Source organism: Liolophura sinensis, chromosome 6 (assembly GCF_032854445.1).
Source record: "Liolophura sinensis isolate JHLJ2023 chromosome 6, CUHK_Ljap_v2, whole genome shotgun sequence".
In the NCBI taxonomy this organism is placed as follows: domain Eukaryota; kingdom Metazoa; phylum Mollusca; class Polyplacophora; order Chitonida; family Chitonidae; genus Liolophura; species Liolophura sinensis.
The window spans coordinates 8,687,042-8,817,777 of NC_088300.1; the positions used below are offsets into that span (position 1 = coordinate 8,687,042).

Sequence of the window (130,736 nt, forward strand, 5' to 3'; positions counted from 1 at the left end):
AATAGGACATGCTGAGCGTATACAATCTGCTTTGTATACAGATGTGTTTTGATTCGCTTTGCGAATAGCATTATGTTATGTGCATTTAAGTTATAGTCAAGAGGAACACAATGCTCACGCCCAGACAAGGCCGTCACTCAGGCAGTTCCGACACTCACAGAAGTCCGTTACTCAGACGATTCCGTCAGTGCGTCACTCACAAGCTCGTCACTCAGACGATTCTATCACTCAAACAAGTCATCCATTCAGACGATTCCGTCTTTCAGATAAGTCCTTCACTTAGACAACTCTATCACTCAGACAAGTCATCCACTCAGACAAGTTAGTCACTCAAACTAATCCGTCACTCAAACAAGTCTGTCACTCTGAGAAGTACGTCATTCAGACGACTCCGTCACTCAGATAAGCCATCCACTTAGGCAAGTCCGTAACTCAAACAAATCCGTCACTCAGACAAATCCGTCACTCAGGCAAGTCCGACTTTCAGACAAGTACACCATTCAGACAAGTCCGTCACTCAGAGGAGTTCGTCACTCAAACAAGTACGTCACTCGGACAAGTCCGTCACCCGACAATCCATACACTCAGACAAGTCTGTCATTCAGACAAGTACGTCACCCACACAAATCTGTCGCTCAAACAAGTCCATCACTCAGACAATTCCGTCAGATAATTATTAACTATTAACTCTACGTTCTGTTGTAGCTCTGACAGTTGTATGATAATCCGCGCTATCGTTCAGTGTTTACACAAACGTGTAGCACACTCTGTATGAAGCTAGTCTGGGAACGGATCCCGCGCTTTGCAAAACCTGGATAACAGCTGGATAAAAAAAAGTGGCCTCAAACAAGAATAAAGTTTCGCAGAAAGTTGACGTAATTGTATTACTTTGATTGACAAAGGCAAACGGAAAATGTTTGAGTATTTTTCCACACCTATTATCTGGCTACAAGTCATGACTTGATCTCATGGAATGAACCGCTATACAGTAATAAATCTCCTAGCCAAGCCAGTGATTATATTTGGTACAAGGCCTCACCCACAAACACGTAGCCGAGCCGATTCATGATAGAGTTATGTCCCCTTAACAGCAAAATTTAACTTTTGATAGAACTTAAAATCGGGTTGCCTGTATGGGAATGGAAAGAACATATGTAAATTCATCGGTGTATGAATATTTTGCACTCCAAGCAACCACAAGTAAACTGCCAGCTTACTCAGGGCTATAGCCATTTTATACAATACTGAAACCGAACACACCTGAGAGATGTATCAACCATCAGAACCGGCTGATCTCCTATCTCTTATGTTTTAAATGATAATATACGTTCTGTTTTACACATATACACGTATAGGCAGTGTGGAAGATGTAACTTGGGGGTCAGTGAGTGTGGCTCCCAGTTACTTCAGTTGATCTACCGTAATTAACACAACACCCTGAAACGCTCTCACACAATACACCTGTCAGATTACTCAGATTCGAATTCTTAGTCAACTTAATCAATACTCAAGTTAAATCGAATAAAAGATGAAGAATGTGCTTCATGGGATTTTAATATCAAAGAAATAAAACTTCTCAATATACATATTCTCAAATAAACAAATATGAACTGGTAATAGCTTATACAAGGTTGATTGTATCCACTGTAAATCTACATATGAATCATAGTAACCTAGTTTGTAACTTTGTGAGAATAATGGAGGGTTGTTTGAAAATTTGAGGAGACCCATGGTAGACGCTGGTCTGTTAATTGTGGGTACATAGTCCATTTTATTAAGTAATAGGTACACAGTATGTGTGCAGGCAATTTTATCTGTCAGTATATCCACGATAAGATATAAACAGTATGTTAGCTAGCTAGCAGACCTTCATCTGTTGCTTATAGTGTTTCATAGACCGCACAAGTAGACCCTTTTCCACGATTGGCTGTGTTGGCGATCGTGATTTACGATGAAAATTCGGAAAACAGCCACGCCTAGGAAATGTATATGTACATGTACTCGAGATATCTACTCATATAGCCCCCTATGTACAGGCAGATAAGCATGCACGCGGAGACGCAAATTAAATCAGAATATTTACCTTCAGATTGAATAAAATTTGCATCTTGTAATTCGTGGGCATGGACCAACACGGAATGCTAGGAGTTGGAAGTGACCTGTGAAGTTATAACAAAGAGACTCGTGGTAATCATGGCTTCTGACTTGCGTGAAGAGCTTCCGTCTACTTAGCTATGGTTTCAGACTGACTTCAGATTAGGATTTATTTATTTATTTGATTGGTCTTTTACGCCGTACTCAAGAATATTTCACTTATACGACGGCGGCCAACATTATGGCGTGAGGAAACTGGGCAGAGCCCGAGGGAAAGCCACGACCATCCGCAGCTTGCTGGCAGACCTTCCCACGTATCAGGTTAGGATGCATAATACATTAAGTATGCATAGTTAAGTTGGACGCGCCTATTTTGTGTGTATAGGGTAAGTATGCATAGTTAAGTTGGACGCGCCTATTTTGTGTGTATAGGGTAAGTATGCATAGTTAAGTTGGACGCGCCTATTTTGTGTGAATAGGGTACTCCAATTAACACTGTATCACTTTTGAGACGTAGAACGCACTTGATCTCCATCATTTATACGGATATTATAGCTGTGAACAGTCTACATACATGCGGAAATCAGAATTTGCTACCCCAGAACTAGGCGATACGGCTGTTAATTGGGCCACCTCAATGAAACAGACAGATTCAGCTAAAGAATCCCCGCTAGTTGGTCGTGTGATGTTTTGAGAACTGACACATGTATATGGTAACGTGAAATCATGAAGAGAATTTCAGAAGACTTAACCTGTATACTATAAATCAGCTAGCTGGAGCCAATAGGTGTCCTCCCGCTAATGTAGCAGTTTAGATTCCTTATATTCAAGCGACTAGCTCTTTCAACGGTAAGGTCACCGGCTCGAACAAACTCTGGGGCGACAGTTTTACGTCACGATATTCAATTTTTATCTGGCGAAGTGACACATGGCGCATAAGAGAAACATTTTTGTATAAAAATAATCAAATAAATACATTTTTACATACATATATACATAGAGCTACGTTATTAGAAACTATACATGCAAACATGAATATCTTATTAGGAACAATATCTCAAGACGAAATGCGGGGAATCATAATTATATAGAACACAAGTAGAAATCTGCAAATGGAACGTTGGTGAGTAAGTATTTGTCAGCACATTTATATATGGAAAAATATTTGAAGATAACCTAGCTAACAGAGGTAAGAGGGCGCATGTATGTCTAAACGCCTTTATGTGAAAAGCACTTTGTTGGAACCTGACACCGAATCTCCAAAAGTTGGTCAACAAAGACATGCTTGTGATGGATCTGCCGTTACACATGGATCTGCCGTCACGGATGCTACTGTACCAGGCAGCGTCACAGGCATCAATAGGCCAAACGTTATACCATAAATGTTTCCTGCAAAAGTCCCCGGAACACAATCTCTGTCCAATTATGCTTAAATCTAGGCAATAGATCCTTAGAATCCTTCATCTCTTGGACTATTGTTCAGAACATGTACTTTGATATTGTTTCAAAATCTTGCTGAATAGCATAACTGTTTTATGAACCAGCCATGTCAGTACTGAATAACTGTCCACCAATCGCACACAGTGTCGCTGTCGTGAAGAACTAGGTTCCACGAAGTCACCAGAGGTTTTTGATGGATTTTGTTTTATATTTGTTCACATTTTTTCAGCAATCAGAATTGCTCTTACACAGGCGGCAACATAAGGCTCTAAAAAGTCTGTGCGTTTCTTTTCTGAATGCTGGATTCAGGTAGATATAGATGAAGGGGTTAATAGCGTTGTTAATGAAGAATGATCTCGTGGCAATGTTATAGACAACCTCCACGCCAACAGTGGCGAACTCCTCCACGTCTGCCACAGTCACTTGAACGATTTTAGCGATCAGGTACGGCAGAAAACTAATGACGAATGCCAGTGACACTACAAACACAATTTTAGTGGTTTTACCAGCCGCTCCATAAACTTTAACTGAATGTCTGTTGTGGGAAAATGATCCCAAGTCTGTGTCGACAGATACTTTGCTGACGTCTGCCGACTTTGTGTTCTCTTTTGTGTCTGGCAGCTTGGCATTTTTGAAGTACTGTTTCTTTGACGATCGAGGAGCCATGCTTGTCGACGTTTCCTCAAGCTCGTGAGATTCTCCTTCTGGCTCCTTGCTGCTCGTTGCCCTGGGAGATCTTGTCTTTCGGCCACCCCCTCGCTTTCGAATTTCCCGCCAAAGTCTACAGTAGAATATTGCTAACAAGATGACAGTAACTATAAACACTAGAAACAGCACGGCATAGTACACGTAAGGGTATACCTTTCCTTTTGCAGAATCATCCACCGAGCACGTAAACCCTGTAAGATCCTTCACACGGGTCGGCACCGTGTTTCGACCAAACACGAAAATGGCTGGCAGAGCCAATATGATGGCTACTCCAAGGGTAATGACATTGATGATTTTGGCTTTTTTGTTCGACATCCGCTTGAAAGGTCGAAACACCTTGTCGTGTCTGTCGATTGCTATAACTATTATAGTCATAGCTGGTGTCAGCAAAGTTGCTGATTGGATGAATCTCATTGTTTTACATGACGCCGGACTGTTGAACAAATATGGCCTTGTCAGGTCGATGATGTCGAAAGGCATCGCCAGTAAGCACGATAGCAAGTCCAATATAGCCAACCAAATGACGAAATAATTCGATGGCGTCTTCTTGAACTTTGCGTAATAAATGTAAAGTGCTACAGAGTTTCCGATCAAGCCGAGTACTATAAGAATAGTGAGGTAAATTGTCACTGGTAGATGGTGCAGAGCCTTTTCGGCATTTAGAATCTTCAGTAGTGTGTAGTTGTCAGGGTATCTGTCTCCCTCTATTACTCCACTGTAAACCACCTCCTCTTCCGCCATCTTGAAGATGAACTAACTGACGAACCCTGTCCAAGGTGTTTACATGTAGGCCAAGTTTACATCAGTATTATCCCTAAACCTGTCAACAAAGAAAGACATCTTATTTAGCGTAAAAAAAAACACAAAAAAATTATTGTAATATAAACCACAGGGCCTACATAAAAGAAAACAGGTAAGTTCAACACGAGTTGTTCTTGGTAGATAGCCCGTCAAGCTTTTTTGTAATTCATAGTCCTGTATTTGTAAACAAACTAACAGGTACATATAAAGTGGGGGGGAAACACCTCTCGTGAAATTTTTTTTAGATATTATTTTTCTGACCTATGAGGAGAAATGAGATGACAACTTGATCACCACCGTGTTTTTGTTCCGAGTACAAAAGTCAAACACCATTGTACAAATACATCAGATGTATGCATTAATAACTTGTAATATCATCGTTCTGCCCGAGTTGTCATAGAACTGACTTAATTGGCTATTGTGTGCTGGTCACCCTGTCTACAGCTGTACCGTAATGAACGTAGCCTCATTCACACAGTTTCATTAGCCTGTCTTCACCTAAATGACCTGACCTGTATAGTTACAGTCATGGCTAAGCCTTCCATTAATTATGGGCACAGGTACAGCCTAAAGGCGTTACCGTTAAATCAGCCAGTAATGTCCTATCCAGGCCGTCTGTCTTAATTTACCGGGGTCTTAAAAGATACAAGCGACCTCTGTCGGAAATCCTAACCATTGAGATCACGTGTTCAGGTGCACCTGTACGTCGGTAGATGTATCAGATACCTGACAAAGGTTGGTAGTTTTCCCCAAGTTTCTAAATTCATAATCCACATTTTAGAATGACGTCTAATACAAATTAAGTGTTTTACTATTTTGTATGACCAGTTCTTTCTATTGTCATTCTTAAGATATCTGATGAAACCAACATCGAGGCAGCCGTTGTGAGCTCAAGTAAGAGACACACTAACCAACATCAATGTCAACTATATTACCATGCATGTCCGCCGTTAGTTTGCTGAATATTCCGTGAGAATAGTACATAAGAGGGAACGCGATGTTCTTCAGGACTTTCTACACTACATACCATGCTTCATCTGGCCTGATTGTGCAACGTGTGGATGAACTAAAAGTGTATATATGATTAGGTTACAAATAACACAGCAAACAACCTTAACAGTGTGCCTGATAAGCTAATCAACAGAGCTCACTATGCGGTTTAGGCAACTATGTACCTCATTGCTAAATTCTGATATAGGCTTCACCGATAGATTTTCGAGAAATTTGTCAAGTTTGGTTCTTTGCGTATCTTTGACTGGCTTACTTTGACATTTACAGCCTAAAATCTACTTAAAGTTGACCTAAATGTATATTCGATCGAGAAACTTCAATGTAGGGTAAACTTAATTAAGTGTGTTACGTAATTCAATAAGGAAATAAGCACGTGGCCGCAGATGAGATGTTTCCTGTTGATTTCAAGTGCCAGCAAAGTCTAATAAAGAACTGGCAAAACCCAAGTCTACATCGGAATGATTTTAATAAAGATTTTGTGTGCAAATAAGTTCACAATTAATCAACTTTCTATACATATAATAAGTAAAAGAATTGGAGCATATCGTTCCATTTACGATAATATGATAGTTAGGAGGTTAACAAACACGGGGAACTCACAAGAGTTACATCATGCACTGTTATGTGGTTCCATAGTAGGCTCTCGTTAACTTGGGCAGCATATTGATATGGATATCCCAGAATTTCTAAGAAAAAAAATTAATAAAAAATTAAAACTTAAAAGAAACAAACAAAAGAAAAAAACAGTGATCACATTTTTTCTTTCTTGATGATCAGTTCTTAGAAGAGTCTTGACCACTGTTTCTTTCTGCATCGGTCAGTAATGATGTTAAGACAGTTATGTGTGACTTACCTATAACAATGCTAAACTGTATTATTTGTCCGTAATGTAATTTTCGTGTAAGGGCTCAAACTGTATCCTAGTGTGTGTTTCGTGTGAATTATGGCGAAGCAAGGTATAAATGGGGCCTATATCAAAAACCGAAATCTGACGCTACCAAAAGGTCACGAATTATTTGGACAAATACAAACCAGAGCATTTTATCCTCAGAACTGTAAATTATCAACACACACGATCCACACAAAGCTACTCACCATTACTTCTATACACAGATAAACGTAGTGAAATAAAGCCTTTGTCGTTTTGTACAACTGTCCGATGAAATGAACCGTCGCGAAACGATTACCATAACAACTGATATTTTCCACTGATAATCCACAATACCCACCTTGAAATGCCACAAATTTATAACTGAAATGTGTTTCTGGTCTCAAATATATACACAATATATTACCCTTATACAACTTACAATCTGATTGGTTGAGCACGCACGATGTTACAAAGTGATAGGCTGGCAATACTACACGCGCCTTCTCAGTGAGATCCGTGAGGTGAATGAAATATCCAAGCAGGAAGAAAAATCGAAGAAAGGACATATACGTAACTATATATACATAATGTGTCCTCTAAACTCCGGTCAAGACAATTTTTCCAAAGTGTGGTCCAGATTAGGTGCAGCCACAAGTGCATTTCCGCACAGCTACATATAACTCCATCATATCCTATAAAGGCTGCGGCTAATTTACTTTACAGTATAATCGGAAGAGGGATTGTTTAATGTGGGCATACATATGTGGTTCCTGTTAAACACGTCATGGGTTTTGTTTTCCTGATGGACATAAAAACGATCCTAAAAGCCCCAATCGTGCACCACGACGCCAACCACGACGCCAAACCACGTTTTACAGACTTTGTGCATTGCAGACACACATCCAGGTAACCACAGGCTTAGTAAGTTAAACATAAAGAAAATATCTAGCGCATAATATCTGTTGATTTGCCGTTTCAATACTTTCATGCGAATTTAAATGAAGATGAAGGTTAAATCATCTGAAAACGTGTTACAAGATACTAGTGTGTGCGTGCGTGGTTTTAAGATGTAAACGATAATTCAACACACATATTTGTTCGGAGGCTGGATAAGTCATAAAGCGCAAAGACATCAGCAGCGGATATAGTACAGTTTGCATATTCCCTATATGACTTATGCATGTAGATGCTGTATCACGTTGGGTCATAGTCTCTAAACATGTGTCATAACGTTTGAGATTGTACATGTAATACTCTTGTGCCTCGTAACCTTAATTAACAAATTTCAGCATTGTTGATTAGGGTGGTAATAGGCCTCTCCTCAGCAGGAATACCATATTATATAATTGCGAAATGAGAAATATCATCACATACCATGGAACTGGTATATGACCATCCCAAACCTGTGAGAAGGTTTAATTGTGTAGTATTTAAGCCTTTGAAACAGCTAATAGTACACGGAGGTGCATTCATCGTAATATCAGCAGTCATGACAGTAGTGACACAGCTTATATAGCCTGGAAACAGAGAGCTATGAAACTGAATAAAAAAATCAGTAGTCATTTCGTTTTTTCCATTATTCACTTGGTCGCTTTAGACATGTGATTATAAAGAGAGGCAAATAATTAAAGGTGCCCATATTCAGAGGATCTATTACCTATGTAGACCGGAGCTGATTTTATCATGTTGCTGACACTTCTGGTTACTGAGTGTTTTCAAACTACTGTATGTAAAACGATTTCTTTAGCGCTTTACATATATTTAGGGTCAAAACGGACAAGTTGCACCGGGTCTTTACACTCTGCCGGTCATTTTATCACTACTATCTGGTGTATATATAACTCACTGGTGTGCATCAGTGAAAGTCCATAATATAAAACATAACACAGGCCAATGAAAGGGTAGTGCCCCGTTATCCTAGTTATCAATCTTGATGAAGCTAAGATACCCAGTCTTGCATAACTAAGCCCTTTACAAGGGATGATGTGACATTTTAACCAATTAGATGTTCGAATTTTTTTTCCTGATCCAGTTTGTAGTGCGTTAAACACACACGAAAAATTATTATTATTATTATTATTATATATATATATATATATATATATATATATATATATATATATATATATATATATATATATATATATATATATATATATACATTGGCACCATATACTACAGCCACCATATACTACAGCCACCATTTACTATAGGCACCATACTATTGACACAATGTCAAGGGCCTCCCTGAACGTGCTCTTGACAGAATAGGAGCCATTAACCTCAACCCCCAATCCCACATACCTGTGTGTATGTATATCAGCCATTGGACAAACAAACGCATTTTAGCGCACAGCCTTACTTACAGGTATTTGTTCATGGAGTGTTGCAGATTTGTATAGTCTATGCATATAGTGACAGCACAGTTTTATTTTTAGTTTTTGAAGTTCCAGATCTTTGTCTTATACCAGACAGTTTTTTGTACCATAAGACGCCTACTGTAACATGGCGGGTATGGCATCTGCAAGATGAACACTCGAAAGTCAATGCAATCCCAAATAATTCCAGCTAAGCTAATACGCTTCCTATTGTTGCCTGAAGACGTCCATAACGATTGACAGCTACATGTACGCTATCCGTAATTCTTGTAAACTGTTCTGGACACGGTCAGGAAGGCTAGTTCAGTAAGATGATAGTCGCTCGCTTATTCCACATGCAGACAGAAGACTATACCTGTTCACATGACTGTCACAGAGAAACCATCTCCGATTAATTCATGGTTAGTTCAAGGAAGCTTGTCTCTATTTCCTGTTTGGCCCATACATAATTTACATGTACCTCTAATTTATCTTACCTGTTGACTATAGGTCCGGTATCTAAACCAGTGTAACACAGACCAATCACAACAATGACGCTCACCAGAAGGCTCAGTGTCTTTATTCAAGCCCAGGGGTCGAGCACTCCAGATTTAGATGACATGTATAAGTGGTTCTGGATAATATAACCCTGGTGCCACAACACCGGTATATGTGCGTCCATAACCAAGGACACCCCTCCACGGTGTGAGCCGTAGACTGGGGCATATCCAATGAGAAATTAGTCTTATACGTGTACTATCGATAGAGCGTACATGGCTTCTGTCGCACCTGTTCCGCCACTGACCAATGACATCGACAGTTTATCTGTCACCGGACACATACGTTATGATATTTATCAGTCAAATTCATCATTACCCTGAGCAATAACAAACATTATATGCATCAAACAAGTCCCAAATCTTCCTTTGGGCCCAGGCTTCAAACGAAAATGGTGGTAGTTAGCAACAGTATAAGACAGGCTAGTCAACACACATACATTTTCTGATTGTTCATTCTCACTTACTCACGCATACATATGCACTCTTATAGACTCTTAGATTTAAAATTCATGTACAAGTTGTCTTGCGTTCATATCAGTGTCAAGTATCAATCGATCATGAATTGCTATCATCCAGTTTTGAAAGCTCTCAGAAGAACGAGTTCAAATAACCAGACGTAGTGTTACATGTCCCTAACTCTCAAACAGCGGACGCCGAGTGGCTGTCGTCAGTGGACATATGAACCGCCGTACATGCGCATAACATTTTTCCTCAAGTGAGCTTCAGCTTGACTAATGAGAAATGTGGATTGGAACAAAATGTCCTTGTGCTCACAACAATAGGATAATTGCAAACTGCAAACAGAAAATGGATCGAGCGGGTTAAGGTACAACAAATTAAAATCTGTATGTAGGAGAACAACAATGAGCAATCTGTGTGTGATACACTAGTCTAAGAAATGCATTCTCCTTCGTAGAACACAATGACATTTACAAGAAGAAAATTACTTCCAGATTACTTATTGTGAGAATGCTGCTTGAGGATTCTGTTGAAATTGTTCATTGGTAGATAACTCTTCAGTTGTTAAACTCGTGAGCTTGTCTGGATGTAGACGACTCTTCCGTTATTAAACTCGCGAAGTCGTCTGGATGTAGATAATTCTTCAGTTGTTAAACTCGTGAGGTTGCCTGGATTAAGATGACTCTTCAGTTGTTAAATTCGTAAGGTTAGCCGGATGTAGATGACTCTTCAGTTGTTAAACTCGTGAGGTTACCTAGATGTAGATGACTCTTCAGTTGTTAAACTCGTGAGCTTGTCTAAGAGTAGATGTCTCAGTGAGCTTGTCTAAGTGTAAATATCCTTTCAGTTGTTAACCCCGAGAGCCTGTCTAAATGTAGATGTCTCTTCAATTGTTAACCGGGGCTTCCGTGGTTCAGTTGGTTAGCACGCTAGCGCAGCGTAATGACCCAAAAGCCTCTGATCAATGCGGTCGGTGTGAGTTCAAGCCCAGCTCATGCTGGCTTCCTCTTCGGCCGTACGTGGGAAGGTGTTCCAGCAGCCTGCGGATGGTTGTGGGTTTCCCCCGGACTCTGCCGTAATGCTGGCCGCCGTCTTATAAGTGAAATATTAGTATAATATAAAAACTAAGAGAGCTTGTCTAAGTGTAGATGTCTCTTCAATTGTTAACTCCGTGAGCTTGTCTATGTGTAGATGTCTCTTCCATTGTTAACCTCGTGAGCTTGCCTACATATAGATGAACTCACAGTGATTTAACCATTTTTTAATAATACAGAAATGACTGACTGCATAAGGTACCGATTTCAAGTTCATGTTACGTGAAGTTACAGTTAAAAAATGCAGAGACACTAGAAAGTATACACGTATATAGACCGCATTCAATATCTGTATTATTTCTAATTTGATTAATAAGGCAATGAGTAAAAACATTCCACTTGTCCATAGTGGTCAATACAATTTGCATATATATTCATAAATAACCTTCCTATTGTCGTAAAAACGCGCATAAGTACAAGCACCGAGAAAAAAAGTAGTGTTCATCATCTGAAAACAAAGAGCAAAAGGCGTACCTCTGATTTGGATTGCAAAGGATACACATTCCTTACCTGTATTTTCACACCTGGGCTTATACGCAGCCAGTGACATGGCATAAAGATAGGTTCACAGTCTATCTCGCATGCTTTATTTAATCAAGGCTACTGTTCACTGAAGTGTACGTACATTGTCAGGGATGTGATGTCCGGAGGCTTGATTAAACATCTGCACAGTAATGACTCTAACCCAGCCGCACGATGGTATAGGACAAGTGAGTGATCCATCATAAGATAGTCACCTCTTACCTTCATGTTAATAATACATCTCCATCAATACAATCTTTAAAAGAGAAAAGTAACCAACATCACAACAGCCAGATAAATGTAAATGATAGTCAAACAATTAAGCGGAAGAGGATATGGGAAATAGCTACATGACACAAAAGTTGGCGAAATTTGAAAGGAAGGTCAAGGGAAAAGTATGAGAAGTTCTGAGCGAATTTCTCTAGGTAACACGTTTCTCTAGGTAACACGTTTCTCTAGGTAACACGTTTCTCTAGGTAACACGTTTCAGAATGTTTTTGATGGGAAGGAAGACGTATGACTGCTGACGTATGCAGCAGTTGTGATATCTAATTATCTAATGTGACAAACATTACTGAAGCTTTCAGCCGTTTGTACATCCAGCACACAGTATGTTCCTCATCATTCCAAGTCTAACAGTCAGTACACATGTACTAACACAAGTGGTTATTTCACTTCTTGGTCAAGGGTCGAATATAAGGGGCCTGATCATTCTTCTCCCTTACGCCACCCCACTCCCTTTCCACCACATCCAAGGAATTTGTCCCCGTCTGTAGACTATAACCCTCGTTGCTTTTATCCACCTTGAGGTTTACATCTTTTAGGGAAAGTTATTCTCATTACAATCGAAATAATACATGTCAACATTTGTCACACAACATTCAGTTGTGTGAAAAGCAAATTAGCGGGGTGTTTTATTTCGAAGTACATCGTCGCAAAGTTTAAACATCTGCTAAGAACATGTACACAAAGGCCGAATGTATGATGCGTTTCTTTGTCATAACATTCTACTGCATTTCTGTAGTAAATCTGCCTAAAACCTTGGAACATCCCAGAGTTCGGTGTAAGCACTAAAACAGCAGCTCAATCCATATATTTGGACCCCTGCACTGTATGTTACTTGCCAAAAGGCCAATTCACATCCAGGCTCATAAGAGTCATATCCAACACTGCCATAAATGCAAGTAACCAGACAACAATCCATCAAACAAATACATCTCACGAATATTTACAAATGTAAGCTGATGGCACGTAATACGGAAGGGATCGTAAACAGTTTACAGACAAAAATGCAATGGACGAACCTATGATATAAAGAGCACATTGCAGCGCGTATATTCCACGCATGGCATTTTCTTTATATATATTTTAATTATACAGCTTAACTACAAAAATAATCTCAGTGAAGACTTAATTGCCACATGGTGCACGATATCATCACCACAAGGTATCGGTAAGCAAACTAAGCTGCCAAGCGGTATCTAAACCAGGTGAGTTATAAATATCACATATATATATATATATATATATATATATATATATATATATATATATATATATATATATATATATATATATATATATATATATATATGTATACATAATAATCGCTAATGGAAAATGTTATTGTAAAGCTCCTAAGACTTGCTTTCTTACCACGCAGTAGTGTTTGTTTTCTCTTCAGTAGCATACTCTAGGACCCTAAAGAGGATCGTGAAGTGCCGTTTTCCTGTGGGTACCGATGACAACAGCTCCATACGTGTCCAGGTCAAACCATGTTCTCGGTCATGGGGACATTTGCACATGTCTAACTGACACAGGGAGGGTTAGACTAATCTAAATGAGAAGTTAAGTCAGTTTCACCAGTTTAGCCTTATTGTACACAAAACTTCGAGTTAAGTTAGGTTCGTAAAGATTCTCTTTCGAAAGACCAGTCGATGTATATCTGATGAAATAGGAACTTGTGGTTATGCACATAAACCTTGTGACCTAAGCCAAATCTGCGTTATGGACAGGCACAAGAGCCACAGATAAAGATAAATTGTCGGTAAATTCACCGAGGCAAATAGTTTCTGTCGTCACAGATAACATCTTTGCTGTCTTTTGTCTACTGTCGTTTTTGTCTGCCTGTGCTTTTTAAACTTCAATTATACTTTATTCGTAATCCTATTTGGCACGCGCATAAATTAGCAGAGAAGATGGATTGGAAGGTGTACAGTCATCGAAGCAAGGCGAAATGAGCCTAATGAGAGACACTAGGCGCTATTTTTTTGGTCGTTTATAACAAACACCTTGCCACAGGTATTCTGTCTTTAGACGTAAATAGATGCACTTTACGTCGGGGAAAGTGTCCAGCATTTGACGCGGTGAGCTGGTGTCTTCCGACATGCACTGTCTATTAACGTCATCGCCGTTGTCTCGACTAAAAGTTTCGAGTATACACCCCCAAATAGATAATGCAGCTAACCCATGCGGTCCCGAGTGCGGCGTATTCACCTCTCAAACAGATAATACAGCAGACAAATACAGTCCAGTGAACGGCGTATACACCCGTCAAACAGATGATATGGCAGACAAATACAACCCCGAGTATAGCGTTTACACCCCTCAAATAGATAATACTGCAGACAAACTTAGTCCCGAGTACGGCGTTTACACCCCTCAAATGGATAATACAGCAGATAAATTCAGTCCAGAGTACGGCGTACACACCCCTCAAATAGATAATACTGAAGACAAATACAATCCCGAGTACGGCGTTTACACCCCTCAAATAGATAATACTGCAGACAAACTTAGTCCCGAGTACGGCGTTTACACCCCTCAAATAGATAATACAGCAGATAAATTCAGTCCAGAGTACAGCGTACACACCCCTCAAATAGATAATACTGCAGACAAATACAATCCCGAGTACAGCGTTTACACCCCTCAAATAGATAATACTGCAGACAAATACAATCCCGAGTACGGCGTTTACACCCCTCAAATAGATAATACTGCAGACAAATACAGTCCCAAGTACGGCGTTTACACCCCTAAAATAGATAATACAGCAGATAAATTCAGTCCAGAGTACGGCGTACATACCCATCAAATAGATAATATGGCAGGCAAATACAATCCCGAGTACGGCGTTTACACCCCTCAAATAGATAATACTGCAGACAAATACAGTCCCAAGTACGGCGTTAACACCCCTCAAATAGATAATATAGCACACAAATACAGTCTCAAGTACACCCCTCAAATAGATAATATGGCAGGCAAATACAGTGGGGAGTACGGCGTATACTCCTTTCAAATAGATAATACAGTCGACAAATACCGTCCAGAGTACGGCGTATACACTCCTCAAATAGATACAAGGGATAATGCAGTTCCAAATGAAGCTTACAGGTACACAAAGAAAATCCTTTTATTTGTTTTTTCAAAGCATCGCTAAATTGTTACAAATTTTAATGTACAGAATTGCCCCAGTGGTTGATACACTTGCACTGAATGATCTGACGAGTGTTATTACAGTGACCAAACCCCTTTCGTAAAAGTAGAGTCTGGTGGAAATATTTGGACAGCAACAAATGAAAGATGCTCTAGTATAAATCAATGGTGTATAAAACAGGATTTCCCTTAATAAACCACCGGCCTTGGGCAAGTAACTGACGAACTTTCCGAAACGTAACTCTCCAAGTGTATTCCATATTGAAGAAAAGATATTCAATAAACGTTCATGAGGTATAAGATTACCTAAATAATTCCAGCTTAGCGCTGTGGAATGATTATTTGTGGTGAAGTAGGCCCCGATACCACATGAGGGAATGGAATCTAAAAAATTCAAGGCACAGGTCATCTGGCCTATTAGAGGTGAATTGTAGAATTATAGCACTTCTATGCATAATTTCTAGGGCGTTGTGCTACCTTTCATGCCAGAATTCTACCGCTCAGCTGCACAGACCGTACAGGAATTGGGCCCATTACTGGTGCCTGTATCAAGCCTTTCAGGGAGCAATTTCAACCACGCCTCCATCGAGACGGCCCCATAAGAAAACCAGAGTATTAGGCAACAGGCTTGTGTTTACAGGTAACCTTTGTGCAATTCTCTCGTATAGGCGTATATGCAATACGCATAAGAAATTTCATGAGCAAACATTGCCAAGAATACCAACACTCTTTCTAAAATTTGAAAAGATTTTCTGGTTTTCAAAAGCATTCTATTTTCCACCTTCTTCCTTGTCCCGATGGCTTGGAGTTCACGGGTTTGTCGAGTTGAACAACAGATTGCATCTACCTGCCGTCCCTGACACAAGCTCGGGTGTGACAGAACAGAGTAAACAATTTGTCAGGCTAAACATCACATGAAAGGAGAAAGTTATCACTCTCTAGAGTTATTTCATAAAAGCGTGCACGTCTGAACATGCAGTTAACAATCACCTTGTAGCCGTCTATCTACAGAGATATTTACTCTGGTCTTAAGAAGATACTGTCACTCTTGATGAGTGTTCACGGATATAATTGGTTCATACAAACCTTCACCTGCTTAGGTAGCCTACTTACGTATACCTTCAAGCTCTTCATACCAGTTGTTTATACCTGGTCTGCCTTGTACAAGAGGGAGCCATTTGTTTTTCGGTGGAAATTAGCTAATTATATCAGCAATATAATTCATGGAGATTGACATGAAATATAATTTTATTTCATAGCAAGGTTGTCATTAAAACCACGTCTTTCACAAAGATGGTGGTAAACTTTTCAAGCTTCTCGTGGTCTTTATGAAAAGGAACTGATAATGAATGATCGTGGCTTACATTTCAAACAGCCTCTGAAAACGTTAACCACTTAGTGGTAATCATTTTGAACATTTTTTCCACCCGATAACGACGGTGCTTATTTATCTCCTGGCTGCACATAAAAATCTTTGACATTTTTTTGTGATAAGGTCATGAATTGCCTATATCTGACAAACAGTCTTGTTGTGACTCATTTTTACCAGCTTCTCTAAAACTCGACAAAATGTGTGGGCGGTTTTTGAATTACAAAGTCAGTGTGGTTAAAATCTTTGCTTCAGATATGTCAGGGGCGCCGAGTATTTACGCACGTGAGATTTCGATATTTACGTGAAGCAATTTGCTTCTTGAATATAATTCATTTAAGCTATTGTTCACAGCTTCTCCGTGCTTCTGGTAGATAAGGAAAAATAGCTAACGGGTTATTTCAAATTGTATATTGTTTGATTCATCAAAACAAGCCTAATACAATACAAGCCATCTGTTAAAAGTAAAACTGTCTTTAATGGCCAGAGGTCAAATGCATAATTCAAAATGTAGGATATAAGCCTACGCGATCATAAAGATGATCCCAATGCCATGATTTGTTCACTTATATAGTAAACTATGGACGATGCTGCTCTGATATAAATATCTTATTAAAATGTAACTTTCTCGTGTGAATAATAAAGACGGTAAAATAACTCGCGTCTCATAATGAAGTAAACCCTTCATAAGGCTTTACTGGGAGAAAGTTCTGCAGAAATTGAGTATCTTCAAGATCAAATCAGCAAAGCGTAAATATTCTGCAGACTCGGTTGAGTAACTACGATACTCTGACGCTACACACGATTGCACCACCTTATCTCCAGCATGCATCGTTTCAGCTTCTCGCTATAATGATTCATTTCAGTCTTTACTACACCATAATATATCTGGTTTGAATAATCAAGGGCCGATAGAACATAAGCGTACCCATATACATAAAGAATGAAGAACCTTTCATGCCTCTTCATGCATGAGAGACACATCGATTCATATCAATATATAGTTGAAATATTCGATACTTGTTAATCAGTAAATGGACAAATTAAAACTCATAATATATGTTTACATAAGTATAGCCTATAACTTGGCCTGGTTGGTAAATTTAAAAATACCAAAAATTGGTAAAATACCACTACTAGCTTAAATTTTTTACATGGTTGTAATTGCTGTTATTTGCGAAGGCAAATGCATTAAATCAGTTTTCTGTCAATGCAACAAATATGTAGTGTTGTGTATTGCTGTGCTATTTTCTAATAAAGGCAGGCAGTCGCACGAAACATTGCGTGCGGACACCGTGGCAAGCAATCTCCATCAGACGATGAAATCATTCTCAAACGAAATCTTTATACTAGCTAGATTTTTTCCCATCCGCCATTTAATTTCAGGGATAAATATTCACGATTTATGGCGTTATTTTACAATGTTATTAGCCATTGCTAGACGTGTAGATCTACCAATCCAAGGAGGTGTATGCATGAAATGATATGAATTGCTTTTGAGCGAACTCCACCGTATTGCAGCAAATCTTAAGTTTAGGTATTTGCAATTCAAACAGACAGACTACTACTCATCTCTACATTGTTAATTAGCAAACTGATACGTACCTTTATGTGCACTGCAGATGTGTTTCCGGCGTGCAATCAGGACTACAGTTACACGTGCCTCTCCCTACAACGTTGTGGCTGACTCTCCAGCAGCGAGCAGCTCGTCGGCGTGACACAGACATGATCTGCCCAACACTCTGTGTTTGCTGACAACACGACCACGCGACCCGAGCAGGATCTGAAACGAAAGGATGGTGGTGTACACGAGTAAACTGGAAGTTGATTGGCTGTGGGACATTTGCTGCGGGGCACTCGTTTATTCGGTAGAGTCCTCTGGTGTATGTGTACGTCGCTTAACAAACTGCCAGAAGGCCTACAGATAGTTTAATGATTTACGGAAGTCGGGTTGTCTTGAAACTAAGAAGAACGTTGTCGCCTTTCTCAGTGCGCCTTATTATGTTGCTTACATAGCCATCTAACACATTTACTAGTTTACGAGTGTCAATGACGTGAATGACAAGCAAGGCGAGTCAAATGTCATACGGTGACTTGAACACTTTTCTGCTTAATAGTCAGCTTAGTCTACCTTCTCATCTATATTTCCTTTCGATTAATTCCGTCTTAATGCCTTCACGGATTGTACACCGGATGGACGGCATTCATATTCTCGTAATTTCTCCATGATGTACAATGAACTTATTTGTGTACGATAGCGCTTAGAATTATCGTGATAAGAGCTCTGTTCACACAACAGCGAATGAAGCGGATTAGCTTTAACTGTGAATACATGACCAATGTGGCTTCACGACAATTCACCATGAACGTATAGCTCTGTGTATTGCCTGTTTTTTGACGAGTTGGTGTGTTTTCTCTGTGACACAATAACGAGGAAGAATTTGAGTAGCTAACGCCAGCATTGGGCTTGTCAATGAAATCATATTAGCATACATACAAGGAAGAGTCTAGCATTTTCTACGCTAGTATTGTCAATTCAGAACTCACTGATTTGGCACCAGGACGCTAGTCTCGATGTATGCAGAAGAGAGGTTTTTGATCAGTGAGGTAGCGTGTTCAAATTCAGAAACGGCTGTTTAGAGATTTGCGCGTTATGTAACCGTGCAAGGAGGGAGGGTTCTCCATCAACAACACCCGGTCGTCATATACGTGGACATTCGTGGATATAACCCCGGCATGAATAGATAATACATATATTTATTTATTTGATTGATGTTTTACGCCGTACTCAAGAATATTTCACTTATACCACGGCGGCCAGCATTATGGTGGGAGAAAACCGGTCAGAGCCCGTAGGAAACCAACGACCATCCGTAGATATAATATATCACACTATTTCGAAAGTATAGTGTCTTTTGACCTTTCCTTGTCGCTTATAAGCTGATTTCACAAGACACATCAGTGTTCAATCTGGATGTGTTAATCCGATGTGGAATCCTGTGGGAAAGCCCCCAACAACAAGGAAAATAAAACTTCACAAAGCATTGGACATTGATTCTTCGTTAATATATATATATATATATGTGTATAGACTGATTCTTTGCTTGACTGGGATTTTCCGCCTCTTTCAACACAAATTGTATTTCAATTCATACTCTAAAAATAGTTTACATTACATTGTCTTCTACTGACTCGACCAGTTTTAATAACCAGCTGGGACTAGAGATGACGACATTAGGTAATGCCTTATATATAGCTCTAGATGACGACTCGTTGTAATAAGTTCAAACATTGATTGGTATTGCATACTGCTTTCATGAAACTTTTGTTGTGTAAATATAATATAATATATTATATGTTAATATAATATATATATATATATATATATATATATATATATATATATATATATATATATATATATATATATATATATATAAGATCGTCTATCTAAAGATAAATGCAAAATGAACTTCATGGCACACATTTAAAATATATATATATATATATATATATATATATATATATATATATATATATATATATATATTTTAAATGTGTGCCATGAAGTTCATTTTGCATTTATCTTTAGATAGACGATCTTTGTGTTTATTGTTAGCCCGTGTGTATCAATAACAGTTTTCCCCCAGGCTCTGCCCGGTTTCCTACCAACATAATGCTGGCCGCCGTCCTGAAATATTCTTGAGTACAGCGTAAAACACCAGTCAGAATCAAATCAAATCTATAAGAGTGAGTAACCCAGGCTTCGGTCTTGTACAAACGTTGTGCACTTTTAAAATCACACTTTCTTCATGTGAACAGTCACAATAATATTTTGATTATAATTAACTTTTTATGGTAAGAAACACTGAATTTGGAATCTTATTTTTATTTATTTGATTCTGTTAACACCACGCTCAAGAACCATTCCTTTATATGACGGCTTTCATTTTTTATGGATAGACGAAATTGGAGTACTGGAGCTAAAGTACCAACTTGTGTACATACGACGTACAGATATGCTTACAATGTTTGTGGAAGACAGACGGTCTTCAACCAATTTTAGAGCCCTATGAACCGCTTATTGTCTTCACAGTCCCGCAAGCAGCAAAGATCCACAAATTCCTTGCGGGTTTGCCTACAAAGTTTTGCTTTGTACCATCATACCAAGTATTTTACTTGTTATTATTGATGATGTGTATGTATTGGTTTGCTTGTTTATTATTAGCGGCATACTCAGTAACTGTTGACTTATACTCTATGTTATCATCACTGCGATTCGTATGGCTATATACACTACTACGGACATACTCAGTACCTGTTGGCTTACCCTGCGTTACCATCGATGCGATTCGTATGGCTATATACCAATACCAGCGGCATACTCAGTAAATGTTGACTTATACCCTATGTTACCATCACTGCGATTCGTATGGCTATATACCAATACTAGCCTCATACTCAGTAACTGTTGACTTATACGCTATGTTACCATCACATACTCAGTAACTGTTGACTTACCCTATGTTACCATCACTGCGATTCGTATGGCTATATACCACTAGCTGAATTCCGTATAATGCTTGAAAATATCGTAAATGACCAAAAAGATATGTCTTAAGTTTGCTTAAGAGGTCAAATGTTATTCTATTAGGAAAATGTAAGTTTCAGCACCAAACGTAATATTTTACTACATTTATTTGCATCTTAAACGAAATTTTGAGATGAAGTTTTAGGTCATTTACCGTAATATGGAATTTCAGGCTGATGATTAGGCTGTTGGATCAAAATGTGTACAGATTATTGTCACGTGTCCGATGTACATACAGAGTAAACAAGAAGTACACGTCTTCCGCTGAGCCTATCAGAATGCTTTTGTGACGTCAGTATTATAATGGAAACAATGTTTTGTATCAAACTGATAACCATTTAATTTTGGACAAAACATATGGAACTGCATTTGGTTCTAAAAATCTGTGATACCTCGGCTGCCGGTTCTGTTAAAGAGGGTAGGGATTTGACCAATGAAGTGTTCAGATTAAGCTCAAGGAGGTTTGTTAGGTATAGACGTAAATGGTGACGGTTTCAGGCGCGCCAAGTATTACTGGAGGTGTAATATTCCCTCAGGTTCACATGCTTAAAGTGCAGTAAGCCCTTGGTAACTGAATAAAACGCTAACTGTGATACACTGAAAAGAGGCCGTATTCACCGGTTAAGTGTGACAATTTGCCAGCTATGACACTGTCTTAATTCGCCGCTCTGGTTTTTCTCCCTATGCCGTAAGTCTTAATTATATGGAGTCGCTTTTTCGAATCCTGATAGTTCTAGTCTTTTGGACTACGGCATTAAATCAGGTGAAGTATTCCGTCAGGAGTTTTACCAGGTAGCTGACGAAGGACGGTGGTTTACTGCGGGCACTCCAGTGTCCTCCACCAATAAACCTGGCCATCATCATATAAGCAACACCAGTCACAATAAATAAACAAATAAATAAATAAATAAATTCTTGAATACAGTGTAAAACTCCATCAAGGAAAAAGATGTAGTTATACGTTACACCATTATCGGTGATACATGGCAAGAGGACAACCCCAGACAAGCCTTGAACCTTGAGCTTACGAGTATGCGGAAACACCGATGTCGCCAGCATATGAGGACTAATCACATGGCAAGAACAGTGAATAACGTCACACGACTGTCTGTAGGCTAGACTGTAGACACCGTTGTTTCCGTATAAGCGTAGGCGCCCTTAGTCTTGTGAAAATCTCTGCATTTAACCATATACATACTTTATCCAATTTTATCAACGTTAACGGCGTAAATAGTCTTTGTTTGATGCAGTGTGTGGCATTCACAGTTGCAGTTACCACTATAACAACAAACAACAAGATAACAATAATCGGCAACTCATCAGCCCCCAATGAAAAATTGAAAAAAAAAAATTGTCCGAGACTACAAATGAGTGCTTGGGGTTTGACGTCGTACCTAACATTTCTTCCGTTATATGACGACGAGGAGTCATTAAGTGTGTGTACATGATATGTCTTCTTGTGGCAGGGAGAGTCTATGCCGCCAAAGTGCTGACGCCGCTGAAGTATCATGCCGAAGATACCAAACATAACACCTCATAACACATTATACCGACGCCGGGCCAACCAGTCATATTTCCTTACTCTAATTTCTCAGTCCTGAGCATCAAGCGAGGCAGCAACAAGTGCAATTTTTAAATTCTTTTGTGTGACCCGACCCGGGTTTGATCCCAGGTCTCCCGACTTCGAGGCGGATGCTTCAACCATTAATCCACCGAAGAGAAACCAGACTTCGAGAAATTAAGATTGCTTTATCATTTAGGTGCTAAATGTGTTTAATTCGAACATTTTAATGATTTTTTAAAAAATGTAATTATTCGTTTTGGGATGGGTGGTGGGTTTCCCCGGGCTCTGAAAATAAATTAAGCTGTCGTATGAAGAATAATAAGAAATAAAAAGTTTATCTTTTATCAGAAATAGGTCAGGAGGGTGTAGCCAATTAAGTGACGGAATTGAAAACCGAGGAGACAGGAGTAGAATATAACATTACAGTTGTGATTACGAGTGTATGACGAGAATTATGACACATTCAACATGGCGGCCGTGGTGAGCAGTGGTCTAACCACCGGAAGTAACCTAATTTGAGAGAGTGGTGCAGCTTCCGTTTCCATAGTGACACGCACTCCGCTGGGTCAGATTATCCCACTTAGCGAGGAAATGTCATCGTCTTTAACGCCTGACTAATGAAGTTTAATTACTCAGTTTGAAAATACAGAAGACCAATCAGGTAACAGTTGTGGAATAACCATGTGATTCATTAGATACGCAAGTCAACTGGACAGGGTGTTTATAGAGTCCAGGTCGACATCCGTGAGTGTTTATATTGATATAGAAATAATCATGGAGGAATTTCGCGCTGACACGATGGATATGACGCGATGCTTGCATAAATTCACTAAAAAAATGATGACAAAACATAGTAGTAATAAAAGACACATTAATCTTTTGAACGATTCTTAGATAATTAAATGGCAGTGCGAAATGTTGACCGAAACCAAATATTTACACCCCGGTCAACTATACGGCCTTACATCCCTATTAATTTTCCATAAGCGACAATGTTAACGTCTGGTGCTGTAACTCAGTCCCAAACATTTCGTGGCACACCTTTTTTGGCGCATACCTGGCCTAGTATTCCACTCAGAATTTCAAACTTTCATCATTAGAGCTCATACCTGCCCAAAGTTCAGACAATCTCCATCATTTTGATACCAAGCATGCACCTGTACACCAAAAATGGCAGGCTGGCAGCGAAAAAAAGACACAGAATTACAAACCATGTGCTATTAAGGTACTCATTCCATACCCGAAGGTCATTCATTCTATATGTCACTGGGACAAAAAGCCTGGATCGCGTGCATGACGTCAGAGTGGAAACAACAACATGTGCGTGTCGGTTAAAGTTGAAAACATTGGCGGCGCTTTCGAATTTCTCAATGTTTGCGATTTTGCTTACCTTACGCCGCAGTATAACGCTTATACAAGATATCCCAGAATATGAAGACATGCTTATTAAGCTTTAGTGGGGCACTCTAGCGATACATATATACATTATTCTATACTGCTGTTTCCTTTGTCCTGCTCAGTGGTACATGCTACTCAAGTTCTTTTTTCTAATCCAAATTGGGTCAGTTTGAAGACAGCTCGTGTTCAACCGCACATGACTGCCCAATATGTTTGATGTAGGCCACCTGCTATATTCTTGAAAAACCCTCGACTGCAGGACGCTTTCCTATACAGGAACAATCTCACGAATGACTTGTGGTTTGCATAATTAATTCTTTGTAGTTAGCTGTTTTTGTAAATATTTACTTTAGAAAAATCAGCATATTATTATAATGAGTTATTATACAATGTATTCTACATGTAAAATATTATAAAAATAAGCATTGTATACTGATTACAAATTGCAGCTTTACAAAATTACCCAGGGCGTTGTGGTGGATGTACGAGAATATATACACAGCGTGCATAAATACCTGGGGCAGTGCTGCGACAGTCTATGATCAACCACACACGACGCAGGTTAAAGAATGAGGTGTACGTTTAAACGGTTATCTTGTATTGGAAGAAATGGCTAATTAAGTTAGTTTTCTTACAATAGAGTTGCTAAGGGAGGCCATTTAACCTATGATTTGCTGTACCGGTATTATAACAAGCTATACGTGAGGCTGAAGTTAACTATCTGTCAGTGTGTAATGTAGAGAAAACAAAGTCAATATTGGGCTACGATAGACAAACACCCGATACGCTTCTGTGCCAAAACCTACAAGGGCCTTGGAAACATATATACCATTACACCACTTATGCACTATAACGTTACATATTTAAACTAGTAGATTTCTTGGCGTTCTGCCAGTTCTGTACACAACCTAGTTAAGACTCTTTGAGAACATTATTGTAACAATTTTTGTGTAAATATATATATACAATGTTCCAATACTACAGTTGTACTGAAACAACTTCATCACTAAATTTTTTTTTTGTAGTTGTCATGATGAACAATAGTTTCAGGAGGATGATGGACTGCATCTGTTTGAACTGAAGATAGTATTCATTTAGAGTTAGATATAGAATCACTATCAAAATTTAAGTTTGGCCTTTTACCAGCAACAAAAGGGTGATCTGAGACATTTTTCAAAATAGCAGTTTCGAGAGTTTTCCAAATTTTATAGCCATCATATGTTCCTGGGATACCATATTGCTCACTAAGTAAATCCAACGGTTTGAAAGTGCCAGTTTCTTCAAACAAATCTCGGATATACACAACCCCAGCGTCTGGCCAGAATACGTCATAAAAAGATTTCCCTCCTTTCAAAATGAGTTTATTGTTCCACACAATTTGATCATAAAATGGAACGACTTCCGACTGTATGTCTGTCCAAAAATTAAAAAACCCGGAAGAATTTTGTTCAGTTTTTTGGTATTATAATTACAATGTAGGGGGAAACTTAACCCACCTAGGCCATTGGATAGGTGAGATGGAATTAGTTTCCATAAACTTTTCGCATCACTAAAATACCTTCAAGCGTATCCCTAGACATCACACTTCTTTTAACTTTGTCATTTTTATAATTCTATATAAATTTATATAATTCTGAGTTAACTAAACTGACGGCCAAAAGAAACTCTACGACTCCATGAGTTAAATTTAACCAGCCCTTTCAGCAAATTAATACCAAATACGAAGCATATTCCCATGTGCAACAAGCGTCATATACGCCCACACGAATTTGTTTTGAGACAAATCACGTAATCCATGGATGGCCGCAACTGCACATTTAATAAGTGTATAAAAACGGTTCACACAGTGTGCTGGACTGGCACACTGACTAAAAACCACCAAAGTAATGCCTCGATTGACTCCAGAACAACGCGAGAGGGTCCTGGGTATGGTATCCATGGGAGCCACCCACGCCCACATTGCAACCTTAGGCTGCTCTCGTGTAACCACGTCAAACTTGATGCAACGTTACAGGCAGACAGGGCAGGCATCGGACAGGCCAAAAATAGGCAGGCCTAGGGTAACTACGCCCAGAGAAGACGGATCCCTGCGCACCTTACACCTGAGGAACCGCTTCCTGATAGTGACGTCATTGTCAATCAATGCCTTAGGTCACCGGGTCAGTCGGCAGACCGTGTCCAGGAAACTCATGGCTCACGGAATTACGGCCTATCGACCATTCAGAGGGCAGTTGTTGAGAGCCGAACATCGTCACCAGAGGTTGCGATGGGCTCAAATTGTACGCCGTTGTCAGCGACTTGTTTTCACGGATGAAAGCCGCTTCTGCCTGTTCCGAGCCGATGGTAGACAGCGAGTTTATCATCGAAGAGGCGAACGAAGGTCTGCATCATGCGTCCAGGAGGTGGTTGGTGGCGGCAGCGTTATGGTGTGGGCTGGGATTTGTGGAGAGGAACGGACACCACTGGTCATCATCTACGGGAACCTAACAGCTCAATGTTACGTGGATGAAATTCTACGTCCTCTTGTCCTGCCATTCCTTCAACAGCAGCCACGTGAGGTCCTGTACCAGCATGACAACGCCAGACCCCGTACAGCTCGAGTTGTGCGGAACTTCATCGACGCCAACAACGTCAACGTCTGCACGTTCCGCACATATGGGGTATCATGGGTCGTTGAGTAAGACAACGGCCACACCTTGCAGCCAACCAACAAGAACTGGCGTTCGCTCTCCAAAATGAAAGGCAACGATTCCCGCGTCATCTCATCAGACTACTGACTTTTTCTATGAAGCAAGGGGTGGCCACACGCGATATTGATTGGTTTTGATATTGACTGATTATAAAAAAAATCAACTTATTGTATACTCTGCCCATTGTTAACCAAGATGGAATGGCTATTTTTCTACCCCTGCTCTGTTTGTTCTCTTGTAAAATGATTTGAGGGCTGCTTTGCCCGTTCTTACTCAAGACTTTCAATATCTAAAGTCATTGGTGTTTTCAATATATTAAACTTCAGTCATCCTGTTTTTTGCATTAGCAAAATAAATTGATTTGAACTCTTTGTTTCTTTTGGCCTTCAGTTTATTTTGCAGTGCTGTGCTTTTAATGGAAGTACATTGGCCAAATAAACCATTCTTGAGATGCCTTCTGCCTTTGAAACTTTTTTTTCCTAACAGTGTGAGGCCTCTTCCAGACGAGATTTGAACACTTGTTTTTAATTTCTTTATATTTGAATCTAAATTTTCTTTATGCATTTTTTCCAGATCTCGGAAAATTTTAATGCCCAGAAACGTTTTTGAGTCTGTCACGGATATGCTGTGCGTATTGTTTATGACAACAGCTTTGCTTTGTTTTATCTTAAGAAGTTTAGTCTTTTCTAAATTAATTTTTAATCCGCTCAATAACTCAATGCTTTGATAAAAGTCGAGTGCCTCATTAACGGACTCAAAGTTTCTCAGTGTTAGAGTCGTGTCATCGGCAAAATACATGCTTGCCCTTTACCTCTTTTCCATATACGTCTTTTCCGTAAAGGTCCTATCAGATCATGAATAACCGGATTGGTCCCTGTTGGATTAGGCGATAAACTTTTCCTATCTAATTCGGGGTTAAGTACATAGAGGATGTTGCACAGTGAAGGTTGAATACCATAAATATTGTTCGAGTGAGAGTTCTATTTATTATTTATACCCTGACATTTTCTCTACCTGTATATAAATGTGTATCAGTTTATCTGTGGCATCCGTGAAAAAATAATGTGCCATCTTCGTCGTATTTCTGATTCTATTCATACGCGCTGCAATTTCGTTCATGTCCGCGTTCACAAAACCTTTTTACAGATTTAAACGCTGTCTGTAAGTAATTATACATTGTACAAAGGTGCTTAATGCTAATGCAGTATAGGTATTTACGTAAATAACGAAAATGAAGAATTTCTACCTCTTTTTTGGGCGAACTATATATTGCGCGGAAGTGCATGGCCTTGTGATGCCGTCGTCGAAGATTTCACTGCTGCATGAAGTGACACAATGAATGTAGCATTCGGCATGTACAAAAGTAGTTCCGGCAAGGTCAACTGTGGGTCATGGGTCAAGGTCTTCAGCAGTTTTATAGCAAAATGGTTTAACAAAAGTGATATCTAACTAGTTAAGATATCATTTTTATCAGTGAAGGAAATACTGGGATTTCACTGATGTATAAATAATAATGTATTAAAATCACCTCCCAGTACTATGTTCGTACCGTTAATCTAACTAATAAACTAGGTACATTGTGTAAACAATCTTCACGATCTCCCGAATCATTCCGCAATGCACTTTTACCAAGGTAAATAAATCACCATCAAATTCTGTTTCCAGAATTAAATACCTACCAAAATCATCTCTTCTTGATTTACATATTGATCAACTTGTCCGGCGAGGTGTGGTGGTCTCCCTTTGAACGACCAACTTAATTATACATTGCCTTGTATCCAGACTATTCTTTAAGAGAAAAAATCCAGCATGAAATGAAAAAAGGAACATTTCGGTCAGCTACTTTATTATGACCTCCTCAGGCTGTATGATACTGTTTCATACTAAATGGCCAAATGTTACACAAAGTGGCCCAGTACCAAAATTATCCATTCATTTAAAATGTACTGTGAAGTTTCATACCAACCCGTAATGTCAGTGAAAGAAAGCTTATTCACTTCTATATTTACTTAATTATTTGATGTGCTGTTTAACGACTTAAAGAAGAATTTTCAGTGGCCGGTATTATGGATGAAGGAGACCGGAGGGCCCGGAGAAAACCACAAACTGACTTACTGACAAACTTTCCCATATGTAACGAACATTCATGCATGTATAAGCAGACTGCATTGATAGGAAACAATCAACGTGGTCAGCGAACGTTCGCACCGTCGGCTGCTTCTCTTCACCATCAAAGCCCCAAGGACGGTGAGAGCGGAGCAATGTAAAAGCTCCCTGCCCATATATTTGACTTCTACGAGGTCTACATACGTGGCCATAGTATCGTTTTATTCTACACCCTTTTTCTTTTTAACAGAAAACACAACAACATATCAAATCCACACACACATGCACCCATGAAGTGTCCCATCCTTGCAAGGCAAAGGCCTAAACAGTTTTAGCTAGAGAACACCCCTGTTTCAACTGTAACGTCACGAGAATTCTGTCTTGTCGTTTTACCATATATATGTACATTACATGACTCGTAAGAATTCCAATTAAAAAGTTGATTGACAGAGTCATCAAGCATGTCATAAAAAGTACTGTGGTTATTTATGCCAGTTTTTAACCTTCATTCGAAATAAATAAGGTTGTATTATTGTTGTCTTTTCTGTTAACAATGAACGACATAATAATGACGCTGTAGTAGGGGAGGTAATCCCGTCCTTCCAATTGACGTCCTGTTGAAAACACGTTTGTCTATCGTGACACACAGACCTCACCAAGCGTGCGTTGGAGGAACATTTGTAAACCGAAGCTACAGTTCTCTTCATCTGAAAATAATTGTGTGAATATAACTGCTAATTTAATAACTAATGTACCATCTGCAAAATAACAGTAGGCCTACTCTATGACCACACGGGTAGGCTTATACAACGGTTATAAACGAACTGACTTGACTTCCACGTAATGGTAGACGCAAGTAGTAGGCCCTATACATGTATGTTTACAATCATGGTCTGGAGCATGTCTGTACATCTGGGCAATGTCTGTTTTTAATTGATATATCACTCACAATTAATACACACGAGCGTGGTCAGTTTGCCAGTTTCCTCCAACCATAATTCTGGCCGCCGTACTCTTTAGTAAGGAGAAAAACAACAACCAAATAAATACATAAATAAATGTTAATATAATGTATACGACTGCGATCAGCATTTTGATGGGAGGAATCTGGCTGGCAGGCCTTCTCAGGTATAGGCTACAGTTGGGATGGGGGCGGAACTTGGGGAAGCCAGCATGAGCTGAACTCATAGAGCCCTTTTGTTAGAGGTTCCTGAGTCAATGCGCTGCACTAACACGCTAACCTCTTGGCCTCCCGTAAAAATATGTTGATCTGTCGTAATTATCAGCTATGGATAAACCTTATAATTATGTCTCGTGACATGTCCAAGCTACCGTACCGAATAGCCTAGCGTATACACTTCTGTGACTCGACAGCTCGGCGAATCCATTCATGTCCTCAGCATGTCCAGACGAGGAGAGAAAGACTCCATAGGCAGTCATCACATAGCTTCAAGTCACATGTAAGTTGCTTCTGCAAGCAAACCTTGTAATGGAGATCATGCAATCTGTTTGTTTTTGTTTTCTGTTTTTTGTTGGGTTTTTTTTGTTGGTTTTTTTTTGTTAGTTTGTTTTGTTGTTGCTATAGAATGAAGATAGCGAATTGCAAAATAGCAACCTATAATGACGACGATGGGTGATATATTAGTTCCAGTTGCGGAGAGCAGAAAAAGGAGGTGATGAAATCAGTTACGACAGTTTGCATGAGATCTGGCAAATGAATCTGACAATATAAATGATGTTAAAGATTATCGCAATGCACTAATTACTCCTCAGCCAAAGAACAGTTGCAAGAAGTTGCAAGCCTCTCACAAAATATAACCTCAATGACACCAGAGGCTTTGAAAGAACTGACAAAGGTCGCATAAAATTGCCGGATATCTCTTTCAATGTCTAAGTGTACACGTATATGTGGTGTTTGTATGGTATACCTGGGTGTACAAGTGTTCACAAATAGTTTTAACAAAGAAAAGACCGACTGACGCTTTCGTTGTATTTCTATACATCACTACAGACACCGTGAAACTGCCTGGCTTAATTATTCTGTATATCTGCGATGATAGCTACCAAGACAGCCATTCGATAAGTATGTAACTATGGACACGATTAAACATTGGCTGTTCGACGGTCTGCAGTGTAGATAGGCAACATTTGTTCCAAGCACAGATTTACTACCGTGATCGCTTCACACAGACTTACCACCGTGATCGCCTCACAGATTTTACCACCGTGATCGCCTCACACACATTTAACACCGTGATCGCCTCACGCAGATTTACTACAATGATCGCTTCACGCAGATTCACCACCGTGATCGCCTCACATAGATTTACCGCTGTAATCTCCTCACACAGATTTCCCGCTTTAATCGCCTCACACAAAGTTACCACTGTGATCGTTTCACACAGCTTTACCACCGTGATCGCCTACACAGACTTACCACTGTGTTGGCCTCACACAGATTTACCGCTGTGATCACCTCACACAGATTTACCACCGTGATCGCCTCACACAGATTTACCACTGTGGTCGCCTCACACAGACTTACCACAGTAATCTCCTCACACAGATTTCCCGCTTTAATCGCCTCACACAAAGTTACCACTGTGATCGTTTTACACAGCTTTACCACCGTGATACCCTACACAGACTTACCGCCGTGTGGGCCTCACACAGATTTACCATTGTGATCACCTCACACAGATTTACCACCGTGATCGCCTCACAAAGACTCACCACTGTGGTCGCCTCACACAGACACAGATTTACCACCGTGATTGCCTTCAAACAGATCTGCAACCGTGATTGCTTTACACAGATATACCACACAGATTTACCACCGTAATCACCTCGCGTTAATTAACCACCGTGGTCGCTATACACAGATTACCCGGCATGTAAGCAACATTCACCTTCGGTCCATGTTAACCTAGGAATACAATTAGAATTAATTTAGAGTCAACCATTGACCAATGAGCTGTTGAAATAAGCATTCGCTATTCCTCGGCTGCAGTTTGTGTCAAGGGGATTCCCACGAACTTGTCCAGTTGCGACAGCTTAATGGTAAACCCTGCACTGTGCCCTGTTTCCTCCAGTACATATATAATTGACATGTTAAAAATTAACTGAGTTACTTTAAAACACCTGTCAATGAAAAAATTAAATGTTATTTATTATTAGAGTTGCATGTAATTTCCTCACTAGGATGGCTGTCCATCTATGAGAGCTTAACGCGTCACAGTTCACAATATAACATATCCAGACAACATTCTGTTCATATTGGCGTTTATAAAGCGCGTTTCACCAGCAGTGAAATTGCTAAAGCATGTGTATAATATCTCAGTCAAACTGTCGAAAATCCACGCCCAAAGGCAAAATTCCCGAAAGCAAGATGACGATAGGCTAAAGCATGTTTTGGGCACGGTACTATCGGTTAGTTGGTCATACCGACGCAAAGCAACCATTGCCGGGAACAAGTGGCTGGAGCAGATGTTAACTGTTTTCTCTCAATGGAATATCTCGGGCGGATATCAAAGCTTTGGTGTTGACATGTGGCAGAGCTTCATCCAGCCGCGTAAGTAAACTCAGTTCAGCCAAGGTTATATTTACATACCACCACCTTACCCCGGAATAACTTCATATGGAAACTTAACCGTACCTACCAGAGATTCTCTGATCGACAGGCGCCACAAATGTCTTCATGCATGTTTAAAACATAAGGTGGAAAAAGTTGACCAGGCTGTTAATAATCTCACAGCGGTCGGATACCACTGAATATTTTAAAACAACCAGGGCAAATCCTGTTAAAAGGATAAAAAAAATGTGTTACTCCTTTTCTGTATTGATCTTGTTGTCATAAGGGTTTTTGCATTTATAAATGTAACTGTGGTCATATTCTGTAATTAGCGTGGACAGAAGGAGTGGTTACAAAGCCACATATGAGCTGATAGATATTTGTAAGAGCCTCGTTCATTTTTTGCGTTTACATGATCAGTTAGAATAAAACCCTGACTGAGGTAAATTGACAGGAGGCCTTATTTCAACGGTGCCAGCTAACACACTTGTGGTCGCTGTTCTGGTTTGGCTCTCTGTGCTGTAAGCCTTTAGTTATATCGTACACGTTGTACAATATCAATTATCCGCAATCAAGGCTCGGCATATATGAGAGATACCCAACTCAAGTAAAATGGTGCGTCAGGTCGTAAGTGCTCGTGTGTACATGCGAAATAACGACGCAACCCAAAGGCGTATGGCCTTATATCATTTAGTGCGACCAACTCCTTACGGTCACTTGAGTTGAATAGCGTCTAAAGCTCTCGTGTTTGCCGAGATTATGACAAACGATATTACCCCAGTACTGGTCTAGGTATACAGCTACATTGGATGTGATACACATGTACAACGGTTTTCTGCTGAACAGTTGAACCTGAGAATGACTAATGGCTTCTCTATGCAGATCTTCGCTTTTCCGCCAAAACATGCGATTGTTTGTAACTTTCTGTAAAAATTTCCGTCAAACTGTCGTCCATGTTTAATTTTTTTTTTTGAAATTTTCTTTAGTTTCTATCTAAAAGATAGTTCTCAAAATAGTGTTCCCGGTTGGAAAAAGTTCTCAATTGATTTAGTTCATTTTGCCCAAATGTGAATTGTTTTCACACATGTTAAAACTCACGTGATGCCCTAGGACTCTTATGATCGAAGGAAGTCAAATATGGGGGAAATGAGGATTGATTACGTCTCGTTGGACAACAGAAAAAATATATTTTCATACTAGTGGTCCGACCGTTTGAGTATAACTCCCAATTAATATACATGTAGTTAAAATGTCTTTCTCCACCGTCTCCGATCCTGGGTCGAGTCACACTAAAAGGGGAACTTCCTCGCTTGGCGTTCAGCATGAAGGGGATAGTGCGACAACTGGTTGACCCGTATCAGTATAATAGCTCGTGCGGGGCAGCTTACTTGCCTTCGGTAAGTCGTCTCAGTGAAGCAGCACTAGAAAAAAGAGCGGTGGAAATCCGTCCTGCAACAAGGAGGCACATGACATGCACCCTAAGGATTCCGTCGTCGTCATATGACTGAAAAATTGTTGACTACGACGTTAAACCCCAGGCACTCACTCATTCCACCTCCTCCGGAAATGGGAAAGAGATTTAATTGTGTCACGTGGATTTTTACTTCATCCAGTCATCCAGCTATGACCTGTTTTCACCTCGGGAGTTTTCAACTTTGTGTGTATAGTTTTCAACCAGGTTCATGCAAACCAAGGAAGAAAATCACTAAAACAAAAAAAAAGGATGAAAAAACATCGTATGTGGGCTGCCGTACCACAGTCATGAAATATCTCCCTCTTTGTACAATCTGAAAACAAGAATAACATAGTCTCCCTGAGTTGATTCATTTACGTATTTGACTATTGCTCAACGCTATACTCAAGAATTCTTCACTTACACAATGGTGTCGGGTTTATGATTAGAGCACACTTTAGTACCCAATGTTAAACCATCGACCATTGGCAAGTTACTGGAGAACTTTTTCACGTGACCTACAATTTGTACACCATTTACTTTAAATTCGTGGAATATAATTAAGTGTTCTTGCACGAATATTAGAATGTGCCAACGGCCACAGGGACATTGTTGGCCGCTTTTTGTCCTCAAGGCTCCACGTGCATATATATCGGGTGAATCTACAAATTCCCGTTGCTTGAAAGGCCAGCGTCCTCACTCCTCAATCACGGCCCAGTACGAAATGTAGCACGAATTTGTCAACATTATCTAACTGCCAAACAAGTTGTCTGAACTAGGTTTACATCAGTCATTACATAATCATCTTTGCACGTAAATACATCACTGTATACTTAGATAATTCGCTGACACACTTACAGCACCATGTCAGCCAGTAGGATGGGACGGCATCAAAGTTTCCTGCCACAATAAACGCTCTGTAAATCTGAATCGTGTTTATTTACTTGATTTATTTACCTACGATTTTTTATGACTATGAATTATCGGAACTGCCTCCAAATACGAATGGGACATTTGAAATTATTTCACAGTGGCTAATGGCATAGCCTGTATCTGGTTAAATTGTACCCGAACAGGCCCAGAACCGCCAAGGTGAACATGAAGGTCGTCCATATGTCTTGCTCCTAAGAGATATACACGTCCGAACCGTGCTTATTCTGCACTGAGAGAAAAGTTTGTGTCAACTCACCAGAAAATCAGTTATACAACTGAGCTAACCTAGAAAACTGAGTCATCTGACCAAATCAGCTGTGTCACCAAACTCAACAGGCAGTCAATTATTGTATTCATCTTTCATGTTTACACATGTTTGTGTGTATTGTAGGTCACTTCAAGCGAGGTAGAGTTAGAGGTGTCACTATTAGGCCTGCTGCCTGTATGGTTTGACTCACCACAAACAGGCCTATGGTTTTACTCAACACAAGCTCAGGACTGTGCATTTAACAGCATATAAACCTTTTCTTTGAACGTGTCCTAAGGTGAACAAAAAGATGGGGTTTTCACTGAAAAGTCTGCCTTGTCACTGTTCTTTAAAACTCGTTCAGTAAAGTGTTTAGAAGATATCTGAAAAACATAAAATTATGCAAAAGGGAATATAAGTAAATAATTTGAAACCTACCTCCTTTGACAACAAACACATTTTATCTCATCACATGCTGAGAATCCATTCCTGTATTAATTAAAATAAAACTAAAACCTCTGGTTCATTGATTCATATAACTTGTTTTTATTCACAATATTTACAATGTATCAGTCATTGTTTTAAGAAGTGAGAAATAGGAATAGAAAATGGGTGTTGATCGCCGTGTCGGTATTCTCGGGAGCGCGCAAGTGGGGGGGGTGGGGGGAGGGGGAATGCATCGAGATAACCACAGAGACGCCCTGTGCTGGACAGATGAAGACTTGTACATATACACGGCTCTGATACCTACACACATCCTCATTTGGAGAAGAGACAATATATACATACATTTTAACACCTACTGAGCGTGTATATAAAACAATTCTGATTCACATGCATTTTGTTACATTTCGTCAACAGTGGGGAATTGTGACAAATTCACTTTACAAACATATACCTAAGCATTACACGTGCTTTCTTTCGATTTTTTTTGGTGTTTTTTCTTTATGTTTTTGTTTCTTTTTTATTTCTTGTTAATTTTTTTGTTTTTGTTTTGTTTTGTTTGTGTGTGTGTGTGTGTGTTTTGTAACAGGCTAACAAAAAAAGAAATGGAGACTGATGTCAGATAAAGATTTGCGTTTCTCTCACGAGGTTTGGGTTTGCCCATAAGATTAACGGGCATCTCAACAAACTCTTGTAAGATCAAATCTTTGACAAAGTAAATTTAACCACTTTCTTACATGGCTTGACACTGAACTACAAGGCCGCCTTTAATATTTGCTGTACCGCTACATTAAGTATTGTGGGTGGTGGAAACCGGAGTGTATGCCCCGATGTAAACTACAGCCCTTCGCCATCTACCTGGTGATTCTTTCTGACAAAGCTGCACCGTAACCAGCGAGAGTTGGATTCGAATCTGGGACCTTAATATTGGTCATGGGCGATCTGCTGCTAGGGTAACGTTTTGTAAAAATAATTTAATTTTCCCGAATTTGCGTTTGTAAAGCGCAATTCAATTGGTCAAATTTTTGCGTTTATATTCCAATAAACCGAAAACACGAAGCCACGCCCACGTAGGACTACTTTTTTAAAAAAATAGATCTGAAAGAGGCTGAAGGCACGTCAGGTAAAATGACTTACAGAATATATCTCCTTTCGTCTGTATTATATTCACATTCATAAACAGGGGCATCAATAAAAATTCTGGACAGTCTATGATGAATTAAGACTGTTTAAACAGTATCGCCGACCTATGAGCTTGATCACTAACACGCACAGGCGTGCTGGGTCAGCGAGTGCATATGCAAAACCGAGTGCAAGCGCTCGACAAAACAAATCAGTTTGATCAAAATTACTTTCCAACTGATGTTTAAAATACACGCTGTTGTTCTTGGATAACCAGTATGTTTGAATGCTAAGATATCATCCATATGTCACAACTACACGTGCTTTGCAACCGGCATGACGAAGTCACCTATGTGGCCTACATACTCCCGCATATCCTTGGCGTGCAACAACAACAGCAGTAGTCCGTTATGAACAGCGCAAACGCGTTGTCGCCTCACGAAGATGAGTCTCACGAAATAAATTCATTTCCCTCGGGATCTTCTGCCCCCAACGCTCCCTAGCTCACCTTGTAAATGATGAGTTATTCACAGTTCTTTTTGAAACGACCAGCTGCTGTAAACTTTACCTCGTCATTTCGCTCACTTTGCACGTGACGTTGCCTATTAACGGTAGAACTTTGATCACCAATTTCATTGGCCCAAAGAATGTTATTCATAAAATATTCTGGAGACTGCGGCGTTCCTTTCTTCAATTTCTCAGAGTTTGGAATGAAAGGAAAACACTAGATAACATCCTTTTATTCCTTAAATTAAATTATAAGGATTGCTGTAATATTTTTCAGGTTTACTGAGGTATACAATACAGTTTTTCGTCATACAGTTTGCACAGCAGTTTTTTCGTTTATTGGCCTACCCCAACAAACCTAAAAAATATTACAGTCAATCCTTAAATGAACCTGCAAGACCACCCAGTTGTAAAATATAGTACTTGAGCATACAGGCTATATAAGGCTGCAATCAGTTTTTACAAACGGTTCTCTCTCCTAACCCAAAGTCCCCCACCTTCAATACAGCGCTGAACACAGAAAATGAGACAGTGTAATCCAGTCAGGATTAGTCCGAGATTGCTCTGACGTGAGGTATGGCAAAGGATGGCTTCAAACCAACGTCAGAGCCCGCTCCATTTAAAGTTTGAGACAAAACATTACCCATCAAACACGTCTCAACGGCCTGGATGTCGATCGGTTATTTCCTAGACCGCGTGGACCCGAGATTCCCTGGATATGCGCAAAGCGAACGGCTGCACCGACAACCATTGCTACTGTTCAACAGAATCAGTTGAATTCCTGGATACAGTGGAGTTGTTGACTTTGGAATGTCCTTTGCTGAACAAAGTATTCTATCGTTGAATCCAATCAAGGTTGTTAACATCCAATTTAAAAGATCAATACTATGGGCAATAATTTTTGTTCCTTAATTTTTACTGCAACTTTTCACTTTTTGAATGGCTTAAAGCACCTATATATAAATCCTTTACACTCATCACGAAACGACTCGTTCAAATAGCTATAAATGATTGGATTAACCGCGGCATTGATGACGAAAGAGCGAGTGGCGAAGTTATACGCCAACGAGGCGGCTTTGCTCTGAGACACGTCAAAGTTTTCGGTAGCCGCTTGGACTATCTTCACGATTACGTAAGGCAGGAAGCTTAAGACGAATGCCACGGAAACGCAGAATAGTATGCGAGTTGTCTTTCCTGGATTGTATCCGGAGCGGACTGCCACGGAATTGTTTACATCACGCGGACTGTTAGGTTCGTCTGTGGACTTTATTTTCATTGGACGTTTTGGCTCACAGCTATTGCTTCGCTGAGTTGTGAGTTTAGGAAAAGACGGCATCCTGTATTTCTTGTCTCGTCTTTTATTCTTGCCCGTGACACATTCGCCGCTACTGCTTTCTTCGTCTGCGACTTCCATGCTCATGGAAGCCTCATGTGCCCTATAAGATGTGGGCGTTTGGCTGAGACGCATGTTTCCACGTTTTCGGATTTCCAGTCCTACCTTGGTATACAGGACGATCAGCACCCCAACACTACCGAAGAACAGAAGCAGCAAGAAGCCAGAATAAAGTTTGGGATATATACTATCTCGTACGCAGTCGCTCAGTGAACACGATATTCCAAATAACTCTGAATCATTTGCCTTCACTTGGTGAGATCCATAAATGAGAATCGCTGGCCAGGCCACAAATAATCCAATAGCCACCGCTACACAGCTCACTATCTTAGCTTGTTTGTTGGATATCCGCTTAAAGGGCTTGAAAACCTTCCGATGTCTGTCGTGGGCAACAGCGACCAGTGTTATTCCAGACGCCACAGTTGTAATGGTCTCCAGAAACCTCATTATCTTACAGGCCACGGGCATGTTGAACATCAGCGGCTTAGTGACGTCATAAATCTCAAACGGTGGACGCGAACAGACACGTCAGCAATCGAGAGTGGCTAAGCAGAGGACAAAATAGTTAGACGGTGTTTTCTTGAACCGGAAGTAGTACACGTACCAGACTATTAAATTTCCAAAGACTCCTAGAAACATCAGTATCCCCAAGTATATGGTCACGGTAGCAAAGTCATGGCCACTCATCGTTCAGCGCCGTCAGCTGTGATATATTGCCACGGATGTCCAAATCGCTCGCATTGCAATAGGCGGCCATTTTGAATTCCATGAGAACAGTTAGATATAGAGGTACAAACTTTATGTGTCTTAGACTTGTGTTACCATTGTCTGAAATCAGAATGAAAACATGCTTTACAACATATTTAATTAATCGATATGTAGGATAGCAAACATTTCCAGGTGTTAAGATGGAATTTTGTTATTCACACTTAAAAATTCTGAAACCAACCCATATTACATAATCACATAAAACAAATCAAATCTATTCACCTGTAAACCATGTATTTGTCGGAATCTAAACACAATAACCACGTAATCAGTCTTCAACAGAAGTACCCTATGCCACGGTATACAGAAGCACTTCATTTCAGGTATTCTGAGCTCATGCAGCCGATTCGTTGTTAGTAATCTATGCAGAAGTTTAGACATACATCAGTTCCTGGGAACATCTATAGCTCTCGGGTAAACGTACCGGAAAAGCTTTCCATAGGCGAGATGTTTATGAGGATCACTGTGTTCACAATAGATGTATTATGTCACCATTCTCTCGTCAGAAATATCCGGTGTCATATTAGCCCTGTTTCCGAAATGGGATTCGCAAATTATTGACCTGTAACATTTCTGGTAAATATCACCACATTTGAGTCGAAAACGAGATCTTTTTAAAATGCCCACGATATCGTAGACGTGTTGCTGTATTAACCGAATTTGTGTGAAATTTTTCCAACATTTCAACTATATTCTTAAACATATTCCAACAAATGGCTCCACAGATGATCTGAGTATGTCTTGGAAATAACAGAATTTAATTTTGAACTGGACATAATTATGAGTAATTTGACATTATATTAAATAATTACAAAAAAAATCATTACTTGTGCACATAAAGGACAAATATATGTTTTTGATCAGGAAGTTAAACGAGGACTAAAATCCTTAAATCCTCAGGCTATAGCTATATTCTCCATCATGATTTAAGCTGGGCATATACTTCCAAATGCATTACCTATATCAGTCACCTATAGTCTATATATAGTGGTTAGAACAAACCATATTTCTCAAAATGCTTAAAGACATATTTTAGTATTTCCTATACTAATTGTGAGATGGACACGAGACCGACAGGTGGCTCATGATCAGTAGTCAGGTGCGTGGCACCCAGCCGCTGTCACACGAGGTGCGAGTTCAAACCCGACCTTGAACAGGCAATTTCCACATGCCCGCTTTCATTTTCCACTGTACATACGAGGGGTGTTGAAGAGCACTTGTCTGCCACCAACACGCTGCGCAAATCCACGTGTACATAATGTTAACTTACTTATCTGATAAGGGGCGTCCGTGGCTCAGTTGGTAAGCGCGCTAGCGCAGCGTATTGACCAGGAGTCTCTCACCAATGCGGCCGCTGTGAGTTCAAGACAAGCTCATGCTGGCTTCCTCTCCGGCCGTAATTGGGAAGGTCCATCAGCAACCTGCGGATGGTCGTGGGTTTCCACTCACCATAATGCTGGTCGCTTCGTATAAGTGAAATATTCTTGAGAATGGTGTAAAACACCAATCAAATAAATAAATAAATACTTATCTGATCGGTGTTTTACATCGTACTCAAGGATATGTTACTTATACCACGGAGGCTATTATGGTGGGAGCTGGGAGGCGGGGCCTCGATCGTGCACATTGTACTTGGAAAAGTTTGTTAAAAACGTTACGGTTTACCAAGAGTTCCTCCACCCATTAAACACACGACCATTGAATGCACTGGTTGAAAAGTCTTAGCTAGGGCTTAAGCAGCAGTCAAATAAATAAATAGATTACCTACAATATTGATATATGTTTACAAACTATCTCCGAGTCGAAGCCAGTCAGTTTCCGATTCGCGTTTTTTCAAGTGCCACCGTGACCATGATTCACATTATCTCCCTATCCGAGCTGAAGACTCCACATGCCATGCAGTAGCTGGTTTACTGACGCGGAGCGACTAACCAGGTCAAGCAGACAAATAGCCAAATGCTGGCCGATAACCTGTGGAATGCCTTGTATTAAAGGTACGTGACATACGTGTGGACGAGATGACGCTTCCGGACATGTCGGGGACCCGTATCCGTCTGGACAGACCTATCTATATGTGTCATATAGACACATATAGATAGGTGATAAGTGTAAAACTAGTTAAATTACATTTTGAACAAATTTAGTAGAAAGCTATATACTGGCGTAAAAGTCGGCATAACAAGGCGCAGTTAATAAGTTTGACGGAAGGTGAAATATATCTAGGTAACATGAGCTATATGATGAACAATCCCGTCAAACACATACATAAACTTGTGATTCCCATCCTTCGACACAACTCTATATGAGCTATATAAACAAACACACTATCCATTGTTACAAATGTCATACTGGCATCATCTTTCAGCGATTAGCTAGCAGTCCTCTAGTGAAACAAAACTACATATGTCATGCAACACACTGGTTATATTAATTACTGTAAATACCATTATTAGTAGGTAAAGTAACATACAGTAACCAAAATATATATAAATATATTAAAATATTTAGTAGTACAAACCGTCGCCGGTTCAAACACCGACACATGGGGTCGTCTACAGTTAATACAGCTTAGTATATACCATATTGTATAAAGCAGATCAAACTTAGCCTTCTACACATACGCATGGCGTTATGATAGATTACTTACAAACCTCGTAAAGATGGACAAAATCTGCTAGGATTTGTTTTCGAATAACCATTGTATTAAGTATATTGCTCTGATGTCTCATTTACTGGTGTGCTCTTACGCTCGTATGTCATATTCATTATTTTGTTCAGATATCAAACAGTATTCGCGTGAAGTATTTATTAGCATTGACAGAGCAGGCAGTATAGTGTAATCACCAATCATTGACAAGAAAAGCTGTATATATAAATAAAACGTGAGATAAACTCCTCATTCGCTGTGTACCTTGTCACAAAAATACGTGAACTTATTCAGTTTACATATGCATCATGTGATCATATACTTTCAAAACATTTGACTTTTCGCGTAAAGTACGAAACAAATCTTTATTTTTACAGCGAACAGGAGTCGACACCAAAACGGTTTTGACAAGTCAAAATTTAAAGTCTGATCTAATTTGAAACTTTATCTTTAAATCACATGTGTTTAAAACTGGAAACACTGAACTAGTTCTATGTTGAGGGAAACATTTCGATGTTTGAACCTCAGGGAGCACATACTGGGTAGTTGTATGGATGTGCTAACTGTTGACTTATAAGCCACTCTGTGGAACCAGGCCCTGATACACACAGTGTAGACTGAAGCAGAACTTGACCTCTCTACCCGATCTTGGAATAAACTTTTGGCCAAGTTGACCAAAAGTTTTTTTTCGCTATTCGCTTATAACACCTTCCCTCTTAGTACATGTTAGAGTGTAAAATAAAATAAAAAATGTCGTGTTGGCAATTGTAGGATTTCACAAGATCATATACATGTGAAATGTGCTCTTTTGTTCACGTGTCTAACTGATTTGAGCAAACATTCTCACTTACCGACTGTATTTTATTACTGTACTTCAAGCTATACAAAAGACCATATTGGCGGAGAAAACGTGGTCTCCAATGGTCGTAGTACTGGGCAAACAACTACACGTGATCTCCAATAATCGCAATGCTGCGCCAATAACTAGGCCGGGTCTCCAATAATCGTAATGCTATGCAAACAACTAGGCGGCGTCTCCAATGGTCGCAATACTGCGCCAAAAACTACACGTGGTGTCCAATGATCGCACTACTGCGCAAACAACTAGGCGGCGCGTCCAATGATCGCAATACTGCGCCAACAACTACACGGGGTCTCCAATGGTCGTACTGCCCCAACAACTACACGGGGTGTCCAATGATCGTCATACTGCGCCAACAAGTAAGCAAACATCGTGCACGGCCACTTATTATCCCTATAGCTTTGAGACTGTAGCGTACTCTAGTGTGTGATTATGCTAAATTACAAGGTGGTCGTAATTTGGTCGTTTTATCACGTACTATTATTGAAGTGTTACACATTCTGTGTGATTTATCCGTTTCACAGTTGCCGCTACAATCAAGATGGGGAAGCACTGAACGAACGCAATGCACCTATAGTGCAGCTCGTCAGGCCACGGGAGAATGAACACCATTTTCAGAAACAGTTTTCGAAGAGAGCTAAGACATCTACAATGCTTCACATATCTTTGCTGAAGGAAGATTTCGAAACGTTCTTCCTCACCTGGGTCAGGAGTTTATCTTATTTCCTAGATGTAAGAAAGATACATACAAATCAATGCGTGTACTATCATGGGTAATGTAGATAGCACATTTTACAGCGCCGAGCGCTTGGAATTTACAAGACAGAGAGAGGTGAAAGGGGAAAGGGTGACGCTGGGATTGCGTCATAGCCAGTAGTAAGACGAGTCGGTAATACCTTTATACCCATCACACTGCCAGCCTTGGGAGTTACCCGTCGGCTCTGCATGCGGCTAGCATTTCGCTACTCTCTTGTCAGTGGTAGCATGATTTTCTGTGATATACGGCTTACTGTTGACTCAACAACCATTCTGGCTAGCGGTTTTGTTGACATTGGATGTTCACATGTACGCGGGCTCATATATTTGTGCAAGTATCCGATGGATGAGTTCATATTGATGCAAGAGGTTCTTCTGTAGGTATTCACAAGTCTCAGTTTGCCTCCTTGTAACGGACTTCAGCTAGTGAAGAGAACCCAAGCAGCTTTCCAATTATACTCCAGGAAGGAAAGTATGAAAAAACGAAAGTACAAAGCTCCAAAACAAGTTTCAACGTCTACGGTGTCGTGTAAAAATTAGGTACCAGCAGGCTATATATACTATGGCCTTCATGTGACATTTATTTCTTTTACATTTTGGGTGTAAACAAAAAAATGGACAGAAAATTGCGTAGTTAAGTTTTGTAGATTTAAATTCCTTAGATATAGTCATATATGCAAAATTAGTTTAAATAGTTCAATCTTATCCAAAAAGGTTCACTTTCTCTGAATGTATTATTTTGCCTATTTCTCTTTATTACGGTGCTTACCCGGATACTCACTAGTATACGTATACACATATACACACCAGTATATAGTCTATGAGTTATTGCAATATCTGTAAGACAGATCTCTGCCCGCAATGCACAATACCGTTCAACTTGATAGGCGGGTGACGTTACGATCCGTGTCAGCGGTAATTATATATAGCGAGTTTCTGCATAAATGATTAAAACTTAATCTAAGTCTAAGTCTCCAAATCTCGGTGTATTAAGACTACACTTGACGATAAATTCCAAAACAGAATCTACGTGAACACTATAAAAATGTGGACAACTACGCACAACATAAATATAAACAGACATTGAACTAATCTTAAAGTTAAAGGAAAATCAATTCAACATATCAAATCGTTCTTTCACCCAAAGCCCCGCAAAACGGTATACCTACCAGATTTCGCTAAAAACCGTTCACATCATTCTGCTCTCACGAGCTCACAGTACAATACTTGAGTACACCAACGGAAACGTCCATATTGCTGTTGTTGTTGTAGAAAGTGACGGGTGCCTGTGTACAGATGTCAACTGTCCGCTTGTCACAGAGCTTATCCATACGGTGAATCCTCAGTCATGATCAACGCTCCTCGCAAAACGGAAATCCACTGTTCTCTTCAGCCCACACTACCCGTGTCAATGGCGCAGAGATCACTGATACAGCCCTATACGAACACCAGCGACAGCCTAGTCTACACACGTAAATTGTAACAGTTACCAATCCGTCTTGTAAAATCCGTACTTGATGAGTGAAGATCTGTCAAATATAGATATCTCGATAGTAATTCAAGGCTGTTACGATCCTCTCTCCGTCCAATTGACTGGGTGAAGGTTTTGTGAGTGACTACATCCTCTTACACACCGGCCACACACTGATGATACACGGCACAGCCTTTCGCCCACTTTTTCATGCACTGCGTTATAAATGCTGTACGAACTATTTTCTCGTCACTATATACTGGCTTTGAGGAGTATTTCCTTTTAGCCCACTTTAAGGCATGTCTCAACGCCTGTATTCAGGTCAGGCTTGCCCTTATTATGCCCCAGGGAAATAATTGTTCTGATATGAAAAGAAAAATCTGAAGTGTACAGGAGGTCACAAGAAGTGATTCGAGACAGATATACGTATACCAGTCAGGCTATAGAGAGAGATGGTAAAAATAGAGCTCGTCTACCAGGCAATCCATACAGATCAAATGTCGCGGAATGGAGTCATAGAATACTGGGTAGTACATGTGTGTTTAAACTTTGTGTATGTGACTTCTACATCCGTGTTCTGATTGAATGATTCACAGGTGTCTATCGTGGCGCTAGGTACGGTTCTCCTGTGCACTTCTTGATTACCTAGAATATTTTTTTTTTAACTTTTTTTAATTACTTTTTTTTAACAAATATGGATATAGCATAAGCTCTTCTCCGTCTGAGATGGGCGGTAGTTCCCCCCACCCACGGGATTTCAGATCCACCTTGTATGGTAAAGTTTATCATGAAGACTTTCCATGTGGATATATACATCTCAAATCTTTCCAAACATGACAGAATGACTGATTGAATGTTCTTTATTTAACTGTAACTACGTGTATAACTTAATCCAGAGAACACAGTCGTCGTATAAGTAAAATACTCTTGAGTACGGCGTAAAACAGCAATCAGATAAATCGGCTAATAAATAGAGATATACACAAAACATATATGTTTTTGTAGATATTAGATTTTGTAGATCTTGTTTCCATTGAAACTGATAGCTGTGTTGGTATAGGGTTTATAGAAGTATAAAGTAATTTCTGTCGATGGTAATATCCGAGATGAGACTATCTGCAATCAGTTTTATCAAGAAAACGCCTTGCATGGTTGAGTGCTTTGATGCACACTAAACAACTGGTTGCCATGGTTACCATAACTTGATAATTAGAGAAAACAACATATCTGACAGGTCGAATTTATTTTGATTTCGTGACAGAAAACACATTGCACTATATGTCGTAGGTAAGAATAGAATGTAGATCTCTTTCTTATCATTTCCAACTTACTGTGTGATTTGAGCATATATACAGCCTATTGTTACTAACTTCACTAGGACGTGGTGTGTTAACACGATGTAGTCTCCTTGGAAACAATGTTAATTTTCTAAAACAGAGTGCAGATTTCATAACATGATTAGAGATCACATTTATACTCGACTGGTGAAGTTTACTTTTCCTGCTAGATCTCCGATACAAGTGAGGACAATGGATCCTTGTGTAACCGAACTACACATGCACACAGTGTCGTGAGGAGACATGTCGGGGCACAGGTAAGATGTATCACCTGCTACATACATGCATGTATAACTGCTCTATATATTCTGTTCCACCGCCAAACCGTAATCAATCAATTTATCAGTAAATCATTCAATTAATCAACCAGTCTGTTCAGCCATATACAGAGAAGTATGCAGATCGTTATAATGTCTTACAATGCATTACAGCTGCATTTACTACAGTTCGACAAAACATAATGTACTAAATTATACTTGTTAAAGCATGTATTTTCAATATGAAAAAAGAAACGTACATTGAATTAGTCATCGGTCCGTACATATAGAGAAGTGTTTTGGTTTAGTGCGCCTCACGTAGGTGTTTGTCACACATCCCGAAATCTTACCCAATACACACATAGGTTCTCAATGCTAAACATTGTGCGGTATTGTATGAATATAAGCTTTTGTATACAAAGGTTAGCTGGTTTACTTGTTTGCATTTACATTTAATAAATTCTTTCTGGAAAGAAACGATAGTAGATTTTCTTCTTTGCTTCAGACTTATTCTTATACCTTTAATAGTCTATGACCTTTAATGGGTAACTTCGTCGACTTTCCTGTAAACGGATGCTTTATGCATGAATCTTAAATATATTGCGAAGGGAACTTGTATGTATTTACGCGTGAGTTAAACCGAGTATCAAAACCATTTTCTTTGGCACGAAGCCATGGAACGATGAAACGATGTTACTGGTGTATTATGTTACATGTATTTATGACAGTCACTGTTTCCAGACACACTTGAGTAGAAAAGAGTCATGAAGTGGCGGTCACGTGAGGGTTGTTGGGTAGGTGATGAACAAAGCGACGGAACGAAGCGATGGATGATCTTGGCAATCGCTTCATAGTTTCTTGCCATCGCCTCGCAGTATCTTGTGATCGCTTTATTCCGCAGTTCCATCACTTCGTTCCATTGTTCCATCGCTCCGCTTTATCGTGTCATCGCTTCTGGTGAAGGCCTTATCTGACACTGGTAGTTCTCGCTTTTTAAAATTGATTTTCTGATTCACACTTGGTCGCTACTTGGTGAACTGGTCCGTCAAGGTGAATTGATTTTCTTATTCACACTTGGTCGGGGCTGGGTGAGCTGGTCTGACGAAGTGAAGTGACTTAATGGTTCACACATGGTAGCTACTGGGTGAGCTGGTCTGGCGAGGTGAACTGATTTACTGGTTCACTCTTGGTCGCTATTAGGTGAGCTGGTTTGCCGAGGTGAACAGATTTACTAGTACACATTTGGTCGCTACTGAGTGAACTGGTCTGTCAAGGTGAATTGATTTTCTGATTCACACTTGGTTGCTACTAGGTGAGCTGATCTGTCAAGGAGAATTGATTTTTTGATTCACGTTTGTTCGCGGCTGGGTGAGCTGGTCTGTCAAGGTGAATTGATTTTCTGATTCATACTTGGTCGCTACTAGGCGAGCTGATCTGACGAAGTGAACTGATTTACTTATTCACACTTGGTCGCTACTAGGTGATCTGATCTGACGATGTAAACTGATTTTCTGATTCACACTTGGTTGCTACTAGGTGATCTGATCTGACGATGTAAACTGATTTACTGATTCACACTTGGTTGCTACTAGGTGAGCTGATCTGTCAAGGTGAATTGATTTTTTGATTCATGTTTGTTCGCGGCTGGGTGAGCTGGTCTGTCAAGGTGAATCGATTTTCTGATTCACACTTGGTCGCTACTAGGCGAGCTGATCTGACGAAGTGAACTGATTTACTGATTCACACTTGGTCGCTACTAGGTGATCTGATCTGACGATGTAAACTGATTTTCTGATTCACACTTGTTGCTACTAGGTGATCTGATCTGAGGAAGTGAACTGATTTACTGATTCACGCTTGGTTGCTACTAGGTGATCTGATCTGACGAAGTGAACTGATTTTCTGATTCACACTTGGTTGCTACTAGGTGATCTGATCTGACGATGTAAACTGATTTTCTGATTCACACTTGGTCGCTACTAGGTGATCTGATCTGACGAAGTGAACTGATTTACTGATTCACGCTTGGTTGCTAAGTGACGTTAATAAAAATAAATTATTTGGTTTACACTACGAGGGGATTTTCCTGGTGTGCTTCTACTTATTTGGTTCGCGTTACATGGTTTGTTTTATGTGAACTAACGTGTCTCATGCTTAGCTCTCCATGTGGACCGATCCGTCCAGAAGAGCTCGTGCTTAGCTCTCCATGTGGACTGATCCGTCCAGAACAGTTCATGCTTAACTCTTCATGTGGACTGATCTGTACAGAAGAGCTCGTGCTTAGCTCTCCATGTGGACTGATCCGTCCAGAACAGTTCATGCTTAACTCTTCATGTGGACTGATCTGTACAGAAGAGCTCGTGCTTAGCTCTCCATGTGGACTGATCTGTACAGAAATGCTCGTGCTTAGTTCTCCATGTGGACTGATCTGTACAGAAGAGCTCGTGCTTAGCTCTCCATGTGGACTGATCTGTACAGAAGAGCTCGTGCTTAGTTCTCTATGTGGACTGATCTGTACAGAATAGCTCGTGCTTAGCTCTCCATGTGGACTGATCCGTCCAGAACAGTTCATGCTTAACTCTCCATGTGGACTGATCCGTTCAAAAGAGGTCGTGCTTAGTTCTCGATGTGGACTGATCTGTACAGAAGAGCTGGTGCTTCTATCTCCATGTGGACTGATCCTTCCAAAAGAGCTCGTGCTTAACTCTCCATGTGGACTGATCTGTACAGAAGAGCTCGTGCTTAGATCTCCATGTGAACTGACCTGTACAGAAATGCTCGTGCTTAGCTCTCCATGTGGACTGATCTGAACAGAAATGCTCGTGCTTAGCTCTCCATGTGGACTGATCTGTACAGAAATGCTCGTGCTTAGTTCAGGTGGTTTCCACTACCTGAATTCTCCGGGTGAATTGGTTTGCTGGTTACCCTACTTGGTTTCTCTGGGGGGTTTCCTCGACTTGGTTTCTCCGAGGGAGATGATTTGCGACCTTACTTTGCTAGCTTTCTCCGGATGGGTTGGTTTACTCGTCAACACTGCTTGGTTCTCTGGGTTATCTGGTTTACTAGCATTGCTTGGTCTCTCCAGGTGAATACGTTTACCGGTTGACACTCCTTAGTTTTCCGAAGGAACTGGTTTACACTGTTTGATGAGCTGCTTTACTGGTTTACTCTTTTGCACTACTGGGTTTTTCCGGTGGGATGTTTCACTGGATTACAGTGTTTCATTACTGGTTTACATTGCTTGGGTTTTCAGGGTGAGTTGGTTTACACTGTTTGGTTTCTCAGGGCTACTTGATTTACAGGTTTACACTGCTCGGTTTCTCTGGGTGAACTGGTTTACCGATTTACACGGCTGGGTTTCTAAGGATGGGTTGATTTACTGGTTTACACCACTTGATTTCTCAAATCGAGCTGGTTTACTGATTTACACTGCTTGGTGTCTCCGGATGAGCTGGTTTACTGGTTTGCACTGCTTGATTTCTCCGGGTGAGTTGATTCACTGGCTTACGCTGTTTGGTTTCTCAGGGTCACTTGATTTACATGTTTACACTGATGGGTTTCTCAGGGTGAACTGGTTTACTGGTTTACACTGCTTGCTTTCTCAAGTCGAGCTGGTTTACTGGCTTACACTGCTTCGTTTCACCGGGTCGGCTGGTTTACTGATTTACAATGCTTGGTTTCACCGGGTTGGGTGGTTTACTGGTTTGCATTGCTTGGTGTTGCAGGATGAGCTGGTTTACTGGATTATCCTGTTTGGTTTTCCAGGGTGAGCTGGTTTAGTGGTGTACACTATTCTCTCAGGGTTTGTTGGTTTATTGATTTGTTCTGCATAGTTTTTCAAGTGAGCTGGTTTACTAGTTTACACTGGTTGGTTTCTCCGGGTGAGCTGGTGTACTGGTTTGCACTGCTTGGTTTCTCAGGATGAACTCGTTTACTGGATTGTCCTGTTTGGTTTCCCAGGGGGAGTTGGTTTAGTGGTGAACGCTGTTTGGCCCCTCAGGGTTCGTTGGTTTATTGCTTTGCACTGCATAGTTTTTCAAGAGAGCTGGTTTACTGGTTTGCACTGCTTGGTTTTTCAGGGTTGGCTGGTTTACTGGTTTGTACTTCTTGGTTTCTCCGGGTGGACTGGTTTACTGGTTTACACTGCTTGGTTTCACCAGGTGGGCAGGTTTACTGGTTTGCACTGCTTGGTTTCTCAGGATGAGCTGGTTTACTGGTTTGTGCTGATTTATGTCTCTTTTTACTTTACCCAGCAGTGGTTATGTTGGCTGTTAATGAGCATATAAATACCGTTACGCAGTATCCTTATTAAATGTGCGACGGTCTATCCTAATGCAACTTATCACGATTTTCCCTTTTTTCATTGAAGTATTCTAAATGATTTCATATTTGCAAAATGAGATGTGATGTGGTCATAAGAGGATTATCATCAGAGAATTACAAGTAACTACGTTATACTGTACATATCAGTTATTAACTGTATATGATTAGAAACAAACACAAAGCACATCAAGTTGATGTCTTTTCAGATAGGATTTCTTGGTCAGTATTTGCATGCCGAGCACTGAGAAATATAAAAAGGAGTAACAGAACGTTTTCAGACTAAATGCTCATTAAAATTCAGACTCACTCCGTGCGTTATTTCGACTGCATGCTTTGTAACTACTTTACATAAGTTGGTCTCCAGCTGGCTTTAGTTCCGGCCGGCGATACATATAACCACCAACTACTTCCGTGTGGCCACACGAAATTATAATTATCTGGAGATAAAAGCAAGATAAACTCATCCAAAGCCATACCCATAATCACTTATGTCGTATTTATACTGGATTTTTATTTGGCAAAACTTCCTTGAATGTTAGCATTAGTCCTTTACTTGTCTGGATTGGCTCATTTCCAGCTTTGCTTGTGTAGTTTTAAGTTCAGTAAGTCTAAATGTTTACTCACTTTCATTTAGGCTCCATAAACACTTAATTACCGAATGATTACTCTTGAACGTGATAGATCTGATAGACGTATGAGGTATAAGTGTAAGTTAAGATGACTAATTTCACGTCTAAACATGGTACATGTTACTCGTTTATATTTCACCCACATATTACCTCACTCTATTAACTGATACTTCAGCGCCTTCGTAACCGTTTGTTTTTCATACGTGAACTTTTGTGAGGAATGTCCTCATCAGTCAAGCTTTGCAGTTTGTGGGGAGGAGTATATTTGGATAGTTTTAAGAAGCTGGGCTATATTCTCACAACACGCACGTTTTTGTGCTTCGTTATTTAGGCCTACTATTGCACACATATTTTATTAATTCAACACAAAGTGGATTGTATTAGATTAACCGGATATTATGTTAAATATGACACATTATTATGTCCTCATAATAGAATTCAGTCATCACTCAGGCAACAGATTTTCTGTTCAAATTAACAGATTATTTTTTTGAGTTTACAGTCGGCCTTCGGGCAGCACATCAGTGACGGTATATTGTCATATTGGGGAGACTACCTATGCCAGGGCTCCCGCGCAATCGTAATACCACATCCGGTTCCAGTTATGCGACGTCACGATAGGGCAAATAAAGTCACATACGAATACTGCACCATTTCCAACAGAATTATATGCTGAATTCGCTTAACAAAATTTGCCCATATAAATCGTCAGATGCGTGAATAAATCACATGCTATTTATAGTAACCGGATACAAAGGAAAGCGCGTTCGGAAATATATCTGTTCGGTATTAAACTTGTATGTAGCTTTAACTGGATAGTTTTAGTGTACACGCAAGCCTACATACATACATGTACAATAAGTACATCCACTTTATGTGTGACTAATTGGGAAATTTTCTATACTTGACATGAAAAGTTAGTACCGCCAAAATTAACTACAAATGACTGCATGGTTAGCCTAGAAGGTAGGGTCTAACTAACCTCTGGGTTAAACCAGTGTTAGGGGATTTTTCTACTTTACAGCGCATTGGCCTTATAACTCTTACAGTTGTATACTAGTATACTTAAGACAGGCGCACGTAAAACCACATGTGGCCAGGGCCCTGTCTTGCTTCTTTAATGGAATACGAAAACATAAACCTATTCTTTGAGAGCCTTAATTACCGCATATGTCAACTGTTGATCTATTCGGAAAAACAGACTTGAATCTGACGAAATATATAAATACTCTAATATGATTTATTCTTCATATTTATTTACTAACAACGGTGGTGTTTTTGATTAGGAGCGGGAGGGGTGGCTAGCAAGGGACTCATATTCTGGCATTCATTATCTTTAATAGGTAATACATACCGCCTACGGGTGTAGGCCTAAGTTCTGTATTTTAACCTAAAATACATCAGTGTTATGTGTTATGTCCATGCATTATCTTCAATCTTTGAAAATGACACAAACAGTTGGTACAACACGTGTTCGTCTGAACTTCTATACCTGTCGTAGACCTTATACCTTTCTTATTAAAACCTCGTTTGATTTATTTATTTATTTGATTGGTGTTTTACGCCGTATTCAAGAATGTTTCATTTTTACGACGGCGGCCAGAATTGCGGTGGGAGGGAAGCGGGCAGAGCCCGGAGGAAACCCAAGTTTTGTTTCGGACTCGATAACAGTAGGCCTAAATGTAAAAGTAACAGTAAGTGTACAGCAGTAAGTGGGAGGTAAATCGTCTATAATGCCTTTATCTTTATTTTCAGATATAGAGTGACCTCCCTTGTTCAGAAATCGCATAACGTTTGGCCCAAATGAACCGAGCCGCCGATTTCCCTGGCGACGTGACCAAAAGGGTTATGGCTGAGATTTATTTGATCCTGACCAATCATGTCGCTTGTTTCGGGTAATCTGTCGAGGCGTCGTCTCAGTTGTACACCAGAGGACATATGTCAGTTACCCGTACTGTCCTTGCCATGGTTTTTCAGAGGCAAATTTGCATTCACAAGTTAAGCCACCCGGATTAAATATTAAGTGAAATAATCCTTAGTACATGCCCGAGGTAGATAACAAATCAAACAAATAAATAAATAAAAGCCACTATTTAGTTGAATACTTCTTTGATAAATCTATATTAATCTTATTTTCATGAGATATCATTAAAAATGTATATTTTATTTTATTATAATTATTCTATACGTCATTCATTTCCAGTATTTGAATGCTGCCTCGTCACCCACTTCTAAAAAGGGTAATAATACCAACTTGCCGGAGTTTGCAGCTGTGCGAGGCCTACTGCCGGATGTGCTGTAGGAGTTGATTCATTCATGTCAATTAGAGTTTAAGGTCAGATCCTGTTTCTGGAAAGTACAGAAAATCAGAAAAATTCCGGATCTCAAACTGTACGTACAGATTGCACTTTTTAAAATACGAATTACAGTAACACCTCAACTACCATTATTCAAAAGTTTATTTTTACTTAATGTCGGTGCTATGCCCCTCGCGTTTCAAAGGGAGTTTGGTGAATTTGTTACTCTCAAAAAAATAATCTGTTCATTTTAAGAGAAAATCTGTTGTCTGAGTTATGCTAGAATGTAAGCTAATCTGCAGGCTAATATTTCGTCATATTCAACATAATGCTCTGTTAGTCTAATAGATTCTCTGTGTTGAATTAATAGAATATGTGTGTTATATTTAAAAGAATAATCTGCTGCAAGACTTAGTGTTAAATTTAATAGATTATTTCTTTGAGTGTAGTCTGCACGTACCCTTGACCAAATAGGCCGCGTGTTCGAATCCAGGTAGGTGTCAATGTTTCGCCTGCTGCTTTAGGTCTGGATGTTTGTACCTGGAAAAGTTCGTAGGTTTACTTCGGGCACCCCGGTTACGACCGCGCATGGATATCGCCGTCATATAAGTTATCGATTCTCTAGCACGGTATTAAACACCATTCAGATAAAGACATAAACTAAATTTGTTAGTCTCCATAAACACTTTCTTTTCATGAGTACTATTTTAACGGCAGAGTTTTACAGTCAGTTTGTGTTTTGGGGGATCTCGTCAAGCGCTGGCGGAGAGAGAAATACAGTTAATTGACAAGGGAGCTTGTATATGGCATGCAGTTCTGCCCTATTGAGGTTTAAGACATCGACGACCTTAATAGATGATCACTGTATTATGGCTTAAGGGATTTATGAGCCTTCCTACATATGAACATTGTCGTGTGGCCTAATATTGGAATGAGGAGCCTCGCCAGTGAGGAACAGTATCGCGTGGCTTAATACCGGAATGAGGAGAGTCGCCAGTGATGAACACTGTCGTGTGGCCTAATGTGAGAATTGGGAGAATCGCCAGTGATGAGCACTGTCGTGTGGCCTAATGTGAGAATTGGGAGAATCGCCAGTGATGAACACTGTCGTGTGGCTTAATGTGAGAATTGGGAGAGTCGCCAGTGATGAACACTGTCGTGTGGCCTAATGTGAGAATTGGGAGAATCGCCAGTGATGAACACTGTGGTGTGGCCTAATGTGAGAATTGGGACAGTCGCCAGTGATGAACACTGTCGTGTGGCCTAATGTGAGAATTGGGAGAGTCGCCAGTGATGAACACTGTCGTGTGGCCTAATGTGAGAATTGGGACAATCGCCAGTGATGAACACGCGTATGACCATACCTGTGGTTTTACGTTGTACTTAATGTTTCAGCCATGTGACGACTAGTGTGGGTCATGTGACTCATTGGCGCACTTGGAAAATCAATCGTATATTTCTATGTTACGTTCAGTCCATTTACTGTTATATGGCTGCTTTTACTTTCGCCTTACGTTGTATTTTAAGAAAGATTCTTTTTGAGGGGAAAGTTGTGTGCATTTATCTGGAATAATACTGAGACGAAATTTAACAGAATCTCACAAAGGAATCCAACAGTAAAGGCACATCACAAAGTAGACCTACTGACTCCTTGCGTGTAGCGCGCCATGATCGCTTACAGCACAGGGTTAGATATATATAGTGGCCAGCATATACGGATTAACGTGGTTAACGTGCTAGAGCAACACAATGGCCCAGAGGCCTCTCGCCAATGCGATCGCCGTGAGTTTGTCAAGTGAGAAGGTCTGCCAGCAGCCTGTAAATAGCAGTAGGTTTCCCCCTCTGCCGGGTTTCCTCCCACCAAAATGCTGGCCGCCATCTTGTAAGCGAAATATTCTTGAGTATATGTACTGCGTAAAACACCCAAAAAATCTAAGCTTGATGAATGACACAAAACAAATAAATGTCTTTGACGCAAAAGTACAGTGTAATTCCACCAAGATAATACCATTTTCCTGATGTGAGATATGACAAAGTTTGAACCTGAACGCAGTGCGAAGTTCTCCTGTGAATAGCTGTTTGCACATCGAAGGTCGCTAAGGTCAAATCTGCTGAAAATCGCGCCACTTACAGTTGTGAGATTAATGCTTTATAACTTATGGTGAACAACTGTAGATTCTATTCAACAAAACCACTGAATGTGGTCAGCCGGACATATTATGAACAATGTTTTACGTTCCGACACTCACTTAAGCTCTCCAACAGAGAATTAAGTCCTTTTCATGGTTTTTACTCACTGATTGTCTCGTCGTAAAAAAAATGTTTAATATGTATGTCCGGTTGACCAGATTCAGTGTTTTTGTTTAATTAACTGGCTCAAAGTATTCGGTCTAACTGAACTTCTCTTTTCAAGCATATGTTATGTACATATGCGTGCATATATCACTGTTTGTTATACTATAGTCTATTTCTTTCAGCATTATAAAATCAGAAATTAGAAAATGTGTTCTAACTTCATTTTTTCTTTGCAAGAATAGAACCCTCCTACATATGGATGTGTAGAGCTTGGTTGTTACAGACCATTGACAAAAGGCAATTTTGGTAGCGGGTATGACTGATTTTACAGACAGCTGAATATAGACGACTCGCTAAGAAAAATAGACTATAATACCTGTCACTGCCAAGTACCTGTTAAGTTACATGTCATGGTGTCATTTATGAGTACAAAGTAGCCGCTCGGCCAGCGTCAGATGCCAAGGTTGTCCAGACTAACATGTTGGCCATCAGGTGGCAAGGTTGGCCAGACTAACATGTTGGCCGTCAGGTGCCAAGGTTGTCCAGACTAACATGTTGGCCGTCAGATGCCAAGGTTGGCCAGACTAACATGTTGGCCCTCAGGTGCCAAGGTTGGCCAGGCTAACATGTTGGCCGTCAGGTGCCAAGGTTGGCCAGAATAACATGTTGGCCGTCAGGTGCCAAGGCTGGCCAGACTAACATGTTGGCCGTCAGGTGCCAAGGTTGGCCAGGCTAACTTGTTGGCGTCAGGTGCTAAGGGTGGCCAGATTAACATGTTGGCCCTCAGGTGCCAAGATTGGCTGACATGTACTTCCTGGTTTGTGTGTTGAGGTTCTATGATCACTCCGCTGCGGATGGTCGTGGGTTTCCCCCGAGGTCAGTCAGGTTTTTTCCCACCGTAATGCTGGCCGTCGTCGTATAAGTGAAATATTCTTGAGCACGGCGTAAAACACCAGTCAAGTAAATAAATAAATGACCACTCCGTTATTGACAAATAATGCTCCGCCAAGGTCACAGATATGTTATTAACTGCAGATTTTATACTAGATTTGTAACTAGAAAAGAAATCCTGACATTCAAATTCTTAAGAGGTCAAAAAATATTTAATCTTGCATTTTTTGCACGTAACAATTATACAATGTACAAGCCAGACGTTCTTTCAACATTGAACGACTGAACAAAGACTGCCTTCTATTCAACAAGGATACATATATACTAATTCATTCTATTATATACCGTCAGGAGAATGCATGTGCGCTTGAACAGGAAAAGCAATTCTCAATACTAATCTAAAAAGGGTAAACTCAACAAACATTTAAATAAGATAGCAGAAAAACATATGCAATGTAAAAGCTTCAGAGTTAAAGGGCAGTATTTAATACCACTTTTAACAAAAAGATGGCGAGCAGATTTACATCTGGAGGGCACAGAACATCGAGATAAACCAACAACCTCTGGAGAATTGCTGACGAACTTCACCATATGTGACCTACAGACTTGCACGCCATGTTGGCGACCGCTTATTGTCAGAAAGGAACAATGGACAGAAGTGGGATTTAATAATTCCCCACCTAATACGGAGATTTAACCCACATCTCGTGCACCCACGATTGGGAATTTGTCACTTTAGCACTGAGTCTGCGATTGGGAGTCCGTCACTTCTCCAATGAGTCAGCGATTGGGAGTCTGTCACTTTACCAATAAGTCATCGATCGGGAGCCTGTCACTTTTCTAATAAGTCAGCGATTGGAAGTCTGTAACTTTACCACTGAGCCAGCGATTGGGAGTCACTCTCACGCTGAGCCAGGATTTTGAGTCTGTCAATTTTACCACTGAGCCACTTCTCGTTCTTCATTGACGTCTAATAAATTGTAATTAACAACACTGAATATTTTTTTTAATTTGCTATTATTTAAGTATTTGCATGAACTGTCAGAATAAAACCCTAACTGAGGTAAAATGAAGACGTATTTCACCGCTTACGTGTGACCATTTGCCACTTAACACACTGTTGTTGCTGCTCTGGTCTTAGTTTCTATGCTGTACGTCTATAATTATATTGTATTCCTGCATAAACCAGGATTCTGCTGGTGGACTAAGCATCCCCGTGGCCCGGTCCTCATGCATTGTTTTAATGTTATTGTATATTAAATGTGACGAATACACAGCTTGTTTAGTAATTCTCGATCAGAGACGTACGGTAAATTGTAATTAATATCACTGCATATGTTTTTAACATTCTACATATCTAATTCTGCTTAAGACATGGTGCAAGGGGCGTGTAATTTGCTACTATTTAAGTATTTACATGAACAGTTAGAATAAAACGTATTTTATCGCCTACGTGTGACCATTTGCCAACTATCACAATGTCGCCATTGCTCTAGTATCTCTCTCAATGCTGTACGTCTATAATTATGATGTTACCAAAATACTTTTTTTCAGATGTCAAAAGAACAGCTATACCTCCGCCTAAAATGGTAAACTATTCTTCGAAATACTGAAAACAAACTAAACAAATAATGTGAAACATACATGATCTATTAGAACTAAATATTAGAACCATTAGAGTATTGGATTACACAACATTTTGCTCCATCTGATAGTTCACTCTGCGCTGTGATTTTCCTGTAATTGGTTCATTTTCTCACTCTCATTCACTTTTCTGTTGACTGATTGGATGGTGGAAACAAATGTCTGGGGTGCAGGGTAGAACGATAGATCCGACAATTGCAGCAAAACGTAAAAATATGTGACAGTCAGAAGTGCACGTAGCCAACTACTGCAAGGCAGGCTATATCAAGATTGGCAATTTTCCTTGTCAGTATTTTTTATTTATAGAAGTGATTCATATGCTTGGGGATTTTCTAGAAAACCCACGCCGGAGGGACGTATTTTTATCTTCACAGTGCAACATTTTCCGAAACGCTATAATACATTCCTTTCGAAAGTTTTTGTGCATGAAACTATAAATGATGGGATTGACAGCATTGTTAATATTGGTGAACCTAACGAAGAGATTGTACACAACTTCTGCAGCCACAGACGGATAGTCGTCAAAATCCTTCACCAATACTTGGATAATCTTCACTATGACGTAAGGCAAAAAACTGATCACAAACACTGAGGAGACAATGAATAAAATCCTGGTGGTTTTACCGGCCCTGATTCGACCCCCTAAACTGCTGCTTCGTCTGCTCTCGTCGCTTTCCTCACGTGAAAACAGTCTTTTTCGTCTGGGGAACTTTTTGACAGGGCCTGCAAACACGGAGTCATTATCCTTGTCGCTATCAGAGCGCAGGCTTGAAGAGTTCTTTCTGTTGACATCCTCCAGAACTTCACCAATGGTTATCTTTCTACGCTGCAAAACTGTCCTTGCAAGTAGTCCATAGAGAATACTCAAAAATGTCACACTGACGATGAATACTATAGCTAAAAACACGTAATACAGGATCACCAGATTCCCTCCCTTCACACCTTCGTCTACCGAGCATTCCAAGCCTTCCACATATGGATCTTTCGTTGGAACAACTTTTGGCCCAAACACAAGTAAAGCTGGCCAGGAAAACGTCACAGCTATAGTGAATGAACCTAAGTTTAAAAGTTTGGCGGTTCTATTGGGAAACCGCCTGAGTGGTTTACATACCTTATAATAACGATCGAATGCCACTCCAATTAGTGTTATGCCGGATGCTATAATTGTCACAGATTCAGTGAATCTCATTATTTTGCAGGCTATGGGGATGTCAAATGTGTACGGTTTGAGAAGATCTACCAGTTCAAACGGCATGCCGACCAGACAAGTGATCAGGTCCAAGATGGCCAACCACAGGATGAAGTAGCTCGACGTGGTCTTTTTGAACCGGAAATAGTATACGTAGCACACCAATCCGTTTCCAATAGCCCCGACCACCATAAGAGTGCCAATGTACACGAGGACGGGTACAAGCTGCTGAGCTTTAGCGTCATTCAGCTCCTGTCGTCTGCTTCTGTTGGCAGCCATTAAGGCCAACAACGTCTCGTTCAGTCGAAACATGGCGTCGTTTTCGGTTTGGAAAAGAAGATTAGTGTGATCCTGATCACAATTTTATTGCACCCTACTTAAACTACTACACCTCAGCGATTTCCCCCAGGGCTGAACTGAAAGTACTACACCTCAGCGATTTCCCCCAGGGCTGAACTGAAACTACTACACCCCAGCGATTTCCCCCGGGGCACAACCATGCTCCTGCTTTGAAGAATTACTCCACACCTGCAAATATACAGTAATCCATAAAACAACAGACTAAGATAGATACACAAAGATTACAAGTAGTTTAAACGCATTTATCTTAGTGTACATGCAATCACTATAATTTCTAGACAATGGTTTAATAAATAGGTGAAGGAAAGCATCTTTAGCGTCCCTAAATTTAAGCTTATCTCGTAAATCCAACCGTCAAGTGTATTTACTTATTTATTTATTTGATTGGGGTTTCACACCGTACCTAAGAATATTTCACTTATACGATGGCGGTCGGCATTAAGGTGGGAGAAAACTAAACCCCGTCTATGTTAAATGGAGCCATAATCTTATCAAACCAATACTGATATCGACCAATAATTTGCTTACTGTAATTATAGCATTGCAAGAGACCAATGTTATGAATGTTACTCTAAATACAACAATCTAGCCCTCTCAAGTGTTTATCAAGATTATGATAATCGCCGGTCAAGTAAGATGACACCAGTCAGCTTCATTTTAATATACCTCTGAAAAGTTGACGGTAACGCCACGCAATTGGCCAATCGAGGGAGTAGGACATGAATGTTTCATTACTAAGACATAACGCTAAGCACAGTTGGTTGTGTTTATAGTCATCTTGTCGACGCTATTTCTAAACCATATGTAACATATTTGAAGTTCACATAACATTTCATAGAAAGAAAACAATATTCAATGGAGAGAAGAAAGAGTCACTTCATCTGATCGTAAAACACTGAATGAATGAAAATGGTGACAAAGATAAAAAAAAAAAAAAAAACATTTATCACCTTGGGTTTTAGATAATTCGTCTATGAATCAAAGTGAAGAATAAAATAGAAAGGCGATGAAAGCCAAGATATAATCAAAATGCACAAATGCATCTCCGCTTGTCAGGAGATTACACTGGATGGCTCCCATTCATCAGGGAGAACGTTGCTCAATACGGTAACCCGACACGCCGATACTCTGTACATACAATATGTGTGTTGTTTCGCCAAACCAGGCGTAAACAGTGAATCAGTTGCACATTCCAATCTGGACAGCTTATACCTCGAGCAAAATAAACACAGTCACAATCCCGTGATACACTAGATGTTCATTAGTGTTAACTGGTGAGTTTGTTTGGAGAAGAAGTGTCATGCCATGCTTGATTCTGGACACCATGGGGAGCAGAGAAGGAGAGTTTTTTCATTTCATTTATACATGCAAACAAAAACGGATAACCAACCCATGATGGTGAATGAGGACGTGCTAAATGCCAGGCCACGTGCCTAATTAATGTTCATTTGGGTTTCAAAATAATGTACAAATCAATAGTCTGATAACACGGGAACGTGAGCGAAGCAGGTGGAAATCTGACAAGTGGCATGCAGTGACCGTGCTAAGGATTGAGCGTCGATGGGAGTGTGGCTTAGTTCAACAGCTTTGGCATGGCAAGCAATTAAAATTACAATAGCTTATAATACTCCTTCTTAAAAGCCGTATTCAGTTGAAAATGATATTTACTACATTTACCGGGGAGGAGGAGCCTTCGTGGCTCAGGCGGCTAGCGAGCTAGCGCAGCGTGGTGACCCAGGAGCCTTTCACCAATGCGGTCGCTGTGAGTTCAAGCCCAGCTCATGCTGGCTTCCTCTCTGGCCGTAATTGGGAAGGTTTGTCACCAACCTGCGGATGGTCGTGGGTTTCCCCCGGGCTCTGCCGGGTTTCTTCCCACCATAATGCCGCCGTCGTATAAGTGAAAATATTCTTGAGTGCGGCGTAAAACACCAATCAAATAAATCAAATAAATACTGCATGTACCTTTTCGACCACAACAAGATCGATAGTTTAGTTGTACATAAAAGCATATTCAATTGTAATTGACAAACTTTGCTAACTTGCAGTGAGGCTCAGTTGTCGATTTTAATGTTATAAATATTAAACGTTTTCCAACTAGATATTAAAATAAACAAGTGTGGGAAGGTCTGGCAGCAACCTGCGGATGGTCGTGGGTTTCCCCCCAGCTCTGCCCGCTTTCCACCCACCATAATGCTGACCACCGTCGTATAAGTGAAATATTCTTGAGCACGGTGTAATAAATTAATAAATAAAATTAATAAATAAAATAAACAAGTTTATTGAGGGGATCAATATCCAAAGCTAAATGTGCAAAACTTATGCATGGACTCATTAGACAGCCTTGATTTGGAGTTTCACGCGGTCTACATACCTGTACACACACAATGTGATTAAAATCGGACAATATTTGGAGGAACTATGGCACGGAAACAATTCATGTGAAGACAGACTGACAGACAAACGGACAGATCAAATTAATATTACTTTCTTTCCGTGACAGCATTTAATGCAAAAAAACTAATTAAGTATTCGCTGTCTACCCGTTTAAGTGTTCACCTCGAGCGAGTGAATTTTTAAACATTTCAAATATACAACATTTACTATTCATCTTAATCACATTGGGCTTACCAGACCATACATTACGCTTAATAAATACTTTGGTAAAGTTAAAGGTAATATTCTGTACGTATACACACTCTATACAAACTATATACTCTCAAAAACATAATCTGTTAAATTTCACTTTCTCTTTCTCTTGAAATGCACATATTAATTCATAGCCGCATATGTATATAGGCCTACAAGCTCTCATCTGAAGGCCTACCCACATTGTGACAGTTGTGCAAGACCTGCTTCCAGAAGTGTCCATGCTAGGTATCCGCTGGTTGAAAGATATACACGGTTCAAATCTCCAGTCTCTTCAACATGATGGAGTTTAGTTGACTGCTGATTTAGGCTAGATAAATATAGCTGTCACGTTATACCCGTAGCCTAGCTTCCCACCACAGCCGCATATGTGATTACTGTACTGTCAACAGAGCAGCGATCCTCACAAACCATGGGTAGCTGTCTTAACCGGGAGGAAAACCTTTTGTTCAACTCGACCAACGTCCGGGTTCATGCAAGAGGGACTTGCAAAAGATGTTTTCCTCTGGTTAACACTATTCAAAAACAGGAAATGATTCAAAAATATATTAAATGGCCGACATAAAGTGCGCGCAGATTTGTACGTCTCGTTTATGTTTGCCTATCAAAGACCTTCACATTTTAAGGTTTCCCGTGCAAGAACTGGCTGTCTTTTGTGTTATTCTAGTCAACATATTGACGGAAAGAACTGGACATAGGCCTATAAAAGAGGTATAGAATGTATACAATCAAGTCATTTTATTTTGTACTCTCGCGTGATGTGCTGGTAAATATAAGCGGTGTTATGGTTTGCGCTCGCTGAACTCGCAGAACTCACTGAGAAAACTCTTCACACCAAGATGTGGCCCCTAAAGTAGGCTACACTTTTCATGGCCAGAAAGGTTCTTCATTTCGTAACTCTTTAAAGGAGAAGAAAACATAAAAATAAAGGTAAAATTAAAGCTTGAAAACTGATTTTCAACAATATTTTTTTCGATCTTTTGTTTTAGGAGATAGGGCTATTTGAAAATATTTTTGTCTGGTAGAAATTTGGGACCACTTCTTGGTATATATCGTCTTGGCATAATAATGCTCTAAGCAAGGATGTGATGGCTGTCTAATAAATTTATTTGAATGTAAATTTGTTGTTTATATCCAGACGTTTGCATTTAATCTGAATTATGACAATATTTATAAAATATCAAGAATATAATTATTATCAAAATGCAGGTTAAACAAATTTATCAACTGAAAAGACCAAATTCCAGTGCAAATATATTTAGTACACGTGTTACATCCTCATTTAAAACATCACTAAGACTATATATACCAAGAGGTGGTCCCAAATACCACTATACAAATATTATTTTCAAGTGCAGGTTAAAGAAATATCGAAATAAATATTAAAGGTCTGAACTTTATGTAATTTGTATGTTTTCTCCAACTGTAAACGTCCTTTTTTTACATGTTCGTCAACACAACAGCGAATCACCAACACAATACAAGGAACGTTCTGCGAATGACTATGACCAACTTGGAAGAGCCTTGTGTTAAACAATTACACGAGAATCGTCAACTACGTGACTCCGTGTCCGATCGACTAGCCAGTGCCCTGGGCAAAACGACTCAAATTTCGATGGTAAAGTAGAAAGAACCATAGAACCATGTAAATGGTTGACTCTGTGATCAACTGGAAAGAACGTTGCCGATCATACGAGAAATGCTAAATGGTTGACCCCATACTCAACTAGCAAAAACCTTGCGTAAAACGATGCACAAGGGGGAAATGTTAAACTGACTGAGTATGTGAAGCGCTAGTGAAATCTTCTCGCTTTCTATTCAGTTATTTTATCTGGCTGTATAGTTAGTCTGTAGGAGTATTTTTCCGCAAGGCATGCGTCATACTTAAATGAATCTCCTGTAAAGGAAGCTTGTACTCAACAGTTGCCTTCTGGTTTATTGAGTATATACATTAAACATTATGCTGAAGTTTTGGGACATACAAAAACATCAGATTTACGTGAAGAATCAGACGATAAAAGTCTCACGCTCAGTACAAATATTTCCCTGCATTTTCAAAGGTCGAAGAGAAGATTACGGATGCAGGATTGAAGGGTGTGAGAAAGATGTGGCCTTCTAAAAGAATGTATCTCCCTAGACATGTATGTGAAAAATAACCACTTGTTCGGATGTCATCGACTGAGGGTTCAGAAAAACTAACACATTTCTCCAAGACTTTCATTATCTATCACACTGCGTAATACACCATGAAATGTAACGCCATTGTCCTTATTCTCTCAACCATGGACAAAATACCTGTAAATCTTTTAACTGCAAAATGCAGTTTTTGAAGTTATGAACTAAGACTTCACATAGTGAACCAGTAAAAATATACGCTTACAATTTGAAACTTACTTGATAAAGAACCATTCCATTTATCTATGAAAGAACCTGAACTTAATTAAGTGTACTCAGTTATGTGAAACGCGCCCTCAGTTCCTTATTATGCTACATTTCTTTCTCAATTTAAATAGCTTATTAGATAAGATTAACGGAAGAAAACACGTCGAACTATTTTTCGGAACAGACTTTGTCTATGTCGGAAAAATTAGAAAAACTTGATTGACGAAATTTTATGAAAGTGGGCCCTTGTTTATAGCATGGCAGTAACTAGAACATGCGTCAGCTTGCAATAATATGGTTGCGAAAAATGTTCACAGATATCTCCTTTACTTACATATTCCTCTCTTTAGCTGTAAAGGGACATCGAAAGGCGTGTGCCTTTTCCACCCCCGTTTTGAAACCCAAATCCAAAATTAACTACAAAGCAGATGATTGCGCATACCTCCTTCACTTATCAGCCCTTACTGACCGATTCTTGAGCAGTTAGTATACGTGAAAAATCATTCACGAGTTCATACCTAGCTCACTTCGCTGATTTTATATGTGACCAGATACCAGCTATCACAGGATGGCATTCTACTTGGTTTTGCACAGGGTCCTACAGTTCAGCAACATGCCAGAGAGAAGCAGTTCCCAGTTAGCAGGGCATCGACAGGGCGCCCTCGCCCACAAAGGCAGCATATCTACACAAAGTAGGCCCCAACAGAGTACCCAGATGTGCAGCGGCTTTCATTACAGAAAACAATACATACGCGCAATCTGGACCGTGGGAGGATTTTCCTGGTGATTGTTAGCAACCCGAGGGGATTAATCAGCATCCAATGTGTAGTCACATGTAAGTAATACAGCTAAAACAAAAAAACGAGGCCGTGCAAACGAAATACACGAGATTATACTAAAAAGAACAATACATGCCATCTGACCAGCAGAGAAAACGTGGTGATCTCGTGCGTGGCCTCTTGTATGTAGGCCTACACCAGTTAGACCGTTATTAAGACATGGCCAGAGTCAATGCAAAAAACTCCCTGTGTCATTTGTCTGCCACTGCATGGACATTCCGAGATTAACAATCAGAAATTAAACCAGACCTGAATAAGAACATTATTATGTGCGGTAGCCTGTCGGAGGTAATCTACACGCCATTCTCATAATCAGCCATGTCAGGGACAAAACGCCAAGAAAATGTACGACTTCAAATGTATGGACATGTGGTCATTCAAATAAGGGTATATCCAGGCCAGAGCAAGCAAATGTGTAATAACAGACAACATCATTTTATCATCCTCGAAGTCAGAAGACCCGTAATAATATCAAGTCAACACTGACTTTTGCATATTGCACTCACAGAGTTGCTCGCCTTTTACAGAATCACCACATGGGTCTTACTCCATACAAATGGAATAAAAGAGGTATTTGCTTTGATTTCACCTTCGCGCACAGCTCCACAATGGCCAAATGCCCGGTGCTATAATGACAACAATGGAATTCCAAGCACAGCTGCTGTTTAAGATCACCCAGGCTGAACCTATCGTACCCGAAAAAGCGACAAACGTTTTATTTTTGGAGTCTGATTCAACAGCTTTGACTGAATTAGAGCTGGAACCCATACAAAATACTGTGGCGTTTATTTAAACAGGTCTGAAGGATTCCTAGAAAAGATTTCCCGTCACGTGGCAACACTGTTTCGCAGTTGACAAATTGCCAAAAGGGTCTTTACTCGGATATAGCCCATGCCAGTGTTGTCATTTCAACAAACAGGCCATTACTGTTTGCACCTGCACATGAATACATGATGTTGATAAAACATGGCCTAGCTCACATACACACTTCCGGTTTATCGCGATTACATATTATAAAAAATATTTGTACTACCCTCATACTATAACATATGACCAAGTCTAATAAACAATTACGGGCTATTTACGCTCGATTATGCAAAAAACCTACTAGGAATCTTCATGAAAATGTTGGGAATCTGTATGCAATTACTCTCATTGTTGGTAAGTGTTAAACATGACAGTATGTTCCATCGGGTCCTCAGGCACAATCCAGATATCTAATATTAGTAACATTAAATGTCTCTGTATTGGAATGAATGAATGGCCATGGCTTATAACGCCAATTCCCCAATACTGCAGCAATATTGTGGCGAGAACATCTGAGGCCATTTCCACAAAGCGGCGTACGACATTTTTTATCATACATTTGTCGTATGATACTTTGTGCGTCACTATTTACCGTACCATTGTCCGGTATGTGCGATATCGTAATGTGTGAAACTGGCCTCAGTAAACAAAAAGCAGAAATGATCCTCTATAATAGGTAAAATCATGTACATTCTATGACAGTGTATATGTGAAATACAATAATATAATTATATATAATACCTGTAGGTAAAACATGGACATGGAAAATAGTGAACTCTTAACAAAAATGATCTGCCAATTAATGGAACGAAAGTTGAAAAATTTGCAATTTTGCACGTTGGATTAACAGGTCACTAGGTTAGTCCTAATTCTATTTGTAAGGTGTTAATCGTTATGTGTTTCCTGAACCAGGTCTTTCGACCAGAGAAATTATACGTGGAATTTCATTATATGACAAATGATTATGGTACTTTACACGTAATAGCCCATACTTGAATCAAACTTTTGTATCTATATATATACTGGACAATTTTGGTGTCAGTTTAATGTACATGAATGTACAAAATGAATGATATTTGAGATCACAAAGATGGCTGTCACACGTAGCCTCAGCAATTGGGATGTCAAGGTAAACTACGTAAGTAAAACTATATTTAACATTCATTGGGCATAATGGTCGTCAGTCGGTTAATACAGGACAAACTATGCGTGATAACTGTTCTTTAGCACTTAACATGGACAAGAAAAAAAACACAAACAGCGTAGTATTCGCTTCGAGTTGATTTTTAGGTTCACTGTCGATTTCAGTCATATTGCCGTTTACTATTATAGGTCTGATTACTTGTTTGTTCTCTACTTGTAGTTATTGTTTTCTCTCTTTAAAAATCTACACGCACAATGGTTAGTTACATGTCATTCATTATACGATATTCAAACACCAGATATATGTGTAAGTAAAACCCATTGAGTAGTCGATCCAGGCAGTTCAGCACGGTTGTCTAGCTTAAACTTCTGCAGTTTCAGACTAATGAAGGTAATGTTTTCCTAAATTCTAATACCTGATCAATCTATTCTATACCAATGGACCAGAAACCCATCATATCCATAATACACAGGCATATGTTACTTATTCACAATACTTACTGGTTATTTATTAGCTTCTTGCTTGACGTATCATCCACATTTACAGCGGAGGTTCTATGGTTTATTGGCAGAAAACCGTTGTGCGCCAGGTAAAATAACAAAAGCTGAGTTCATTCCACTTCGACTCTCATCATGTATACACTATACACGTACTGTGTACGTCAGTTTATAAAGACAAGATTATACTATCGATAAATATCAGCATGTAGAGCTCGCGTCGGGCTGCGATCAGACAAACAGTTCACCAGTACCTTATATACAACCCAAAAGCACATCAGACATTAGAGCTTTCTTAGAAAAGCTATGGACGCCTGTTCTATTACGATAGTCGAGTGGTTCTCATCTGTGAACCACTCGACTCATCGTAATAGAAGTTCGTACGATATGTAATCATCAATTTCCTGGAATGGTATACAGAAGTTGGAATTACATCCCGGACACAAGTATCTACACTGATACCGTGGATGAGCTGTTCCTGAAGTGTAATGAGCGACATGTCGATGCAGGCTCCAGATTTTGTATCGTTATCAAAACCACTTCGTATCCGCTAATATAAGGGGTGCATGGCACAATTTTCAGCTAAAATAACGGGAATGAACATACAAAGTTTAATAATTCAAATTTTCACGTAAGTCTAAGATCGCGTCGTGATCCAGGGGTCAATTGTTCCAAAGTGTTTTAAAGTTAAGCCAAGCTTAAATCTTAATATCAGTCTAAACATAATACAAAGTGAATGACACTTTAGTCTGGACTAAAGTTAATACCTGGCTTAAGTCTTAATACATTTTCGAACAACTGGGCCCAGGAGTCTGACGCTACCGCCACATCCTATCCACAGTGAGCACGCAACCTCGTGGGTCAACGACTGCTGTTTAGCAAAGGACCCAGTACACGAGTGAGCCAGCGAGGGACTTGATCGATGACAGGCAATTTCTACAGTTTGGTGGATGGCTTCATTGAGTTGTAATTCATGATTCGATCAGTCGTTTGACTGATTAAATGACTGACTGAAAATAACTTACAACATTATATTTCCCATTTGAGCCACATTGTATTGACTTTGGTGTACAACCAAAAGGATCTGTGATGTAATTAGCATTTGGAACGTGTCGACTGAATTTCAGTAGGTGATTGGGCCAAAACTTTCCATGCGTATACACATTGGTCACGTTTAGCCCAACAATCATAACGACCTCATACAAGTGCTGGTTAATACGAACATTTGGATTTTCTCATGCACATGTACCGTTATATGCTTTATCTGTTTAACTACAAGGGTCAGACTGATTGTGGAACGTTTCGCCCGACATACCATTTGCCGACCCAGTCCGTTATCTCATCATAAATTACATCAATACGTGTACATACACGTATACTATCTGAGATCATCACCAAACAGATACTGTGTATTATAGGAAAGACCAGAATCGGACGGAAAGTGTGCAGATAGTAAAGTTACACAGAAATAGGTTTATCAGTAGTGTGTGTACCTTACCGATTACAGCAGGGTTGGAAGTTCAACTGTGTCAGTTAACAGTTTATTGATACCAACTGCACCGTTATTAACTAGTTGGTAGCATGATGATATGTAAGTATGTTGTTTAAAGGTACCTCTTGTGAAGGATATGTAACAATATCCTTTGGAAACAATATAGTATAATGATGGTATGAAGCCGGTCCAACGGTATCCCACGTTCCACAGTTAGTGTATAAATAACCATATACAGCTGCTTGAAAGGGGCAAAAGTTGTACTCTTCATGTTGCCCAGGTTTTGTGGTTGCTGCTGGTGAAGACTGTGTTTACCTGTGATCTTGGTCCCTGTTTTACCTTTGTTAATGTATTTATCTAATAGATGTTTTACGGGGGAGATGAGAAGCCATCGCCCAGAGTAAGAGCTGGATTCGAACACGCGATCTCTTTGTTCAACGCCTAATGATCAAATTAGTTGCCCTCTACACATGGCTCAACCAATGCATGAGGACCCTGCGTGCACATGACCCTATCCTATACTAGAATATACATACATGTATGCGACTGTAAAATAACTTTCTTGAGACCATGTAAATCTCTTGACAGTTATATACAAGGATGACCTATACTCTGTACCCGTAACTCAATTTCAAAGCGTTCTTTCATTGCACACACGGAAGAAAGACTTAAGAAGAATATGAAGGGGCTGATCTTCGGTACGTTTACAGCCAGTGAAAACTTTGGTTTAAGTGTATAGGCCTATAGTTGTAAAAAGTGTTCATGTGGATTATACATACTGGTCATTTTGTCCATAAATAAAGGTTCTTCCTGTACTGGTATGTATACATATAGGCTTACAGCCTTATATGCTTAATATACATGGTGGAGCAGTATAGTGTTATACCCGATACCGTCATATACGTCCTAAAAGTGGGGTCGTGTCTTCGAATGCATCCGCGATCTTACCATTTAATGACACGTCAGGTAAGACAGGTATGCATGATGGACGGAGCTGTAAAACTCTTTGTCAGTTTGTCAGTTTACTCAGGGGGCCGGCTTCTAATAGCTTTCAGAGATGTAATACACTGTATAACTTTTTACACCTTTCAACGTGTATTGACTTTAATTCGTTTACCTTTGCCGGTATATACATACACATGACAAAAAGTACACATCAGGTATGTGAGGACATTCACAATTAAGTAAGAAACATTTAAAATTCCATTCCACGTTTCATTGAAATGGCATCAATGACTGCCGGCTTTGTGAAGTTTTACATGCAGCTTTCAGTACATTGTGGCATGCACGCATTAAGCCTTTAGCCTACATGCATGTACAGCGGGGCGATATAGCATTGGCCTAAATACAACACTGACACTTGTCAACAGTCTACACATACCTATGTATTGTATTCATATTGTACAACTATGCAGATTCAACATACGTAGGCAAGGTGAGCGATCATTAGCACAATAAGTACGGTATCTATCTGCGGTACACATATCTCTGTAGTCTACATACTGGTCTATAAGATAACATAAAGGGGCCTCCGTGGCTCAGTCGGTTAGCGCGCTAGCGCAGCGTAATGACCCAGGAGCCTCTCACCAATGCGGTCGCTGTGAGTTCAAGTCCAGGTCATGCTGGCTTCCTCTCCGGCCGTACGTGGGAAGGTCTTCCAGCAGCCTGCGGATGGTCGTGGGTTTCCGCCGGGCTCTGCCCGGTTTCCTCCCACCATAATGCTGGCGGCCGTCGTATAAGTGAAATATTCTTGAGTACGGCGTAAAACACCATAAGATAACGTAAGACAACAACCACAATTTTTTTCCTTACAGAGGTAGGTAAGAGTTGAAACTCATAAAAGTAAGTATAAGGCATACGTATCGTGATGCACATTAAGTAGATACACATAAAATAAGTAAAAGCAATTGCAATGGTCGTCAGGGAATACACCAAAGCAAATCATTTCCGGCACTGAAACTAAAATGTATCTGGAGACCAGTGAAACTGGTGTATCGTAAGCAGGCCTATCACTCGTGCTGTTAATTACTAGAAATAGTTGTTTCAGTTTCGGAAATTAAATGACTAAAAATCTACATAAAATATCAGATAAACTTAATTTCTGAAACCAAGGCTGAAATAATACGCCATCAATATCACTGTTTTGGTATGTATTCCGGAGTTCTTCTTTGGTATACTAAATTTCAGATATACCCAGATATTCAGATCTGTCTTCTCTTTGTGTGGTACTTTGAAATACTTTTAATGTTAGTGTCTGTGGGCTAAATGTCGCAGTTTGCAACCAGTGCGACTTAAGTGGTGCAGAACTAGCAATGTACATTTGCAGACGCCTGCGTGGATTAAATGCGCTGAAACAACAGTAGCAGAACGTTTGTAACATACATGCGTGCACACGTATGCACAAAGATGTACAGTAGGCCCCTATTAAGCCAGTATAGACGTTTACAATATCCATGCGGATACACAAAGTTTACTACTAAGCTGATCAACATTTATATACACTGTCGACTATCACCCAATAAAAATAAAAATAAATTAACATTGTTTCAATCACCGTGCAGCTATATGCATGCCGAGTGGTAGTAGCCCGGTCTGTCTACACCTGAAAATAGGCTACGTTGCGGAGTCAATCGTACGGGACAATATAGCGGGCATCGTTTTCAATGATGAATTTCTGAAAAAAGTCACTAGAATTGCTTTCCTTTCTGAAAACACTGTAAATACAAACTCACCATTCACGCTTCTAATGTCACAATATAGCCAAAACTTCAGTGATTTGGTGTTGACAACCGATAGCACCCGGTCATTCTCCACGTAAAGCCGGTGTAACTACAAACCATGATCTCTGGAGCGGACCACAAACGATTACATCACTGTACATCAACAATATACAGCTTTGTTCCAACAACCCTGATATTTGCTTCAACACATCTGGCTGTGAGATTCGTGTCACTTCCTTTACTCACCACCATGCACCTTTGCGGTTTCTCAGTATTAGGACATCGCAACGTGACCCAAATCAAGCTGTGACTTTTAGCCAATCGCGGTGTCGTGCCTCCGTGACGTCAAACAGGAATTCCCGTGTTTCTGACCCTAAGAGTGCAGTGAATTTCTCCTGATCTGGAGTGTAAAGTGGAAACATATAGACCCTAGAACTGAAACTATTTTGTCGCGCCTCGGCCTGTGCCTCTGTCACTGTTCACAGCTAGATGGACATGCGCATGGAGAGCTGTCTAAATCCTGTTTGCGTGTAGTACTATATATGCCTACCGATAACAAAGTTTGTTTTTTTTTTTGCTAACACGTGTTTTTACACATGTAGCACCACAAAACCTCGAATCATGTCGACATACAATGGTAGATCGAAGACGAAAATCAAGGGGACTGTTAAAAACCTTCATGGGGACAGAGAGTTGTTAGATGAACTGTGACCCGACGATCGATAGCCCCATTTGTATATTGTAGGCCCCCATTAATACTTACATTTAAAGGCCTAGACCTATAGGGCTACATGTAGAAAACACTGGAGATGAATCATGCAGGGGTATGTAGATTTATACGCTGAATTGCTGACCTGTATAGGCCTGTACTCCATCTCACAATGGCCAGCTCAAAGCTAAGCTGGGCGTCCCTACCGTAAAGCTCAGCTTCGGACAATTTAAAAAAAAAAAACAAAAACAAAAACGGCTCGAACCCGACCTTATTTTTGCTATCCACCGATTCACTAAAACGCCCGAAAGATAATATGTGAAAGTCAGCATTGTAAAACCATCTTTCAACAGTAATAAAGCCGTTTAATTTTCGTATCGGACAACTCAAATCAACATCTACCATGTTTAGATTTTATTATTATTTTTTTTTTTTGTCATCTTCGGGCAGGTGATCGGCCGCGAAAATTTTATCCCACCCAACATTCTGTTTACGGGGCATGCAATTCTTAAAGAGAATGCTGGGTAGGGATAAAATTTTCGCGGCCCATCACCTATCCAGACCTTCGGTTGATGCATATACCTCAATATACCTTTCTTTGCGAAGCCTCGGAATCCAAACCACGAGGGACATATTCAACATAACACTACAAGAACAGGATCTCTTGCGACAGTCGGCAAGAAAGCACAAGCTCTTCTCGCATCACGAATGAGCTTTGCTGTCTGCACTAAACTGGCGGGCTCGCTACCAGAGCCTTTACATACCCCAACAGTCAGATCTTCTGTAGCCCATTCCACAAATCTTGCGTAACTCTGCATCAAGCACCATTTTACCATTTCAACGCATCTTTTCAGTATATAGGCCTACATGTATGTTGTCATGTAAGTTACGCCAGGCGCACTGTGCGACTGATATGAAGAACATCTCCCTGCGTTACACAATCTACGGGTCGCAGCTTTGTTCACACACAACCACTGGAACGGCGGCAAACATCGAAGAATAAAACCCCGTCCAGACATTTGCTATAATGACTGACTGGCCGGCTGGTTTGATGGTTACGCGATGAAATTAACAAGCACTACCGTAACTGTAGGGCCTATTTAAACAATGAACTTTACGAGGAAATGAAATAAATCTACAGATACATAAAAATACATCCTAATTATACAATCCGGAGCATTGTTTTTCTGCTTCGACTGAAACAACATCCCAATATACTTGCAATTTGAAAGAATATAATTATACGGTCAAAGTATAAAATTACCATCAAAACGGAATACAAGCATTTAGACAGCTGTCGTGAGGAAGAACAAAATTTATTTACGCCGTATGTAAGAATAGTATGTAAGAATAATTTATCCATGACGCTCGAGGAGGAATCAGGCGGCCTCAGTAGGCCTATGCACCTCACAGGGCACTTCTTCCTCATCTCCTGAAATTAAACCTCGGAATGCATATCAGTGGGTACATGTACCTTCCACACCTCCTGACATTAGATCGCAGTATGCACTTCTCCAGGTACCTTCCACATCTCCTAACTTAAGAGCACAGCCAAAAAGATCGGAAACTTGGTCAAACACGTTAAACTAACAGTGCTAGTTGTCAACCTACTGCACCGTCATGATTACCTCTCACTAACATCTAAGCAGTACTTTTAATGTTGAGTACAATACCAATGCGTTATCACCATACAGCATTATGTACAAAAGGAAACCGCTTCGGAGACCTAATGGTTGGAGCGTCCGCCTCGAAGCCGGGAGACCCCGGGATCAAACCTGGGTCGGGTCATACCAAAGACTTAAAAATGGTACTCGCTGCTGCCTCGCCTGGCGCTCAGCACTGAGGTTAGAGCAGTGAAACATGACTGGTTGGCCTGGTTTCAGTATAATGTGACTGGGGTGTCGTGTCTGGTGTCTTCGGCATGATACGTCAGTGGTGGCAGCACTTTGGCGGCATGGACTCCCCCGCCACAAGAAGACACACTATACACACACCTAATGACTCCTCGTCGTCATATGACTGAAAAATTGTTAATCCCAAGAATACATACATACAAAAGGACAGGAGAGACAGATTCATCATATTGATTGCACCATTCAGGCAGAATGGGATACCGGCATACTCCACTGCAGCATCGACAGCGCTACGTCACAGTGGGTAGACCAAATACGTTACAGATGAAACCGCAGCACGCAACAAAAGACTTGTGACGTGCAAGTCCTATGTCACACTAGCGCCGCCGTTTGTGAGAGGAAAATCTGCAGGTAAGCCATTCTCTCAGGTCGAGTTGCAAGGAGACTAAACATTATCACTTGTCTCCTAACACATTTAATGACTACTAGATCTTACTATGACAGAGCGTAAACCTACTGGGAACGAAGAGTTACGAATACTGCCGATCGTACAGTCATCATGTAGACTGAAAAAAATCTCTGCCTTCAACTGTTATATAAAGCCATCGCGTATGTATATATGTAGCCTTGGGGTTGAAATGCCATGCTGAAGACACCATACATGACACCCACCCTAGTCATATTATACTGACACCGGGCCAACCAGTCATGTTTCCTTGTTCTAAGGGGCGTCAAGCGAGGCAGCAGCAAGTACAATTCCAAGTCTTTAGCATGACCTGACCTGGGTTTGATCCCGTGTTTCCCGACTTCGAGGCGGATGCCTAGCCATTAAGCCATCGAATCGTTGAAATTAAGCATGGTAAGCCGGAAAAGGTGTATATCTGACCGTATGGCCAAAACGCAATATGATTTTCAATGTTAAAACCCGAGGCCGTCTGGGTGACGATTTTAGGCGATCTCGTGTACCGGAACTAAAATCATGGCCGTAAGACTGGGAAAAATGCACATTTGTTCTTTTCTTTTATCAGATAGGTACAGATGTTATTTGGAAAGTGGATTACGGGTTTCGAACCAGCGACCTCAGAGTCAGGCACCAAATCGCCAGCAATACATGTCAACGGTCTAGACCACTCGACCAACAGGCCTTCCGCAAAAATAGAAGGTAGTTGACCGGTAGACTTTTACAGTGAACATGCATTACCCCTCTGATGACCATTAATATCAACCATCAAGATTTATAACTTTTGCTTTTTTTAAATCGTCAGTTAATACATGTATATCTAGACTCTTATTTCTGTGGATACACAGACTTGGAATTATACCTGTCAGAAGTAGACTCGTGGACCCGAAGTATACCGTTTGAGTCTAAAGCATCGTAGTATGTAATTTAATGGGAACGCAACAATTTCTAGTATTACGAACAAAACACACTTTGTCATATCGCACTGGAAATTATAAAACTTGATGGGAGGCTTCTCTCCAAATATGTACATGCAAGGGTTCAAAGTTGAGGTAATGTGGTCTTCGTATTCGAAGTCCTCCAGTATGGTGACGTAGTCAGATGTCACATATCGTATAACACTGGCATGCACTTCACGCAAAATGTAGCCCGTATATATAGCCTGAATCTGTATTTCTCTAGGGTTATATGCTAAAAAAATTATCCGACATGCTTTCCCATAACTGCAACACATACAGACTAGAAAGGGGCCTCATATTTAAACTCTACAGCGACTAATTGTTGTCTAAAGATAAATAAATGCGCTGTTGGACTGTGTAAGAGATGAACAATTTTCTTAAAGTGTCCTTTATAAGTTTTGTCCATTGCAAGAAATATTCTGCAAATAATTTCAGACAGATCTGTCGGTAAGCTCTATGCCAGATTTCAATTTTGCCTCTGAATGTAGATGAGAGACTTAGGCCTCACTACGTATAAATAAAGCGATTGTATGTGAACTTGTATAATATGCAGAAGACTTATGTCAAGGTCACTGAAAAGATAACGCAGACCTTTCGTACTGGATGCATAGCGCGCACATAATCTCCGGACATATACCGAGAATCTTAAATCAAAGATTATTTAAGCGCGAGATAAGAAACGAGTGAATGCAGACGAACGTAGAGTCAAGTTGTCTCGTAAGAGTAGTCGCCCTTCGTCTGCACGACCGTTTCCGCTTTACTCGCCAAAACACGAGGGTGAAGCCGTGAGTACTGTTGCGTGGACGGGAGAATGCATTGAAGGACCCAGTAAATTTGACAATTCCCATTTATCGAGGATGGAAATTTGTCGTTTTATTTGTGTCAGGTCGAATCAAGGACTGTTCCCTTGGGGTCACGTCAACAGAAAGCTGAATGCATCATGCCGGCGCTGGATTCAGACGAAATTGCCAGATAAATCACTAGGGGACCATCACAACTTTCCGAAACACGTGCACAAATCAGACGATCTATCACTCATCAGAAACATTGGCATTATGGCCCACATAGACGCCGGCAAAACAACAACGACAGAGAGGATGTTATTCTACTCGGGCTTTACCAGGCATTTAGGTGATGAGACATAAATTACCCACGCAAGACCGTTTGTCGGTCAGCTGATGTATGATGTGAAGGCAGTATAAGTAACACATAATTGGTGGTCCGTATTGTAACTTTGAACTCGTTCGGTCAGATTTCTGGTTTCCATAACAGTTAACTTAAAATCACAACTTTCGACGCCATGATTACAGTAGAAGTTAAACTGATATCAGTAAAGATTTTGGTCATAATGGTTATTCATGAAGTACTTTGTTGATCAGTTGGTCAGATTTCCCTGATCACCAGGAAATACATCCGTAAATATTGAATTTCTGACACTGGAATGGGCGAAACCAGTGAATATTATGGCTCGAGGGAGACTTGAACTCACAACTTAAGTAGTGTGTTTAGCCCACCTCTATGCCAACTGCATGAGCTACCAAGCCAGATGAGGGTGGCATGTTTGTTAGAGTACCCTTACATTCAGTAAATAACTGTTCACATACCCACATAATACCATATGTGTACATGATGCAAGTATCTGAATTTTAGTCTGGTCAATGTTTCAAAAGCAGACACCATCAGCAGCAGGGAATACATCGCTATATAAGGTATTCAGCTTCTGACTGTGACATACTTATATACTTATTTTAAAAGACTGACTGGGCTAAAATTAAAAAATCAAAGTTGTGAATTCAAGTCAGTGTTGGAAATTCAATTATATATTGATCTGACTTCTGATTTCTAAGCAGCAGCCTGAAAATAAGATATAATACCTGAGTTTCACACATATTTTCATCAATTTTTGCAGTCAAATCCGATGGGATTGTTTGTGGCAAACTCATTATTCTGTTGTTTTTTTTTATCATTACTTCTGTAGTCTTGTCATGTTCTGTTCTGATGTTTGATTTATAACAGGTGATGTGGATGATGGGGATACCGTGATGGATTACATGGAACAAGAGAGAGCAAGAGGGATAACTATTACCTCAGCTGCCATCACCTTCACCTGGAAGCACCATAAGATTAACCTGATTGATACGCCAGGTACTGTACCAGCCAGTCCTCTTTATCAAGAGACAGGCCATAAACAAGGAACTTGTACATTCCCACTGTCCCAGTGTTCGTAGGGCTTTAGTGACAGTAAGTTATCAGTGATGCATATGTGGCTGTTTGAGCAGCCCATAGTTTGTGGAAGATCAGTTGACTTAGGAGTTGTGCCTCACAAGTGGAAAAGTTCATCAGTAACTTGACAAAGGTGGGTACTTTACCCCTGGCACTTGGTTTCCTCCACCTCTAAAACCATAAATAAACCAATAGAAGAAAAATAAAACAGGTACTTTCTTGATCTTCACCTGAATTAGATTTTAGTTTCGCTGCTGTAGAAAAGAATCTCTACCTGGCTGAAACAAACAGTTCATAACAGTTCTCTCCAAGGCGGTCAGCCATACAGAGGTGGAATCTTCTGCTTGACAGTTTGAATGAATGAATGACTATGGCTTAATGTTGCTTCAGCAATATTGCAGCCGTGTTGTGGCCAGAACATGTTCAAAACATGAGATCGTAAATGGCTTTCATAGCATTGACAACATTTAAAATCCAACAAATATAGACGGATGTTTTCGTAAATTTTAAGACAACTGTGTTCAGCAGAAATCATTTAAAATTAATTGAATATAGTTGTTATACAATGGGTTCAATATCATTTAATAATATTCTTATACACTAAGTTTATTAATATATTTTAAATATCTATCTACAGCTTTGCTGGCAAACAATGATTTTAATCATGACACACAACACATGTTAGGAGCAAATTTGATGCAGACATATTCGGTTTACTGGGTTCATAGAGGAGAGCTCTAGGTTAGTCGCCTTTTACAACAAGCTTGGGTAGAGAACTGGGGTCCTTTTCTTTTTACCCCGGAGACCCCACCGGAGCTTGGCAGTTTGAAGCAAATGCTATAAAGCAGTTTATGAGTGGTGACATTATATATACAGTGTCTTTATGCATTGCTATTTCAGGCCATGTAGACTTCACATTTGAGGTAGAACGATCACTTCGGGCCATAGATGGAGCAGTCACCATACTGGATGCATCAGCAGGTTTGTCAGTATTTTTCATCTACCTCAGATTTGCTTTAAAATCACTGTTAAAAATTTAATATCCACTGATAAAAGGTTATTTTCAGAAAACTGCATGGGAATTTTCTGAAACAAAGACTTTGTGGGAATCTCTATCCAAAGATTCATGAAATAGGCCCATCAGCTGTCATTGGGAAATTCACAGCTTTTCTCTAGGGAATTCCCACCAATGGAATCAATAGTAATGTTAATGCATGGTGTTGTCTGACATCTGGTTTTCAGCCATTATGTCCATTTTCTTGTCTGGTACAGGTGTTGAAGCTCAAACCCTGACTGTATGGCGACAGGCCGATCGCTATGATGTACCCAGAATAATTTACCTCAACAAAATGGACAAGCCTGGTGCAAGCCTTGACCTTTGTCTGATGTCAATAATGGAGAAGCTCAAGGTTACACCATTACTGCTTCAACTTCCTGTGGGCTCGGAAAAACATTTTCAAGGTATTATAGACTTAGTTACCATGGAAACCTGCATTTGGAGCAAAGGAAATATGGGAGATGGAACAGAGTTCAAGCTATCTCCTATTGTCCAATCAGCAGATTCATCAGTTTGGGAAAAATGTATAAAAGCAAGGACTTCTCTGATTGGACAGCTTGCTGACATGGATGATGGCATAGCCGACCTAGTTCTCAAGGACGTGGCCGTGGAGAATATCCCTGTGTCTGATCTTCTGTCTGCCTTAAAAAGGGTAACACTTGCCCGAAAGGGTGTCCCTGTCCTTCTGGGCAGCTCGCTAAAAAACAAAGGTGTCCAGCATTTACTGGATGGTGTCAATCACTATCTACCATGTCCGTCTGATAGACATTATCCATTTGCAGAGTTATATGGAGAAGACCTCTGCGCACTTGCCTTTAAGATAACTCATGAGAAACAGAGAGGTGCTCTGATATTTTTGAGGCTTTACTCAGGAAGTTTAAAGACTGGTTCCTCAATTTACAACGTGACGAGAAAGACTTCAGAAAAAGTGACACGTCTCCTGCAGGTGTATGCTGATATGCATAAAGACATTAATCATATTCATGCTGGTAACATTGTCTGTGTTACAGGATTAAAACAGGTTTGTGCATCAATTTGTTTAATAATCCAAGATTTCTGATAAGTGTACTGTTTCCTCTTCTTGGAAAGTAGGCATTCACATTGTGAAACTTTTTCTTTAGCTTCAATAAATTTGAGAATCAAAATAGTATTAGTAAAAAATAATAATCCTAAGTTGTATAAACAGTTATGATGATAATGATGAGATGAATATCAACAAAAACATGCTCTGTAATGGTTGCTATTAAACTAGTGAGAGAAATGCTATTGACATCACTGTAGTAGTATCACCCTCCACTTACATTTCAAGGAAAATGTTTGGTGGGTAGTGAGATTTCTCAAGGTTTTCTGTGGAAGTCAATCAACAATACCTGCGTAACAGGCTGGGAGAGCAGGTGATTTATATTATTGTTACATGGTGTAACAAGTAACATACAATCTTATTTTAAACAGATCGAAATTTATTTTACCTAGAAAAGATATATTTCAAGGGGAATAACTCTTGCATCCAAACTTAGATCTGTAGACTCTAGAAAGTAGACTTTGAACTCGACTCTTCCCAGCAAACATTACATGAACGACTGCTTCCCGCTGTGTATTGTTCATTGTTATGTGGAAAAGCTACTCTTAGTTGAAATGTGAGAATTAATGACTGTGCACTTTAACTGTTTCTTAATTACCTTTCTTTTGCATGAATGAAATACTCTAACACCTTTTTTCAAGGTTGAAGTACTTTTCAACAATTATGCAGTCCTAAGATATTCTTTGCATGATAAAAATAATGTGTAATGCTCAGATACAAATTCTCTTACTAACACTTTATTTCTGAATATCCTATCCTATGGTCTCATTTTCAGACTGTCACTGGTGACCTTTTGACCAGCAGTCACACTTCCTACAAGAAAGCAGTGGAGAGTTATGGAAAGCAAAATATTGACAATTTACCTGGCAGATCTGCTGAAAGCTCCAGCCATGATGACCAAGGTGATGAAGAGCATGAAGATAATCACTTTTTTTCTGCCCAGCTGACTGTTCCTGATCCCGTATTTTTCTGTTCCATAGAACCTCCAAGCATGGCATTTCAGAAAGACCTGGATATTGCTCTGGAGAATTTACAGAGAGAGGACAACAGCTTACATGTAAGTGTAGACAAAGATACAGGACAAACAATCCTAGCTGGAATGGGAGAGCTCCACATGGAGGTAATAAAAGAACGCATTCTCAAAGAATACGGTATTGAGGTGGAAATGGGACCGCTCCAGGTAGCGTACAAGGAAACGATCACGGAAAGTTCTGAAGTGACAGAGAGGCTGGACAAGACCCTGGGCGACAGACACCATTTTGTGTCCATGACCTTGTCGGTACATCCTAATCAAACTGGTCAAGATTTCAAGGCCGTAGAGCTGAGGCACAGCCGAGAAAATAACCTTGAGGCTATCCGACATCATCACTTACAGGCTGTTAACAGCGGCATCAAAATGGGACTCTGTGCTGGTAAGTTTGAAACATGATCTACATGTAGTTCCTGACACAAGTAAAAGATTGAGTTCAGGATGAAGATGATGAAGGTGTACTTTGTTAAAACACCGATTCCACCGAGGCCACAATTAATTCCACTGACTGTCACTTGATAAACAAATGTTGTGTGTCACTTTTAAAACCCAGCGCACATGGACAACATTTGTTGTTGGAAATCAGATTTTCAGATCTTGGTGTCAAATGATCTGGCACATGGGTTACCCACACAGGAGCAACATTTGTTTTCCATTTTTAAAGATTCCAGCGGTGAAAACAGTTCACATGATACGTTCAAGGTCATGTGACCATAAAAATGATCACAGATTCCATTTTGTATGTACTCCGGTGACATAGACGTTGATTGGTTCATGTAGAAGACTTACATGATCCAGACTGCTCATAGACAAGAGAAATCTTGTGCCCGGCTCATTTGTGTCCGGATTTTTTTCTTGGCCCAAAATTAAACAAACTGAATCTGTCGATCAGGTGTTCCAGACTCCAGAAATTCTTGTTGTAGTTATCCTCACTGGAATAAAGTTTGAGAATTTTTTGTTGGCTGGATGAAGAAATTTCGTTTTCAACATCAAATGTTACTTGTGTGCGCTGGGTCACAGTCAGCCTTCACACAGTGAACAAATGTTGTGTGTCATATCACATGATGAAAAGTGTTTGCGTGTTACTTCTAAGTCCATCATTGCATCATAAACATGTGTTTGCGTGTCACTTCTAAGTCCATCATCGCATCATAAACATGTGTTTGTATGTCACTTCTAAGTTCGTCATCGCATCATAAACATGTGTTTGTGTGTCACTTCTAAGTCCGTCATCGCATCATAAACAAGTGTTTGCGTGTCACTTCTAATCCCTCATCGCATCATAAACATGTGTTTGCATGTCACTTCTAAGTCCATCATCGCATCATAAACATGTGTTTGCGTGTCACTTCTAAGTCCGTCATCGCATCATAAACATGTGTTTGCGTGTCACTTCTAAGTCCGTCATCGCATCATAAACATGTGGTTGCATGTCACTTTTAAGTCCATCATCGCATCATAAACATGTGTTTGCATGTCACTTCTAGGTCCATCATCGCATCATAAACATGTGTTTGCGTGTCACTTCTAAGTCCATCATCACATGATTAGCATGTGTTTGCGTGTCACTTCTAAGTCCATCATCACATGATAAACATGTACTGTATACTACTAAAGTCAAATGTGTGCCACTTCTAGGTCATCTGTCACATAAAAAAAACATGTGTTGTCTGTCACTTCCAAGTTAACTTTTGCATAATTAAAAAGTGCCGTGTGCCAAATTTAAATCGACTGTCACACCATATACAGATTTTGTTTACCACTTACATGTATAAGTTAGCTGCCACACAAATTTCAGAGACAGCCTTCCGGGTGGGAATGGGAATGTTTGGATGGAGTAGATCATGTGACACTGTCCCAAAATGTGACTGGTCAGCATTTAATTCCATACTTAAGAATAGGAAGTGAAAAATGACAAAGTGCCAGGAACAAACTACCAACCATTGGCAAGATACTGATGGCTATAGGTGACTCTAGACTTAGTCCACAAGATGGATTTAATTGATTGGTGTTAACCTATATGCATACTCATAAACTGGATTGCATGGAATAAACCACTATTGTTTGACAAGTAACCAATGAACATTCCCACATGGGAAGCACCAATTTCCATCTGCCTGGCAAGCTCAGTGATCTCCCATGATCTTCATCATATTCATACAAGATTAGACCACCAAAATATCCATGCGGACAAACATTTGTTGACACCCTAGGACAGATGAGACAGGATAATCCCAAAAGATCCCTGACCAAAGCTAGGACTAAACAATCCAAAAATGCAGACAACTTTATCAGTGTACTGAATTCCTATATTGCAATTGTCCAGACATGTTTTCAAAGAACATGCAATAGATGTCCTCCTTGTAATGTGTTTTCCTTGTAAATTATTCACTCCTGGATGATTCGTAACTGATATGCATGTATTCAGAAATACAGATTCATTAAGGACAAAATGTTTCTACTTTAGCAAAAAGCTGAGAGACAATATTCATATCCACAGTGCACTGGAGTGACTGGAGTAACACTATAGGGTCAGTAAGGGAGACCACTTATCTTGCTTGAGCCCTGATCGCCTTCTAGCTAGTTTGAAGTCAGTATCTGAAACTGGATTTTTTTTATTTGTTTGCTTCATTGTTGCTCAACTCCAGATGACTGGATTTCTACACCTGTTTGTCAGGTCTCGAATAGAAGGCCCAAGACAGTAGTTAAAGCTTTTACTGCTGAAACAAGGAAATATAAAATAGCAGGCAAATAATGCTAAATCAATTCACCCCTTGTAAATTGTCAACAATTTTTTTTTTATTTTGACAGGTAACTTATAATGTGATGTGCATCAATCTGTAAATAAGAAGTGTAGGAAGTGTTTATATGTATGAGGTGTTTATATGTATGAGGTGTTCACATGTATGAAGCATTCACATGTATGAACATGTAGGTTCATTCCTTCTGCTTCCCAAACAGGGTAATGTGGAGTTTCATCTGAAGTCTGAAAATATGGTGAAAATCGGGCTGTTGATACATTCAGTTTTGTTGACATTTTCTTTTGTTCAAAGTAGCTATTTTAAACTTTTATAAGGATGTTGTGAGGCTTCACATCTGCATTTGCTGCAAATTTGTCTTTATAAGTTTGGACAGCTTTGAACATCAACTAAACGTGTGGACTACATTGTTTCAAGATTTCATAGACGTATGCTCTGTCATGTCACCTTGCCCTAATGCTAATGACTAAAATGAGTGACAGTCACAGTTCATGGTTATAAGAGCATGCCTTATCATTCTTGCAAATTAAAACTTTTTTCTTCATTGTGCTTTTTTCAAAATACTTTTTTTGTTATTCCCATTGTCCTGTCCTTATACAACTGTTTTGTTTTGTTTTGTTTTTTTCCTTTTCGGGGGAACATTCTATGTTCTGGAATGTTTTACAGGTAATTTGTGATAAAATCAGTGAGGAGCTTTAACTCTCCTTGTAATTCAGACTCATTCAACAGATAGCATCCAGTATCTACCTGTGTAGAACAGAAATGTTTGTACAGCAAACCCTGTTCTGGTCTGTTTTTTCACAGGTGTTCTTTTTGACCAGATCTATAAATACATCCTAATCAAACCTAGGGAGGCATTACCTGTGTAGATCAGCGCCTACAGCCCTCACAGTGGGGTGGTTTTGGGGTGCATGGAAATTAAGGACTGAGTCAGTGTAGCGGAACTTCCAGATTTGACATCTGTACTGCGCTTACCCTGGCAAGACACACGCGCCTTGTCTTTAACAGCCCAGAAGATGGGTGGATAGTGTGTGTGTGTCACCATATTGCCCCAGGCAGAAGCAAATATATCTATATTTAACTCGACCCTGTAAATGAAATTATCCCAAGCTGAACCTGAATGATATGCATGTGTCAGCCAGGTTTTTACCTTCCTCAGCCCCCAGTTTACCTTAAAAGATTTCAGTTCAGTAAAGATCTCTGGAACATCTGGGCACAGATTGTTTTTGTTACAAGTAATTGCCTGATGTAGATCTTGTCCGAATACATGCATACATGCCCAGGTAGCAGGCTGCAGTCAGATACATTAAGGTACTACCATACACATGTATCTAGAAAGCTTTGTTACTGTACTTCATGTCAGCAGATTGGCTGCAGCTTTGTGTTAGGGAGTTTATAGGTACAGACACAGTGCACTGGCCTTTATGATTAGTGTCCTACTGAGAGTCACCATCATGTTAGGGGTTTGATTGGTACAGACACAGTGCACTGGCCTTTATGATTAGTGTCCTACTGAGAGTCACCACCATGTTAGGGGTTTGATTGGTAGACACAGTGCACTGGCCTTTATGATTAGTGTCCCACTGAGAGTCACCATCATGTTGGGGGTTTGATTGGTACAGACACAGTGCACTGGCCTTTATGATTAGTGTCCTACTGAGAGTCACCACCATGTTAGGGGTTTGATTGGTACAGACACAGTGCACTGGCCTTTATGATTAGTGTCCTACTGAGAGTCACCACCATGTTAGGGGTTTGATTGGTACAGACACAGGTAGTGGGCACAGTTTGGCTTTGGACCGGGTGTCTTCCTGTCAGTTGCCACTATGTTAGGGGTTTGATTGGTACAGACACAGTCACTGGGCACAGTGCATTCAGCTTTGGGCCGGGTATCTTCCTGTTAGTTGCCACTATGTTAGGGATTTGATTGGTACAGACTCAGGTACTGGGCACGTTGCACTCAGCTTTGGGCCGGGTATCTTCCTGTTAGTTGCCACTGTGTTAGGGGTTTGATTGGCACAGACACATTGGGCACATTGCACTCAGCTTTGGGCCGGGTATCACTCAGCTTTGGGCCATGTATCTTCCTGTTAGTTGCACCCATGTTAGGAGTTTGATTGGTACAGACACAGGCACTGGGCACATTGCACTCAGGTTTGGGCCGGGTATCTTCCTGTTAGTTGCCACTATGTTAGGGGTTTGATTGGTACAGACACAGGCACTGGGCACAGTGCATTCAGCTTTGGGCCGGGTATCTTCCTGTTAGTTGCCACTATGTTAGGGATTTGATTGGTACAGACTCAGGTACTGGGCACGTTGCACTCAGCTTTGGGCCGGGTATCTTCCTGTTAGTTGCCACTGTGTTAGGGGTTTGATTGGTACAGACACAGGCACTGGGCACAGTGCATTCAGCTTTGGGCCGGGTATCTTCCTGTTAGTTGCCACTGTGTTAGGGGTTTGATTGGCACAGACACAGGTACTGGGCACATTGCACTCAGCTTTGGGCCGGGTATCTTCTTGTTAGTTGCCACTATGTTAGGGGTTTGATTGGTACAGACACAGGCACTGGGCACAGTGCATTCAGCATTGTTCCTGGTCTTCCTATTTATGTAGTTAAGACGTACAGCATAGAAAGTAAATTTAGAGCAGCTACAACAGTGTGATAGCTGCAAATGATCACACATAACAAGCATAACAGGCCTCTTGTCAAATCACCTCAGTTAAGGTTTTGTTCTAACTGTTCATATAAATGCATGAATAGTAACAAATAACACTATCTAATATGAAGTAAAATAGTGTTTTTATGTCATAGATGGCCATTAAATAAAACAGGAACAGTGACAAAACTTTGTGTGGGACATGTCATGGAAGACGTAGAGCCATCATAAATTAATACAACCCTTACCATGTAGTTGAAAAAGAAACCATCGCTTCTAAAATTCATGAAGATGGCTGTAATTGCTTAAAAGAAGATGAATTTTGTACATCTGTAACCTATCATATTTTGATATAGCATTGTACATTTATTTGTACATTCATCCATGTACCCTTTACCACTTGTTTTGATGTCACTCTTTTCAGACACCATAAATTCTCCCTCAGGAAAGTGTGGCAGCTGTATTTTCCTAAAGCATATCTAGAATGTTTAGAATCAGAACTAAACATAGCCCCAGTGCTATCGGCGTATTTTGTATCCCCACTCCCTCCCAGGGATAAACACAGAAACCCTTTAAGTGGAACAAACACCTCATAACTGTACTTTCCTGAATATTATGATACTGTAGCTTTAGTTGTTTGTGGGAATTGCCCTCTTTAGAGGTAAGTATTTACTGTACAGCACCATTGACAATCAGTCTGTCATTTCACTGTTGCCATCTCAGGGTGAATTCTTTGTTTCTTATAGGACCTATCTTAAGCTTCCCAGTGTGTGGACTCGGTGTATATCTCCACAGTTTGGAGATCCAGCCAGGCACATCCATGGCTATGATATCAGCATGTGCTTCTCAGGCTGTCCACAAAGCCGTTCACAGTGCAGCTGCTGTCCTTTTGGAACCCACGATGCATTTGGAGGTACCTGCTTTAATGTCTGCTCTATTTCAGCTGAACTTTCAGAAACACATAAATGCCTTGAATGAAAATTTTGACACCAACACTTGACAGTTTCTGATAAGAAATTAATTTGATTTCATAAAAAACGCCATAAGTGGCCCCATAAGGTAGATGAATAGAGCTGAATTTGTCACTCAAAAAAAGAAATTTAAGTGACAAAACTTCAATTTTTCATACTTACATTACCTGGTTTGTGCTACCCATGGTGTAGGTAAGGGTTATATATCTTTTGTCAAAGAAGTAAATTTAATAAGTAATGAAACATGGTTTAAATTTGTGCTTGATTCAGAAACGGCTCAATTTGTGATAATAGTTATACAATACTTCTCACAGTATTGTGACAAGCATCAGCTGAGTCCACAGAATCTGGGTTAAATCATTGTCCAGGGCCATTTAGTATCATCATTAAACATTAATGAGGTGTGCATAGCTAGGGAGCATAATATTGTCACATGTTTCCATTGTGTAAACAAACCACAATTCCAGCTCGTACCATTCACAATTGTAGATGTTGTAACTCTTTTGCAGTTGTCCTCTGCAGTGGCTACAAACACTATCAACAATGCTTGTATACTATGATACACAGCCTTGCTGATAAGTGCAGTCTTAGCAATGTTAAAGATCATTCATGTAGCATTTGTCAATCCTGAAAAAATTGGTCAGTAACTACCATAGGCCTGGGATTCACCCCAAACCCTCTTGTTTCCTCCATCCATCATATGGCCATACGTCTGAGATTCACCCCAAACCCTCTTGTTTCCTCCATCCATCATCTGGCCATAGGTCTGAGATTCACCCCAAACCCTCTTGTTTCCTCCATCCATCATCTGGCCATAGGTCTGAGATTCACCCCAAACCCTCTTGTTTCCTCCATCCATCATATGACCATAGGTCTGAGATTCACCTCCAAACCCTCTTGTTTCCTCCATCCATCATCTGCCCATAGGTCTGAGATTCACCCAAACCCTCCTGTTTTCTCCACCCATCATATGGCCAAAGGTCTGGTATTCACCCCAAACCCTCCTGTTTCCTTCACCCTTCATACGGCCATAGGTCTGAGATTCACCCCAAATCCTTTTCTTTCCTCCACCCATCATTCTGCCATAGGTCTAGGATTCACCCCAAACCTTCTTGTTTTCTCCACCCGTCATATGGCCATTGGCCTGGTATTCACCCCAAACCCTCCTGTTTCCTTCACCCTTCATACGGCCATAGGTCTGAGATTCACCCCAAATCCTCTTCTTTCCTCCATCCATCATTCTGCCATAGGTCTGGGAATCACCCCAAACCCTCTTCTTTCCTCCACCCATCGTACGGCCATAGGTCTGAGATTCACCCAAACCTTCCTGTTTTCTCCACCCATCATACGGCCATAGGTCTGAGATTCACCCCAAACCCTGTTGTTTCCTCCATCCATCATACAGCCATAGGTCTGGGATTTACCCAAACCCTCCTGTTTCCTCCACCCATCATATGACCATAGGTCTGAGATTCACCGCAAACCCTCTTGTTTCCTCCACCCATCAAACTGCCATAGGTCTGGGATTCACCCAAACCCTCTTCTTTCCCCCACCCATCAAACTGCCATAGGTCTGAGATTCACCCCAAACCCTCTTCTTTCCTCCACCCATCAAACTGCCATAGGTCTGAGATTCACCCAAACCCTCTTCTTTCCTCCACCCGTCAAACTGCCATAGGTCTGAGATTCACCCCAAACCCCCTTGTTTCCTCCACCCATCATACTGCCATAGGTCTGGGATTCACCCAAACCCTCTTCTTTCCTCCACCCATCAAACTGCCATAGGTCTGAGATTCACCCCAAACCTCCTTGTTTCCTCCACCCATCAAACTGCCATAGGTCTGAGATTCACCCTCTTCTTTCCTCCACGCATCATACTGCCATAGGTCTGAGATTCACCCAAACCCTCTTCTTTCCTTCACCCATCAAACTGCCATAGGTCTGAGATTCACCCCAAACCCCCTTGTTTCCTCCACCCATCAAACTGCCATAGGTCTGAGATTCACCCAAACCCCCTTGTTTTCTCCACCCATCAAACTGCCATAGGTCAGGGATTCACCCAAACCCTCTTCTTTCCTGCACCCATCAAACTACCATAGGCCTGAGATTCACCCCAAACCCCCTTCTTTCCTCCACCCATCAAACTGCCACAGGTCTGAGATTCACCCAAACCCTCTTCTTTCCTCCACCCATCAAACTGCCATAGGTCTGAGATTCACCCAAACCCTCTTCTTTCCTCCACCCATCAAACTGCCATAGGTCTGAGATTCACCCCAAACCCCCTTGTTTCCTCCACCCATCAAACTGCCATAGGTCTGAGATTCACCCCAAACCCTCTTCTTTTCTCCACCCATAATACTGCCAATGTGTAAGTGAGTATCCTTTAAGATGGTGTTAACAACAATCACTATCCATGCATGTTGCTTTCACTCTGATTTTCCTGTTCAATCTGGACTACAGGTGTGAAAGTGTAAATGGAAAGGTGGAAACAGGATGTACGTACAGTCATACTGAACCAACCAAAGCTGGGAATTTTTGTTTGAACATGGTTATACAAAGTTCTTTTTTTTGTTTGTATTTTCTTATTTATTTTGAAGTACCAAGTATTGTGTTATTATGACTTGTAGATCACTACAGACGAAGACTATTTACATTTTGTTATGAGTGACCTGGCTCAGAGAAGAAGTCATATCCAAGGTGTTGAAGCTCGAGAGCAAGTCCGTGTTGTCAAAGCGATAACTCCATTGTCTGAGATGATGGGATATTCCACAGTGTTACGATCCATCACATCAGGAACGGCTTTCTTTTCCATGGAACTAGCACAGTATGAAGTCATGTCACTCTCCGAACAGAACAAAGTGTTGCAAAAGCTCACTGGATTTTTGCCGTCTTGAGATGGCATGGTATTTATCTGCACTAAAGCTGTTCCTTTTTATAAAAATGATAAAAATAATTACAAATTATAGTCATTTCGACAAACTTGTTATGATCTCTGTACCTGTGTAATACCTGAAAAGTGCATACCTGAACTTTTATGAGTGCTATTAAAGGTGTTTGTATTCATTTCATCATGCATAAAGTTGTTATATTATTACCCTAGCAACTGTTCTGTCACATTGCCATCAGTATTATTTCCACTTTATCATCATAATCATGTCTCTTAACAGTAAGCAATCCCAAAAGCTGCGCTGTTGAATTCACTCCATAGCACACCACTGACCAGATATGACAGTCTGCTGATGTATCACTGTATTCACTCCATAGGACATCAGATATAACATGCTGTGGATGTTTCACTGCATTCACTCCATAGGACATCAGATATGACACTCTGCTGATGTATCACTGCATTCACTCCATAGGACACCAGATATAACATGCTGTGGATGTTTCACTGCATTCACTCCATAGGACATCAGATATGACACTCTGCTGTTGTCTCACTGCATTCACTCCATAGGACACCAGATATGACACTACCAGCTGACACCATGTTAGCCAGTTTTGATGTTCAAACCATTTATTCTCTGGCCATACGTGGGAAGGTCTGCCAGCAACCTGACGGTTACGGGTTTCCCCCCGGGCTGTGCCTGCTTTCCTCCCACCATAATGCTGGCCCCTATCGTATAAGTAAAATATTCTTGAGTACGGCGTAAAACACCAATCATATAAATAAAATCAAAGCACTCATTTAAACAATATTTTTCATGAATTGACCAACATCACAGGCATATATTAATGTCTCGGCCAATGAGTGACTGTTGTGGTACTTGGGTGAAGCTAAAGGATTACATCTAAAAGGACATTGGACATTTCTTTTTAATAAAAGCAACAAAATGTCCTAAACCTTTTTTGATGCTGCATATTTCTGTAACACTAGAACTGGCCTTTTTAGACCATGAGCAAATGATTTCATTTCACATATATGTGTGCTTTTAAGTGAAATGTCTATTATATGCTTGCTTAACATATTGTTAAAAGTAATTCATGTGAAGTCCTATCTTGTAAGCTAAGCCTAGAGCTTTATGGCATTAGGTATTAATGCATTTGTAGAGGCAGAAAATCATATGATAAAACCTTGAAATATGAAAATCAATTATACCAAAAAATATTTTTGTGCGGCTGCTTAGTAAATAATATCTGGAGAGGTAATGTACTTTGTTTGACATGATTGGTATATAATGGCATACATGGCATGTAAGTAATATTTTACTTAGATGATGGTGGTCATTTCATGGGTGGATCAAACCAAAGTGTCAGCAGTAAACCACCAGCATCTGGCAAATGACTGAAGAACTTTCCCACATATCTCTAATGATACCCACCCAAATTGTAAGACAACCTTAACTTCCTTAGAAAACACAAGTGATATCAATCCCATAATGCCACCAATGAAAGCTCAGGGGACGATTGGAGTAGCAAATACATGACCAAAGTTAGGAATGGAGGCAACATTGAGCGATTGAAAAAACAGGTGTCACAACCCACCCTGAAGACAATGTGGTAAGCCCAGGTTGGTGTCACAACCCTCCCCGAAGACTGTGGTTAGTCCAGGTTGGTGTCACAACCCTCCCTGAAGACAATGTGGTCAGCCCAGGTTGGTGTCACAACCCACGCTGAAGACAATGTGGTTAGCCCAGGTTAGTGTCATAACCCACCCTGAACACAATGTGATCAGCCAAGTTGGTGTCACAACCCACCCTGAAGACAATGTGGTAAGCCCAGGTCGGTTGTCACAACCTTCCCTGAAGACAATGTGGTCAGCCCAGGTTAGTGTCACAACCCACCCTGAAGACAATGTGGTTAGCCCAGGTTAGTGTCACAACCCTCCCTGAAGACAATGTGGTCAGCCCAGGGTGGTGTCACAACCCGTCCTGAAGACAATGTGGTCTGCCCAGGTCGGTGTCAACCCTCCCTGAACACAAAGTGGTTAGCCCATGTTGGTGTCACCTGAAGACAATGTGGTCAGCCCAGGTTGGTGTCACAACCCACCCTGAGCACAATGTGGTCAGCCAAAGTTGGTGTCTCAACCCTCCCTGAACACAATGTGGTTAACCCATGTTGGTGTCACCTGAAGACAATGTGGTTAGCCCAGGTTGGTGTCACAACCCACCCTGAGCACAATGTGGTCAGCCCAAGTTGGTGTCACAACCCGTCCTGAAGACAATATGATCAGCCCAGGTTGGTGTCACTTGAAGACAATGTGGTCAGCCCAGGTTGGTGTCACAACCCACACTGAGCACAATGTGGTTATCCCAGGTTGGTGTCTCAACCCTCCCTGAACACAATGTGGTTAACCCATGTTGGTGTCACCTGAAGACAATGTGGTTAGCCCAGGTTGGTGTCACAACCCACCCTGAGCACAATGTGGTCAGCCCAAGTTGGTGTCACAACCCGTCCTGAAGACAATGTGGTCAGCCCAGGTTGATGTCACTTGAAGACAATGTGGTCAGCCCAGGTTGGTGTCACAACCCGTTCTGAAGACAATGTGGTTAGCCCAGGTTGGTGTCACAACCCACCCTGAAGACAATGTGGTTAGCCCAGGGTGGCGTCACAACCCGTCCTGAAGACTATGTGGTTAGCCCAGGATGGTGTCACAACCCGTCCTGATGACAATGTGGCCAGCCCAGGATGGGTGTCACAACCTGTCCTGAAGACAATGTGGTCAGCCCAGGTTGGTGTCACAACCCACCCTGAAAACAATGTGGTCAGCCCAAGTTGGTGTCACAACCCACCCTGAAAACAATGTGGTCAGCCCAGGTTGGTTTCACAACCCACCCTGAAAACAATGTGGTCAGCCCAGGTGGGTGTCACAACCCACCCTGAAGACAATGGGGTTAGCCCAGGTTGGTGTCACAACCAACCCTGAAGAAAATGGGGTTAGCCCAGGGTGGTGTCACAACCCGTCCTGAAGACAATGTGGTCAGCCCAGGTTGGTGTCACAACCCTCCCTGAAAACAATGTGGTCAGCCCAGGTTGGTGTTACAACCCTCCCTGAAGACAATGTGGTCAGCCCAGGTTGGTGTCACTTGAAGACAATGTGGTCAGCCCAGGTTTGTGTCACAACCCACCCTGAAAACAATGTGGTCAACCCAGGCTGATTTTGCATTGAGTAAATGAAATAATCATCACTGAAACTGAGACTTAAAACCTTTACTGGATGGGTAGACTAAACAGGAGTTAAGCAGTGGATGTGGTGGCCACATGAACTTGGTACCTATACAGCATTAAGCCCTGGTCTTGGTCATGTTTCTAATGTTCATAATTAGCCCTACACACAGCTGCATGTTATGGACATGGTCACAACGATGCTTTGTCTGTCCGGCAGAAAGAGTTTTTGTGTGTGTTGTGATATTATATTGTGTGTGCTGTGGTGAGTTAAAACCTCAAATATAGAATTACAGATTGTATATCCCAGTCAAAACAATTAATTATAAATGGCATAACAAATATGTGTTAATGAGAGCTTGGTTAACATGTTGATTTTGGAGTAATGGGGCACCGTAGATAGAGCCTAACGCTTCAGTCTATTTGATAAGCACTGTGCGATAATAGTGTAAGGATTTGCATATTTTAAGTCTAGCTGTTACTGGTTGTAAGAAGCTTCCACAACCAACATTGCTCTCAACCCTAGTGGATGATGTACTCTATGATCTTCAAACTCTTTCATGTTACGTGGTTATTAAAGTGTATATTGGAAAGGCTCTTGATTTAATTATGGAGCAGAAATTACGTTGGCTTGACTGATTGTTAATTTTAAAACAGGAAAATGGCAATCTTTGGCTTGGTCAGAAAAGTGTGTGGGCCAAGTACTGGACAACTTGAGAAGTGTCTGTATTCTGTGAGTGTATTAACATTGTGTCTAGTGCCTTCAACCAGATGTTTCGATGAGCCATTAAGTTATATGAATACATTAGCAGTAGTCACTGTTTATGTGACAAAAACACAAAAACTTGACACAACCATGTAATGTTTTTTTATGTGAAAAATGGATTAGAGCGAGGACAGAGCTTTCACTCATTATTATTTCGGTAATGTGCCAGAGCACTCAAAGTTGAAGATCATGTAAATGTAGGCTTGCGAAGTTCACAAGTATTTCGCTGAAGGACATTGGTGTATAAACCTATAAAACTAACCGACATCGTGTAAGTGAAAAATCCTGGAGTATGCCTAACGATGAACAATAATCAAATGAATGAATAAGTAATTTATGGGTGTACAGTATTACGAAGTTTTGTATTTTGCCCTCGTGTGCTCTAATCAAATCAGCAAAAGATTATCATATGCCAAACTAAGGCTCACTCGTGTGCGTATACTGACAGTTCTCACATTACTAGGCCTACATGTATGTGGATTTAAAATCAGTATTTATTTATGGTTTGCCGTCGTCATATGACTGAAAAATTGTTGAGTACCACGTTAAACCCCAAGCACTCACTCACTATTTATGGTTTGACATAATGACATTTCAGTCTTGTAGATTAGCGACACAAACTAGACAAGTGTAGGCGTACAGCTGAAAAGTTCGAGCAACAACGACAAACGATTGGAAGATGCTGCGAGAACCTCAGCAAGGGTGCGTTTTGACCTCCACTGGTGGCCGATTCGGTAACCACCGGAGGACACAGTATGATGTCCCACTGTTCCGTAAGTCGCATCAAGTTGCGTGAGTTACGACGTTGCAATACACGCCACCGACACCACTGAAGTCAGACTCGGTGGCAGTAGTGGCGCCACTGGTTTCCTCCAGTGGCCAATGGAACGACCCCGGGGAGCGAAAGGAACGGACCCTAGATATGACCGGGTAACTCTTTGACATGGTTTCAGTCAAGCGTGACGTGACCCGAAGCTGACATCAACCGGCATATCGACAAAGTCAGCTCAGACAAAGGTCCTATCCCGCACACATACCTTAAGTGACCAAAAACTTTGTCCATGACTGATCTGCTCATTTTCCAAGATCAATAGGAGTTCTATTGATTTTAGACAGGCGCTTTGGTAGTTGTGTGGAAGCTAGGATATCTCAGTGGGAAAATGTAAATATGAGCACCAGAAGTAATATCTCATGACGTTTATTTGCCTCCAAAAATGCTTTTTTGTGGTCGAATTTTTAGGTCATTTAGGATAGGCCTACCTAATTCTTGACGGACCCTTCCAGGGCACCTGCGCGCATTTATGCCGGAGTATACAACTCCTGTTATTCACTTACCGTCTTTACTGTGTTGAATAAGCCTGTATACCGAAGACCAATGCAGAAATATGCGTCAAACATGCAATAACAAATGACAATAACATGCATGATGCTCAGGCCTACCGGTATGGGTTTGGCAACACAATATTATACAGCATTGCAGGTTGCTCTTTGTTTTACATGAAGAAGGTAGGTAAAGGAGTCCAAATCGGCTATATACAGAGAGAGATATGAAGTGTGTTAAAGACAGCATATGTTTTAGAATAAAATTATGCTTTGCGTCTGCAGTTCGCCGTTTAGATATCGTAGAGACTTCGAATTTATACCCCGAGCAGTAGAGCCAGGAAGTTAAATGTACAAGAAAATGTGCAAACCAATATCTGACCCTATTCTAGGCCTACATAGTAGGCCTACAACAATCACCACATCAGAACACAAGTTTCTGACAATAGTCAATTGTTCAGAGTTCATGGTTTATGTCAGTTACCCTTCTTTGGTTGTTCATTGGTATAAAATATGATTTGTGATGTTGGTGGAGTTTCACTTTGTTTGAATTAGTGCCGTGCGTGCATTGCCCAAAGCCGTATTTCGTTATGATCGGTGCTGTGCCTGGTGTTATGATCGGTGCTGTGACCGGTGTTATGATCGCTGCTGTGACCAGTGTTATGATCGGTGCTGTGACCGGTGTTATGATCGGTGGTGTGACCGTTATGATCGGTGCCGTGACCGGTGTTATGATCGGTGCTGTGATCAAAGCAAACAAACGAGGCTTTGACAAATACGACCATCACATGATATGCTTACATACACCAGTAGCCTACATGTGCATGAACCCCATCGCCATCACGATATAAATGCTTATATATCTGGTACACAAAGATACGCCACCGCCATCATCACGGTATGCTATATACCCGGTTCACACGGGTAGGCCTATGTGGACGCCACCGCCATCACCATGAGTTTATTCACGTCCGGTGCACAAGTGCATGCAAGGATGCCAACTCCATCATTGTATGCGTAGGCCTATAGGCCCCTATTATAGAAATGGCATGGACGCCATCACCATACCCTGTTATGCTTAATTATGCGGAATGGTATGTACGCAACCGTCATATTCGTTTTTACAGGCATATAGGCTTGTAACACATAATGTCATGGCATTACAGAAGTACATAAGACGCCATACATCGTCAATGTGTTGTATATACTTTAATTATTTGCAACATGCATGGCCACTGGGTTTCCCACAGGATATAGGGCCTATTGTGATAGTTCAGATCAGTCAAGAACAACGTTTATGAATGTGTCTCCAGCATTTCACCATTTCTGTACCCGGTGATGATCCAGGCATCACGTGATTGCGAGGGTAACACCGCAGCAAGCCACTGATGGGCCGCAGCTCGCACTGCTGACTACGTCAGCCATTCCTGGGTCCAGAAATCTGTACCAACACTTCCTGCGTCGATAATGGTACCATAGCCTTATCGAAAAACTCGACCTTTCTTTGTCTAGCCCGAGCCTGGACCCTAATGCCAATCCGGAAACTACCCAAAGAACGCACATGTTGTTTGTATATAGCCTTCGGAAATGTACGCATGCCAATATTATGTATACACGCACATGTATGCACATGTATGCTAATACATAGAGATTCTTGCATAAAGCTGACAATAGTATACATTACACTACAGATCGCTCGTGTAAAATGCTTTGTCCGTTATAATACTTATAATCCTGGAAATTGGTCAGATGTACGTAAGCTACTTTTCTTAATTCGGTTGTTTTTTCCGTGTCTTTCTCAGTTTCATCCATCTGTAGATCTGGCTGCCATTCTGTGACTGAAATGGCCTTATATAGGCCAATACCGCCCAATAAAAAAAAAATGTGTCAGTTTCATGGGTGGAGGAAACCGTGGAGTGCCTGGCGTAAACCACCGACGCTTGGCAATTTACTAACCTTCACAACACAGTGACATACAAGTGATATTGCCTGGTCGATTGCTGATAGTTGCCACAAAGCCCTACAAGCACAAACAGGGTGAATCTAACATTTCGATGTTCAAGTTTAAGTCCCCTAAAACAACACATACATTTCCCGCCAAAGGAACAATAGGCTGGCGCATGTTTATAAAATAGACATGCTTGTACAATATAAGCCTACATGGTTTTATATATATATATATATATATATATATATATATATATATATATATACAGGATTATAGATAACATGCATGTACTGGATACATGTATGTCACGAATGCGTGTATAGGCAACCCTGAACTCGTCTTCATTTCCTAGAACTCGATCTATAGCTGAGGCACCTAAAGACACACTGATCGTGTAAGCGTACATTGGTGTAATATGCATGATACATATATATATATACCTTTATGGTCTATAATCATACCTAAGCATAGATCCACTTGTGCTGGAGTGTAACCTATATTTTACTGTATCTGTATATACATGTATATATGTCCTGGCCTAGTACTGAAACCAGGGCTTGCTCGCCTTACTATGTTGTGCTAAATATATTTAATAATGTTGGGAATTAGTTTTGTTTTCAGTCACTAAGATGGGACTGCAGGTAGCTTGTCCTGGAGACAATTTGGACTTTAAATTATATCTACGATTTTCTCCAATTAACTTCCATCTCAAAATTCCTCTATACAGAAACACTATTTTATAGTAGTAATTAATATTATACATGAACATTAATTTGAGTGAGTGAGTGCTTGGGGTTAAATGGTCGTACTTTACTATATTTTTAGTGATATGACGACATTAACTGGAAATGTATACAGATGAAGGTACATGTCTGTATATAAGCCTTAGCTGCGGAGACATTTAAATTCTGGTTAAAATGTATAAGAATCAAGCAGTTAAGCCATTGACGACAACTATATACAGGTAGACATATATTAATTATATATATATATATATATATTTATTTGATTGGTGTTTTATGCCGTACTCAAGAATATTTCACTTATACGACGGTGGCCAGCATTATGGTGGGAGGAAACCGGGGGAAACCCACGACCATCCGCAGGTTGCTGGCAGACCTTCCCACACGCAGCCAGAGAGGAAGCCAGCATGAGCTGGACTTGAACTCACAGTGACCGCATTGGTGAGAGGCTCCTGGGTCATTACGCTGCGCTAGTGAGCAAACCAACTGAGCAACGGAGGCCCCCAATTATATATATAATTAACATGGTAATTATCGAAGCCGAAAGTGTTCAGTTTATCTACTTTCATATACAAAAATACACGTATACATACTGCATGTGATATTGTATCACATGTATGTAGCTGCATGGTGACAAGATGACTTTCATAACATGTATAGTGAAACCAACAGCAATATGAGCTATAAACACATGTAGTATATATGTATGGTTCACTGATGGAGAATAAATACCATGTAGGTGAGCATACCTTTAAAGAACATGCCAAATACGTATATATTCTGAAATTATACAATCGTGTACCTTTACAAGGAATATGCAAAGTTCAAAATCAAGGAAGAGAAATGGTGTCAACTTGGATTAGCAGAGAGGAGAATTTCCACTGGAAAGTTGTGGGCTGCCATGAGTTACTTCCTGAAAGCACTTCCTGGTTTCTTCCAATGTTCTTAGGTATAACGTGCCACAGTATTATACACACCTGCAGAGAAACTGTTCCTTGCACCCATGCAGTTTGTGCTGATTTAAGAACAGTTACCATGTAGCACATATATGACATATATATTGTGTGCTGTTCGATATGCCGACCAGGTTAAAGACCATTCCATTTATATCAAGCAGTTCAATTGCGTATACAGTCACCACATTATTACTCCAAACATTGAGATCGTCCATTCTACATCAAATCTACATCCATTCTCTATAACTACAGGGTTATTCCGTAAACGTAGACATTTGGCATTCTGCACGACCTCATGACCTTATCACATTAAATATATAAACAGCTGTCAAATGTTAGCTCAATAATAAATAATCAATAAGTAAGGTACATTTATAACACACACACTTACATCACCACCCATCCACACTGCAGACTGCTAGCTGAGCTAAGTACTGCATGATAGGGTATCACAGTGCAATACCATGCAGTGTGTCTCTCTCTGACAGGCAAGAAACCTGTTCGCTTAATATATAATAGAACATTTATTATTTATTTATCTGATTGGTGTTTTACATCATACTCAAGAATATTTCACTTATATGACGGTGGCCAGTATTATGGTGGGAGGAAACTGGGCAGAGCCCGGGGGAAGCCCACAACCATCCGCAGGTTGCTGGAAGACCTTACAGAACATTCGCTGCTTATGAAGATAGACAAGCCGGCTGGCTACAAATATTTCTCTATACATATATCGAAATTTACGATGGGATTCTTTTCTTTTTTTGATAGCCCTTCAGGAAGTGGGGGAAGGGAGGGCTATACATTTATACCAGTCTACGAGTCTGTATGTCCGTCCATCCATCCGTCAGCGGGGGTCATTCTTTCAGTCTGTCAGGAATCAGTCGTGTGAACTGTATGTATGTAGGCCCTCTGCTTGGTTTTTTTTTTCATTTTGTAAGGGGTTGGAAGTTGAGGGTCACCTGACCACCCTTCCGTGCCTAAAACAAAATTCTCGCATTGGAAGCAAGGTCACTTTTCGCCTCCACGCTAGCGAACAGTAAGGCCTAGTTGTAAAAAAGAACATCACAAAAGCTCTGCAATAATACTCAGACTACCTGAAAAGCTGAACATTACACAAATTCAATGGATACAAGACCGTTGACAATGCTTCACACATAGGCATTTTCCTATGCAATAACAATTGCAATAACAATCCTTAGTTTGTTACTAAGGAGATCGCGTGGTCTCTAGCTTTCAATCCATTTTACAGAATGTATACTTGGATTTTTACTTCATGCTCAGCAATTTTTCATTAATATGAGGCAAGGTGATATTAGATGTGTGCGAATTTACTGTGTCCATGCTGCCAAAGTACACGCTGTTGCCACTGAAGTATCGCACCCAAAACACCACACAACATCCTACCACATAATACTTACACCCAACCAGGTCTGCTTCCTTGCTCAAACCTCTCAGTGCAAAGCGAGGCAGTAACAAGCACCATTTTTAAAGTCTTTAGTATTACCTAAAACAGGTTTGACCCCAGGTCTTCTGACTTCGAGGTGGATGCGTGGACCATTTGGCCACTGAATTTATCGTACATACTGGAGATTGGAATAAAGACGCGGCTTCACCCTTTGGGGAGTGACAGATCAAATTCGAGTCAATTTGATCTTTTCAGGTTTGAGTTTTGCAATGTCTTGTGGATTTTCAATGGAAATATATGGTTGTTTTTGTCTTGTACGGCTCTTTAGTTTTATTTACACACAGAACGTCATTTTACTCCTAGCATAAACATTGACTGCTTCTGAGAGTTTGTAAGACGCTAGGTATACAGTATATATAGAACTCAATTTAAACGCCATCAGTTAAGCCACTACACTGCTCGGCTACATACAGTACCGGGTTGGAACTAGATGTAAGCTATACAGCTGTGTATTATTTTATTGCCAACACAGTCTCTATAAACATGTAGGTAAATATGAGCAGATCATTCCACTAACCATCGGCCTCATGTCCGACATTAAACGTACCAATATATATTTTTCGATCTTATACACTCCAAAATGAAAATCTGAAACTGAGGGATCGAAAAAATAGCGCATTAAGCTAAGCTAGAGCGTATAATAGTATAGACCTAGTGGACATGTGCTCGTGTTACATGGGCATATTTCGTTAAAGTCCTACCCTTAAATTTCATTCATCGGCTAAGGGTATCTGTTATGATGTTTCCTCACGAAAATGAAATCAACACTGATTTGCGTACACAGCTGACATCAGCCACGTTTTCCAAGGTGCGGCATTTTTTTAATGAGAATTCCCCTTAATTCACTTCCGGTATACAGCACTCAATCAAAGACGCTTTACGAATGGATGTCAATAATTTATAAAATAAAGAGTGGTAGTAACATTATTAAAACATAATATGTTATGTGTGATATTAAAGAATTGATTTTTGCAAAATTATTTACAACTAATCATGTAATACAAAGTGCGATTTTTTTTTGTGGTGGGCGGAGCTTCTCTGTCAGTCATCGGCCGTGACGAAGTCTGGTCGACTGCTGAGTACTTGTCTTCAGATTTGAACATCCACAAAGATCTCAACACGTACAATGAGAGTTGTCCGGAAAGAAGAGTTGAGTTCGACCATTGCATATGTTTTCCATTCAGTCGACGAACTCTCATCATATATTGTAACAAGTGGGCGAGTAGGAGGAAGATAAACCCTTCGGTAAGCTTTCTGGTCAAATTTTATTCACTTCCCCGCTCTCGTTGCGGAAGAATGGGAAATCGGATTTTGTTTATCAACACCGACGCGTGTTTTAGACTTCATCGAAGATTTATTTTGAAAATCCTTCCAAAACTCAGGTATTGTGTACAGCAGTTGTTGAAGTATGTGGATGTTTAATGAACCAAACTACTTAAGGTGTAGCTTAATGTTGATTTGACGGCATTATCAGCGAATACGCGCAAATGTTGATTGGGTGGGAAGCCATGTTTGCCGGCTTCTACGCTGATTCGAACAGCTGAGTCCTGAGTCGACCCTGATCCGGGAAGTGGGTCTTAAGCCTTCATTCATTAACTTTCTCTGTCATGTCTGAGCACAGAACAGTATCATTATCAGCCAAAAGTCGATGAAGTATATTGTTCAAAACTAATGACTTGTGATGCTCAACAACTTTCCCAGTGTTCGGCGAATGGGTGATCTGCGGTCAGCAGTAGTGGTTTAGACTAATAGGCTGAACTAAGAATCAAGGAACACATCCAGAGAAGCTACACAACTACTGCTTTAAAATGCAGACAAGGAATATTCCAATGTCCGTCACTCATATAGGGGCCTCCGTGGCTCAGTTGGTTAGCGCACTAGCGCAGCGTAATGACCCAGGAGTCTCTCACCAATGCAGTCGCTGTGAGTTCAAGTCCAGCTCATGCTGGCTTCCTCTCCGGCCGTACGTGGGAAGGTCTTGCAGCAACCTGCATATGGTCATGGGTTTCCCCCGGGCTCTGCCCGTTTTCCACCCACCATAATACTGGCCGCTGTCGTATAAGTGAAAGATTTTTGAGTACGGCGTAAAACACCAATCCAATAAATAAATCGATCACTCATAGCTTTTGATAAATTAATATACCAAGGAAATGTAATCAGCAGAATCAGCAGATTACTTTTTGCACCATTATATAGGGCAGCAGGTTGGAAGTAGTGGGTGCGTATTTTGAATCCAGCATTCATTCTTTGCGCTGATCTCTCGGTTACATGATGCAGGGGCAGTAGTTTACTGTGGCAGCTGGTACTCTTGGTTTCTTCCACTCCATAAACCTGGCCACCGTCATATCCATGGAAAATGTTTTAGTACAGTGTTTAACACTCGTCAAATTAATAAATCAGTTTGAGTTACAGTCGCGAATCTGAGTGTGTATTCCAAATATGCATACATTGCTGGAGGCCCTTTATTTTCTACTGAATGAAATTTTTAATCGTTGAAGTTGAAGATCTAGTCTCACAAAATGTACTGAAGACAGTACTTAACGTTCAATGGACTGTTAATGTGCACATGAGTTTTTGTGAAACATTTTCAGGTAAAGTAAATGTAGTTCAAAATATTATTGGTTAATTCATTACTGTGCATGTGTACCAGTGGTCAGTCCAGGCAAACAGGGCACCACAGATTTCATATACATGGTCATCTTTTAAGTAGTTTGAAGGAGGAGTTTAGAGCACTTTGTGTGCTTATTAATGATCCTTTGAGACCTGTGTATTATTGAACAGATTATGGCAGCAGGACACACTTGTTAAATAGATTGAACAGATTTCCTTCTCTAACTAAATTACGTTACTATCAGTTGACATCCAGTTTATGTTGTCTTTATCAAATATAGACTTCATTTTCTGAATCAGAAAGTAAACACCATGATGCATATGTACTTTGAGAAAGAGAGAGATAAAAGGCAAACTTACTAAGAAGGTGGACATAACATCATTCCAACTCAGCATGGGTGTAACACAGATCTAGTAAAAGCAAAGCTGTAAGGTACAGCAGGTTTGATTAATTACATACATCTCCTTATTGTCCACACCCATCCTTGTTTAGGGGACATACATATTGATAGACGAGTGGGTTCACTGTGCATGTGGAGCTTCAGCTTTCTGTGAATCACCAAGTCTCACCCTGTGAGGAATTTTAACTCTAACCCATGGTTTTGTGACAGATCTTGCATGTAACAAGAAGTTGATATTAATCTAAAGTCAACCTTTGAAATTGTACTGTAATCACTCTCCCAAACATGCATTTTTGTGTACGTACTTGTCTTTTTGTGTTTGGCTCATAAGTAGTTTTGTGTCTTGGGATGTAAACATGAATACATGAAATAAGATGCTGTGGAACAGCTACTTCTTATTACATGCGTAGTTCAAATCACAATTAATGTGATAAAACAACTGCTGTAAGGTTTTTCTTATTGTCAGATTTGAGAAACAATGACATGCCTTCAGTTTTGATAATAAAAGAGAATAATTTTAATGACTCTAGTGTTATAAGATTAACATTTTCTGAAAGGCTCAGGGTTTGAAATTCAGTCAGCATATATCTCTATCTCTGGCTGTTTCATTTGCCTTGTTCTGAATCAGCTGTCAGGCTGGGTTTGTCCCTGTCAGTTTGTATTTAAGTCTGACTTGACCTGACCTCAGTGCGCAGCAGTTAAGGTACACGCAGCACAAGTCACATCCACAGGAGAGATATGCTTATGCAGGTCTACACATATAATACATACAGTGTATATATAGCGAGAGCAAGTGTGTACATGAAGGTCTGGTAAACTAGGTCATTTAGTATATAGAGGACCTGTTGAGCAGAGGTATAGATGAGTGTAGAGGACTGCTAGAGGTAACCCCCTCAGGCTGACTCACACTGGGCTGTCCCTCAGACAATCTGCGCTACCACTACCCCATGTATATAGTTAACTTACTTTCTTACTTAAAGATTTATTGGGCCTGGTCAGCAATATACTAAATGAGTCAGAAGTAACTGGCACATCCCCAACTGATGAGCAAAGGCAGACTTCCTAATAAAAGAACCTAGATAGCGCTTGGACCAGATTACTTCAGGCAAAAACTATATTTCTTACTACATTTGTGAACTTACATGTTTGTACATGCAGTTCTGACACGGTGCAAGGTAATGTGACCCCCTCTTTGTCAGAGTAAAATTAATGATGAAGAGAAAGCACTGATACAAAACAGGAAGGTTATTACACTTATCATGTGCGCCTGTACTGTATTTAAATGAAATCTGGACATGTGAACATGCAAGATAAAATGACCTGTATTTCTGTTACAAAGAATGCTTACCTTTGTGATGCTTGCAAAGTCTAAGCGCATGTCATGGACAACAAAAAGAAAATGTTGTTGGACAACTTTTTGATTTTATTTTTTAAGAATTGGTTTTGAGGGCTGGCAGATGCAGCTCTTCATTTATGTTGCCTGTGTGCTTTGTTTACGTCAGTGCTTGACGTCAGAACATCTAGGCATCATACTCGCGCAAGGATATCATTTGTCTGATTAATATGCCAGTCAGGGACATTCATGGAATTGTCTGGAGCATATGGATTTGTGTAAATAACGTTGTATTGGTACTTCAAAAGAATGAAGGCATACTTTCATACCTATTTTTCTGTAGTTATGTGTGCCTTCCATATACCAGTATGCATCCAAGCAGAAATAGGAGAAAAAAAGTTATATTTGTAAAGTGCGTGAAGAGGTTTAAATCACCAATCAATGAAACTGGCTATCATTTTGGGCTTCTAGACTTTGTTATAATAGAGGTGTTATATCATAGTGTTGTATGCAAGACATCTGGGCACTTCATCTCCCTGCATGAGGCAGTGGCAAGCAGATGACGAGGTGAAAGATAACTTTGATTCTGCGCTATAAATATATCCTGATGTAAATTTTCTTATAATTAATTATATGTGTTTCAGCCATGTTGGGTCCTGCCACAAAGAGCAGTGCCAAGCGGAAACTGTCCGATGTGGAGAGTGATGACCAGGCGTATCAGGATCCTCGCCACTCTATCCTCACCATATCCATGTGTAAGTTAAAGACTTGTCCCGTCCGCAGGGTAGAACCTTCCCTCAGGCGCTCTGTACTCATTTTCAACACACTCAAAATTATAGAACGAGAGTTACAAAGGGAAGGCCTGCCTATCATGCCTACAGACTCAACACTGTCCCTTCCAGCGATGGACACTGAGGATTTGACCCTAGACATTCTTCCCGATGTGGGCTCCTCTGGTCTGCCAGATCAACGCAGTTCGCATTGTTTGAACTTAACTTCCAGAGATGAGGATAGCAAGGTTCACGAGAAGGATTCGCCTTCACCCATCGTAGAAGTAGCCACTTACACCTCGCTAGGGTCAGCCAGTGCATACCAGCCATTGGAGGCTGTCCAGACTGTAGGACTAAATGAGCTTACAGACTCCCTTGCCCGTCAGACTGTCAGTGATTTGATCACCTCTGCTCATTCTCTAATGCCTTTCACTAGTATGTCATCATTATCACCCAAACACGACGATCTACGTAGCGAAATTGACATGGCTTTTGGTGACTTTGATATCTTGTCTGCCTTCCCCCAAAGTTCCAAGCTGCCTCCATTGAGTGCTGAGGAGATTGTTCATTCCTTCACCAGTCATAACTGTGGTTTACCAGACTCCTATCCCACTATATCAAACACTCAGTGTTGTAAAAGTGACATCATATGTGAAGATTTTGACAATATTATGCAAATCCTAGTGGGAATGTAATTCTACAAACATGTACACATTTGTATGAAAGTGGATTACTTCAAAACATAGCCATAATCATGTGATCATTTCATCCTTCCAGTGACAAAATAAGGGTGCTAAAGACACTCAGCCAAGTGGAAATCTCATTAATGTATGGTGCACAGACTCGCTAACTGGCAAGACCGTGAAATTGTATGGAGCATGAAATGCTTTGTACCATATTTATTTATAATATATTCATATTTATTCGTTTGTTCAAAAAGAGCAGAACTTTTCAGACTGAAGTCAAACTTAATGAACACGAAAATATGTGCAAAGACAATTGGCAGCATTGAATTGTATGACCACATTCATGTTTGTGAAATAAGTTTATCTTGTTTTTGTTTACTCTTCACAGCACTTGTATCTTTTGTACCTACTTGTTACTTGATTTCTAACATTTTGAAACTCAAATTTAAAATCATGTAATATCTGATTTTTTTTTGTCTTTGTTTTTTTTTTTTTTTTCGAATTTTTTTGGATTTTTTTTTTTTGTTTTCAAATTTTTTTATCTTATGCTAAGTGTGTGTTATGTACTTATTTTCATGAGATGTGCAATCTGAGTTGATTTAAAATTACAGAGATGCTTTACAATATGTGGTGTCCTGTTTATATAAGATAGGCCGTTGCTACTCAGATGTTCTGTCACTGTCAACATCAATGTTGTACACTAACTGGTTTGGCATTTTACATGTAAACTAAGAGTCTGAGAAAGAAACAGTTTTGGAGACCAAATCAAGGAATGATTGAATAGTTTACATTCTTACAAATATATATATATTATATGGCATAAGGATTAATGTAAATGTTTGCTGCATGAAACTTCATCACATGTACACATGGAAATTCATAAGACAGCAACTACATCAGCCCAGGGACCACCTCCTAAGTGTGTAAACGAATTCTTTTGTTTGAATGAAATGTATGGTACTGTATGTACATGTCTTATTCAGTGGTCATGTACACATATTTGCATGTCATGTACACATGTCCTGTGCACGTGTGAAGTTTATACATGTACACATGTATGTTGAGACCTCCTGCAACAAACCTATCCACCATTAAAATGTATCTGCATACATACACATGTCCACCAACTTGCCTGAACTCCACAGCAATACCTCAGTGTCCCATGTTTTTATAACTTCTCATGCACTTCTACAAAGTACTCATTTATGTTCCTTGCCATTCTTATCACCACTGATGTGCATTCCTTTCTCTCTGCCTTAGAAGTGAACAGATCTTGTTCTACTTAATTTGTCTTGTTGTCCAGTATCTCGGGCTGTGTACTAAGTGAGTTAACAGTTCTAGTCTAGTCTGGGCAGAGATTAGGGTAATTCCCATACTGGTACTCAGTATGCCAACTTTCTGATCTTGTCTGTTCACTGTATGTACATCTAGGCTAGTTGCCGTCACCTATGCCACAAAATGGAACTACATGTACATGCTTACCTACACATAAACATCATTACCTGACAACGCTTCAAGTGAGAGAAGCTGTAAACTGGTGACAGCCAGATATACAGATTAGTAGGGTGACTATCATTTTGTGGATTATTTCCAGCACCACATTTATATTGTAGCTCCCAAAGCATATTTACACTTTTTGTTGTATTCTGAAAAATTCCCCTTTTTTCTCATTGAGAGAAATAAGAATATTCCTGTAATCATAGAATTTGGCTGCAGGTGAGAGGATGCAGGTCTTGATTTAATCACACCTAGCATGATGTACTGGATAGGTGTAGTTCCCTATAGTCTGTCCTCCACATCCCTGCCCTTCCTGCGAACACCCTCTTCCCCCATGTTTAGGGTTATTACTGCTAGCTATAGCAAGAGCACAACCCACAGTGAAAATGATTTTCAGATCAATATTTCTACCATGGTAATGGCTTGGCCTAGCACTGGTGGGCAGGATGGTTTGAAGGCTGTGGGTGGGAAGCAGGATTCATATCTGCCCATGGCCTACATACCTTGTTTTTCCCAGCTGCTGATCTGTCCACACCCCCACCCCACTAGTACGAACACCCACACAAGGAGTCCAAAATCTCACAAACAAGTCATTATCCAACAAGACATGGGGGCTTAGCATCTTGGGGATTTCAACAAACTCTGACTGATACACTGCCTGTGTGTTTCCTGCCTCCCCTTTAGTTTAAATCCATCCAGTAGAGATTTAATTTGTTTCAAGATTGTTTGAAATTAATAATATGTGGGAATATTTAGAAAAAAAACATTTTGGACAATTAGTTCTGAGCTGAAAAAAAAAGGGATTTATAAGCTCAATGCACCCAAATCCCCAAAGCTCCCATGTCCATAACAAGAGAAGTCAATCCAGCAGATAGCCTGTAATCTACTTACGAACAGATAGCCCATAATGTTATGCATGGATGAAACAGTATTACACATACATTCGGTTTTCATGTATTTGTAGATAAAATAGCTATGAAGTTGTAAGGCAGATGTGAGCTGATACAGGAAATCCTGCCATGTACTTCCTTCATCATTCACCAGGAAAACCCAGGCTTATTTATACTGTGTCCAAGATTTCTGGTTACTAGTATGAAACTTACTAACAGTGCTGATTTCTCACTGTGTTTATGTACATTCACAGTGTACAAGATATTGCTTATTAGGGTTGCAGACTACTGGTATTTGCTTCTATTCAGTCTCAGTACTTGCTCAGTAGTTTACCAGCTAGTGGTATATATTTATGCAAATTATTGAAATGTCTTTTTTTTTATTTTAAGGCTTAAGGTGAACCAGTATAAGTTCATTTTTTATGATGAAAACAAAGAACTGTCCTTTTTGATGTTGCTCTAATGGCATTTGATGCATTATTCTGTCGTTCATTATACATGTGCGTCTACACTACTTGGTTGTGTTAAATCCCCCATCATTTGTCATCAGCTGGATCTCTCACAAACCAGGAAATACTGTAATGCTTACCTTTGAGAGTCTGTATGATTGACAAGTTAAGTACATGTACGTGTCTTTCAAAACAGGATATATCTGCAGTCACACCACCATTTACCCCATGTCTTTTTTACGCTCCATATTGTTCAGGGTTAGTATCTCTCCTATACTGTAACTGTGTATTTGTCAGTATTCGTCTTATCTAGATACATTTTGTTTCATTGGGGGATTTTAACGAAGTCACTATGATATGCCATTTATGACGGTTTTTTATTTATGCATGCATGTATTTGCTAAGTCTTTATCATGGTATCCCTGTGAAGGAATTTGTATTTGTTCATGTCTGTATGGAAAGATGCAGTTGGCATCTATTGGGACAGATATTTGAGTAATGTCCTGTGAGAAGTTACTTCCACAGAGGACAACAGAGAAATATGTTAAATTACATACACTGGCGACTTTTTGTAGTAATAGTCTTTAGGATTCTAATGTGAGAATTTTGATGATATTTTTCAAGTCATATATGTCAATAATGTTTGTACATCTATTGTACCGCATTTTGTGGGCAGTATTTTGAGTGTGTTTTTGGTCAGTTATTAAGACATGTAAAAGCATTGCGCGCAGGTTTTCCATCAGAACTTTTGGCCATTGACATTCATTCAATGTCATATGAAAAGAAAAAAGGAAGGGCTGAATTACAAGGTGTATGACACAGCCCCTACTTCATGCTCTATGATATTTAAGAAATTGCTATCCCAAATGCACAACATGGGGGATCTTTAGGACTATTATAGATGTGCCTATATTGCAGACCCTCCAACGATGCACAGATTTACAACAAACATGGTGTGCTAGCTGCTGTTTTAATACTATAGTGTGGAAGATGGAAGTGTTTCCTTTTCAATTTCTTGATCTAACGAAACAACAATCCAACATCAAAGGCCACTCCTTGTTATAACAGGATAAAAATATCATCTTTATTCCAGCGGAAACTTTTGCCATTTTATTTGCTTCCACACCTCAAAACTTCAGTGAACAAGAGATTCTGAATATGAGATAGGTACAGTGTTGTCAACAAACTGTTCTAGCTGTGGTCCCAGCCCTTGGAATGCAAACATAGCATATGTAGAACTGGTTTTGATTGTATGAATCAAGAATTGTAGTCTCTATAAATTCAGATTCTAAGCCTGAATGCCAGACCTTCTAGAACCTCGATAAAAAAAGGTTTTGACAAAATAAAATTTGAACCAGTCATCAAGTCAGAATTGTAATTGTACCCTCAAATTTTATGTCATCAGTTCAAGTTCAAATTAATATACATCTCTTTTAACAAGGGTACAACCATGTAGTTGCATTACAACTTCAGCTGAGGAATGAGATAAAACAAAAATTAAAAGTTTCCAGAGCCAAAGTACAGCTCTTGTCGAATATGAAAAGTAGTGCCATTGTTTGGCTGAGATTAAATTTCTCTCCCGTGCATATGAGAATATATGAGAATATGTTGCTTCCACTACATGTCATTAAGCTTTGATCTTTAACCATTGTTACTATATCTATATGTAAAAATACACCTCCATTAAATTGTAATAATTTATTCCAGAGAGAAGTGCATGTAAATGCTGTCAATATATGTAAATTAATGTTGATTGTGATCAGTGAATTTATAATGACTGAAAGGTAAATTGTCTTTGGACAGCTGGTCGACTAAAATAGATATACAGCCCAGTACAAGCTGATATACAACATATGTGTTGTACGCTAGGTTCAGGGTACTACGTCAAGCATAATTTTGTATGGAAATGCTGTTCGTGTATTCATGTGGACATGCACTCTTGCATTGCAATGCTGCTGCGTGTTAATTGCTAATTCAGAGTTTTCAGAAGAGCAGGTAATTTAAGTTGATGAGAATTTCTGGATTTGGCTCTTGTTTTCATGTAGTTTGATCTACATTTCTACCGAACAGAAAAACATTGCCTTGTGTTTAATATTGAGACACATTTGCCTTTTCCACTACATATATTTATATTACATGCATAGAATTTCTTACAGACTATAGCCTACTCCTTTGTAATTTTTACAGAGATCTGCTCAGAAATTGCACGTCCGAGTCATATATATTGTTAGGCAGTGACCTGTAAATCCACTGTGTAGCTGTAGTGTTGTGTGTGTTATGTTGGTGACTGTGTTTAAGCGTGGTTAACAGAGGCTAAGCCAGCCAACTTGCTGGCTATGGACTTGACCCATCTGTAGTCTGTCTTGAAAGCTTGATGCTGGCAAAGCAGGTCACTGGGAGACCTGTGCACAGCAGCCTGTAGGTCTCAATAATGGGAGGCCCTAAAGGGGTGGCTACTAAGCTGCTTTTGACAGGTGATTCTTCACCCACTTCAGTGACTTTTGATAGTAATTGTATAAATGTTAAAGCCAAAATGTTAATGCAAGATTTACTGATCTACTGTCCATTTCTTTTTTTTCCCTCTGTTTTTTATTTAAGCATAAAAAGGTGTTTATAAGGTAAATAATGCGTTATAATGTAGTTTTACCTTTCTGTAAGGCTTCCAAAAATTAGTTGCCCATGGTTGAATTTTCTCTGAAGTTTTAAAGTATTACACAGATCCAGTATATTAAAGTTGACGTAATTGTTGGCAATTGCTCAGCTGTTCCCCCACCCCCAGCCTGGAGCCTCACCATTGTGCAGTCATGCTCTGACCATGCAGACTGGCAGGGACATGGCTGGCGGCAGGGTCATGCTAACCCACAAAGAAGTATATATGTACTGCTCAAGTAAGCCATTTTTTGTCTGTTTCTGGACAAATTCATAGAAGACCTGTTACTGTTATACAATATATGTAATGAAAGCGTTAGAAAGAGAACTGTTAAAAGAGGATGTGAATAGACTGTTTTATAAAATGTTGCTGAGGCTATTATAATTGTGACCATTAAATGAAAGCCTATATATTATGTAAATAAGATTTTATTACATTTTATTATGTTACATATTGATTTGTGTTGATATGAAAAAGGATATTTAAGCATGTATTTTCCAGATAAATGAGTTATCAAATGATGTGTATTGTTGAGATTTTCATGACAAATGCCAGATTTTTTTGTGTGAAGATATGAGAATAAAATATTTCTATCAAATGGATTTACACAATTGACCGATTGTATTTTGTACAGAAATGTTCTCAAATGTACCATCGGATCTCGGCATGTCATTTATTAAATGTGCAAACTCCAGGAGCCCATAGCCACCGCTTTTGTTGTGAAAGTTCAAACAACCCCCAATATATCTGTCTTGTATGGAACAGCAGTAATGTAGCATTATGTCAGAGATGTACAAAACTATGCCTCATAATATTTATCAATGCAGTGTTGATATGTGTAGTTTGTAAACATGTATATTACATCAGCTTGCTTCTCCTATTTATATGAACATATATCCCTGCCCCATTTATGTTCATCTTACCATTTTTATGTAACTTTCTTCCGAACCGTAATCTTTAACTGACTTTGCCTCACAGATAAACAGTTCTCTGCCTTTTATCCATGTGCATAACAAGCTATGGCCTTCAGGGAGATGTTTTCGGTCACTTCAAAGTCCGGTTTTTGATACTGTTGGTCTTTACTATGTCGCTTCAAAAAATAAATGTATTTATTCTTTATTTATTCTTATGAATAAAAAAGCAAGCTCAAGCTGGAGTTTTGGTCTTTGAATTCAGTTTGTCATATATTCTAGGACTACTAGTGCCAGAATTGTTGTCCTTCAATAGAGTTGAATGATTATTTACTTATTTGATCATAGTTTTATGCTGTACTCAAGAATATTTCACTTACACCACAGCGGCAACATTATGTTGGGAGGAACTCCACGAATGTCCACAGGTTGCTGACAAACCTTCCTATACATGCACGGAGGGGAAGCCAGCATTGGCTGTAATACTTGAACTCACTGGGATCACATTTCTGTGAGGTTCCTGGGCCCTTGTGCTGAGTTAGCGTGCTCACCACTAGGACATGGAGGCCCACGATTGGAATGTTTGAATTGTTGATTTTCTACAACACTCTTCTCTTCGTTACAGTCATTTCAATTGGTGGCTACATATCTGGGTTGTATTCCATGCTTTGGAAGTAGTCCATGGCATTGTATGAGTACCCTTTAAACACTCCCCCCCCCCCACCAACCCTCCAACCCTCCAAATTTACTCTATGGGTTTCTCTTTCACACACACTGTTCTAAGACCACTATTTGTATATTTTTATCCATATTATAATGGAGTAATGATCAATATGTAACCTGAAGAATAAGCTGTGCACATAATTAAGTTTTGCGGGAAATTTGGTTGTCAGCGTGCCAACGCGGTGCAATGACCCAGGAGCCTCTCATCAATGTGGTTGACGGCCGTACGTGGGAAGGTCTTCCAGCAACATGTGGATGGTCGTGGGTTGCCCCCGGGCTCTGCCCGGTTTCCACCCACCATAATGCTGTCCGCCGTCGTATAAGCAAAATATTCTTGAGTACAAACACCAATTAAATAAACAAATAAATAAATAAATAAATCAATGCGGTTGCCGTGAGTTCAAGTCCATCTTATACTTGCTTCCTCTCCAGCCATACATAAGTCTGGTAGCAACCTGTGGATGGTTGCGAGTTCCCCCAGGATCTGCTCGGTATCGTCCCACCATAATGCCAGCTTCCATCATAACAGTGAAATATTCTTGAGTATGGCGCAAAACTATAATCAAATAAATAAATAATTAATTTTTAATTTGAAGGATAAATTGGGCTTTAATTTTAACACAAAACCTTGTGAAATGGTTATATCTTGTGGCATAAATTTGGTCCATCACATGTTTGTGGAATCAGGATTCTTGATGTTTTGTTTTTGCTTTGCCCCAAGTTTAATGTTATTTTCACTTTTAATTCGTGTCTCCTTGAAGCTGTCACATCGAGTCACATCGAGGTTGACGTATTTATACATCACTGCCTCAATTAGGAGTAATGTCAAAGGCAAAAAAGAGTAAATCATCTATGGAAAATAAACATAGCACCTCTGAATGGGGTGTGGCGTGCCTTAGAAGGTTGGTACTTCATATACTTATGAAATGACTGAATAAAAGAGCTGCAGGTCAGAAACTTGGGTTGCAATAAGCGCCTACTATTTTTACAGGGTAGTTTCTAGAAGACCGGCGGACTGAATGAGCTCATTAGTATAACGTTTAGTGATCGCGGCGATTCCTACGCACATGCATCAGCGTCACGAGGCCTACAGGCGCATATTCATCGCAGCAACAACTTGTTTTTCTCCACACTTAAGTTTTTAACGATGTGAGTCGGTCAACAGCCTCGATGAAGCAGACCAGCTTGTCAACAACGTGAGGTGCCTGTAGGCCATGGACGCTTTCGTCAGCAGAACTCGGCCTTTATACATGCATCAGTTCTTAATGTGTTTGTTCGGTTAATTTATTTATTTATTTATTTATTTGTTTTGTGTTTTACGCCCGTACTCAAGAATATTTCATTATACAACGGCGGCCAGCACTATGGTGGGAGGAAACCGGGCAGAGCCGGTGGAAACCACGACCATCCGCAGGTTGCTGAAAGACCTTGTGCGGTTAATGGAATTAATTACGATACTGTTTGTGTTTGATGGCGAAGGCTACTTCAGAGTAATTAACTTTTATTTGGATGTCACCAGAGGACTTGTTATGAGGATATAACATAAAGACTGACTTTGAACAACAAAGCAGGCATATATACATGCATACCCCTGTGTAAACTCACATATAATTCCCCGAAGCATGTTGCGACTTCTCGGTGGATTTTCATTTTGAAATAAACAAGTTCTCGGTTCAAAATCGACTAATATATGTTATGTTGTTTATTATTATTAATTATACTTAGTGTCGATCTTTATATAATTTCACGTTGAATTCAGCAGGTTTCTTGTATTTACATTAAATTCATAGAATATCTATTTCGAACCACCAATTCTGGCCGACTTAACCCACTGACCTTTGGTAAGTTAATGATGATCTTTTTAAAGACAGGTGATCTTCAGCTAACGGTCTCACGAGCGCCGTCATCAGTTAAGCTCCCATGAATAGCGAATGCATAATTTCTCGTCCAAAGCCGGGATTGAACCGCCTCCTTGCGTGTCCTAGTGATTTAAAGGCAAGCGCTTCAACCACTCGCCCACGACCTGGTTTTCTTTGCATTGGCTTATACCATACAAGGTACTTAAATAAATGAATGAATGAATTTTTGGGTTGATCGTTGTACCCAACAGTTATACAGTCACATGACTAGGAGGAGTCATGCCGGCAGGGATAGCACAATTGCAGAGCGTCCACTGCCTGGGTCAAGTCACACCTAAGACTTTACAGGAGGAAGTAGTAACTTTCTCGCTTGGCCTTCAGCACAAAGGGGTTGCAACGACTGGTTGACCTGTATCAGTATAATGGCCTTCGGTAAGTCGCCTCGGTGAAGCTGCACTGGATAAAAAGAGCGGTGAAAATCCGTCCTGCAACAAGGAGGCACATTACATACACGCTAAGGATTCCTTCGTCGTCATATGTCTGAAAAATGGTTGAGTACGACGTTAAAGCACTCACTCATATACCGTGTACATATACCGTAGTTGCTTGTAGTAGGGCTAGTCCTTGCCGCGCCAAGTATCATGCCGAAGACACCAGATATGACACCCCGCACATTACCGGTTGAACGAGTCACGTTTCTTTGATCAAGCCAGGCATCAACAAGTGCCGTTGTAAAAGTATGACCGAATTCGTCTTGCACTAATTCCTGACAAAATTCAAACTTCAATCGTATGCCCAGTCATGTCACAGTCTGTCAATACATTTACATAACATATGACAAAATTGACGACCTGTTCTTGCCGAAAACACATTTTAATATATAAGCCTGGTCACTAAAATGAAATAAAGAACTGAAGACTTATACATGTATATGAAGCAGCAAAGAGGAGTCTATGTACACGATGGGAAACGATGTATCGGGGAATGCCACAAGACATCCTTGTAACAGTCGACGTTTGTCCTGACACGTGTAACCTACTGTATATAGCTACAGCATCAACATTACAACACGTAAACATTATAGTTTTATTTATTTTAAACCATTCAGGTTATCTGTATTGATACGCAGGAAAGTAGGATATGTGTCCAAACACTGACAACCACACTCTCATTGTAGGTACAATATTTTGTCTAACTTAGTAATACGTATATAAACTCAACACGTACGACTTGATTCTCGGGTCATCATCTTTTCATTATGTGTATAGGTGATGCGATCTATCTGTATATTGGCCAAAATAGAGTGATTATCATATGATTGTGTACTGTGTTACAGACCTGGGTTTATTTCACTAATAACTGGTGCACAGTGAACATAAACATCATATACACATATAATACATACATGTCACATCTGTACAAGATGCATTGCATAATTTATGAGTCATTTACTGTGGCGATGTCATACAAGACATCACCTCTGTATATATACCGGCAGAGTAGGAAGTTTTCTCTCTGTAGGTAGAATCATAAGTACCACTATAAATAAAACCTGAGTCAAGGAAGACGAATAACACTTTAGAACTACGGCTAAAACGTGACAAAATATGAAAAAGCCGAATACAGACAAGGCAGCTATATGTGTGCAATGGTGGTGTATATGTTTTCGCAGTAAGCCTACATTCAAAAAACTAGTCTGTCAATTTTTACAAAAAGTGTGTTGTCTGAATGGCGCTAGAATGTATTCTGTTACTATAACATAACATTCTGTCATGTTCAACATAATATCTTGTTAGTCTAATAGAATCTTTATGTCGAATTCATAAAATATGTGTGTTATGCTATATATGCTATATGTCTGTTACAATAGCAGAACACATTCTAGCATCACTAAGACAACAGACTTTCTGTTAAAATTAACAGGTTAATTTTTTGAACGTATGATGATTTAAATGGGCATTAATTATTACTGGTGACAATAGTAATTTCCCCGTCAGCCTTTCGCAAATAAACGTTTCTTAAAAATGTAACAAATGGTACGCTTGTGGTTAACTTTCATATTCTATAGGTAATTCCGGGAAACTACACATAAACTCTGTTCCAACAACTATAACCGGGCTTTATGCATGCGCAGCCTATTTAGGGATATTTCAGTTAACCCTTTAAGCCCTGTATATTTATGCAAACCGTGCAGAACCACAGATTAACGAGCTTTCCTGTAAATGTATAATGTATGTTATGTATATGAAACATTTATCCTGTGTTTCTCTGGTATGTTTTCTGGGCGCGATCATATCAGGGCTCACTGAGGCATTCACAGAAATCAAAAGGTCCTTGCGCTATAATACGAACACTACTGCCACAGATGTATACTTAATATCTCCGTTTCTTTCCATTCGGCTTATCTCCCTTCTTTCAATACCCATCGTCGCGTTCACCCCATTATATACACCAGGGGGTCCACTTTTACAAAGCGTACATTTTTTTTTTGGGGATTGCAGACTTGTTGTACGATATTTTGTACGCTACTATTGCCATAACATTGTCCTGTGTGTGTGATATCTTACAAATACGCCCTCGACACTAAAATTTCTCTAATTTGTGTTTCTTTTACACCGGTACTCATATGATACTAGGGTAATCACAAGGGCCGAAGGCACGGTTACGTCACCGTACTTAACTTCTCTTTTAATTCTGAGACAAAAATATTTATGGTGCATGAACAAAAATCCAGAGTTTTCTCAATTTTTCGTCGTGCATTGCCCAAAACATGGTCGGACGTATCTCCGGAAAGCTATGCTAAGTGTAATGATCAATATTCCTCACTCCAAGGTCAAAATCCCTGCCAACATATTTATGGCGCTGCCTCACTGGAATGCCATGCAGGACATCAGGCAGGCTCTGTCCGGTTTCGTCCCACCATAATACTCGCTGCCGTCATATAAGTGAAATATTTTTGAGTATGGCGTAAAACACCAATCAAATAAATAAGTAAATAAATAAATAAATATTGTGTTGGAAATTTTACCAAATACCTTCACTCTAGGTATCATTGCCAAATATGGACGGATTGTCCAGAATCACTGGCACTCATAATTGTGTCTAATTTCGCTTAACCTGGGACTAGTGGTAATATATTCATCGTCTCGAACAATATCATCAAGTTGGATAAACATGTACGAACTGTGGCAATCAAAGAGCAACTGACATACATGTATACTTACGGCAACTTATGGGCCATAGATTGGTGCACGAATCGGATGCTGATACCGTTCATTCACCTGGAACATTCCTTTCGTCTTTCCTTCATCACTGAGAACTGTTGACAGTTGCCTCTCTTTCCGTTCTAATATTTTATATACTTTCTTCGCTAATTTAGTGCATGGTTTGTCCTAAGGGTTGTGTGGAAATTGTATAGTATATGCGCCTATTGACCTAAGACGTCCATCAAGGTTGAAGACTGATGTATGAAAGTCTTTTTCGACACCTGGATGCATGTATATACGCTTTATTTCATATCACACCATGCCTGTAGACTTTCTTTCTCATAGTCAACAAGACTCTGCATAGCAAAATCCGAACACCTCGTAAAATTCCATGCATGTAATTAACAGTCAAGACAGAGTATCGAAGAGGAGAATCGAAGTTCATACGCCTAATTGTTCCCTATTTATTTGGTAGGCTTATACCGAAGCATAAAATTCTTGAGTACGGTATAGGATGGCGGTCAATTTTATAGGTGTGGGAGGGAACAGATGTGCCTGGGGTAGACAAGAGACCTTTGGCCAGTTTCTAATTAATTTTCCCACGTGTGGCAAAGGCATAACACTGCGTAAACCATTGATCAAGGAGCCAACGGCCGCTTAAATGTCACCAATGTCCTATTCGCGAATTCCCACAGCGAGGTATAACATTTTTAGAATATTACATTAAAAAGGACCAGTATCGTTAAACCCTACAATTACCTACACGTATATTTATAATCCTTCTACAGGCTATGTATATGTCACATGTTCGATTCAGTTTTCGCTGTTTGCCGTATGCATGAGGGTGTGTGATGTATGTATCGGAGAAACCATCTATACGAGTGATGATGCAGTTCAGTTTAAAATAGAACAATTCAAATCAGTTCACAAATGTAAGATAAGTATTAATAAAAAACAGAAACCTGAGAATATGTTTCACAGAAAACATAAAATTTATCAAATATATCTGATTTGTTGTTATGATTTGCCTAAATCAAAGGGCTCGGTTCAGCAATGTTGATTCAGACTTATATTTTATTTTGTGTACTGTTATCTCATTCAACAGCTACAATTCCCTAAATTAAACAGTGAGGATAGATGCGACAAAATATATATACAGGAACTGACAAATAAGATGAGACCAATTTGAAAGCCTACCGCCCCGATTGTATGTAACGATGGTCTACATGCAAAGGATGCAGTGCAAGGGCGGTTATTTAGAACAATTTTTTCGCCTAGATATTAGACAGTTATTTCCCTTCGTTTACCAATCTCAGTCTTATCTATCTCTGTATACCATATGTACGGAGCCATAAAAGTGACATGGTGAAAAAAACATTTCCGAAGAGAAAAACAAATCACATGATGAAAAAAAATATTTTTAGAAGAGAATTTTTTTTTTAACATCCGACTTTAAATGTCGAGGTTCCGAGTTTATCTGTATATAGGGGGCTACTGCCTGATCGTCACTGTCACTGTATGCATTTGCAAACTAACTTTTGTGGCCTGCAAATCATACTTTCTCAGTCCAAAAATGTTCTTTTAGACGACGGGGAACGCCAACACGATTTATAGTATAACCTCCGACAACCGGGGTTATTATTAATAAAGTGGGAGCCTCCGTGGCTCAGTTGGTTAGCGCGCTAACACAACTTAATGACCCAGAAGCCTCTCACCAATGTGGTCGCTGTTAGTTTCACGTCCAGCTCATGCTGGCTTCCTCTCTGGCCGTATGTGGGAAGGCCTGTCAGCAGCCTGCAGATGGTCGCGGGTTTCCCCAGGGCTCTGCCTGGTTTCCTCCCACCATAATGCTGGCCGCGGCAAATAAATAAATATTAATAAACACTCAACCAAATAATACGATAAGTTTAAAACTTATCACAGCCGTCCATAGACATGTATATGCCATAAAGTGAAGGCATTTGGTCCTAACGTATATACAGTATAGCTTGCCTTAGTTCCACCCTGTTTCGATCCAGAACATGCAGGCCAATTCCAATGGTGTGTCACAAATAGCTGTTGTGTTTGAAATTGAAAGAACTCACCAAGGCCAGTAAGCGCGGGGCTGCGCGTTGTAATTTGTGTTTTATTTTATTCTGAGAACATGTGTTTTTAAACAGATCGGAATTGACTTGTGTAGATGATCATACCCGTTGTAATCCTTGTTCTTTATTTCAAATACAAGTTATTTATTTCATGGTAAGACCCAAGTAAATGCAGGTAGTTATCAGTGAGAGATGCTCATCTGTGGCTGCCATATTGACTGTTTGATGCCAAAGGACCTGTGACTGACCAATTAAGTCGGGGAAATATTTTCCCGTCCCCCCCAATTTATTTTCGCCGTGTCATTTTTTTTTTACCGGTATGTTTGTTTTTTGGCAAACAAATTTTTTTTTCTCTTCCAGAAATTTTATTTTCAACATGTCAATTTGCGTCTCCGTACAAATGTGGTGGCAACACGGCATTTTGAGTAATTCATGACAAGTGACATCAGTTGACATCACTGCATTTTTTTACCTGATTCTGCTTAAGCCTTGGTGTATACAGAATGTGTGGAAATTGTTGCAATTGAAGCATTTACTTGAACAGTTAGAATAAAACCCTATTAACTGAGGTAAACTGACAGAACGCCACAGGCCTATGGGGCCGGCTTCATCGGCTACAAGGGGCCTATGACCATTTGCCAACTATCACATGATGGCATCTCTTGTCACTGCTCTAGTTTTGCTCTCCATATGCTGTAAGTCTGTTATATAATATTCGCCTAATGGTTGGCGATGACATATTTTCTTGCATTTTTATGTGAATTGGACCATATAGGCCTATTTCTTGGATAGGCCTGCTTATGAGGTTTTGTTCTGGTAAGGTAAAGTATAGTGTTCATTGAATTTGTCTTTATAATGGTACTTGTTTTTTTCAAACAAGAATGGGCATCAAATTTATATTTTGCTTATCGGTGCTAATTTGGAGGGGACATGCATTGTACTCAAGATACATTTATCACTATAAATTAGCCCGTTGTTACAGCGTTAGGTGCAGCTTTTGACTATGATTAGACCCCATTGCACGATGAAGAGAGATTAACTATTAAGCGCAAGGCTTCGCCGTGATTTGGCACAATACGTAAATTGGGCCCAGCGTTTCATCACGATTAGTCGCACCGTTTCACCATGATTAGACGCTGTTACAAGATTAGGCGAGATACACAGGCGAGATTGCTGTTCTTTTTTATCAGCCAAATAGGGGATTTGATCGCACCTGCCTCCGCCCCCCCCCCCCCCGCCCCCCCCCCCCCCCCCACCCCACACACACATCCAACTCTCTTGCCACAGCCACTGCCACCGCCATGTGTGTCAATGTAAGTTGTTTTTGAACGGTATATAGTCCACAAAGGTCATCCATAAAATGTCTTAATCAAAGCCATCCCACTAACCACTGTCCTGAACTCAGTTCACTATACCATGATTTATTAAGTATGAGTTTAGAGGACAGCATTTGGAGGGGGGAAGTGATAACAACACAAAAACAAGATATGTTATAGACAACCTTTTGGGAACGTCCTACAACAAAATGCATATAAAACATTTGTGTGGGATCTGAAATGGCCTGCACATTTAGCCAGTGAAAGCCACTGATAGGGTACATCCTATCAGTGGTTGCGTTGAGTAACTTAGTGTTAATATTAATGTGGGTGAATTCAACACAGTTCACCCGGAAAAAGGTCAAGTTCGAATCCAGGCTACAACTTCTATACAAGCTCGGGCTAAACGCATATATAAAATGAAGATCTGGCATTGAAGGTAATAAAGTAATCCACACAGATTGCCGCTGTCGCTCAGTGATTTTTTCTGACATGTAAGGAACACAGCGTCGTCTGCAACATTTCGTTATACATCATTGACATATATCAGCTACAACACCGGACTTATAACTGAGCCCTGCGGTACACCAGTGACAGGTTGGTGGCATAATTGCATCGAGAGCCGGTATTGATGCATGCATGCAATGGCCACTTAGTTGTGACGGTCAGAAATTAAGATCTGCTGCATTATTTATTAAAATCTTTTGACTGTATTCCCGGAGTTAGAAAATAAATCACATTTATGTGTCGATAGTTAGAATTTTTTTAAAAGAATAGTTTACTGTCATATCCTAAATCAATCTTGTGATATTTTTAAAAAAGTAAATGATTTAACAGTCCTCAATGAAAAAATGGCGTCGGCCCTGTGTCACGTGCCACAGTTTAATTAAGACTGTCACGAACAAAAAAGCAATTTAAATTCATTAGCCCAAGAATTAACATAGACATTAGAATGTATTATAAAGTTTCAATACCGTAATCGTAGCAGGATCTTAGTGATATTGTTACCATGCTGACAATGTGTCAGGGAAGCTCACGTGGAACACCTGCTAACGCGATTTGGTTGTATAACGAGAAGTCCAGCATAAGAAACGTTATACACCGAGAAGTCCTAGAAATGACATTCTTAGAAATATGGATTAATTGCGTCGAATTTAGGTCTGACTGTCGTGATAATAAAAAAAAATATTCAAATAAGACTGGCTCCAATAACTCTTGTAAGCGCGTGAAATTGCGTTTGACCTTTGTAAGTCATTCGGTAAAAATATGTCATTTTATGATTTATGATTTACCTGCATATAAATGTCATCAGGTTTATCATGAAATTGTCCATTATTCACAGAGGAACAATACACTGGGAATAGTTCAAGCGCTTTAATTGAACGGATCGAGCTGAACGTTACAAGATCTAAGCCTACATGTATATATATATGGTACAATTGACTGCGCAGTACGATAGTTATAATGTATGTTACATTCATGCACTCTCTCCTGATAAGGGGTAATTTACATAATAGATCAGATATGAATTATAAATTAAATTAATATATTACATTTGTTTTCGAAGAACTAAATACTGTAAGGTTACATGGGAGCGTCACGTTCATCGTGATTGTTGTAAGACAACTCCGTGCGGGAATAAATATACGTATTTAGTTTTGTTAGTCAGCAGTGACTGTTGAAGACATTCATCAAGTTAGAAGTGAAGAGCGATAATTTATAAAACAGGCCTAATTGCTTCACACCGTTATATCGTTCAATACTCTTGACACTCCTGTACCCTGGTACTGGATTTGTACGTAAGTCACAGCGTCAGTTTCAGGTAAGTATGTCACCGTTGCTTAAATCACCTTTCTTAATGAAGTAAGAAGCATACATATTTGCTGAGCAGCTTTTAAATCACTATATTTTCACAAATTTACCAACGTTTTGTTATCCGTTTTCCATTTTAAGGGTATGCAGGGCATTACCTTCTTTATTATGACAGAATGGGATTCGAAACCATGCCATCATTAGTGCAGTGTGAGTGCTCTCTACGCGGCAGGTACAAACCTTAGAGCACTGAGTTAGCTGGTGCAGTTTACGCTAGAACATATACTATTTACAATACTGTATGCCTATAAAGGGGCAAAACCCACACCAAAATATTTGATTTGGCTTTTGCTTAACGCCATGCGGTCAGTTTTATGTGTGGAGGAAAACACAGTGCATTCCCGGTGTAAACCACAGACCTTTTGGCCAGTTACTGACAAAGTTTTCCCCCGTGTGACGCACAGATATGCACTCAGTATTGGCGGACAACAGACAGGTCAATCGGTCACGATGGCCCCACGAAGAGTAAGCGCGAGAGAATGTACAAATTCAATGTCCAAGGCCGGAATTGAAGCCGAGCCTAGTGTGTCTTGGCGCTGCTAATAAAAGGCGAGCACCAACCACCCACCCACGACCCGCTGCCAACACCGAAATAGTTTTGTGTTGAAGTAAGGGTATGGTTAAGTTTGTATTCTTTTCAGGTTTATTTTACTTTGAACTTTTCTCGCCCAGCAGGCTCTACAAGCCTGGCTCTTCGCTTTTCAAGTTTTGTTGCACTATTTCAAACAAGGGACCTCGCTGGACGATAGCCATAGCCGTCCCACGTTACAGAACAGACATCGAGATATTCTGAACGGAGCCAATGATGGATGTTGACGTCCGTTCAGTAGCCTGGGCTGGAGGTGTACCTGAATGAAGCTGCGCAACCCTATCACTAGCAACAGTCAAGTCGGCTAAAAACCATACATACTGACTGATAAACACGGCAATTATGGAATACATCATACAAGCGGGTGTCGTACACCTGCAGTCACAGTTCACGGTCATGCAGACGAAATCTGTGACATCGGAAAGCTTGAAAAGGAAATGTGCAAACTGCTACACCACATTTTGTTTTGTGATTGGGCCAATGGACTGACTATATTGTGTCGTGTGCGTCAGGAGACAAAATCTGTGTTTGTTAGATTCATATGCAACATGCATTTTGTCAGATCTTATCTCCTGAAATTAAGACGTTTACATGAACGTGTTTATTACACGGATCAACAGTTGTGAGATATTCTGCCAAACCATGACTATAACTCCATGTCAAGATGTTGAAAACATGTTATAAACGCATTATTTGTTAAGATAACTGTATAATAGTCTGGACTTTCGGTGACAAACACCAGTATGAATGTTTAATTTTAGGGCTGAGTGCAAACAGACTTCGTCGTATAGGCTTATTTTCCATAAATGATGTAGCCAATAAGCGTTGCAGCGATAGTGATGTGTGTCACATGACCACATAAAATTATCCCCACCTGATCAGCACGAAAAAAAATTGGCGGGAAAAGTGAGGTTAGTTGCTCACATTTTCAATTGTGCAGGTAGTGTGCTCGATTGTCTATAGATAAAATCAAGTAGATAGTGTACTGGTTTGTTCAGCCAATGTGAAATCGTGCAGGTGGGCTATGAATGCTGATGGGAATACAAGATCTGTATCAGTTAAAGGCAGGTTTGGACATATCCGTGATCAAATGACACTGGTTTTCGTATTCGTACGCCCGGTGAAAAAAAAAAACAAACCAAAGCATTGATTTGGGTGTGTGATAATTCAGAAAATATAACAGATACGCTTATTAGAAAGGTAGAAATGTACTGTTTAACTTGTTCAAGAATCTCAGTTTATATCCTCAAGCCTATTATCAAATATGTAAAGATCAACAAAAGAGCATTGTTCAATGTAAATATTCATGAGACAGACAAAAGCTTACAAATGATACAATTTTACAGATTTCAACTAAACAACAAAAATATAGACCACCTCACCCCAACCCTCTGGAGATTTTCATACAACCTTCAACACTGTCCGTATCAGAAAGACATTTCTTGTCCATGCGTTTAATAGAAATCACGACGATGGTTGAAAAACAAAACGGCTGTCCTGTAAATTTACTTCACGGACCATTTCACGCGTCCTATATGATTAAGAATTATGATCACACGTGAATGAATGTATCGCTTAACTCTCTTCAAATACGCGATTTCCTGATTGTGACTATGGCAAGGTAGTGATGTCTCTGTGTGACTAGAATAAGAATTAGATTAAGAATTCTTTTAAAATTTTTGTCATTTGAGTAAAACCTGACAAAACAATTCCCCTGCAAATCGTAATTTTGGGATTTTGCTTATGAATTGCGCTGTGACCAGTTATTTGGTACCAAGGTACTCCCTGGTACTCAACGACCATTCAGTACATACAATATTGTTGATGTGGCGTTCAGCTATAATCATTATTTGGTTCAATATATCATTAGGTCAAGATTCGGCCATTTCCGTCGTGAGCCGAAGATAGGCGAATGGGTCACGATTTCTGACCGAGCAATGCATGTAATGGATACACTTCTGAGACTTAAAAAAAAAGGATACAATAGAAAATGGCTCAGAAATCAACTCAGCTGCAAAAACAAGTTACGAAAAATAATAAAAGCACACCGAAGACCCCTGTTTCCATTTATAAATGGATCATTTTTCTAATGGTAATCAGTGAGAGGCTCTCATTCAGAATTACCGGGTCATAAATCATAGTCATTTAAACAGGCTTATGGGACCGATTTCGCAAAGCCAGGTTTGATCTCAGTCAAAAATCTGAAATTAAAATTTAATTTAACATTTTAGACCATATTTTAGTTATAATTGGGAACACTTAGATTTGAAGTAAGTCAAAAATCGATTTGTGGAATCATCTTTTAATCACTGGAATTCACTGGCTGCTGATTCAGTCCGAATACGCTGGCTGCTGATTCAGTCCGAATACACTGGCTGCTGATTCAGTCCGAATACACTGGCTTCTGATTTAGTCCGAATACACTGGCTGCTGATTCAGTCCGAATTCGCTGGCTACTGATTCAGTCAGAATACACTGGCTGCTGATCTAGTCAGAATGCACTGGCTGCTAATTTAGTCAGAATGCACTGGCTGTTGATTTAGTCAAAATACGCTGGCTGCTGATTCAGTCCGAATTCGCTGGCTACTGATTCAGTCCGAATACACTGGCTTCTGATTTAGTCCGAATACACTGGCTGCTGATTCAGTCCGAATTCGCTGGCTACTGATTCAGTCAGAATACACTGGCTTCTGATTCAGTCAGAATGCCCTGGCTGCTGATTCAGTCCGAATACACTGGCTGCTGATTTAGTCAGAATACACTGGATGCTCATTTAGACCGAATACACTGGCTGCTGATTTAGTCCGAATACACTGGCTGCTAATTTAGTCAGAATACGCTGGCTGATGATTCCATCCGAATACACTGGCTGCTGATTCAGTCCTAGCCTCGGACAGATACTCTTCCAGATTTAATGGTTCTCATTTTTATCCTGGCCTTTCGTAGCAGTAAATAGTTGACAACACTGGTAAGGGTGTTTTAGTGGCCTTACATCACGACCGCTGGAGGCTGACCGCCTGTTTTTTTCCATCGTATATAAATGAAATGTTCTTGAGTACGGCGTTAAGCATCGAACAGGAAATCGGTCAATCATTAAATCAATCATTTAATCAGTCATTTTTTATTGATTTAGGGCATTTTTGATACTACTTTATACCCGCCGCTATAGCCACCATGATGAGTTCGTGTGTTTAGATACAGCTTCACGCTTTAGGCCGGAATTTGAATTCCAAGTAGCATACAATGCCAATGTTTTGATTTAAAAGCTCAATGAAGTTTTTGTATTCATTAAAAGGTTTGTTACAAGTTTAAAGAGTGAAGCTACAAGTAACAACAAACAATATTTTAACAAAGATATGTGTAAAACACGGTTTATAGGGGAAAACCTAACACATATTTTACAGACACGATACATTCTCCAGTTTTCAGTTTTCCAGAATTCAAGCCTGTGCATTGAGGTTGGAAGGGTTTATTTATTTTATTGTTATAAAACGTCAGTGGGCCCTGAATACCCGGCGGAAACCACAGATTGGCGAACTTCCCCAAGTGTGACTTACTGGTACACATGCAAATACGTCATGCTGATGATCGAATATGGCTTATTGTCACCAATGCCCATTGGCAGCGGAAGATTAAAGGGCATGTTAAATAGTATACATATTGGGATATTTGTTTAAAATGTTTTAAACAAGTAGTACATGCTGACTAAGCGCCCAAGAGAATGACGATATTATATGCGAAATATCAATTTGCTAAGTGACTGAAATCGGTGTCCTGGCAGATTTTTGATGGTGATACACCAAACCCGCTCCGAATCCTGTAGCAGACATCTTTGCACATTTATCAGATTTTAGATAACAATCTAGAATACCCCATTAACCATTTCTTCAAGGTCATAATGCATAATCAGCAATGTCGTTTTATCAAGTTTTCTTTCCCTTTTCTATTTGAATAAAAATTCATGGCCAGGGTAATTTTTGTCGAAGAAGAACAAGTGAAGTAAGAAATTACTGTACACACGTGCTGCTTTTCAGCCAACGTGAGATTCACAGTAGCCTACTAATTAATTACCATGCTGACTGCTCAGTACGCATATTGTCTGGTACACGAATAAACTCCAGTAACGTTATGTCTCCATAGATCCCTCAACAATCAATACACATATCATCATCATCATTATTAGTACCCATTAAGGATAAAACGCCTGCAGTTAGATATGAGAGACCAGCTTCGGAGCTGTAAGAAACAAATGATTAAACGTGAATACACATTCATGCCTGATTTATACAAAACTGACAATCCGTGTGGTTTTACACTCTCGGTATATGGTAATTACATGTAAAGGAAGTTTTTCTCAAGAATTAACATTATATGCAAACGCTGCAGCCGTCTCTGGTGTAGTGGTTAATGGTGTTTTCAGTGGCGGGGACTCACGAGGTGAGGGTTCAGGCCAAATCGGACAGGAAATTTGTACATTCCCCCGCTCTCAGTGCTTGTGGTTCTTGGTGGCAATACCTTGTGGACGATGCTCATCTGGCGGTTCGCATAGTTCAACGTCATTTATGACCACTTGTCTTCCATCAGTACAGTGTGCGCATCTGTAAGTCACATGTGACAAATGTTTGCAAACGAGCTAAATACGTGTATAAGGAATAAGAATATCGGCTGTATATTTTCAAATTTCGGTCATAAGGTGGTAGCGAAAATGGCGACTTTCTGTGAAGAAAATGTTGTCATGTTGTTCTCTTCACTAGGATTGTGGTTTGAGTGAATTGTTGGCGATAGTCTAATACGTGGCGAAATCCGCAGTTAGACATTGGACT

At 40.1% G+C, this 130,736-nt stretch overlaps 5 protein-coding genes across 7 annotated transcripts; 2 read left to right on the forward strand and 3 right to left on the reverse strand.

Annotated features, from left to right (window-relative positions):
* Positions 1–1,536: 1,536 nt before the first annotated feature.
* On the reverse strand, positions 1,537–18,942 carry LOC135468046 (cholecystokinin receptor type A-like). The gene is made up of 3 exons (XM_064746058.1): positions 18,859–18,942; positions 18,333–18,510; positions 1,537–5,062 (listed from the first exon to the last, which is right to left on the reverse strand). Exon 3 carries the CDS (start codon positions 4,981–4,983, stop codon positions 3,760–3,762), a length of 1,224 nt encoding a protein of 407 aa, XP_064602128.1. The 5' UTR covers positions 4,984–5,062; positions 18,333–18,510; positions 18,859–18,942; the 3' UTR covers positions 1,537–3,759.
* A 17,340-nt stretch (positions 18,943–36,282) lies between these two features.
* On the reverse strand, positions 36,283–45,593 carry LOC135466609 (5-hydroxytryptamine receptor 1F-like). The gene is given in 2 exon segments (XM_064744185.1): positions 36,283–39,574; positions 44,949–45,593. A coding segment is annotated over 1 exon segment (1,152 nt). The 5' UTR covers positions 39,434–39,574; positions 44,949–45,593; the 3' UTR covers positions 36,283–38,281.
* Positions 45,594–57,477: 11,884 nt separating this feature from the next.
* On the reverse strand, positions 57,478–73,485 carry LOC135466571 (neuromedin-U receptor 1-like). 3 transcript variants are annotated; one of them, XM_064744124.1, is made up of 3 exons: positions 63,936–64,521; positions 63,297–63,633; positions 57,478–60,640 (listed from the first exon to the last, which is right to left on the reverse strand). In XM_064744124.1, exon 3 carries the CDS (start codon positions 60,422–60,424, stop codon positions 59,237–59,239), a length of 1,188 nt encoding a protein of 395 aa, XP_064600194.1. In that variant the 5' UTR covers positions 60,425–60,640; positions 63,297–63,633; positions 63,936–64,521; the 3' UTR covers positions 57,478–59,236. The 3 variants fall into 3 exon arrangements, with proteins under 3 accessions (XP_064600194.1, XP_064600192.1, XP_064600193.1); XM_064744122.1 differs by lacking the exons at positions 63,297–63,633; positions 63,936–64,521 and adding an exon at positions 73,012–73,485; XM_064744123.1 differs by having other exon boundaries at positions 63,297–64,521.
* Positions 73,486–77,784: 4,299 nt separating this feature from the next.
* LOC135468253 (ribosome-releasing factor 2, mitochondrial-like) lies at positions 77,785–91,826 on the forward strand. Its single transcript, XM_064746399.1, has 7 exons — positions 77,785–78,111; positions 78,997–79,125; positions 80,104–80,184; positions 80,476–81,281; positions 82,117–82,753; positions 88,534–88,700; positions 91,386–91,826. The coding sequence occupies exons 1-7, from the start codon at positions 77,838–77,840 to the stop codon at positions 91,650–91,652; spliced, it is 2,361 nt and encodes a 786-aa protein (XP_064602469.1). The 5' UTR covers positions 77,785–77,837; the 3' UTR covers positions 91,653–91,826.
* An 11,347-nt stretch (positions 91,827–103,173) lies between these two features.
* LOC135469077 (uncharacterized) lies at positions 103,174–108,268 on the forward strand. The gene is made up of 2 exons (XM_064747602.1): positions 103,174–103,312; positions 107,056–108,268. The coding sequence occupies exon 2, from the start codon at positions 107,058–107,060 to the stop codon at positions 107,874–107,876; it is 819 nt and encodes a 272-aa protein (XP_064603672.1). The 5' UTR covers positions 103,174–103,312; positions 107,056–107,057; the 3' UTR covers positions 107,877–108,268.
* Positions 108,269–130,736: the final 22,468 nt, after the last annotated feature.

Excerpts from the sequence above, each read along its gene's own strand:
- LOC135468046 (XM_064746058.1), bottom strand. The coding sequence starts at position 4,983 with ATGGCGGAAGAGGAGGTGGTTTACAGTGGAGTAATAGAGGGAGACAGA.
- LOC135469077 (XM_064747602.1), top strand. The coding sequence starts at position 107,058 with ATGTTGGGTCCTGCCACAAAGAGCAGTGCCAAGCGGAAACTGTCCGAT.
- LOC135466571 (XM_064744122.1), bottom strand. The coding sequence starts at position 60,424 with ATGTTTCGACTGAACGAGACGTTGTTGGCCTTAATGGCTGCCAACAGA.
- LOC135468253 (XM_064746399.1), top strand. The coding sequence starts at position 77,838 with ATGGAAATTTGTCGTTTTATTTGTGTCAGGTCGAATCAAGGACTGTTC. Across the intron at positions 78,112-78,996 it reads GGGCTTTACCAGGCATTTAG|GTGATGTGGATGATGGGGAT; the intron begins GTGATGAGACAT and ends GATTTATAACAG. Across the intron at positions 79,126-80,103 it reads TAACCTGATTGATACGCCAG|GCCATGTAGACTTCACATTT; the intron begins GTACTGTACCAG and ends TTGCTATTTCAG.